General features: G+C 58.9%; 6 protein-coding genes across 13 annotated transcripts in view; 5 read left to right on the top strand and 1 right to left on the bottom strand.

Annotated features, from left to right (window-relative positions):
• Window positions 1-20,446: 20,446 nt before the first annotated feature.
• On the top strand, window positions 20,447-28,395 carry CSF1 (colony stimulating factor 1). 2 transcript variants are annotated; one of them, XM_061442505.1, is made up of 9 exons: window positions 20,447-20,604; window positions 21,633-21,764; window positions 23,176-23,238; window positions 23,542-23,721; window positions 24,064-24,241; window positions 25,726-25,853; window positions 26,407-26,462; window positions 26,542-26,594; window positions 26,907-28,395. In XM_061442505.1, the coding sequence occupies exons 1-8, from the start codon at window positions 20,584-20,586 to the stop codon at window positions 26,591-26,593; spliced, it is 810 nt and encodes a 269-aa protein (XP_061298489.1). In that variant the 5' UTR covers window positions 20,447-20,583; the 3' UTR covers window position 26,594; window positions 26,907-28,395. The 2 variants fall into 2 exon arrangements, with proteins under 2 accessions (XP_061298489.1, XP_061298488.1); XM_061442504.1 differs by having other exon boundaries at window positions 25,087-25,853.
• A 3,358-nt stretch (window positions 28,396-31,753) lies between these two features.
• AHCYL1 (adenosylhomocysteinase like 1) lies at window positions 31,754-55,786 on the top strand. 2 transcript variants are annotated; one of them, XM_061442654.1, is made up of 17 exons: window positions 31,754-32,086; window positions 45,637-45,748; window positions 46,191-46,334; window positions 47,433-47,533; window positions 47,644-47,746; window positions 48,007-48,101; window positions 49,005-49,111; window positions 49,194-49,310; window positions 49,487-49,550; window positions 50,887-50,975; window positions 51,319-51,389; window positions 51,815-51,909; window positions 51,993-52,091; window positions 52,633-52,701; window positions 54,922-55,000; window positions 55,408-55,528; window positions 55,648-55,786. In XM_061442654.1, the coding sequence occupies exons 1-17, from the start codon at window positions 31,979-31,981 to the stop codon at window positions 55,652-55,654; spliced, it is 1,581 nt and encodes a 526-aa protein (XP_061298638.1). In that variant the 5' UTR covers window positions 31,754-31,978; the 3' UTR covers window positions 55,655-55,786. The 2 variants fall into 2 exon arrangements, with proteins under 2 accessions (XP_061298638.1, XP_061298639.1); XM_061442655.1 differs by lacking the exon at window positions 31,754-32,086 and adding an exon at window positions 34,119-34,227.
• Window positions 55,787-57,729: 1,943 nt separating this feature from the next.
• Window positions 57,730-68,995, top strand: STRIP1 (striatin interacting protein 1). 2 transcript variants are annotated; one of them, XM_061442537.1, is made up of 21 exons: window positions 57,730-57,890; window positions 59,087-59,156; window positions 59,421-59,495; window positions 59,934-60,068; window positions 60,433-60,553; window positions 61,270-61,338; window positions 61,691-61,797; window positions 62,078-62,205; window positions 62,848-63,030; window positions 63,112-63,329; window positions 64,223-64,288; window positions 64,502-64,565; window positions 64,898-64,969; window positions 65,209-65,283; window positions 65,454-65,551; window positions 65,794-65,920; window positions 66,013-66,113; window positions 66,324-66,390; window positions 66,630-66,734; window positions 67,711-67,915; window positions 68,216-68,995. In XM_061442537.1, exons 1-21 carry the CDS (start codon window positions 57,837-57,839, stop codon window positions 68,461-68,463), a joined length of 2,388 nt encoding a protein of 795 aa, XP_061298521.1. In that variant the 5' UTR covers window positions 57,730-57,836; the 3' UTR covers window positions 68,464-68,995. The 2 variants fall into 2 exon arrangements, with proteins under 2 accessions (XP_061298521.1, XP_061298520.1); XM_061442536.1 differs by lacking the exon at window positions 57,730-57,890 and adding an exon at window positions 57,897-58,042 and having other exon boundaries at window positions 68,216-68,993.
• A 1,843-nt stretch (window positions 68,996-70,838) lies between these two features.
• On the bottom strand, window positions 70,839-76,384 carry ALX3 (ALX homeobox 3). Its single transcript, XM_061442567.1, has 4 exons — window positions 76,147-76,384; window positions 73,207-73,499; window positions 71,706-71,768; window positions 70,839-71,150 (listed from the first exon to the last, which is right to left on the bottom strand). The coding sequence occupies exons 1-4, from the start codon at window positions 76,382-76,384 to the stop codon at window positions 70,839-70,841; spliced, it is 906 nt and encodes a 301-aa protein (XP_061298551.1).
• A 26,546-nt stretch (window positions 76,385-102,930) lies between these two features.
• SLC6A17 (solute carrier family 6 member 17) lies at window positions 102,931-123,071 on the top strand. Of its 2 annotated transcripts, none has more exons than XM_061442506.1 (12): window positions 102,931-103,056; window positions 109,677-110,084; window positions 113,027-113,184; window positions 113,440-113,566; window positions 114,199-114,380; window positions 115,547-115,657; window positions 116,620-116,861; window positions 117,542-117,734; window positions 118,177-118,369; window positions 118,559-118,718; window positions 119,299-119,461; window positions 120,070-123,071. In XM_061442506.1, the coding sequence occupies exons 2-12, from the start codon at window positions 109,799-109,801 to the stop codon at window positions 120,436-120,438; spliced, it is 2,184 nt and encodes a 727-aa protein (XP_061298490.1). In that variant the 5' UTR covers window positions 102,931-103,056; window positions 109,677-109,798; the 3' UTR covers window positions 120,439-123,071. The 2 variants fall into 2 exon arrangements, with proteins under 2 accessions (XP_061298490.1, XP_061298491.1); XM_061442507.1 differs by lacking the exon at window positions 102,931-103,056 and adding an exon at window positions 105,659-105,682.
• Window positions 123,072-127,105: 4,034 nt separating this feature from the next.
• Window positions 127,106-134,682, top strand: part of KCNC4 (potassium voltage-gated channel subfamily C member 4) — a 25,801-nt gene continuing 18,224 nt past the window's right edge. For 2 of the 4 annotated variants that reach the window (XM_061442541.1, XM_061442538.1), the window contains exons 1-2: window positions 128,207-128,692; window positions 129,692-130,439. In XM_061442541.1, the coding sequence (XP_061298525.1) occupies window positions 129,789-130,439 (651 nt within the window). In that variant the 5' untranslated portion in view covers window positions 128,207-128,692; window positions 129,692-129,788. Of the gene's footprint in view, window positions 127,742-128,206; window positions 128,693-129,691; window positions 130,440-134,682 lie in introns of those variants that run through there. The other 2 variants (XM_061442539.1, XM_061442540.1) reach the window with 2 other exon arrangements.

Genomic DNA, 134,682 nt, shown 5'->3' with positions numbered 1-134,682 from the left:
GCACCACAGAGGACACGTGGCTCCCTATGGTGCTGCTCAGAGCGCTTGTGGCTCCGGGTGCTGGGAGCCGGCCAAGGGCACAAACCACCCCACGTCACCGCGGTGCACCCGGACCTGCCACCTACCGCTGGGATGGGTTAACCCCTTGGGGCTGGGAGAGTGTTGGATCAGTCTCCCTGGGCTGGAGGAATGGCATGGAATGGCACAGCACCAGGGTTGGGATGTCCCTCTTGGTGACACCCAAATCCACAAGCTGGTGTCCCATCTAAGCTGCTGTTTTGGGGTGACCCAGGGGAAGAGATGGAGGGATGCTCAGTGATGTCCTGCTGTCACCTGCCTGCCTGTGTCCCCCTTGGTCCATGGCGCATCCCATCCCTGCCTGTGGTTTTAGACCCCTCTCCACTGAATAGGTGGGTGCCTGGGGGATGCTCCCGTGGGTGCTGGACCTGGGTCCCATCCTGGCATGGTCACTGCAGGGAGACATCACAGACCCATGCCCAAGGCAACCGTGGGGTCCCTCTGCTGTGGGGGCCACATCTCACCCTTCACCATTCCCAGAGGCCCCGGCTCGGTGCCGCCACCAAACCCCTTCCTTCCCTGGGAATTCCCTTGGAGTCACCCCAAGAGAGGCACCCCTCAGGGTCCCACCCCCCGCCTGCTGCCAGCAGCTCCATGGCACATCCCGGTCCTTGTTGTTCCGGTTTATCCTGGTTTCAGGACTGCTAAACCCCATCTCTTCAGAGGAACAGGAAGAAATCTCTGGGGCTTTCTGAGCCCCGCGGTGACATCCATGAAGCATTTCCAGAAAGCAGCACCCCAGGAGCTTCCCCCTTGGCTTTTAACCTGCTCCCTTCTCCCATTGCTGGAGGGCCTTGAGCTGTCACCACATCCACAGGCAGGGCAGGAGCCCCGGGACGGCACATCTCATGGAACCATGGAAAGGTTTGGGCTGGAAGGGAAGAGCTTCTGCCCCAGAGCTCAGCTCAGCCTCCCCTCGGGCAGGTTCAAGCCATTCCCCTTGGCCTGGCCCTACATCCCTTGTCCCAAGCCCCTCTCCAGGCTCTCGCAGGTGGTGGGGAATGGGCACAATCCTGCACAGCTCAGCTCCTTTCGCTGGTGGCCGCCCCTGCTCCCCCCATGTCTCATCCCGGCAGCAGAGCCCGGCCGCATCCCCGGGGGAATTCCGGAGGCGCTGGGAGCTGGAAGGGCGCTGGGAGCTGGAAGGGCCCCGGGAGCACATGGGTTTAATTAGAGGTGATGGGAGCAGGTTGCAGCCTGTGTGGGGTGGGTTGGGACAGCCTGGGAAGCGCCGGAGCTGCTGCTTGGGCTCTCCCATGCTCTGGGTGCCAGGAGATGGGGCTGGGGAATGGGAGAGGGCAAGGGGGTGGGCAGGGACCTCCGAAGTCATCCCTGCCTGTGGATGGGTTCCTATCCAGGGTGGGGAATTCATCCCCGCTGTGTAGTGCAGGGAAGCCTGAGCAGCCTGGGGATCCCAAGGAGAGCTTGCAATGGGGTTTATCCTGCTCCGCTTTGGGCATTTGGGATGAATGCCCCCATGGGAAGAGCTGGAGTCTCCATCGCCCTGGTGCTGCGCTTCCATCCTGCTTCCTACCCCTTCCCTCCTCACCCTCACTGCTCAAAGCATGGATGGACCTAACCCAAAAGCTTCCCACCGTGCCCTGCCAGAGCAGCACCCTCTCTAGCAGCAGGATCTGGCTCTTGGAACTTCATCCCTAAAAGCCCACAAGTCGAGGGGTGAGCAGAGCTCAGCCACCAAATCCCTCGTGCTGGGAGGCTGAGGGACCCAAGTGGGGCTTGGCACAGCAGCAAAGGGAGCTTGGCAAAGCCCAGGAGCCCCAGCTCTTCCCTGGAGGAAAAGGAGGGGAGTTTCTTGCCGGGATGGAGCTGGTTGGGGACCAAACCCATCACTGTCAATGGTGCTGAGATTTGCTGTTAGATATGGAACCTGGGGCCATGATGGAGAAGGGGAAGTGGGAAGCGGATGGGCTCGAGTTGCTCAACCCATGGTGTTCCCAGGGATGTTCACCCTTATCTGTGCAGGGGTGTGCTGAAAGCAGCCGGGGAGGGGCCCATGGGGTGATGGCAGCACATGATGCTGAGCTGGGGCAAATGTGGAGCCTGCAGCCAAAAAAGGCAGCAGTTTCCTTCTGGGAGATGAGTCAAGGCCCAGGGACACCTCGTGGGTGCTGGGATTGATCTGGTCTGGGGGGGGGACGGGGACACCCCACTGGAGTCCCCAGCATAAGGACATGGAGCTGTTGGAGCAAGGCCAGAGGAGGCCACGAGGATGCTCAGGGGCTGGAGCACCTCCTGTGTGGAGCCAGGCTGAGAACATTGGGGCTGTTCAGGATGGAGAACAGAAGCTGTGTGGAGACCTCAGAGCAGCTTCCAGTGTCTGAAGGGGGCTACAAGGATGCTGGAGAGGGACTCTTCATCAGGGACTGCAGTGATAGGACAAGGGGTGATGGGTTCAGACTGAAACAGGGCGAGTTCAGGTTGGATCTAAGGCAGAAGCTCTTCCCTGTGAGGGTGCTGAGGCGCTGGCACAGGGTGCCCAGAGAAGCTGTGGCTGCCCCATCCCTGGCAGTGTTCAAGGCCAGGTTGGACACAGGGGCTTGGAGCAAGCTGCTCTATGGAAGGGGTCCCTGCCCGTGGCAGGGGTTGGAGCTGGAGGAGCTTTAAGGTCCCTTCCAACCCAAACCATTCCATGACCGGAGGTGGCGGTGATGGGCACAGGGCGTGCTGCTGGGCACGGGCGCCGGCTGCGTTGTTTGATGGAAAACCTCCAGGGGAAGTTGTGAAAGGGCAGCGGCAGCGAGTGGCTGGGGCAGAGGCGCCATGGGCTGCGTGTGAAGCCATGGCAGGAGGTTCCGTGGGCACTGCGGGAGGTGGGTTCCTCCTCACGTCACCGGATGTGTCCTCAACGGTGTCTCGGGTTCTTCCGACCCTGGGGTGGGAACTGGGTGAAAGGGGGTTGAAAAGGGGGAACTGGAGCAGGGTCCTGAGGTTCTTGAAGCAACACCGCACCTCCTGCTCGCTCCTGCCTTCAGGTGGCATCTCCCACACGTGCCCATGGTAGGCATGGGATGGGGTCCATGTGCCCCAAGTCCCCATCACCACTTCCAGACCAGCACAGGACTTACTGGGACACAAACAGGGGGATTTCCCATAAAAGACAACAGTTTCCTACCAGGAAACCCCTTTCCACCACTAAATACTTCAATGGAAAACAACTGCCCTTCCCTTGTTTGGCTCCTGTGGGAAGCTGCTCAGGGAGCAGAAACCATTGACTTGCCCATCCCATTCAACCCCCTTCTTCATCCTATCCAACCCTGTTCTGGACCCCAGGAGGGACGGGTGGCCTGGGTGACATGGGGCTGTCCAAGACCATTTGCTGGCCACCAAGAGGTAGATCAGCTCCTAAAACTGCTGTGGAAGCTTTTGGAGAGGAGCATCCACAGCTCTTTGGCTCTCTGGTCTCTTCCTATCTGCAAACTCCAGGCAGCATCTTCAGGATGAATCCAGCTGAAAGCTGGTGCCTTTGGGAGGTGTCTGCTGGCTGTGCCACCAATGGACATGGCAAAGGCAAAGGGATAGCAAAGCCAGGTGATTCACTGGTGGTTTTGGTTTTAACTCATCCCTATGGGTCCCCAGGTGCCTCCTCAGCAAGGGCTGGAGATGGGAAGGCCTCTTACGGGATACGAGGGAGCAGAGCATCTCTGAGCCGCCTCAGCTGCTGGCAGATGGGGATGTCAATGGAGGAAGCTCTTGTTCTCTTGTTCCTGCCAGCCAGGGCTGGAATCTCTGCTTGGAAACGTCAGCTTCCATTGCCATAAAGAAAAACACCAAAGCAGCCGGATTCTGCCTTCCCAGGGACATCAAGGGGAAAGCCCTGCTCTGTGGTGGCTCAGCCCCCACAGCGGCACTCCCCAGGGTCCCATCCTCATCATCACCATGACCCTCACCATGACCCTCACCATCACCATCACCATGACCCTCACCATCACCCTCACCCTCACCATCACCATCACCCTCACCATGACCCTCACCATCACCATCACAATCACCCTCACTATCACAATCACCCTCACCCTCACCATCACCCTCACCATCACCATGACCCTCACCATCACCCTCACCATCACCATCACCATGACCCTCACCATCACCCTCACCCTCACCATCACCATCACCCTCACCATGACCCTCACCATCACCATCACAATTACCCTCACTATCACTATCACCCTCACCCTCACCCTCACCATCACCCTCACCCTCACCATCACCATCACCATCACCCTCACCCTCACCATCACCATCACCATCACCCTCACCCTCACCATCACCCTCACCCTCACCATGACCCTCACCATCACCATCACAATCACCCTCACCCTCACCATCACCCTCACCCTCACCATCACCATGACCCTCACCCTCACCATCACCATCACCATCACCCTCACCATCACCATCACCCTCACCCTCACCATGACCCTCACCCTCACCCTCACCCTCACCATCACCATCACCATCACCCTCACCATCACCCTCACCCTCACCATCACCATCACCCTCACCATGACCCTCACCATCACCATCACCCTCACCCTCACCCTCACCCTCACCATCACCCTCACCCTCACCATGACCCTCACCCTCACCATCACCCTCACCATCACCACCACCTCACCACCACGCCTCAGGGAGTTTGGGGCTCTTTGCTGTGGTTATTTACAACTTTCCCCTTTTGTTTTCACTTTCAAGCAGCATCTTGCTGCTTGGGCAGGACCAGGATACGCCCAGCCCCAGCATGCGGAACAGCTGGAATAGGATTGAAGGTCCTGGGCGACCTCCTGGGGCGCTCAGCACCCACCAGCACCCACGTTGGGCCCCACACGAGAGAAAGGGGCTTGGGAGGATGCGTTTGAGCTGGGGCCTGGGGTGCTGGAGGGGTTAAAGCTCAGCTCCCGGGAAGAGCCGGCTCCTTTCCAGCCTGAGTAAGCCCAAGCTCCTGCCAAACCCCGTCACCAAGGGCCCTTGGGGGGGGGGGGTTTGGGGGCTGTAAACAGCTTCACACAACCCACGGGGCCGGCACCACGCTCAGCCCAGAGCTCGATAACGTTCATTAACCACGAGCTGGCCCCAGCCCCGGCCGTGGAAGAGGCACCAGTGGCCCCGGTGCTGCTTTGGGGTCAGGTTTGGCACAGCCCGGGTTGGGATGCTGGGAGCTGTGGCCGTGGTGAGGAGCAGGAGCAGCGCCGGGCCAACCCATGGTGGTCACCACGAGCTGCCTGCGCTGGGCCACCCACCTGCCCCACTGCTCTGGGGGCATGGAGAGCAACCGGTTGCATCACTCCAGAGGGGAAGGGATGCTCCCCATGGGATGGGCACAGTGAGGAGGGATGGAGGGGGCTGCAGAGCAACCGGTTGCATCGCTCCAGAGGAGAAGGGATGCTCCCCATGGGGTGGGCACAGTGAGGAGGGAAGGAGAGGGCTGGAGGGGTTAAATTCCTCCTGGAAAGAGGCGGCTCTTTTCCAGCCTGAGTAAGCCCATCACCCTGCCAAGATCCTGCTGAAGGCCAGCACGGGGTTGTTGCGCCTCAGGAGCGGTGCTCGGTGCTTAATGCACCCACTGCAGGGGCATGGAGCAGGGAATGCATCCCAACAGAACCTGCCCTTGAGCTGGTGGTGCCAGCACCCCAAAGTCCTGCAGGATCTGGCCTGGAAGAGCATCCATCCCTGGCTGCAGCTCCATCCAGCAGCTCCATCCAGCAGCTCTGGCACAAGCTGCACTGTCGTTATTTACAAGAAGGGGGGGGGGGAAGTTTTGCCTTTGCTTCCCTTTATTTTTAAGTCTATTTGCCTTTATTTTGGATTTCTGACTCATCCCTCGCTGTTGCCGGGAGGAAACCGGGATACAAAGTGCCCCAGATAGCATCTGTATCGGCTAGACCAAACCCTGCCCTGAATGCTCAGGGAGAGAAGTGAATCAGCGGCTCCGCAGGGCTCTGGACCCCCCGTCCCATTCCTATGGAGGAAGGAAACCCAAATATTCCTCTTTTTTCCCCAAGCACAGCAGGTTTCTGGCTCTGATCCCTGTGGGGTGCTCCATAGGGATGCAGCACCCATACGTGATGCCAAAACAGGGCACAGGGGGAGTTGGGGGGGATGCTCTGGAAGGGATGGGTGTCCTGGAGGGGAGGGTGCCACATAATGAGGATGCCCAGTTAATACTGGTGCTTGAGAGATGAGCTGGTCCTATTAATATGGGAGCCTGGTTCATAAGGGTGCCCCAGAGATGCTGCAGCCCCTGAAATGAGGGTGCTTGAGGCGAGGGTGCCCCAGAGGTGGGGTTGCCCTAGTACTGTGTGTGCTCCATTACTAAGGGTACCATGGGAGTAGGGATGGCCTGAGGATGAGGGTTCAAGAGATGAGGGTGCCCCATTATGGGTCCCTTTAAGATGAGGGCACCCTCATCTCTTGGGCACCCTCATCACTGTGGCGGGACTATGGGTCCCAGCGTGGCTGTCCCGTTAATCAGGGTGCCCCATTAATGATGGTGCCCTATTAATGGGGGTGTCCCATTGCTAAGGGTGCCATAGATCAAGGATGCCCAGGAGATGAGGGTGCCCCATTAAGGGTGCCTTGGAGATGAACGTGTCCCATTAATGAGGGTGCCCGGGAGATGAGGGCTCCAAGTGCTTTTCCTTCCTTCCTTTCCTTCCATAGCGGATCAGGCAATGGGATGGTCCCTTGTTCCTTGTCCCTCCATCATCGGGTGACTCAGCACCCAGTCCCGGCTGGAATGTGTGGAGATCGGGGGAAAGCATCCCAAGAGCAGCACCCTGGGGATGTGTGGGGTGAGCAGCGCCGCCAGCAGCCCCGTCATCCAGCCCACTGAGTTCATCCTCCTGCTCAGCCCTGCAGCAAACCCGGATCCACTTTTCCCTTTCCAAGGGGAAAATCACTTGGCTGATGCTGGGCTGATGCTCGGCCGCATCCTGCTCGGCTGCATGTGCAGGGTGAGCCCTGAGAGCTGATAGAAACCAGCCGCCAAGTGTTGGTCCTGATACCAGGGGGGATAAATTTCCCTCCCTGGCTTAGCAGAAAGGTTCTGGAGGGATGGAGGAAGCTTGTTTGGCTCTTATCCCAATCCCAATCCATCTTCTACTGCAACAGCAGCTCGGGTCCTGCTCGCTTCCTGTGCTGGGCGCTGTGCAAAGAGGAGCCAGCAGCTGGTAGCGGTTGAGCTTTATCTCTTCTTACATCCACCTCCTGGAGGAGATCCTGGTGCTGCTGCTCCTCACCAGACCCAGTCTTTCCAGCAGCTTGGGGTAACTGCGAGGTCCCTGCTCCCAGTCCTGGCCAGGTCCTCGCGGCAGCCAGGGGGGGATTTTGGCATCCCTGGGGATGGAGGTGGGCTCCATCCCACACTGTGCCGCTCTCTCCTTCTTTCCAATTGACATTCCTCTTCCTGCATCTTCCGATGGCTCCGGCATCAGCCCTGGGATGAGGATCCAGCCCTCCTTGTGTCGAGCCCTTGGGGACATCACCACGGGGGTGGGATGTGGAAACCACAAACGGTTCGGATGTGCTCATTACCCCAAACCCCACTTCCCCTGCCCTCGTTTCCCAACACCAGCTCCAGTTTGCCTCTACATGCCCCCAGGATGTGCAATGGGTGCTGCTGGCGGGGGTGCAGCACCCATAGGTGCAGGGTGACGACTCCATCCACTGCTTAGGGTGGCCTTCAGGGGGTGGCTGTGCCCCTGGGCTGAGGCAGGGATGGATTTGGGGAGCAACGTCCCCGTGTCCATCCCCATGGCTCGGGCTGCACGGGTCACTGGTGCTGTGGGTCCTTAGGAAAAGCCTGGGGAAAGGTTATTCTTGAAGAGAAAATAGGAACAGACAAATTTCCTCTTTTCCTTCCTCGTCGGAGGCACGTGGGGGTGAGCTCATGGAGCGCCTGCATCCCGCAGGACATGCTTCCAGCTCCGCGTAATCGCATCCCCAGGGCCACGGCCAGGCTGGCTCTGGGCCGGCCATGGGGGAGGTTTCTCCTGCCTCTGCCCCCCTCCAGCTCCACTGTCCTCCTGGTCAAGCCACCACATCCTGAGCCAGCCCTCGGGCTGTTTCCGTCGCTCCCGCCGGCTTTCCCGGAGCGGCTTTGGCATCCCAGAGGCCAATGTGGCTTTGCATGGAAAATCAGCTCCAGATGTGGCCGAGCTGCTGCTGCTGCTGCAGGGCCATGAGCAGGGATGGGGGACCCAGGGAGGGCCTGGGGACATGGAGACAGCGGATGGGACATGAGAGCTGGAGGGGTTGATCCCACCCATTGGGGTCCTCTCTGCAGCCGGGTGCTCCCAGGTGTGAGTGATGGGGGCACCCTTGGGGACCATCACCGGGCCATGGAGGCTGAGCAAAGCCCTGGTACTGGGGCTGTGTGTAAGAGCCTGGCTTGGCCCTGCAGCCTTTGGCTCAGGTGCCCATGGGGCTGATCCGGTGCCGGTTCCCACCCTGGGGCTGTTTCCTGGGAAGCGGGATCAGTTGGAGCAGGAGGAAAGTCCCCATCACTGTGCCACCACCCTGCTGGCATTGCCACCAGGAGCTGGGCCCTGTCCCCTGCCAATGGCACAGCCGTACCTGGGGCTCATCATGGATTTTAACAGGTAAAGGATGCTTGGGCACCCCTGGGGACACCATGGCCAAGGTCCCTGGACCTGCCCCTTTTTGGTGGAGGGCTCTGGGGCAGGAACCACACGTTAATCAAAAGAGGATGGAAAAACTCTTGTGGTTGCTTGGGATTGAAGCCTGGCTATGAGCAGACCACAGCAGCCTCCAGATGCGACAGCAGTGGCTGCAGGATGGAATTCCACTGGATTAGACTTAATTATGAGCACTGATGGGGGGGGGGACGGGACACAGCAGCAGGCTGGATCCGTGGCATCGCCACGCTGGGGAAGCAGCGTGAAGCCCTTTCCACATGGATCAGATGGAGTTTGAGGATGGATCAGCCCCAAAGCTCATGCTCAGGTGTCCTTGTTGAGCTGGGACTTGCCTGGCTCATCCCAGCCCCGAAATTTAAGCCTTTCCTTGGGGATCCTTGGTCTATCCCAATGCTTGGGGTGGGAGGAATCACTCCAGCTCACTCCACGTCTTGCAGACCCTCAGCATCTCAACCCTTATCCTGCATCCTCCCCATGCAAAGACATGGAAGATGACCCACATCAGGGGGCCAGGTGAGGGACCCCCGTAGCATCACCATGGCCACAACCAGCCTCAGAGGTTCCTTATCGTGGTTTCCTCCCCGGGCACCGTTTCCACCCGCGCCGTTGCGACACCGCGTTGCTCCACAGGGCTCTGCCGGGGCCACGGGGCCGGTTTTCCCGCAGGCCGGAGGGACGATGGGTGGAGATGCAGCAGCTCCTGCCAAGATGCATCAGCCTCTGTGCTCCTGCCGGGGGCTGCAGGCTGTTTGTGCTGTCCCGGCGATGATACAATGCTCTTGGCGGAGGCGCTGACCCGGCGCCCGGGCACACGCGGAGCTATCGGCCTGGAGGAGCGTGCGCAAAGCATCTCCAGGCATGAGCCACAGCCCAGAACTGCTGCAGGACCCCATCTCTGACCGGTTCACTGCTGTAGGACCCCATCTCTGACCGGTTCACTGCTGTAGGACCCCATCTCTGACCGGTTTGATGCTGTAGGACCCCATCTCTGACCGGTTCACTGCTGTAGGACCCCATCTCTGACCAGTTCGCTGCTGTAGGACCCCATCTCTGACCGGTTCACTGCTGTAGAACCCCATCTCTGACCGGTTCTCTGCTGCAGGACCCCATCTCTGACCGGTTCTCTGCTGAAGGACCCCATCTCTGACCGGTTCTCTGCTGTAGGACCCCATCTCTGACCGGTTCACTGCTGTAGGACCCCATCTCTGACCGGTTCACTGCTGTAGAACCCCATCTCTGACCAGTTTGATGCTGCAGGACCCCATCTCTGACCGGTTTGCTGCTGTAGGACCCCATCTCTGACCGGTTTACTGCTGTAGGACCCCATCTCTGACCGGTTCACTGCTGTAGGACCCCATCTCTGACCGGTTCTCTGCTGTAGGACCCCATCTCTGACCGGTTCTCTGCTGTAGGACCCCATCTCTGACCGGTTCACTGCTGTAGAACCCCATCTCTGACCAGTTTGATGCTGCAGGACCCCATCTCTGACCGGTTCTCTGCTGTAGGACCCCATCTCTGACCGGTTCTCTGCTGTAGGACCCCATCTCTGACCGGTTCTCTGCTGTAGGACCCCATCTCTGACCGGTTCACTGCTGTAGGACCCCATCTCTGACCGGTTCTCTGCTGTAGGACCCCATCTCTGACCGGTTCACTGCTGTAGGACCCCATCTCTGACCGGTTCACTGCTGTAGGACCCCATCTCTGACCGGTTCACTGCTGTAGGACCCCATCTCTGACCGGTTTGCTGCTGTAGGACCCCATCTCTGACCGGTTCTCTGCTGTAGGACCCCATCTCTGACCGGTTCACTGCTGTAGGACCCCATCTCTGACCGGTTCACTGCTGTAGGACCCCATCTCTGACCGGTTCTCTGCTGTAGGACCCCATCTCTGACCGGTTCTCTGCTGTAGGACCCCATCTCTGACCGGTTCTCTGCTGTAGGACCCCATCTCTGACCGGTTCTCTGCTGTAGGACCCCATCTCTGACCGGTTCACTGCTGTAGGACCCCATCTCTGACCGGTTCACTGCTGTAGGACCCCATCTCTGACCGGTTCACTGCTGTAGAACCCCATCTCTGACCAGTTTGATGCTGCAGGACCCCATCTCTGACCGGTTTGATGCTGTAGGACCCCATCTCTGACCGGTTTGATGCTGTAGGACCCCATCTCTGACCGGTTCACTGCTGCAGGACCCCATCTCTGACCGGTTCACTGCTGTAGGACCACATCTCTGACCGGTTCACTGCTGTAGGACCCCATCTCTGACCGGTTTGATGCTGTAGGACCCCATCTCTGACCGGTTCTCTGCTGTAGGACCCCATCTCTGACCGGTTCACTGCTGTAGGACCCCATCTCTGACCGGTTCACTGCTGTAGGACCCCATCTCTGACCGGTTCACTGCTGTAGGACCACATCTCTGACCGGTTTGATGCTGTAGGACCCCATCTCTGACCGGTTCACTGCTGTAGGACCCCATCTCTGACCGGTTCTCTGCTGCAGGACCCCATCTCTGACCGGTTCTCTGCTGTAGGACCCCATCTCTGACCGGTTCACTGCTGTAGGACCCCATCTCTGACCGGTTCTCTGCTGTAGGACCCCATCTCTGACCGGTTCACTGCTGTAGGACCCCATCTCTGACCGGTTCTCTGCTGTAGGACCCCATCTCTGACCGGTTCTCTGCTGTAGGACCCCATCTCTGACCGGTTCTCTGCTGTAGGACCCCATCTCTGACCGGTTCACTGCTGTAGGACCCCATCTCTGACCGGTTCACTGCTGTAGAACCCCATCTCTGACCAGTTTGATGCTGCAGGACCCCATCTCTGACCGGTTTGCTGCTGTAGGACCCCATCTCTGACCGGTTCACTGCTGTAGGACCCCATCTCTGACCGGTTCACTGCTGTAGGACCCCATCTCTGACCGGTTCACTGCTGTAGGACCCCATCTCTGACCGGTTCACTGCTGTAGGACCACATCTCTGACCGGTTTGATGCTGTAGGACCCCATCTCTGACCGGTTCACTGCTGTAGGACCCCATCTCTGACCGGTTCTCTGCTGCAGGACCCCATCTCTGACCGGTTCTCTGCTGTAGGACCCCATCTCTGACCGGTTCACTGCTGTAGGACCCCATCTCTGACCGGTTCTCTGCTGTAGGACCCCATCTCTGACCGGTTCACTGCTGTAGGACCCCATCTCTGACCGGTTCTCTGCTGTAGGACCCCATCTCTGACCGGTTCTCTGCTGTAGGACCCCATCTCTGACCGGTTCTCTGCTGTAGGACCCCATCTCTGACCGGTTCACTGCTGTAGGACCCCATCTCTGACCGGTTCACTGCTGTAGAACCCCATCTCTGACCAGTTTGATGCTGCAGGACCCCATCTCTGACCGGTTTGCTGCTGTAGGACCCCATCTCTGACCGGTTCACTGCTGTAGGACCCCATCTCTGACCGGTTCACTGCTGTAGGACCCCATCTCTGACCGGTTCACTGCTGTAGGACCCCATCTCTGACCGGTTCACTGCTGTAGGACCCCATCTCTGACCGGTTCACTGCTGCAGGACCCCATCTCTGACCAGTTCACTGCTGTAGGACCCCATCTCTGACCAGTTCACTGCTGTAGGACCCCATCTCTGACCGGTTCACTGCTGCAGGACCCCATCTCTGACCGGTTTGATGCTGTAGGACCCCATCTCTGACCGGTTTGATGCTGTAGGACTCCATCTCTGACCGGTTCTCTGCTGTTGGACCCCATCTCTGACCAGTTCACTGCTGTAGGACCCCATCTCTGACCAGTTCACTGCTGTAGGACCCCATCTCTGACCGGTTTGATGCTGTAGGACCCCATCTCTGACCGGTTTACTGCTGTAGGACCCCATCTCTGACCGGTTCACTGCTGTAGAACCCCATCTCTGACCAGTTTGCTGCTGTAGGACCCCATCTCTGACCAGTTTGATGCTGTAGGACCCCATCTCTGACCGGTTCACTGCTGTAGGACCCCATCTCTGACCGGTTCACTGCTGTAGGACCCCATCTCTGACCAGTTTGATGCTGTAGGACCCCATCTCTGACCGGTTCACTGCTGTAGAACCCCATCTCTGACCGGTTCACTGCTGTAGAACCCCATCTCTGACCGGTTCACTGCTGTAGGACCCCATCTCTGACCAGTTTGATGCTGCAGGACCCCATCTCTGACCAGTTTGATGCTGTAGGACCCCATCTCTGACCAGTTTGATGCTGCAGGACCCCATCTCTGACTGGTTTGATGCTGTAGGACCCCATCTCTGATCGGTTTGATGCTGTAGCACCCCCTTTCTGATCGGTTTGCTGTTGTAGGACCCCATTTCTGACCAGTTCGCTGCTGTAGGACCCCATTTCTGACCAGTTCGCTGCTGTAGGACCCCATCTCTGACCATATTACTGCTGTAGAACCCCATTTCCTACCAGTTTGCTGCTGTAGCACCCTGTTTTGACCAGTTTGCTGCTGTAGGACCCTATTTTGGCCGGTTTTGCTGCTGTAGAATCCCACTTCTGACCAGTTTTCTGCTTGCCTGCATGAGCACCTCACTTTCCAGCTCTTCTCAGCATCCTCCCCTCGCATCCACAGTCCGGATGATGCGCCCTAGAGTGGGATGGGCCGTTTGGTCCCTGGTTGAGCAGGGAATGGGGTCACCTGCTGGAAGGACCATTGGTTTTCTTGGGAAAAGCAGCAAATGCATCAGAATTGGAGTCTCCAAGCACGTTCAATCAGCTGGATGGAGAAAGTTCACCCCATTGCTGGGGAGTGCTCGGCTCTGCTCTGGGGTGGAGGTTGCAATGGATGGGGAAGAGGGTGAAGGTGTCAGGATGGGAAATGTCCCCTGGGCGGGAAGCTGAGGCTGCTGGAGCACCTCATCCAGCTGTGAGGGACATGGGAAAGGCCGGAATTAGCATTAGCGTTGGGAAGGGAGCGTGGGAGAGATGGGAGCAGGCTGTGCTCACCGGGAGATGCCAGCGTGATAGAGTCATGGAATGGTTTGGGTTGGAGGGACCTTAAAGCTCCTCCAGCCCCAACCCCTGCCACGGGCAGGGACCCCTTCCATAGAGCAGCTTGCTCCAAGCCCCTGTGTCCAACCTGCCCTTGAACACTGCCAGGGATGGGGCAGCCACAGCTTCTCTGGGCACCCTGTGCCAGCGCCTCAGCACCCTCACAGGGAAGAGCTTCTGCCTCAGAGCTCATCTCAGTCTCCCCTCTGGCAGCTCATTCTGGCTCTGCTCGGTCCTGGCGCGTCCCCTCTCGTGCTGCCGGACCCGGGCTGCTCTCGCAGTGTTTGTAACTCATTTATTTGGTTGCCCAGAGCCCAAAAGATGCTTTCAATAAACCCGGGTAGATTCCAGAGTGTTCCCAAGTGCAGGGCTTGGCTGGAGGAGTGCGAGTGACGCTGCAGAGCTTGTTGCAACACCCCCAAACTCCCCTTCATCCCCTCATCTCCTCCTCCCCCTAACTCCCCCCCCGCCATCGCAGTGGGTCCAGGTCTCCTGTTTTCAGCCCCAAATGAGCCTTCAGCACGCATGTGCATCAGCATCAAAACACACAGCCCTGGCAGCTCCAAACTGAAATGCATCCCTGTGATGGGAATGGGAAGGGTCCAGGCATGGAGCCACGGGGAGCTCTCACGGCCAAGGCTCCTTAGGGCTAAACCGTGTCCGGCTTCCTTCAACCTGCCATCGGCATCCCGCTATCCCTGGATAACGGATGCTCCCGGAGCCACAGGCAAGAGGAAGAAGCAGCTTCATGGTGCTAAACCCCTCTGCTCCTAATGAAAAACAGGCTCTGTGCAGCCAAACAGCTGATCTGTGGCCGTGGAGCTGAGTAATGCCTCGAATTCCTGGCAGGAGCTGCTTCCTTTCGGGAGGCGAGGGCTTCTTCCCTGGTCAGCGAGGCCCATGTGTCTCCTCTGAACCCCAATCTGGGACAGGTTGTGCCCCCACTCTTCCTTGGGGATGGGAGCTGGCAACAGGGAATAGGATTATGGAGTTCTATACACTGCAGGGGTGGGTGACGGCGTGTCCATGTGTCCATCCAGCACATCCCATAGGTCTTGGTCTCCCTCCACCTGCAGTGAGGAAGATGATGGAGGTTGAGCCCCCTTGTGCCTGCAGCACCCAGGGACCGGTTGTCGTCATCCGGGTGTCACTTTGGCTCTCAGGGGTGTCCCTTGGGGTGGGGAGATGCAAACAGCAGCTCCAGGGCTGGATCCTGCACCGGGGTGAGCTGCTGCCGGGCCCCTCCTTCCCGGGTGGCACGTGGGGACCCGGGATGCAGCCGGGGACACGTGTGTGTCCGCAGTGGAGAGCGGGGCCAGTCGCTGATGTAAACCCTGCACTGCAGATAAACAACCAGCCCCATGGGGAGGACAAACGGCTCCTCTGTTCCCGTGCGGGGCGGCTCCGGACCCAACCCGGAGCATCTCCATCACTTGGGGTTGGGGGCTCAAACCAGCCCCCTCCAGCCCCATGTTTGTGGGGGGCCGCCCCATCAGCCTGGGGATGGAGCTGTGGGGGGTGTGGGTACCCAATCTGGGGGGATAAAGAGAGGATTTGGCACCTGGACACGGGTTGAGGGCAGGGATGATGCTGGCTCCATCCATGGCACAGCTCCAGGCCATGGGGAGGGTTTTGCAAGAGCAAGGGGTTGGCAGCAGCTTGTGCCCAGCCCTGGTGACAGCCAGGGACCCCGAAGCCCTCCCCAGGCGGGTGTCACCGGTGTCCCCATCCCAGGGCACTGAGGCCAGGCTTCCCTGGAGCGCTCCCAAGCCCATTGCCCATCCCAACCCCGATTCCGGTTCCAATCCCTGGTAGTGCCTGGCTGCTCCCGGCGCAGCCCCTGGACCCTCCATGGATCAGCACCTACTTGGCTCCATCCAGGTTTTGCTGGATGGTGCTGAGGTTGCACCATAAAGCACTGTGCCACGAGCACTGGATGATGCTGAGCTCCCTGCGTGGGGCTGAGCATGGGACAGGGCACACTGGGAGCTGTAAATCTCCCCCATCCCCCTGGTTCAGGGTATACAGTGGGTGCCGGGGTGCCTTGGGCACCCATGGGTGCAGTGCCCTGCAGTGTGGGCACATGGAGAGCAGCAGCTACTGCTGCCCCCCCGAACCTGCTGCAGGTGGGGGGCTGCTGGTGGCACCCCCCTGCCCCCCCCCCCCCCCCCCAACCTCGGTGGGTGCCATCGGGCAGGCTCCCGGGAAGGATTTTGGCTCCGGCTCCAGCTCCGACCGCATTCCTCGGCGGAGGGAGGAGCGCAGCTGGAGCCTGGCATGACTCAGCCCCGGCCACATGGCTGGGGACACGGCGGTGACCCATGGGGGGCACAACCCGTCCTCTGTCCCCATGCCCCTGGCATGGGTGACCCCTCCTTGAGCCAAGGGGTGAGCTTTGTCCCTGCCCGGGGACCCCTCAGTGTGAGCCGGGGGTGCCGTGGTCCCTGCGAGCCCCCGCGGTGGAGGACGGCCGGATTCTGGGTTAGGATAACCCTAAAATGGGGCTTTCCCTGTGGACACCGGGCGCATCCTGACCCTGTGGCTCCCTCACCCCAGCCACCAGCCACTGGATCCGGGCAGTGCTCCCCTTTGCACGGGTGCGCAGCCCATGGGGGACCCCAAACATGGGGATGCTCAGGAGGGTCCGGAGCAGCACAGAAGCTCCCAGCGTGGAGCCGGCAGCACGGGAGTGATGGAGAGGAGGAAGCGGGGAGGGGGTGGTGTGGTGTCACTGCGGGATGAAGGCTCCAGCCTCATCCTGCCGCCTGCTCCTGGTGCCGAGCCGCGGCGTTGGCAGCGCCACCCGCATTCCGCTGCTCCTCAAGGGACCGGCTCGGGACATTCCCACGGGGATTTCCAGCCCGGGCACACACCGGATCGGGCTGGTGCCTGGAGGAACGGGGGGGGAGCGGTCCTGGCTCTGCCGCAGCGCTCGGGGAGGCAGATCCCGGCCCCGCGGTGAATCACAGGGAAGCAGCTGCGGGAGCTGATTCAGAGCTCGCAGCGCTTTCTGCTGCGGAGAACTTTCTCCGAGAGGCCGTCCGCAGCCCGGGGGGGGCGATCTGGGTGTGCTGCGGGTTCCCCCCCCCCCCGCCCCCCGTTGCGGTACTCACTGGCCTGAAAAACACCCCCTCAAACGGGGCACTGGGTTGGAATGTGCTCTTGCTCCCACTGGGGATGGGGCGAGGGGGATTGCTGGAGCTGACGGATCAATGGCACCTCTGGATCCCTGAGCAGGAGGGTCGAGGTCCAGGGATGCTCTAACCTCATCCAGGACGCTCTAACCTCATCCAGGATGCTCTAACCTCATCCAGGATGCTCTAACCTCCTCCAGGATGCTCTAACCTCCTCCTGGGATGCTCTAACCTCCTCCAGGATGCTCTAACCTCCTCCTGGGATGCTCTAACCTCATCCAGGATGCTCTAACCTCCTCCTGGGATGCTGTAACCTCCTCCAGGATGCTCTAACCTCCTCCTGGGATGCTCTAACCTCATCCAGGATGCTCTAACCTCATCCAGGACGCTCTAACCTCATCCAGGACGCTCTAACCTCCTCCTGGGATGCTGTAACCTCATCCAGGATGCTCTAACCTCATCAAGGGGTGCTCTAACCTCCTCCAGGGATGCTCTAACCTCCTCCAGGGATGCTCTAACCTCCTCCAGGATGCTCTAACCTCCTCCAGGATGCTCTAACCTCAGATAAGGAGGAGATGCAGCAGCAAGCGGGATGGTCCTGGTGGCTGGTCCAGGCCTTTCAGAGACGAAAGCATCCTGCATCCCCCCACCCGCATCCCTGCACAAGGCCAGCAGACATGGGGACCATCCCCCCCGCCAGGATGCCCAGGAGCCTCTATGGCCTCATCCTGCCTTTCTCTGTCGGGGTGACAGCCACAGGGCTTGGAGATGGTCTTGGGGGACAGCAGCTCCCACACGGTGCTGGGGCTGTGACACTGCCACTGGTCCCAGTCTGTGACTGGGAGAGGCACAGCCAGGTTGTTCCCAACCCCGAGTGTTGCCTCCCCAGCTTTCCCTGGCTGTGGTGCGGGCACTGTCACACGTCACCCCTCCATGTCTCTACTTGTGCCCCGTGACTCAGGGATTTGGGCAGGTTTGGGGAGGGAGGAGGGGCAAAAGCCATTTCCCTGCCAACAGAAAGCAGAGGCAGCTGCTGCTTGTCACATAGGGGTGAATTATTAATGCAGGAGGACAGCGTCCCCTGTCCCGGCGTCCCTCTGTCCCCCTCCGTGTGTCCCATGACTTGGGACGTGACACTTTTCCGGTCACTTACAAGGAGGAGGAGGAGGATGAGTGAGCAGGAGATAAGAGGGAGCGTGGTCCTCAGCCGGAATCAAAGGGCCCCACGCGCTGGCACGGGGTCCCTGTGAGTCACCCGTGGGGCTGGCGTCACCCACTGTGTCCCGTGGGTGCCCACCCTGGGGTCCTCCCACTGCCAAGGCTCCCGGGACAGAGCACTGTGGGACATGAAGGTAATCTCTTGGGACTGGAGGGGGAAAAGGGGTTATTTTGTGAGTACATCTCCTTTTTAACCCCAGCACCCTTCCTCCCCCCGTCCCCATCACTGTCAGCATCGATGTTTATCTGCGTGCAGCTGCCCATGGGTGATAAGGACGGGTGGCACTCGTGTTGCTGCAGACGTGATGCTGTTTCGGGGCTGTCACTACTGTTCCCATCTCCGCATGGCTCCCAGCTCTTCCCACACCCCACATCTCCATCATGGCTCTGCCAGGTCCCTGATCCCTCTGCTCAGCTCCGGGTTAGCTCAGCTCCAAGAAGAACCTTCTGAGCCCCATCAGTGTTTCCGGCCCCGGGGAGCTGATGCTGCTGCTTCCTCGAAACTCGGATGTGGTGGCTGCCACCGCCACGCGGCCCCGTGTCACTGCCCCCTGGCCACATCCAGTGGGGTTTGCAGCGGGGTTTGCTGTCAGGGTGACAAACGCTTTGTCACCTCCTGGCCCCTGACGGGTTCCAGTTGCCTGCAAGCATGGGCAGCAAGCGGGGAAACCTCCAGGGCATTGGATGCAGCCCTGCGCTCCCTTGCACACGGATCCACCCGTGCACTCGTGGAGCCCTTCGTGCACACCTGTGTAAATGGAGCTGCTTGTGCACACGTGGATCCATCTGTGCAAGTGTGTGCACGTCTGTTCATGCATGCCCACGCTAATGAACCTGCTTGCACACATGTGGTTTCATCCATGCACATGTGCATCTATCCATGCACACGTGAATCCATCCATGTACATGTGGTTTCATCCATGCAGGTGTGGATCCATCCATGCACATGTGTGTGCATGTCTGCTCATGCATGTCCCACACCAATGAACCTGCTTGCACACATGTGGTTTCATCCATGCACATGTGCATCTATCCATGCACATGTGGATCCATCCATGCACGTGTGTGCACGTCTGCTCATGCATGTCCCACACCAATGAAGCTGCTTGTGCACATGTGATTTGACCCATGCACATGGTTTCACTCACATGAAACCATGGATGCACATGTGGTTTCACCCATGCGCATGTGGATCCATCCATGCACATGTGGTTTCATCCATGCATACATGGATCCACCCATGCCCACATGGATCTATCCATGCACATGTGGTTTCATCTGTGCACACATGGATCTACCCATGCATATGTGTGTGCACAGGCCTGATCATGCACGCCCATGTAAATGGAGCTGCCTGTGCACACATGGATCTGTCCATGCACATGTATCCTTTGTGCACATCCATGCAAGTCCATGCAGGATGTATGGGTAGTTTACACACGTGTGCACACTGGAAAGATGTTTATGTGCGCATACACAGTGAGTACATGTGTGCATGCATGCACATGTGCTGTCACGTGTGTGTGTGCATATGTGCATGTGCCCGCATGTGTGTGCACGCCCCAGTGCTGTGGATGCATACATGCGTGTGTGTGTGCACATGCTCATAGTTACACGTGCCCAGGGGTGACCATACACATACACATGCACATACACATGCACATGCACATACACATACACATGCACATACACATGCACCTGCACATACACATACACATGCACATACACATACATATGCACCTGCACATACACATACACATGCACATACACATGCACATGCACATACACATACACATGCACATATGTGCAAGACCAGGGGTTACTGTATGTGTGTGTGGTGTGTGTGTGCATGGGTGCCTGTGCCCAGAGGTGAGCACACACATGTGCACATGGGTCCACATGTCCAGAGGTGACCATACATGAACTAACATATGCAAACCCCGTGTACATGCATGTGCATATACCACAGCGCAGAGGATGGGGTGGGCGGGGCGCACTATCGAGCCGAACCGAACCGAGCCGAGCCGAGCCGAGCCGAGCCGAGGCAATCCGATTGGGACCGACCCGATCCGAAAGGAGCCGAACTGATCCGAGAAGGGGCCGACCCGATCCGAGGAGGCGATGAATTGATCCGAGGAGGCGATGAATTGAGCCGAGGAGAAACCGATCCGATCCGAACGGGGCCGACCCGATCCGAGTAGGAACCGACACGACCCGAGAGGGGCCGAACTGATTCGAGGAGGGGCCGATCCGATCCGAGGAGGGGCCGATCCGATCCGAGCGGAGCCGAGCGGGGCCGAGCGGGGCCGAGCGCCAGCCCATTCTCATAAACCACATGCTGCCGCGGCGCTATAAAGGGGAGCGCGGCGGCGGTGGTGGCTCAGCCCGGCCCCGCTCGGCCCCGCCGCCGCCTCGCTCGCTCCGCCCGGCCCCACAGCAGCCCCGGCCCCACGGCAGCCCCCATGCCCCGCCTCGGAGCCAAGGTACGGCGGCCCTTCCCGTTATCCCGGTGCGGGGTCCCCTCGTAACACGGTCACGCCGCGGGACAGGGCAGAGCTCCCGGCGGGGGGATGCTCCAGCCCCGGCTCGGTTCATGGACCCGCGGGGTGAGGCTCCAGCCCCCTCCCGATTCTCGGTTCCAGCCCCGGCTGCCGGAGCCGAGGGGTGAAGCCCCTGGTTCTCGGTTCCAAGCCCGATCTCGCTTCCCGGAGCCGGCGGGGGGAGGCCCCGGTTCCAGCCCGTCCCGTCCCGGTGGGGTGAGGCTCCGGCCAGCCGTGGCCGTGTCTCGGCGGTGGCATCTGGCAGCTTCACAAGAGGGGAGGATTTTGGACAACTTCCAAGGGAAATTCCCCCCCTCCATCACCCAGGCACCCTCTCAGTGCCGGTGCACCGGAGGGGGGGGGGCACGCATCATCCCCCCCACCCCGCGGGTCTGCTCCATCCCCACCTCGGGGGTCTTCATCCCGGGACAAGCCCCCGTTGCCCACCGTGATCCCGCCACGATTTGGGGCCTCCCCGCTTCGTTGCAGGAGGACTGGGAGGGGAATTTGGGGCGACGCCAGGGCTGCTGCATGGAAAGAGCCCGGCGGGTGCAGGCTCTGGAAGCTGGGGGGGGTCCGGAGGGTGGGAAGAGGATTTTTGGGGCTGGGTGGGTCGGTGCGTCAGGCGGCTCCCCGGAGCCGGGGTGGAGGAGAAGATGTGCAGGGGAGCTGGAGAAATGGTGTGGGAGAGCGGGATGAGGGCTGGATGGGGAATGTGGAAGTGGCCGAGAGCCACAGCCAGGCTTGTGCTCGCCAGGCTCCGGCCACGCAGCCCCTGCGCTGGGCGCTGGGAAATTCCCTGCTGACCTGACGCTCCTAAAAATAGCAGGATAGCGATGGGAATGGGGCTGGAGGTTCACGGTGGGGTTATCCCGCTGGATCGGGGTCAAACCCATCGCAAAGGGGAGGGGGGGTGGGTGGGAAAGGGGGGGGGTTAACGCTGCTCCAAGCCTTTGCTCTGCCATGCTCAGGTGTGCCTGCTCCGCTGCACCCTGCTCTCCTCCCTCCTCATCCTCCTGCTCTGCAGCATCCATGAGACGGAGCAGAACAGATACTGCCAGCAGATCATCACCGAGCGGCACCTGGCTGAGCTGGAGGAGCTGGTGAGTGGCCTCCCTGCACCGTGCCACGGGATGGGGCACAAACCAGCCCTGATTTTGAGCAAATCTGCTGGTTTTCACCTCCGGCATCAAAATGATGGTACCCAGGAGCTGAGCATCCGTGGGCACAAGGGATAAGCGGGTGCTGGGAGGGGGGGGGGTGATTGTGCAGTTGTGCTTTTATCGTGGGCAGCTGTGGAAAAGTGCTGGTGGGATAAATGGAAGACGATGGGGAAGAAGCAGGAACGGGGCTGGGAACGGGGCTGGATGAGGCAGGAGCGATGGGGAAGCAGTGGAGGGGACGGGTGTTTTCCGGGCGGCTGCGCAGGGGTTAAGCGGAGGAATCCGGCTGCATTCCTGAGTCCAGCTGCTTGCCTGGAAGCTGGGCTGGCAACAGGGCTGTGGGTGGGTGGCAGGCAGCGAGGGGGGCCGCTGGCCAGGCGATGGATGGAGCCAGCCAGGCTGTGGCCATGGGTGCCTTTGGCGACGGGTGCCTTCCACCCTGCGTGGTCCATAGGGGCAGCGCTGGATGCTCACACCCATCCCGCAGGGACGCGGCTCCTCCTGGCCCCATCCCGGCTGTTGGGGCCGTATCTTGTGCTGGCCCTTGGCTCACCCCCGAGTGTGGGAATCGTGCTGATGTTCAGGGGAGAGCCGGGAATTGGGGGCACGCAGGGATTTAACCGGTTGTCGCAGATTAAATTCCACTGTGCCGCGAGAGGGGTCCTTTACCCCGAGCCTGTAACCGCTGTGTCCGGGCTCGGTTTTACCTCTTCCTCTTCAGGCACTGAGCTGTAGTGCCAGGAGATGGCAGATAACGGCTTCTTCCTCTGCCCAAATTGTCCCTAGGCGGGGGGAGCCTTTGCTTTGTAATCCCATGGGATGGGAAGTGGCTGCGTGCTTGCAGGGAGAAAGGGGATGGAGCAGGTTTGAATGGAAGGGGTGGTTTTGCTGCTGGGGATTGCAGCCCTCTCCTCTTCCCGCTGGTGGAGGAGCCATCCCCTTGCTCCAGCCCCTACAGGATAATGGAGCAATTGTTTCCGGGCCGATATTCCGGCCGGCAATTCTGGCAGCCCTTACCATTTCCAGCCTGGAATATCGGCCTGGAGAGAAGGAGCTTGTGTTGGACCCCCTCATCGGAAAGGGTCGTGGCACGGTGGGGGGGATCCCCGCGGTGGTGTGATTCCCATGGGATGTGTGACCTCCTGCATGGTGGGATGCTCTTTTGCAGCCTGGCTTTTTAGCACTGTGGAGGAGAATAAAGCAGGGCTCTGCTGTGATGCTGGGAGGAAGAGGAGGAGGAGGAAGAGAAGCAGGGTGGGAGGAGGAAGGCGTCCTTGGTACAGGGAGTGTGCTTATCCCTGTTTGCAGGGATAAGCACCCCATGGGGTCGCATCCTGCTCTGTCTTTCCAGGCTGACACCCAGATGCAGCACCCGGGCAGAGTCTCCTTCAAGTTCATCAACAAGATGCAGCTGGTGAGTGGCTCCTTGCTGGGGACACAAGGGGACAGGGACCAGGGCTGGCTGGTGCATGGTGGGGGGGGATGTCCTTGGGTCCCCTATCTCCTCTCTCTTGTCCCCTTTGGTGGATGGCAGCCCAGGAGGGACCCATCCTGCCTATAGGCAGCTGTTGAGTCCCAGCTTAGGCAGCCTGCAGGGCCATGCAAAGGCATTTTGTGCCTCAGTTTCCCCAAGGCAGAGCGGGATGGGGGGTGCTGCTCTGCCCATCCCAGAGCCAATCTCACTTTATGTGTGTGTGGGGTGTCTGTGTCCTCACAGAATGACTCCGTTTGCTACGTGAAAGCAGCTTTTCCTCTGCTGGGCAAGATCCTGGAGCGCACGGAGTTCAAGGAGAACTCCTCCAACGCCAAGAAGATGCAGATGGTGCGCAGGATGTACAGCCACATCGACGAGAGCTTCGACCCCTGCATCAGGGAGGAGGATGAAGAGGAGAGGAAGGTGGGGTGTCCCATGCCATAGCCACAGGGGAGTGGTCCGAGCCCTCATCCTGGAGTGAAAGGCTCGCTTGGACAGAGCCTGGGGTGATGTGGTCAGTGTGAGGTGTCCCTGCCCACGGCAGGAGGTTGGAACTGGATGATCTTGAGGTCCTTTCCAACCCAAACCATCCTATGGTTCTATAAATGGGGTGTCCAGAGCATCCTGGGGTGGGTGCACGGGCACAGGGAGCCGTGGAGGGGTCAAACCCTGCCCTGGGTGCAGCGTGGAACCCCGTGGTGGTGGGGTGCCACCAGGTGCTCTGCATGGTTGTGGAGCTGATGCCGAGCACCGCTCTTCCTGCAGCTCTCCCAGATGTGCTTCGAGGAGTTCACCACCTCCCCATACGAGATGCTGGTGCTGGTCAAGCACTTCTTCCAGGACATCAACCAGCTCCTGCAGAACCAGGAGACCTTCGAGCGGGATTGCAGCCAGGTCTACCGCAGGGCCTGCCTGGCACCCAGGAGAGCTGGAGCCTCCCCAGGTGAGCTCTGAGGCTTTGTCTCTGCCTGGTGCTGGGCTGGGGGGGGGCTCGGGTTCACCTGCATGGGGCAGCTTCACAGCCGCGTGTCCCTGTCCGTGGGCACACGCGGGCGCCGTGGGCTCGTGTCTGCGTTGGTCCTGTCTCCGTCACCGTCCCCAAGGGGTGGCCTTGGTGTGTCCGTGTTGAGCCAGGCTTGGGAGAAGGGGCTGGCGGCCCTTTGGAGTTGGGATTTGGGCTGAATCCTGCTGGAAACGAGATGCTGAGGGCTGCAAGGAGGCATCTCCATCGGCTTGGCTGGAGGCATTGGGCTTGGCTCCGTCTCGGAGCCCCAGTGCATGGGATGAGTGTTAACACGGAGGATGGAGGCGCTGGGACTCCTCTGCCACCGACGTGCTGCATGACCTGTGTCACTCCGACTGCCCCCTGCCTCGGTTTCCCTTGACCAAGCCTTTCGGGGAGAGCATTTTGGGGTGGAAGAGCCCCGTGTTGCTGTCCTGTGTCTGCATGCCCATGGAGGAGATGCCTTGCTGTGTGCTGGAGCTGTGCCGTGTCCCTGACGTTAAACGTGACTGTCGGTCGTGGATAACCCACTGCCATGGGCTCGGGGTACCCGGAGATGCGGGTTTGCTTCCTCCTGTCTGGTGCTTGTCGTCTCTGTGCTGCCCCATCGCTCCCTGCCTGCTCCCTGCCTCACCTTTGCTCTCCTGGCTCTGGTTTGGGTGGCTGTTTGACCTGATTCCCCACGGGGAGGGACGGGGACACTGCCCCCGACCTTGGATCGGCTGGCTGGGCCCCTCTTGGAGGCTGCTGACCCCACGGCCGTCTCTTCTCTCTGCTTCTTTCAGGTGTGGGGACAGATCCTGACTGCAATTGCCTGTCCCCTGCCCTCCCTCCTGCCACCCAGCCCTCCCTCTCCGCTGCCACCCATGCCAGCAGCGAGGAGGCACCCGCTAGCACCCGGCTCCCTTACAGCCTCCTCCATGCCACCCTCACTGACTTAGACGCCCCATCACAGCCCCCCAGTAACACGGACGGCGGCTCGGGGACCGGGGAGGTCCTGGCTGCCGGGGTAGGCGACGCTGCGTCGGTGCCATCCATTGGGATGCAGCAGCCAGCTCCGGCCGACAGCACCGAAGCCATCCTGGATGCAGCCGGGACCATTGGCCTGGCAGCGTTGGACGTCCCCATCGTGCGTGGGGACAGAGAGCTGGTGGAAGGTGGCACCGGGACAGCGGCTGGTCCCCGCCTGCCGCATCCTGCCCAGCACCAGGGAGCCTCCATCCTCCTCGACACCAGCACCCCCAGCAGCGGCGGAGCCAGGATGGAGCTCATCCCCCAGCTCCGCTTCACCAGGATGGCCCCGGGGCTGCGGGACCGAGCTGCTGGGGGCCCCGGGGCGCGGGGCTGGGGGCTGAGCCGGCGCCGGGAGCCCCAGGATGGAGGTGCCGGGCCCAGCTTTGACTCTGGCTTTGTTCTGAGCACAGAGCAGCGCAGGAAGGAGCCGCCCGCCAGGGAGGGCCATGGGGAGCCCCTCGTCTACATCACGGTGGCCAGCGCGGTGGCCGTGCTGCTGGCCATGGGGGGGCTGCTCTTCTACAAGTACAGACCCAGGGTAAGGACCCCCCCCCCCCACTGCGCCCCAGCAGCGTCTCCTGCCTCGGTGTCCCCACTTGGCTCTTGTTCTGTGTGGGCTGAGCCCCACTTTCCTCATCCTGTCAAGATGGGGACACACCAGTGGTGCTCAGCGGGATGGGAGGGTGCTGTGTGGGTGCAATGAGAGCCTCCCCACACCCCATTGCAGCCCCTTCCCCACGGCTCACCTCCCCGTTCCCCTTCCCCACGGCTCACCTCCCCATTCCCCTTCCCCACAGCTCACCTCCCCATTCCCCTTCCCCATGGCTCACCTCCCCATTCCCCTTCCCCACGGCTCACCTCCCCATTCCCCTTCCCCACGGCTCACCTCCCCATTCCCCTTCCCCACAGCTCACCTCCCCATTCCCCTTCCCCATGGCTCACCTCCCCATTTCCCTTCCCCACGGCTCACCTCCCCATTCCCCTTCCCTCCCCTTCCCCACGGCTCACCTCCCCATTCCCCTTCCCCATGGCTCACCTCCCCATTCCCCTTCCCTATGGCTCACCTCCCCATTCCCATTCCCTTCATTCAGGTCCTGGAGCGGCCACTGGAAGATGGAGACCGTGACCCCGAGGAGCCAGAGAGGAGGTGGGTGCGATGCCATCCTGCTTGGGGAGGCTTTGGGTGCCCCCACCATGCCCTAACCCCCCTCGGCTTTCCCTTGCAGGGCACTGCAGGGAGCAAGGGAATGTCCAGACCTGGAGACTCAGGACCTCTGAGGTGAGCAGGGGCTGGATGGGACCTTGCTGGGCTCCGCTCCAAGCCCATGGGGATGGTGTCGAGTCCCTGGACCATGCCCAATCTCGGCCATGGGCAGGGAATTTCGGCTGCCGGCAGGGGATGGATGGGGATGGGAAGACCGGGAGAGTCCCAGGTCGGCGCCCCAGTGCTGCCAGCTGTGGTTTCACAGCCCATTAATCCATTACCAGCACTTCCTTAATATATAGAGTGTATTTCTTCCTGTGGTTTTGATGTGCTTCTCCCCACGCCGCCTTCCCTGGCTCCCACTCATCATTCCCTTCCTTCCCGCAGGGCCCGAGGCGGGATGTGAAGCTGCTCGGGGGCTGGATCCGGATGCTCCTTGCTGTGTGCAGGAAGGGTCGGCGCGCACCGGCCCCGCTGCGGTCCTGCCATGATGCTGACGCTCCCTCTTCCCTCGCCCCAGAGACTGCACAAACCTCCCTGGCAGGGACAAAAGGATGGGGGGGGGATGCCCCCCGAGTGGGGACCCCCGGGCTCCGAAGGGATTCAGGACGGTGGCAGTGGCTGATGTGAGGCCGCGGTGCTGAGCGGGATGCTGGGAGTGCTGGATGTGGGATGATGATGAGGATGGATCCTGCTTGGACATGGCCAGTGCTGGCTGAAGATGGAGGGGATCAGCTCCATGAATCTTCTCCCACCCCAGCATGGCGGGGCTTGGAGCAGCACCCATCACTTCATCCTGCCTTTCCCAAGGCTTCATCTGGAGCATCCTGGATGCTGGGGATGGGGAGGGGGGGGGTGGCAGTCACCTGGACCCCCTCCAAGCTGCACAACCCCAACTCACAACTGCAACCCTCACACTGTGAATATTTAAAGCCCACCAGTGCCCGTGTCCCTGCATGGGGATGGGTTTGGGGGTGATGCTTGGCACCGTCCTGCTCCTCGTCCTCCTGCCGCCGGAGCTCTGGCTCCGGTCCCGGTCCCGAGCTGGCCTCGGTGTGCTGCGAGGGGTTTATTTGTAATAGAGAAAATCAAAGCCTTTTATCCCACAGGAATATTTGAGGGGGGGGCCCTCCTGCCCCCTTGCAGGGTTCTTGATGCGAGCTGGCCTCGCCTCCGACTGGATTTCCTCTTGTGACTGCGCTTTAAAGAAGGGAAATGGGGCTTGGGAATGACTTGGATCGATGGGGATGTATGGGATGGAGATGCCCAAGTTGAGTAGTGAGGGGCTTTTTGGCTCAGCCCCGCTTCCTGGCTTAGGGAATAGCCCGGTTTGGGGTGCATCAGTCCCGGTGGTACCCACAACAGTGGGCTTGGGCCGCATCCTGCATCCCTCTGGCCCCAAATGTGAAGCGTGGCCCGCGCTGCTCTTGGGTTTTGAAGTATTATTTTTATATGATGGAAGAAAACGTGGACAAAACCAAACTGTTTTTAAAGAAAGCATTACTATTAATTGTGGTTTATATATATATATATATATATATATATATATATGTATGTATGTATGTGTGTGTATTTATGACTGCCAGAAGGAGGGGGTTCCAGTGCAAGGGACTTGGTGTAAATCAGGAGCAAAGCCCTGACTGCAGCAAGGAGGCTGTTGGTGGAAGCACTGATTTGCACCATGGGGAAAGGGGGGGGGGGAATCTTGCCTTTAAGCTGTTGTTGGATTTATTTTTGCCTTTTTATTTTCTCCTGGTTTTGATACAAGGAAATGTTGGAATATTTTATACAAAGTCATTTAAAGAAGTTTATTTAAAGAAAAGCATAGAAAGCAGCTTGTATATTTAATATTATTAATAATAAAAGGTGATGTGGAGCGCTGTGTGAGTGGGGGAGCTGATGGGGGGGGTGCAGTTTTGGGGTCCCTCATGGGGGATGACACTAAAGGAGGGATGATTGGGTCCCCATGCCTGGGAATGTGTGGGAAGGGGGGATGGAGACCCTTCATCCTCAATCCAGGATGCTCCTGGGCTTGATCCAGCATCCAGGGTTGTGTCTCCTCTTGCGCTCTGCACCTAGGGGTACTTTGGTGTCTTGCAATGGGGAATCCATAGGGAAAGCTCCTGGAGCAGAGGGCTGGATGTGGCCAGCACCGGGATAAGGGCTTGGGGTCGCGCTCCCGCTTTCCTGTTGATCCAGGCAGGAGTTCACGGCCACCGGCATCAGGGCCGAGGGATGCATCCGGCTTTCCTGCCCCCGCCCACCCGCATCCTGCTGGCATTGGGGCGCTCCTGCCATGGGCTCCCCTTCCCCACCGTTGGGGCCCCCCAAAACCTCCTGTGGGCAGTTGGGAAGCAGCTGCTTAAAGCAAACACACCCTCAACAACGCTTCCTGAGAGCACTTCACTTGAGAGGCAGCGCTGGAAGAGGCATTTCCGCAGGGAATGGGGGAGCCCTGCATCCCGCTCCCTTTGCATGCACCCAGCATCGCCGGCGAGGGGGATACCCATGGAATGAGGGGCTTTCAACACCACCCTGAGCCCATGCCATGGTGTTGGGGTGCAGGGTTAACCCCACGGCATCGCTCCCATGGGATGGATGGGAAGGGCAGGATGGGACCCGGGAGCGTTTTGTGGGTGCTGGGGCTGAGCTGTGTTTGCTGACAGACAGGATTCCTCGAGGGGAGCTGACTCAGCCCAGCCCTTCCTCTCCCCAGCAGCAGATGGGGGTTTCCCAGCTCCACATCCCCTTCCCAGGGAAGTGGGACCTATATATATCCCACTGGATTCAGGCCACAATCATTATGGTTGGATTTGGGGGGGGGGGGGTGTATTTAAGGTCAGAGGCTGCTCTTAGGGGTGGGCACAGGGCCCAGGCTTGGGGGCAGCTCCAGGTGGAAGCACAAGGGAGGGTGTTAACTCTGGAGCTGAATGATGGGAATGAGTTTGGGAATGGCCCTGGCATACAAGGAGCAGCGATTCCCACCCCATCCAAATGTACCCCACAAACCCTCATCCCTGCCCTCCTCTGGCTGCTTCAAGCAGCTCAAACCTGTGGAAGAATATGGACGATGGAGGAAAATAGGAAAACCCCATCTTGCTGCCCTAAGGTTTGGGCCAGGAAGGTCCCTTTGCTTCTCATGTCCCCACATGGTGGCCTCTTCTCCCCTCCTATTATGGTGTGGGGGAGCAGAGAGGTTATTCCCTGCCCTAACACCCCCCACCCCCAATGTGTGTGGGGGTAAAACGTGCTCTCAGCCCCCCACATCAGAGACCCCATAGCCAGAGGGAGACCCGGAGCGTTATCCCTGTCCCTTCACTGCAGCTAAGTGGGGCGCAGAGGGTGGGGGCACCCTGGGGTGCCGCCTGGGGTCCAAAATGGGTGTTTGTGCCTTTAAATCTGCCAGGATGGGGTGAAAAAGGGTGATTTTGGGGGGGGGGACACACACACAGCAATGAGTGGCTCCAGGACCCGCTGGGAGTGGGAGTGTGCAGCACGGGTGCCACAGATGGGGGGCACCCCCCAGCACCAAAGCCGGGGGGGTCCCCCCCATCCCCAGTGCTTGCATCATCGAGGGGTTGGGACCACCCAGCTTCATCCCACTGCCAGGAGCCCCCCCCCCCCAAGCACCCCAAGGGGGTTCAGCCCACCCTGGGATACGTCCCCCCCCCTCGGGCACCGCAGAGCTGCTGACGGGGCAGAAGTGCCCGGAAAGGGCCCCGAGGCCGCGGTTCGCGGGGCACAGCGAGTCCGGGACAGGGTTTGGCTGGAGGAGGTTGGTGGTCAGAGGCTGCTTTTGCGGGCAGACGTAGTGATTTTGGTTAAAACCCGTTATCTGTGCCCCCCCCCCGGTGGGGTTTAACCCAAATGCTGATGTTTTCCCAGGATCCGGACTGTTCGTGGTTGTTCTTTAGGGCTTTGGGGAGCAGGACGGGGTCAGGGTGCCCCGTGGGCAGGGTTGCTGCCTTCCTGCCTGTCCTGGCACAGGGACACAAGCCCATCCCAAAGCCCGTTTGGGACATGGGGGTGATGCTCGGAGGGGGCAGATGGAGACATCTCAGTGGGGACAGATGCATGGGCTGGACAGACGGACACCCATCGGTGTCAGGAGCTGTGCCTGCACCCTGCCTATTCCCTGCCTGCTCCCTGTCTGCACCTTACCTGCACCCTGCCTGCACCCTGCCTGCTCCCTGCCTGCTCCCTGTCTGCACCCTGCCTGCTCCCTGTCTGCACCCTGCCTGCTCCCTACCTGTACCCTGCCTGCACCTTACCTGCTCCCTACCTCCCTGCCTGCTCCCTACCTCCTCCCTACCTGCACCGTGCCTGCTCCCTGCGTGCTCCCTACCTCCATCCTTCCTGCTCACTGCCTGCACCCTGCCTGCTCCCTGTCTGCACCTTACCTGCTCCCTGCCTGCTCCCTACCTGCACCGTGCCTGCTCCCTGCGTGCACCCTGCCTGCTCCATACCTGCACCTTACCTGCACCCTGCCTGCACCCTGCCTGCTCCCTGCCTGAACCCTACCTGCTCCCTGCCTGCTCCCTACCTGCATCCTTCCTTCATCCTTCCTGCTCCCTGCCTGCTCCCTACCTGCATCCTTCCTTCATCCTTCCTGCTCCCTGCCTGCACCCTCATGCTGCTGGAGGTGTGCCCGTTCTTTGAGGGTCCCGGCTGGGTGCAGCATCCCATGGAGTTGGGGTGGGGTCCCTGCCTCAAACGGAGGGGCTGGTGTAGACCCCACGGTGGGGACCCCAGTGACGATGATGCTGATGCTGATGACGGGGAGGGAGGAAGGCAGCCCTGGCCATGCCCAGCACTCCAACCAGGGCTGTGCGCCCCCAGCAGGGCTGGGTGGTTCTTGGAGCTCAGCTCCCGCCGCCATCCCGCCCGAGCTGATTTTTCCTGCTGATTTCTCCATTTCCCGGAATTTTTACTTCCTTTTTTTCCCCCCCAGGATTTATATTTTTTTCCTTGCATTATTTTTTTTCCACAGTTATTTTTCCTTTCTTTCCTCGGAATTCCTCTCCCCTGATTTTCCTAGAAATCCTCCTCCTTTCGCTTTATGTGCCCTGATTTGGCTCTGATTTGATTCATCCCCTGCTTTTCCCACGGCTCCTCCTCCTCCCCTGTCCCCCGTGTCCTCCACCGCCAGGGGGCGCCACGGCTCCTCGCCCTCTCCTCCCGACGCCGCCGTTTGGCCTCACTTGCCCGGCGGGTGCGTGCTGACGTCGGGGCGCGCTGACGTCACGGCGTCACGCCCCTGAAAACCGAGAGCGGCGGCCGCAGTCCCCGCCGCAGCGCGGTACCGGAGCCGAGCCGAGCCGAGCCGAGCCGAGCCGAGCCGAGCCGAGCCGAGCCGAGCCGAGCCGAGCCGAGCCGAGCCGTGCCCCGCTTCGCCCGGTACCGCGGGCGGCCGCGGCCCGCTCCGCCGCTGCCGCCTCCGCCGCCTCCTTGCCCTCAGGATGTCGGTGCTGGAGCCCGCCGGCGGCGAGGAACTGAAGCAGGCCAAGGAGGTGGAGGACGCCGAGAAGTTTTCCTTCATGGCCACCGTCACCAAGGCCCCCAAGAAGGTACCGGCACTGGTACCGGCGGGAGCAGCCCCCGGTTTGGGGGTTGCAGCGGCGCTGGCGGGAGCAGCCCCATGGGGATGGGGGGCGGTGGGAAAGCGGGAGCGGGTCCGGTTTGGGGGTGACTGGGGAGTGGGGGGGCTGTCCCCGTTCATTGGGGTTGGTACCGGCACCATAGGACCGGACGGGACCCCTCTTCAGTACCGGTTCAGAGGGGCTGGGGCCTGGCCTGGCCCGGCGGAGAGTGCGGAGTCGAAGGGGGGGGTTGGCTGTGGTGTGGGGGTGCCCGGGGGTCAGGGTGACCCCGGCAAGGGCACGGGGAGGTGGGGTCGGGGGGACCCCGCGTGGCGGTGGGGGCCTGTTAAATAGGGCAGCAGGGAGCTGGAGGTGCTGCTGTGGGGCTGAAGGGTGCTGGAGGTGCTGCTGTGGGGTCTATGGGAGATGCTGATGGGAGCACGTTTGGGGTTGGAGATGAGCTCTCCTGAGTCACCTCTGCACCCTGTCAGCCTTGAAGACCTCCCAGGAGCATCTGTGATGCTGCGCCCCATGGTGCTTGTGTAACCCTATGGGGTGCAATGGGGGAGCACTGGCTGTGGCAGGGTGCAGGACCCCCAGTAACGTGGGTGAGTGCTCCTGGCTTGGTGTGGACCTGCAGGGCTTGGTGACTGCTCGGCACTGCTGCTGCTGCCCTGGTCCTGGCACTCAGGTGGGTTTGTGCTCCCAGTGCTGCACAGATCCTGCTGCATCCGGAGGTTCTGCTGTGCTGAACATCGCGTTCCCTCCGGGCCTGCAGCCGCTGCCTCCGTGGTGGAAGCAAAGGCGAAGCAGTCACGGTGGACGGGAACGTTCCGTTCTCTGGGGGAGCATCTCTCTTGTGGGGATGAAGGGAGCATCTGGCCCCCATGGCTGGGTTGGGGGCATCTCTCATCGCCCAGGCTCACGGCTGCTGCCAGGGAGCCGGAGCTGGATGCTCTCCCTGTGCCCCTGCCCTGTTTATCCAGGCTCTGGACATAGCCCGGAGGAAGGAGCAGAGGAATGTGAAGCTGGGATCTGCCTCATCCAGTCGTGCTCAGCACAGTTCAAACTCAGGGCCTGGTTTTACCTTTTCCTTACTGGCATCTTCCCCAGAGCTCCCAGTGCGAGGCTGCAGCCTCAGCTGTGACAGGAGCACAAACTTCCCACCCTGGAGTATCTTATAGGGCCCGCATCCGTGTCCTAAACCCAAGTGGGATGTATTTCTGGGTGGGAGTCAATCCAGCACCCTCAGAGGCAAAGTTTCCTCGTGGTTTTGGGGTTACTGGAGGCTTAATCACCTTGAATTTGGTGCTATAAACACAGGCTGGTCGCACACATGAGGAGCCTCAGGCAGGCTCCGCAGCCTTTCCTGGCTGGGGGATGATGTTAAAGGTGCCCCAAGACACAAGAGCTTGGGGCTGGCAGCAGCAGCGAGATGCTGGGGAGCTGTGATGTGGCTGAGGTCAAGGACAAAGTGCTTCTGGCCACTGTTCCTGCCTGGCTAGTTCCTGTGAATAGGCTGGGTAATAGCAGAGGCGTTGGCAGGAGGATAAAAGGAGGAGGAAGGGAGAATTCCCCCTCCTGAGATAAGGTGTTGAGTGCCCCCAGCTCCCACCCCTTCAAAGCAGGATCCCGATTAAACCATTAAAACTCCCTTTTTGATGCAAGTCTAAGTGACTTTTGTGCTCTCAGAGTGCTCCGAGGCCAGTGAAGAAGGTGGCTGAGAGAGATGATTTTACAGCATCAAGGTAGCAGCAGCAGCAGCAGCTCCTGCCCTGGCTAAAAAGGCTCCTTGAACTTTGCTGATGCAGTTTGCATTTGGAGATGGGGATGGTGGGAATGGGGCCAAGCTTAGTGCAGGCTCCATCTCCTCTGTGTGACTGCTGCTGCTCAGTGGCTTTCCAAAGAGGAGCCCTCATTCATGCTGGTGGCTGGGGAAAGTGCCAGTGTGCAGTGGTAGAGCCGCCGTGTCCCGTGCCCAGCTCGGACCTCAGGGAGCATCTTGGATGTAGCCCGAGGCAGCACCCGGAGCGAGCCTGAGCGGCGCAGCTATCCCAAGGGATTGCTGGCATCTTCGTGTCCTCTCTTGTCAGGGGCTTGGGTGAGGTGGAAAAGTGAGGCAGCAGGAGGTAAGAGATGAAGAGATCAAGTATGATCAACTCCGGGGTTAAGCAGGAGCTGCTGCAGTTGGGGTGGATGGAGCTGGAGCCTGTCTGCAGGAATGGGGTGGATTCTCTCTCGGGAACCAGGCTTCCCTGGCTCTGCTCAAGCTCCTCTGTGGTCCGGGCAAGGTGGTTCTTTGGAAGGGAGTGGGGTAAGGGCAGAGGCTGAGTGATGCTGAGCCCTCTCCTTCCTCCGATGGGTGCCTTGGTGGTGCTTGGGTTAAGAGAATAGGGCAGTGGGGATGATGGGAGAGCTCAAGGGCAGGTTGTGCTTTTCCAGCTCCTCATGTGCCCTCACCTCTGCATCTGGGCATCCTTCCGCCTCCTTGGAGACAGGGTGCCCTTGGCAGCAGTTGCTTTCCTAATCCGTGTCAGTGCTGGAGCCTTCAACTCGGAGCTGAGCCGTGGGTGCCCTCGAGTGGGAAGGACCTAAAGCGGGTGCTGTCCCTGTCTGTCACTTCACCCGATCCCGTTGTGCCCTTGTCTCGTGGGGCTGCTGAGGTGCCTGGTGGGCTCCGGGGTGCTGGCAGGCAGACAGACAGAGGGATGCTCTGCACACAGATCTGCTTACTCATGCAGCTCGCCTGGAGTGAGAAACGGGCACAAGCCTTGACTTTGCTTTTGGGTGCTGAGCTACTCAGCCCCTCCGTGCCCCCGGGAGCCTGGAGCCCGCGGGGGGGTGTGTGTTTGAGTTGGTGCCGTGTCCCTGCGGATGCTGGCTCCGGAGGGATCCCGCCGAGGCTGCGTGGCAGGGAATGCTAATGCAGAGCGCTGCAGCTCTGCAGGGGTAGGAGCCGTGCGCTGTTGGCATGGGGGTGGCAGGAGATGGGAGAGGGGGATGGAGCCCGTGGGGGGGCTGGATGCCTTCTCCAGAGCATCCTTACTGCTGCTGTGTGGTGCAGCTGCCTGCAGAGCTGCTCTCCTGCAGCCGGAGCGGTGTCTGACCTTGCTGCATCCTGCTGCTTCCCTGCCCTGCCTCAGCCTCTTCCCAGAGCCCGGGTTTCTGCCCCGTTTTCCTCAATCCCAAGTCATGTCTGGTCCCTGCAGCTCTGCCGGGCTGGGTGCTAACACCTCCCTCTGCAGAGGGTGACACTGCCCTTGTACTGACAGAGCTCCTTGGTTTTCTTCTCTCTTCAGATTCATCCCTTCATCCTCCTCTTCCTCTGTGCTTGTCCGGGCCAGTGGCCACCAAGCATCTCCCCCCCCTGCTTCCTTAACCAGGTGCCCTGCACCAACTGTCCTTGCTTCCTTGCCCAAATCCTCTGTTCCTTTGCTTTCTCTCTCTCCTCCTGCTGTGGTTTTCCCTTCTCATGATGAGATGCCTGGGCTGGGATGAGTTGAACAGCTCATCCCGCTCCATACAGGCTGCCTGGGATGAATCTGGCCTTCTTGGGGTGCAGGAAGCCCTAAGCAGTGAACACGTTGTGGTTAGGCGGTCACAAGCTGAGCTGGTCATACCCTGCCCCATGGGGAGAGCAGAGATGACTTCCTGGGGCTTGGAGCAGACAGGGCACTGCCAGGGCTGTGTTAACAGCAGGGATTTCTGTTATCAGTCACTTTGGGGTCCATCCCATCACTGTGCCTTTCTGGAGGATCTCATGGCTGTCCAGAGAGGGGTTGTCCTTGGCACCCAGCGCTGCTGCAAGGCCAGAAGATGCTTCATTAAGTTGCTGAACTGGAGAGCAGAAGAAAGGAGGTTTTGGGCTCTACCAGCCTCAAGTCATCATCATCCGTGCTGAGCCGTGTGCCTTTGGCTTCTCCATTCTCCCCCTCCTGCAGTCCCGTGAGGTAGGCTGGGCTTCCACTCCGCTTTGGAGGTGGGAGAGGAGTTGGATGTTCGTTCTCCTCAGCCTCCAGAAGCATCTCCTGTCATCTCTTGATGGCGTGGGTGTGGGGGCACCCATCTGAGCAGCGGCGCTCCTCCTGCGAGCCCCGCTCTGCTGGGTGCTGCCTCCTCCCCACGGGAGCAGCCAGGTCTGCAGCGTGGGAAGCGTGCTGGCAGCACAAGTGGTTGCTTTAGGCCTTTCCCCAAACGCAGCTTTCTCTTCCTCTGCTGCGGCCCCAGCCTAGCACAGCGCTTCCTTTGGGACCTGGCTGGTTCCCCCCCCCACCCCGCTTTCCCTTCTGTGCTCCCTGCTAGGGCTTGGGATAGCTTTGCTCTGGAAAGCAGCTCTTTAAGGTCAGGTTGGAGCTGATCCTTCTGGATAAACAACCGCAGGGCTTTGCAGGTGAGGATCCTGCCCATGCTGTTCCCGTGAGGAGTGGGTGAGTGCCACGGCCCCGGGGGTTTGAGCAGGGGAAGGGGTTTGCTGGTGCCTGGTTGTGTCTTTTCTCATCAGGAGGTTCCTGCTGCCGACGTTTGCAGAGGGTTGGTGCACTTCCTGCTGAGCCCTTTGATCAGGGCTGCTTATCTGGGGACTCTGACTCACCTTCACTCCCCAGGTGGTGGTGACATTCGAGGTGACGGGTCCCCGGGCCGGCTGCTGGCTCCAGGGAGCAAAGGACCTTGTGGGAACGCTTCTGCAGAGCGCACGGCCCCAGTCCGCAGCAGGACCATGGCTTGGATCTGTCACTGAATCCCAGAGTCGTTTGTGTTGAAGGGACCTTAAAGCTCCTCCAGCTCCAACCCCTGCCACGGGCAGGGACCCCTTCCATAGAGCAGCTTGCTCCAAGCCCCTGTGTCCAACCTGGCCTTGAACACTGCCAGGGATGGGGCAGCCACAGCTTCTCTGGGCACCCTGTGCCAGCGCCTCAGCACCCTCACAGGGAAGAGCTTCTGCCTAAGAGCTCAGCTCAGTCTCCCCTCGGGCAGGTTCAAGCCATTCCCCTTGGCCTGTCCCTACATCCCTTGTCCCAAGCCCCTCTCCAGCTTTCCTGCAGCCCCTTCAGGCACTGGAGCTGCTCTAAGGTCTCCCCTTCAGGAGCCTTCTCTTACTCTAAAGTGGGGCTGGGAGCTGCTGCAGGAGCAGTGGGGTGTCCCACCAAGGAGGAGCTGCTTGTTACCACCTCAGCAGGGTCTGCTGGAGCCTCTTAGCAAAGCCCTGGGGCATCCTGCTCGATGCTCCAAAGAGAAAGCTGCCTCTTGGGGTGTGTTTCTGAGCCCATGGGAAAGCAGGATGCAGACGCTGGGGCTATTCATGCCTTGGGGAGGCTGCCCTGAGTGCCCTGTGTCACATTGAGCTGCTTGAACCGTGCATTTTAATTACACTTTGGGATCAATACGGTGGCCTTGGTAACAGGCTTATTGCTGCTGCAGAATCTGTTTACTTCAGGTTGGTGACAGCCAAAAGAGCTGAGGTGGCCGAGGACATGATGTTCCAGCTCGTCAAAGAGGCGGCATTGTAATTGGGGTGAGCTCGGAGGTGGGTCCAGCTTCCCCTTGGCTGCCTCTTCTGGACCTGGAGTTCTCTGGCAGAGGAGCTGCCTTGATTGCAGAGCCCTCACTTGGGTGGGGGTTGTAGGAACCTGCTTTATCTGCAAGGCGTGGGCACGGGGAGCAGGGAGCAGCCTAGAAAGGAGGTGCCTTGGGGCTCTGCCCTGCTGAAACGCATGGTTTGGTTTCCTCCTGCCTGGCCTGGGCTGAGGCTCAACCCACACCTGCTGCTCTGTGCCTCTCCTCCTTTCAGCTCTCTGCAGGGAGCCCCTTCTGGCCCCGTGGCGAGAGGCTCGTGTCCAACCTGGAGCGAGCACCTCGGGGCCATCCCTGTTGACCTTGGAGCTGTCAGCCCCTCGTGGGCAGCACAGCCCTCGTCTCCCTGCGTTAACCAAGCCCTTCTCCAAACATCCTCCGAGCTCGCCATTCCCACAGGGATGTCGCTTCTTATCCCTCCTGCTCCATTTGAAACTGAGGGGCTGAAGTGAGCCAGCCCTGTTTGCAGGAAGGGGTTGGCTTTGCTCGGGCACGAGGAGGGTGATGTTTGTCCATCCCAGGAGTGATTCCCGTGAGGCCTGAGCAGTGAAGAGCCTCAACTGGAGCCCGGGGGTTCCGTCCTGCCTTGCCTTTAAGCAGACACACTGAAATCAAGGCATTTTCCAGGGCTGCAGGGTGTTGGTGAATGAGGAATGGGCAGCTCCAGGTGACTGGAGATACCATTGTGAGGGGTCTGTGGGTCAGAGGGGGCAGGGGGCATGCAGAGGATGTAATTCCCATTTTCCTATTGCAGGGCTGCATTGCAGACAGGGTGCTCCTGTTTAGGCACTGATCCTGCCAGGCATCTTCCCTTAGAGCTGGATCATCGGGGCTGGTCCTGCACATCAGCTCTGGGGCAGAAAAGGAGGCAAAAAGGGTCCCCAGGGCACCAGGTAGATGGGTTCCTGCCCCCAAACACAGGGGCTGCTGCAGTCTCAGGCTTGGGGGTTTCAAACCGAGGCCTTTTGTGGCTGACCCTGGCTCCAGATCCATGTGGTGGAGCTGAGCGAGCTCTGCCAGCTCCTCCAGGCCTCTTGTGGAGCCGCTTTCTAAGGGAGCTCAGATCAATGTTGGTGGAGGCTGCTCCCCCATCACCCGTGCCACCACCACGTTCCATGGGCGTCCTGCTCCAGCCCTCGGTTTGCCCACAAGCCAGTGCCAGTGATGTAACCCCAGTCCTGCCCGTGCAACGCTCCCAGCGAGGTAACTCCGGTTAATGCTCATTATCCTGTTCCCAAGAAGCCCGAGGTGGGAAGGCTGGGATGTCTTTAAGCGGGGCAGTTTGAAGGTGGGATGGGATGTTTGCCCGTGCAGGCCTCGTGGGGTTATCCTGGGCAACACGGTGGGACTTCACCACCATTGAGGATCCCAGGTAGTCCCAGGGACTGGACTTCTGCTGGGCCTGCTATGAAGGAGATGCCTCTCTGTGTTAAAGCAGGAGTGAGCCTTTGCCTCAATGCCTGCAGTCCAAGGACGAGATTCCTTATCTGCTGGCAGGGAGCTTTCCCCACACCTTTGGCCTCAAGGTGTTCCTAAGGCAGTTGTTATTCCCAGTTACTGTTTAACAGCTGGGCACTCAAAATCCCATTTATTCCCCTTAATCCCACCTCCTGTTTGTTTTTCCTATGACTGGCATTTACAGTGCTTCCCACGATGGCTGGACTCTTGCAGTGATTTCCAGCCTGTTCACATTTGGAATGGGACTGAGCCCATTTCTGTCTTGGTGCTGCTTTTGCGCCGAGCTTTGGGGTTGGTGTGGAAGTTCCCAATTCTCCTCCTGGCCTCACAGGGGCTTTGGTTTGGGACATTTCCTCAGTGCTTTACCCCAGCAGCCCTTCTGTGCCAGTGGAGGATGGAGGCTGCTCTCAGGGCTTGGCTGCTTTCCTATGCCAGGACCGCAGTGCCCTCTATTTCCTTGTCAGGAGCAGTGGGAAGGATTCCAGGCCTGAGCGGCTGAGGTTCCTGCTCAGGGAGGTGTCAGGGAAAGAGCCAGGTGGGTCCCTGCCTCTCCAGGGAGAAAATCCTGCCCTGGGAGCCCTCTGGGAGCTGCAGGCACAGACCCAAGCAGTGGGCTCCAACCCACAGCAGCGCCCTCAGGGTGCTCTTCCCAGCCCCAGTGCTGGGCTGCACCCCCAGAGTGAGCACAGGGCAGGGAGGGGATCCTGCCCCTCTGCTGTGCTCTGGGGAGACCCCCCTGCAGCCCTGATCCAGCTCTGGGGCAGCAGCACAAGAGGGATGTGGAGCTGTTGGAGCGAGGCCAGAGGAGGCCGTGGAGATGCTGCGAGGGCTGGAGCAGCTCTGCTCTGGAGCCAGGCTGAGAGAGCTGGGCTGGGGCAGCCTGGAGAAGAGAAGGCTCCTGAAGGGGAGACCTGAGAGCAGCTCCAGTGCCTGAAGGGGCTGCAGGAAAGCTGGAGAGGGGCTTGGGACAAGGGATGTAGGGCCAGGCCAAGGGGAATGGCTTGAACCTGCCAGAGGGGAGACTGAGATGAGCTCTTAGGCAGAAGCTCTTCCCTGTGAGGGTGCTGAGGCGCTGGCACAGGGTGCCCAGAGAAGCTGTGGCTGCCCCATCCCTGGCAGTGTTCAAGGCCAGGTTGGACACAGGGGCTTGGAGCAAGCTGCTCTATGGAAGGGGTCCCTGCCCGTGGCAGGGGTTGGAGCTGGAGGAGCTTTAAGGTCCTTTCCAACACAAACCACTCCAGGATTCTGAAGGTTTGGGTTGGGGGATCCATCAGGAGAAGTCTTCCTGTTGCCAAGGTCGCCCCTGTTTCAGAAGCAGGTCCTGCTCCTCCATATAACTTCTCTAGCCAGGGTTATGCCACATCCAGCCACGTCCACCCTCTCCTCTGGCATCCCTGCAGTGTGGTGGGCCTGAGGCCATGGGCATTGCTAACGCACCTTGGGAGGGGGAAAAATGGGGTTGGTTTAGGAATCACATCACCAAATCCACCTCAAGCTGCTCCCTTTGCTGGTGGTTCAGTTCAGGGGTACGGATGATGACTGCTCTGCGTGGAAGCCTTGGGAATCCCGGTGTTCCAAGTACCTGATTTTACTGTTCCTTCAGTCCTTATGGAATGCTGTGGTCCAGAAATACCCCTCCAGGCCTGGGTAACCTCACAGGGAGAGGAACCTGAAAATGCCACCCTGAAATCCCTGTGTCCTGTTGGATCATGGAGCAGGAGCTGTGTCCCCTGGAGGGCTGCGGGCTGCGGTGGGATCCCTGCCCTGTGTCTAGACACTGTCCTGTGGGAATGGGGCTTGGCTTTCCCAGCCTGGCAGCAGGACAGGGGGGGTCTGAGGACACCGAGTCCTCTGAACAAACCCAGTGCCTGGTCACGTTGGGACTGGTGCCAGCGCCGGGGCCAGGCAGTGGGAACCTGCGGTGAGCAGGATTGGGATGGCTTCAGCCCTCATCCCGAGGGGTTCAACGTGGCAGGAGGCTGTGGGGAGCTCAGGAAGCCCTCCAGGACCCGGGTGCTTGTGGAAGCGCTGAGGAGGCAGCACAAGCAAAGCTTCTCGTTGACCTGGAACAGGAGGAAAGGCTCCTGTTGGTTACCTCCGTGGGGGCCCCGCGCTGCCTCTTCCCTCCCTCGCTGCTGCACTGGCTGCAAAGAAGGGGATTCAACCACCCTGGCCTTTAGGAGCAGCCAAGCTCAGGGTGCAGCACCCAGCACCCTGTGAGAAAGCAGCCTGAGCTCCCTGGGAGGCCCAGTCCTGCAGGTGATGAACCCTCTGTGTCTGAAGGTGCTTGGCTCCAGGTCTGTGGACCTCAGCCTCCAACCCCTCCCCAGCTGCAGCCGGTTTGGGCTCTAAATCTGGCTGAGGGATGGCATGGAAAGGGTGAGCCTAAAAGATGGGATACACGAGGGCTGCCCCAGCAGCCTTGGGTGATGTGCAGAGCCTGCTTTGGGACCCCATTCCCAGCCTATTCCAGGCTTGAAGCAGGCTTCTTTCACACTGTTGTGGCTGTGCCATCCTCCTGTTCACCTGAAGGGCAAATAATCATCAGAAAGGGTTTATAGGTACCCTATGGAATAGGGGGGAGCTCTCTGAGGGTGGCTGCTCAGCTTTAAGGTGGTTTTGGGATGCACCAGGCAGTGCAGCCAAGCAAGATGGATAATACAGGTCTGAGTGTCCTCAGTTGACCCCTTCCATGAGATATGGGGCTGTATCAGCAAGGATGATGCTCGCTCCCATCCTGCCCACCCAGACCCTGCACTGGGAGGGGTGCTTTGAGCCCCACTGTTGGGAAATGTTGTATCCACATGGGAATGGGTATGGACACACCGGGTTTCGCAAGGGGAGAAAATGTACTTCAGGCTTGGCAGGTGTGGTGAGGAGTGGGCAGGGAGCAGCGTTGCTGTGTGAGAACTTGGCAGGAGATGTCGGATCCGGGTGTTTTCCTGCAGGATATCTCCCAGAAAACCATTCTGTACCACGCGAGGAGCTGCTTGCTTGACACAGGCCTGACCCAGGACCCTGGTCCCGTCTCCGCCTGGAAGGGGATGCTGATGCTGGCGGGCAGCCCATTGCTGTTGCTCTGCAGAGGAGTGGGTGCTGCCTTCCTTCACCTCCTTGCTCAGGGCTTGCTGCGCTGGGAAAATATTTTCCTTGCTCTCAAACCCTCGTGCTCCACCCGGTTGGAAAAGCTGCTTCCAGCAGGAAAAAGGCTGGGATGTGTTCGGTCCCGGTCCCAGTTACCCCTCACTGCAGCCGCCTCACCCGCAGCTGGGGATCCCGTTCCTTGATTCCTATGACACGCTGAAATCCCCCTAATCCCAGGGGATTTTCTCCCTTACCTTAATGCAGCTCCGGAGCCCAGCACGTGGATGGGAACGCGGCCCATGGGTCACCCACGTTGGGTTACTTCGCACCCGCATCCTCCCTGCTCTTCCTCTCTTGTGCTTGCCGGATGCTCTGCTCATTTCCCAGGCTTGCAGGGGGTTTGGTGCGTGAAGAATTCCTTGGATTTGGAAGCTGCCTGCAGTGGGTGATGATAATTTTAGACAGGGCAGATTGCGCTAAGCTCTGGAGTTCAGCTGAGCTCTGCTAAAGCCATGCGGGGGATTACTGTGGGTAATTCAGCACTTGGGTTCTTTAGCAGTGGTTTTTATCTCCCCCCCTCCTCGGATTTGAATCCCCCATTTCTGGAACTGCTGTTTCTCCTAAAAAGCAGAGCTCTGGAGCTGGCTCGTGGACACTCCCTGGAGGGGATGATGGTGTCTGCTCTGTCTTGGTTGTCTTGATGGTGTGGATGCAGCAGCTCTCCATTCCCAGCCTCTCCTTCCCATCACGTCCCAGACCAGCTTTGCTCCATGAGGCCATCCAGATAGATGCTGTAAGCCAGGACAGACCCCCCTGGGTGGAGCAGTGAAACCTGGGTTAGCTGTTGGATTCACCTCTTCCCTGGAAACCTTTCCCTGGGATGGAGCCAGCTCCTCAGCTGACACTTGAAGCTGGTTTAATGCCAGCAGCTGCTTTATGGGGCGTGTTTATGGTACCCTCTCCTTTGATGCGCTGCCAGAGGAAGAGGTGGGTGCAAAGGGATGGGAATCCTGTGTATTGAAATGACTGCTCTTTGTTTCTGCCTTCCCAGAGCTGCCTCTGACCCAGCGCCCTGAGGATGCTGCTGCTGGTGCCTCCTGGAGCTGCTTCCGCCCCTCTGGGCTCTTGGTGCCCTCTGGTTCCTCCTGCACCGTACCAGTTGCAAATGCAAATGTGCAAACTCCATTTAGCATTCCCATTGCTTCCGTTAATGCTTTAGTGGGATTCAAGCTCCCATAGCCTAACCCAGAACCCCCCCGTGTGCTGGGCTGCACCCCAGAGTGTGAGCAGCAAAGCAGGGGGGGGGAATCCTGCTCCTCTGCTGCGCTTTGGGGAGACCCCCCCTGCAGCCCTGATCCAGTTCTGGGGCAGCAGCACCAGAGGGATGTGGAGCTTTTGGAGCGAGCCAGAGGAGGCCGTGGAGATGCTGCGAGGGCTGGAGCAGCTCTGCTCTGGAGCCAGGCTGAGAGAGCTGGGCTGGGGCAGCCTGGAGAAGAGAAGGCTCCTGAAGGGGAGACCTGAGAGCAGCTCCAGTGCCTGAAGGGGCTGCAGGAAAGCTGGAGAGGGGCTTGGGACAAGGGATGTAGGGACAGGCCAAGGGGAATGGCTTTAACCTGCAAGAGGGGAGACTGAGATGAGCCTCTTAGAAGCTCTTCCCTGTGAGGGTGCTGAGGCGCTGGCACAGGGTGCCCAGAGAAGCTGTGGCTGCCCCATCCCTGGCAGTGTTCAAGGGCAGGTTGGACACAGGGGCTTGGAGCAAGCTGCTCTATGGAAGGGGACCCTGCCCGTGGCAGGGGTTGGGGCTGGAGGAGCTTTAAGGTCCCTTCAATCCAAAGCAGTCTGGGAATCTATGGATTTGCACCAGAATGGCAGGGATGTCTGCTGGCAGTCTGGTGTGGGGAGCAGATATCCTGCTGTCACGTATCCAGTGTGGAGGAGCTGGGTAAAAACCTTTCATCAGCATCACCCACAGAAATGCCTGGGATGTTAGGTTGAGCTGATGGATCTGAACTGGTGCTCGTCGTTCCTGGAGGGGATGCTGAGTCGCTGCCATCGCCCCACATCACCCCAAATGTCCTCCTTGGGCTGAGCAGTGGCTTTCATGTCCCTGTTTCCCCCCCTGAGCAATACCAACGCAGCTTTTAGCCCATCAGCTGGGTTTGTCCAGGAACCACGGCTCCATTCGCAGCCACACAAGTGCTGCAGCCACCCCAGCCTGTGCGGGTCCCTCCTTTCTGGCCTGCATCATCTCAGCTGCAGAGTTTCATTCTTCTCCCCTTGAAGGCCGCTTCCCACATGAAAGCTTTTGGGATGCTTGTGGCAGGGAAAACCCCTCCTGGAGGCCACCGGGGCTGTCTCTTTCCATCCGCTTCATTTCCCGAGGTCTCCCGGCTCCGTGGGGGTGCTTTGTGAATCCCCCTCCCTGCAATGACATCTCACCCCTGGGAAGTGGAGGAGTTAAATCCTGCGGGGATGTGATCAGAGGGAAGAGGCCACGTTGGGGGCCCTTTGTCAGGGTCTCCTGCATAGCAGCGGGACGGGGAGGGGGGCATCAGCCTGGATTCCCTGCTGCTTTTCCCCAGTTCCCTTTCATCTCCAGCATCCTTCTCGTGCAGGAGCTGCACGGAGGCGCTTTGCTGGCTGCGCACAGGGCTTGAGGCAGCAGCTGAGCAGTCTGGGGCTGTTTTCCCCCTTCCTTTCAGCTCAGTGCACTTGAATTCGATGTGCTGGTGGTAGGTCCTAGAGCCTTGAGTTGCCTCTGGCTGAGGGAGGAAAGTGGGGTGGGGGGGGGCTGGTTTTGGGCTTCTCTTACAATGGAAACACATCTGTAATGCAGAGGAGCCTGAAAGCCAGCGCAAAGTCAACTGCAGCTTGTTGGAATGTTCTCTCTTGCCCAGTTTTTTTCCCCTCCCTGCTTTTAGTGTCCATTTTGGAAGGCTCCGGCGTGTTTTTAACCTGTGGGATGCTCCCGGCCCAGAGCCTGGAAGCATCGGGGCTGGGAGGTTCTGCTGGGAACACCCCAGCTTTCCTGCTGCTCAGTTGCGGGCAGCAATCCATCAGGATCAGGTGGAGCAGGGGCTCTGCCTGCCCGGGCTGGAAGCGTGTTTGTGTCTCACTTCCTTGGAGGAGCCCCAGGAGGCAGATGTGGGCTCCCAAGGGTGCTGGAAGCTTTGCTGGGTGCTCTCCTCATCTTTAGGTGTTGAATCCAGTTTACCTGTCGGTGACAGATGATCAGGCAGAGGAAGGGGCTTCAGCTGTGGCATCTGGAGCCACGGATCTGCTCCTTGATGCATTGGGGATGCTCATTCCCATGGCTCCAGCGGGGAGGGTGGATTAGAGGGACCCAGAGGTCCATGTAGCATGGCAAGAGGATGTGCCACAAGGAGCATCTGCTGATTGAGCTCATCTCTTCCTTTGCCTCTCAGCAAATCCAGTTTGCAGATGACATGCAGGAGTTCACCAAGTTCCCAACCAAGACGGGCCGGCGCTCTCTGTCCCGCTCCATCTCCCAGTCTTCCACTGACAGCTATAGCTCCGGTAGGTGCCAGGCTCCTGGTCTGTGTTGGTCCTCTCCCAGATCCAGTGTTGGTGCTGCTCACACTGTGTCAGGATGCTCCATGCTGTTGGGTTGTACTGGGATGCGGAGGGGATGATTCGGGGGGCTCCTGAAGCTCAGGCATGGATTACCAGGTGATTATAAGGCCAGGATGGAGCAATCTCCTCTAGTGGAAGGTTGGAATTGGATGAGCTTTAAGGTCCCTTCCAACCCAAAGCATTCCATGATTCTTGGATAACCCTGTTACTTCTGGGTTGTTTTAGAGAGCCAGAGTGCAAAATCCCTGCTGGACATCTGCTTTCCTTAGATGTGTGGTTTGAACCACAAGTGTGAGAGCTGGGAAGTGAAGCAGCAGGAAGCTGAGGGGTAGGAGGTCCCCAGCTCCTGAGACCTGGGATAACCCTATTCCTCTCCTGGCTTTAGCTGCCTCCTACACGGACAGCTCTGATGACGAGGTGTCCCCCCGAGAGAAGCAGCAAACCAACTCCAAAGGCAGCAGCAACTTCTGTGTGAAGAACATCAAACAGGCAGAGTTTGGGCGCCGGGAGATCGAGATCGCTGAGCAAGGTACGAGCGGAGCATGGAGGCTGTGGGTTTGGGTGCTGAGCTCTCTGGAGAGCAGGGGCTGAGCCAGGGCCATTCCCACACCTCATGCTACAGCCTCAGCTCTCCTGCCTTTCCCCCTCCCCAGCATCAGTGGCTATGTGGGGAAGAGCTGGCTGGGACACTGTGAGTGATGTGTGGCATCCATTTCCTCACAGCAGCAGAGCTCGTGCTGGGTTTAATGTTCTGGTGGCTTTGAATAGAAGCCTTGAGGGGCAAAGATCTTGCAACACCTTCTGAGACATGAAAACCGAGAGTCCCGGCCCCTTCCCCTGGGGCTTGTGGGAAGCTGAGTTTCCATTTCCAGTGGGTGATTGGGTAACTTTGCTCTCGGCTGCTTTTAGACACAAGCTGCCAAAGCCATAGAAGGGGAAGATAATCCAGGCACAACCAGAGCTGCTCTTCTGAGAAGAGAAGGCTCCTGAAGGGGAGACCTGAGAGCAGCTCCAGTGCCTGAAGGGGCTGCAGGAAAGCTGGAGAGGGGCTTGGGACAAGGGATGTAGGGACAGGCCAAGGGGAATGGCTTGAACCTGCCCGAGGGGAGACTGAGCTGAGCTCTTAGGCAGAAGCTCTTCCCTGTGAGGGTGCTGAGGCGCTGGCACAGGGTGCCCAGAGAAGCTGTGGCTGCCCCATCCCTGGCAGTGCTCAAGGCCAGGTTGGACACAGGGGCTTGGAGCAAGCTGCTCTAGTGGAAGGGGTCCCTGCCCATGGCAGGGGTTGGAGCTGGAGGAGCTTTAAGGTCCCTTCAGCCCAAAGCATTCTGTGTGCCAGCACTGTTCTCATCTTCTTTAGGTGCTTCCCCTTGATGCTGCCCTGCTGCAGGGCTGGTGCCTGTCCTTGGCAGTGCCTGTGCCAGACTCCTCTCATTACTTGCTTAAGTGGCAAATGACCCTGGTGGTCTGGTCCCGTTCGGGGCAGCCTGGCCAGGCCAGCGATGAGGAGCTTCACTCCTGGCTCTGTAACAGCTGGAGCCAATGCTGTGGGGTGGATGTAGCTTCGAGAGCCCCGAAAGAAGAGCAGGTGTGGACCAAGCCCGCAGTAACCCCTCTCTCCCTCTTGCAGACATGTCTGCTCTCATCTCCCTCAGGAAACGAGCTCAAGGAGAGAAGCCTTTGGCTGGAGCTAAAATCGTCGGCTGCACGCACATCACAGCCCAGACTGCGGTGAGAGCAGGGTGATGTTGGCTGGGTTCCTCGCGTCCCGGGGCTGGTCCTGGGCTGCTGTGCCCATCGCTGCTCCTTCAGGCCTGCTGCTCCCCCCCCTTGTCGTGCAGGTGCTGATCGAGACGCTGTGTGCGCTGGGAGCGCAGTGCCGCTGGTCCGCCTGTAACATCTATTCCACCCAGAACGAGGTGGCGGCCGCCCTGGCAGAAGCTGGTGAGTGCAGCAGAGCCTGGTGGGGCAGAGCCCTTCCAGCTCCTCCTGGCCCTGCAGCTGCGTCCCTCGGGGCTGCTTTGAGGGGTGGTTTGGCCCAAATACCTTTCAGGGCAGGCGAAACAGGGCTGAGGCTGGTGGGGGCTGTGCTTCGAGCTCTGTGTGGCCCCTTGGCTCTGCTGTCTGTGGCTTTCTTGAGCTGGCCAAGCAGGAGAGAGCTCTGCCAGACTCGGCTGGTGCCAAGGATGCTCCTCTTCTTCTAGGTGTTGCTGTGTTTGCCTGGAAGGGGGAGTCGGAGGATGACTTCTGGTGGTGCATTGACCGCTGTGTTAACATAGATGGCTGGCAGGCCAACATGGTAATGAGCCTCCTCCCAGCCCTTCCTCTCCCTCTGTGGAGTGGTCACTGGGTGTTCCTCACCCTTCGCTCGCTGGGGCTGTTCCTGGGCTTTGCAAAGGCCTCTGAGCCCCATCAAAGCAGGGATCCTGGAGAATGGCAGCCAGAGCTGGGTTGGGGGTTGCAGGAGCTGCAGAGGTGATGTCCTGGGTCCCACCAGCTGCAGAGGTGATGTCCTGGGTCCCACCAGCTGCAGAGGTGATGTCCTGGGTCCCACCAGCTGCAAAGGTGATGTCCTGGGTCCCACCAGCTGCAAAGGTGATGTCCTGGGTCCCACCAGCTGCAGAGGTGATGTCCCACAGCCCAGTGGTGTGGAAGAAGAGCTGAGAAACCACAGGACCTCTTCGCCCCCCCCCCCCCCCAGGGTCTGACCTATGGGAGCTGCCCCAGCTGCTCCTCCCCAAAAGAGGGAAGTCTCTGCAGGGGCTGTTTCCCTTGCTGGAAGCAGGTGACACCTCAGTGCATGGGCCATGATCACTAATGGTGCAGTAGCACATGTGAGTGCGCTGTGACAGCTCCTGCAGCCTTTCCTTTTGAGTCTTTGCTTTCAGGGCATGCATGTTGTGGCATCCTTCTGCACTCAGTTAGTGCTGTTTATGGGCATGTTTCCGGGCTGCAGAGCAATAGCAGAGGCACAAAACCTTGTTAGGATCCATCAGCTCCTCACTGGGGGTAAGAAATCCTCTGTGCTTTGGAGGACACCCCAAGTGATTGGCAAGGGGAAGGCAGGGGTCCTGGCCCCAGTTCACTGCCCCACCAGCCCTCCATCAGTGCCTGAAGGTGTTCTCCATCTCTTGTTCCCTGTCCTGTCTCCAGTAAGTGTGTTTCCCAACGGAAGGCCTGACTGCTCCGTGTTCTCCTCTAGATCCTGGATGATGGCGGGGACCTGACCCATTGGGTTTATAAGAAATACCCCAGTGTCTTCAAGAAGATCCGAGGGATTGTGGAGGAGAGCGTGACCGGCGTGCACAGGTAGGAGCTTTGGGAAGCATCATCTGGAGGTGGCTCCTTGGCTTGCTGCTGTCTGCTCTGACCCGCCTCTGCCCTCTTCCAGGCTGTACCAGCTCTCCAAGGCTGGGAAGTTGTGTGTCCCAGCCATGAACGTGAACGACTCTGTGACCAAGCAGAAGTTTGATAACCTGTACTGCTGCCGGGAGTCCATCCTGGACGGGTGAGTCCAGCCCTGCTCTCACTCAGCTGCACTTGGCCCTGCCTCCTCTGGAGCACACGTCTGGCTCTTTGCTGCTTGGGTCTTGCTCTTTGCTTGCAGGACCTGGGGATGGGGGCTTGTGCCATCAGCGGTGTGCGCTTGACTAATCCCAACACAGGTCTCTCTCTGTCCCCCAGCCTGAAGAGGACCACGGATGTGATGTTTGGAGGGAAGCAAGTGGTGGTTTGTGGTTATGGGGAGGTGAGTTTCGGAAGCAGCAGTGGGGGCTGTGAGTCAGCCTTCCCTGCAGCTCAGCAGCCTGCTGCTTCCCTCTGCAAAGGCCTCATGCCCTTGATATAGGAGTAGATCAAACCTGAGAAGCAGTTACCATGCTTAGACTCTGCTGGGAGCCTGGAGAACAAGCCTCCCATTTCCCATTTTGCCTGCAGGTGATGGGGCTGCAAACCCCACACTTCCTGGGAACACTGGCTTTGAATTCTAAGTACCCATGGGTGCTCCCATCTGCTGCCTCTGGCCTGAGTCCAGCATCCAGCCTGGCTGTCACTGAGCCTGGGACACAGGAGGTGGGAGGGTCAGGCTGCAGCTCACTGGGAATAATCCTCTGGCAGAGGGGAATTGTATCCCGATCTTGCAAGTGAGGCTTCCCTGGGAGAGTGTGGAGCTGGGGGCTGCCACCTTCCCTCTATCTGTGCACTGTCTGCATCACCCCGTGCTGCACAGGGCCTGGCAGGAGCGGCAAATGCTCTTCCCAGCAGGAATATCCTCACTGATCTCTTTGGACCCCAGTGGAGCCCAGCTCTGCTGCACCAAGAGGCTGCCCTGGCTCTCCCCCAGCGCTCTGGGGTGGTTTGTGAGGCTCCAGCCAGGAGCTGTGCTGGGAGCTGGAGTCTCCAGGGCCTGTCCCTACTTCTACCGGGCACCTTCAGAACCAGGGAGTGCTTCCACCTTCACTGGTGTCCCCTCTGTGGGTTGCAGCCCCAGTTTGCCCTGCCTGGCTCTGGTCAATAGACTGAGGTTGGAGCTGGGTGATGTGAGGGGGTCTCTGGGGATGTTTCTTGCTGGTCAGAAGGTGGGGCTGAGCAGGGTTCTGTGCAGGTGAGCCTGGTGTTAGTGTGGGTAAGTGGTGTGGAGAAACAGACTGCAGCTTAGCTTGGTAGGGAGGAGAAGGAGAGAGGCAGATTTGCTGGTCCAGGAGCTCTGCTCTCGCCATGCTGAGCATGGGATGGAGGCTCTGTCCCCCACAGCAGTGCAGGGCAGGAACCTTCTGGCTGGGGAAGTGGGTGCTGCTCCAGCCTGGCTTTAACCTGCTCTTGGAGGAGGGCTCAGAGGGGCTGCCGTGGGGCTGGGGCTGCACAGGCTTTGAGCATGTTGGTTTGGGAAGCTCCTGCCCGTGCTGGGGGCCTCGGAGGGGGAGCTGAGGGGCCGCTCACCAGTTCCATCCCTGAGCTCCTGCCATCGGGCACGTGGTCAGGATGGGCTCTTCCCAGCCTGGGGTGCACTGGGGCTGGTTTAGGGAAGCCATTGCAGCACCCGGTGTGTGCCATGCCCTGCTCCACGCTGAAGCTTTGCCCCACAGGTCGGCAAAGGCTGCTGCGCTGCTCTCAAAGCCCTGGGAGCCATCGTGTACGTCACGGAGATCGACCCCATCTGCGCGCTCCAGGCCTGGTAAGGAGTTACCTGAGCATCTCCTCAGCTGCTCCCTGCCCTCCTCCAGAGCCTGCTGGAGGCTGAGGCAGAGCCAGGAGGAGCTGTGGCTCCATCTCGGAGAACAGACTTTGGGTGTTCAAGGGCAGGTTGGACACAGGGGCTTGGAGCAAGCTGCCCTAGGGGAAGGGGTCGCTGCCTGTGGCAGGGGTTGGAGCTGGAGGAGCTTTAAGGTCCCTTCCAATCTGTGATTCAGTGCATCTGGCGTCCCTGGGGGTGTGTAAGGATGGCCTGGCTGCCGTGTGAGCAGGGAGGGATCAGGCTTCTCCTCCTCATCGTGGTCCCTCTCCCCCTTTTTTGCCAGCATGGATGGATTTCGGGTGGTGAAGCTGAGTGAAGTGATCCGTCAGGTGGATGTTGTCATCACCTGCACAGGTAGGGATGGGGAAGTGGGGGGGGAGCCTTGGAGCAGGCTGAGGAGGAGCAGACCTTCCCAAGTGGGTGTCTCAAGGGAGCTGGGGATGGAGGCCACATCATTGTCATGTGCTGCTTAGAGCAATAGCCCTGCTCTGGCAGGAGCTTCTCCCATCCCACCCCAATCTGCTCTTTGGCCACAGTCCTTCTCGGCCCCTGGGAGAAGCGACACCGCGGCCGTGTGTCCCGAGGGAGTTTTGGGGTCTCCTGGTTAATTCATGGCACCAAGGATCAGCACTGACCCCATGTGTTTCTCTGAGGGCTTTCACCCTGGTGGAAGCTCATCTGCCCCAAGCTGAGCTCGTCCGACTTGAGTGCATGGAAGGGCAAATCCAAGGGCTGATATTCCCCAGCCTTGGCTTCATCCGTGCCCTCTCTGCCTGCAGGAAACAAGAACGTGGTGACCAGGGAGCACCTGGACCGGATGAAGAACAGTTGCATCGTGTGCAACATGGGTCACTCCAACACAGAGATCGATGTGGTGCGTCTGCCTCCCCCCTCCACTGCACACCCCCCTCCCTGCCCCCCCGACCCTGACCCCAGCCTCTCCTCCTGCTCTTGCAGACCAGCCTCCGGACCCCGGAGCTCACGTGGGAGCGGGTCCGTTCCCAGGTGGATCACGTCATCTGGCCGGATGGGAAGCGGGTGGTGCTGCTGGCTGAGGTGTGCTGAGAGCTGCGCCACGGTGTTGCTTTGGGTCCCCACCAGGGAATCGCTGCGTGCCGCAGTTGGTGACAGGGATTGCACCCGGTGGAAAGGTGCCAGGATCAGAGATCAAGAAAGGGTTTCGTGGCTTCCTTTTCACCCCTTTTCCTGGGGCATGGCAGGTACCACAAGGTGCCATCTGGCTCTGTTCTTCCGAGCCTGGAGCCATCCCTATCAGCCACATGCCATCTGCTTCTGGCTCTGGCAGGGTTTCCCATGCAGCAAACTGCCTGGGAGTTTGCTCTTCCCACTGGAGCTCCTGTGGCAGTAGGAGGGACTGGTTCTTTCTAGGACCACAGAATCTCCCTGCCTTAAAGCTTAAGGGCTAGGGTGGAAACTGAGGCAGAGTTTGGACGCTCTGGTCACACAGGTGGGCCTGGAATCCCTGTGCTGTGGTTGCCCCCTGGCTCAGGAAGGGGGTAGAGGCAAATCCTGCCTAGAGACTCGGTTTGGTTTGGGGGGCAAGTTGAGCTCTTGGCAAACCCCTGCTGTCCCATAGGGCCGGCTTCTGAACCTGAGCTGCTCCACGGTCCCCACCTTTGTGCTCTCCATCACGGCCACCACTCAGGTCTGTACCTGCAGGGCTGGGGTTTGGAGGGTGCTCTGGGACCTGGTATGAGCCTTGGGCTGGGGATGGTTTGGAAGAAGCTGGGAACATGCACTTGGATGGGTCCTTGGGATGACACCAGTGCCAGAGGTACCGTAGGTGCCACCTCTTGGCTGGGATGCAGTTGATGATGGTGTGAGCTTGCTGCTCTGATTACAGCTGGGAAGGAGCTTCTAAATCACTGAATCCCAGAATCAGCCAGACTGGGAAAGCCCTTTCAGCTCATCCAGTCCAACCATTCCCAGCCCTGCCAAGGCCACCCCTAACCCATGGCACTGAGGCCTCATCTCCACGCTGTGTGAACACTTGCAGGGACGGTGACTGCAGCCCTGCCCTGGGCAGCCTGTTCCAATGCCTGAGCACCCTCTGGGGCAGGAATTGTTCCTCAGCTCCATCTAAACCTGCCCTGGGGCAGCTTGAGGCCGTTTCCTCTTGTCCCATCCCTTGTTCCTTGGGAGCAGAGCCCAGCCCCTCCTGGCTCCATCCTCCTCTCAGGCACTTGTAGGCAGCCATCAGGTCCCCCCTGAGCCTTCTCTTCTCCAGCCTGAACCCCCAGGTCCCTCAGCCCTTCCCCATCACACTTGTGCTCCAGGCCCTGCACCAGCTCCGCTGCCCTTCTCTGGCCCCGCTCCAGCCCCTCAATGTCTCTTGTCGTGAGGGGCCCAGAGCTGAACACAGGATTCAAGGTGCAGCCTCCCCAGTGCCCAGTGCAGGGGCACAATCCCTGCCCTGTCCCTGCTGCCGCACTGGTGCTGAAATACAGATTGTTATGTATTTATCCATCTATGTATATTGATTTTTAAGCTGTTAAAGAAGATCATCACTAGATGAGCTTTAAGCTCCTTTCCAACCCTAACCGTGCTGTGAGGCTATGGAAAGAGCCAGGCTTCATGGCAGAGCTCCTGCTGCTCTGCCAGCCCCTGCAGAGCTCCCTTAGCCCAGCTTTAAGCTGACCTCAAAGCACAGCTTTGCTTTCTCTTTGGAGTCCTGGATTTCTACAGCACAGCTTCCCCCCCGCCCCATGGATGGTGCCTGGGTGGGCACAGCCTGCACCTTGCACTGCTGCAGCTCTGCCTTTCCAAGGAAAGCAATGGCTAAATGGGGCTCTGAGGTCTGGGTCAGTGATGGGAGAGACCTCCAGGGCTGGAAGCACGGGGGGGACCGATGGCTGGGGACCCCCATGTTGATGGTGGGAATTGCCTTATCCTTGCACTTGTGGGTCTGAGCTGCTGGGGACCAGAGCTGTGTTTCAGGCCTGGCTCTTGGCTGTGAAGCAGCATTCAGGGCAGTGCAGTTCTGGTTCTGCTGCTGAGTGGCCGTGGGGTTTGGAGCAACACCACCAGCTTCAAACCAGCAGCGGCAGCCACAGGGTTTAAGGGAATCGGAGCTGTGCCCCTCTCCTCCATCCTCAGGCTCAGGTTTCCCTGAGGAGTTAAGCCCAGGTGCTGCAGACGGGCTGAGTGGGAGCTGTGTTTGGTGTGTGCAGCCCTGGGGCAGCAGCACAAGAGGGATGTGGAGCTGTTGCAGCGAGGCCAGAGGAGGCCATGGAGATGCTGCGAGGGCTGGAGCAGCTCTGCTCTGGAGCCAGGCTGAGAGAGCTGGGCTGGGGCAGCCTGGAGAGGAGAAGGCTCCTGAAGGGGAGACCTGAGAGCAGCTCCAGTGCCTGAAGGGGCTGCAGGAAAGCTGGAGAGGGGCTTGGGACAAGGGATGTAGGGACAGGCCAAGGGGAATGGCTTGAACCTGCCCGAGGGGAGACTGAGATGAGCTCTTAGGCAGAAGCTCTTCCCTGTGAGGGTGCTGAGGCGCTGGCACAGGGTGCCCAGAGAAGCTGTGGCTGCCCCATCCCTGGCAGTGTTCAAGGGCAGGTTGGACACAGGGGCTTGGAGCAAGCTGCTCTATGGAAGGGGTCCCTGCCTGTGGCAGGGGTTGGGGTTGGGTGAGCTTTAGGGTTCCTTCACCCCAAACCATTCCATGGGTCTGGGATCTCTGTGGTCCTGTGCCATCGGCGGTAGGACCCTGGAGACCCAGAGATGGAGGTACCCTGGGGGGGGGAATCTTTTCCCTCAGGGCGTTTTGGAAGCAGCTTCTGGCCCCCTCAGGCTCCCAATCCCTTCTCGCTGCTGCCCAGAGCTTTGTGCCGCTGTGGTGGCCGTCCCTGACTGTCCCTTGTGCTCTCTACAGGCTCTGGCTCTGATTGAGCTCTACAACGCTCCCGAGGGCCGTTACAAGCAGGATGTGTACCTGCTGCCCAAGAAGATGGGTGAGTGAAGGCAGCCAGGGCTGGATGAGCCCTTGGGTTGCTGTGGGCAGCTTTGGATGGAGGGAGAAGCTCAAACCTGGGCTGGGAAAGGCTTCAGGAGCAGGAAGGCATCGGAAGCTGCAGCCGTGTAATCAGTGCGGGCTGGTTGATGTCCCTCAGTGTCCTGCACCCCTCAGCCTCCAGCTCCCAGGTTTGCCATGCCACCCTTGTGCCTTTTGGTGCACATCCAGCCCTGCTCAGCACCAGCGCTTGGGCTCAGCTCTGCCATAGGTGAGGGTGAACCCGTGGTGCTGGATGGCTCAGCCCCACTGTGGTGCCGTACAGTGAGTCCATGGAGTCCATCCATCCCCCCAGCAGTGCCAGCGGGTGCCGTGCACCCCCTGATCCCCCCTTTCCCCCTTGCCCAGATGAGTACGTTGCCAGCTTGCACCTGCCTTCCTTTGATGCCCACCTGACAGAGCTGACGGACGACCAGGCCAAATACCTGGGACTCAACAAGAACGGGCCTTTCAAACCCAATTACTACAGGTCGGTGGTGGCCAGGGCAGGGAGCTGCTGCGGCCCCATCCCATGGGTGCCTGGCTCCCAAGAGCCGTGTCCCCAAGCAGCCAGGGCTTCACCCTCCCCTCCCCTCTCTTCTCTCCTAGATACTGATGGACCATGCAGGAAGGACCAGACCACACAAGGCAACATTAGAGAGATTATTTTTAAAGATCATTTTTATTTGGGTTTACTTTTCCCTTTTTGTTTATTTTTAACCAACAAAAGAACCTGGTTTTACATTGACCAATGTGATTTTAAGGTCACTTTTCTTCCCTTCTCCCCCCCCCCCCCCCCCCCGCCTTGCATTTTACCCTTTTATGTGCTCACATCTCTGCTCTTAGCAGCCAACCTGGGGATGTGCTTCTTGCTTTCATGTGGCTGAAGCCACTGGTGGCTCCTGGGGAGGGTTTTCCCTTTCCTGCTCCTTCCTGCAGCGATGGTTCTGGGTTGTTTGTCACCTTTGCAGCCCGGGTTGCTCTCGGCGGCGGCCCTGCCGGTGCGGAGATGCTCTTTTGCCCTTCTCTTCTGTTTCTTTTCTTCGTGTGGGTTATCTGCAACTTCTAAATTGCCTTAAAAGAGCCCGGTTTTGGCTGCCGGAGCCCGGCTCGGGAGCAGAGCGGCCCCTGGTGGCCACCTGCAGAATAGGTCCCCAAGCCCTGGGAGACTGAGGTGGCTTCGGGGAAGGGGGGAGTTGGCTGGTCCAGGGTGCTAATGTGAATCGGGATGGGGGCCGCGCAGCCAGCATTATCCTCACCTCTCCTAGGTTTGTGCTGTTGGGTTATAGCCAAACTGCACCTTAACTGGGTTAACGCCGTGGTTTGGTTTGGTTTGGTTTTCCTTCCTCTTTTCCTTTTGGATCCTTAGGATGGAGACGGTTTGGAGGAGGGGAAGCAGGAGGGATGCCGCCCCGTCTGCCAGCGAGCAGCTGTGGTGGGGGTTATTATGGGGTGGTTCTGTTTGAGCTGGACACAGAGCTGAGCCTTTGCTGTACCCCAGAGCCCTCTGCTCCCCGGCGCTGCCCCTGTCCTCTCGCAGTGCGTTTCAGCCGCTGTCATCGCCGCCTTCCTCCCCTTCCTCATCCTCTCCGGTGACGTTTCTGTTCTCCACCTCTTGCCGCTTGTCCCGGGGAGGTTTCTCTTGGCTCCTTTTCTCCTCCCCAAATTGCCTCTCTTGTGCTTTCCCCCAGCCCAAGAGCATGGAGGGAAGGAGGATCCCGGCTGCCGGCATCTCCCGGTACATGGATAATGGAGATGCTGTGGTCCCCCTGAGGCTGCTCCTTCACCTCCAGCCCCCCCGTGCCTGGGTCCCTCATTGGGGCTGTGCAAGGCTCCTTTGTGGATGGAGGGAAAGGGGGGGGGATGCTCATGGCTTCGATCACCCTCTTCTTTTCCTCTCCACTTCCTTGTCCTTTGACGACTCCTTCTTTACCTGCCTGCTCCCCTCCTCGACTTGGGATCCACCTGCTTCCAAGGCTCCCTTCCAGCCTTCCCAATGGGATGGATTCCTGCATGGAGGGACTGGGATCATTCACCCTTGTCCTGTGCGGGGATCCCTGCATGGGAGGGGTGGCTCACAGCCCCCCATTTTCCCCCCGACCCCTTCCCCCGTTAGGGTCGAGCCTTGGCTCCATAAGGGCTCTGTCTCTATAAGCCATGTCACAGGGGGAGCCTGGGGCCGGCGGTGGCAGCGTCGGGCCGGGAGAGGTTTATTTTGTATATGAATGATTTTTAATGGATGCAATATTAATCCTCGCAGATGAGCAATAAATCATTAAACTCTAATTAAACTCTTAGGAAAAAACGAAGCACTTTGGCTTGTGGGAAGTTTGTTTTGGATGGGAGAGCCCCATCCGCACCCTCTGAGCATCTCCAGGGGCCTGACCCCCCCTCTTCCCCCGTTTACTTGGGGTTTAAACCCCATTGGGTCCCTCTGAGCTCTCTCTGTGGGGTCCGAGCCCCTCAAACCCCCTCATTTGAGGGTTCATCGCCCTCTCGGTGGGGACGGACCCCTCCATCCCCTTCCTGCCACTCTCAACATGGCGGCCCCCATGGCTTCCCAAGGGAGGGCGGAAGCGCCTCTCCCAAGATGGCGGCGCCCAGCGCGGTGCCACACCTAAGATGGCGGCGCAAGGGCGGAGCTCGCAGCCGGCCGGTCCCGTCGCTGCCCGTGTCCGCCGGGGGCGGGCGGAGCGGGGCGGTGACGCGGCCGGCGCGGCGGGGCGGTGGGGCCGGCGGGAGGAGCCACATCGCAGCCGTTCGGCGGGGACCGGAGCTCCGCCGGTGCCGCTCCCAACATGGCGGCGGCGGCGCTACCCCGGCTCTCCCTGCCGCTCCCGCGAGAGGGGGGGGTGAGTCCTCGCGAGAGCTCGGCGCGGTGAGGGCGGCCGCCATGGAGCCGGGGGGCGCGGGGCCGCTCCCGGGGAACAACAAGGCCCGCGGTGGGGCCGTGCCCCCCGCCAAGGGCCGCGACCTGGGCCGGCCGCCGCGGAAGGACTCCGAGGTCAGCGCCGCCGGCTCCGGCTGCGCGGGGGGGGGAAGCGGGCGGCCTGTCCGGGAGGGGCGCGCCGCGTCCTGCCCGCCGAGGGCCCGCTGGGCCTGCCGGGGTTCCGGTACCGGGTCCCCTGGGGCCGGGCCTGGGCTCACCTCGGCGCCGCTTTCCCGTTCCCCCAAGCCCGGGTCGGTTTGGCCTGTGCGGGGTACGGCTGTGGCTCGGTTCCAGACCCGAGGGCCGTACCGGGGCTGTGTGCTGAGGGCAGCGCTGCCCGGTCCCTGTGGGCCCGTCCCTAGAGCTGACTGAGGGAGACACCGAGGTCCTGGGGTGGGGGGGGCTTTAGATGGAGGGTGTGAAGCTCATTGATCCCGGGGGTTTCCCATCTGGTTTCCCTGTTGGGATGGCTTCAGAGCCGCCTGCTTCCATGGGTGGCCTCGGTAGGGTTGTGCTGAAGAGGTTCCTGAGCCCTGGATACCAGGGAATGGCTCCCAGCACCCTTCAGGAGCTGGCCCATTGGATCTGCCCCTTGCCCACGAGTGGGTACCCTGAGGTTCAGGACTCATTTCTTGTGGGTCCGCCTGGATGGCTTTAAGGGAGCAGCTGCTTTGTGCTCTGAGGTTCTGGGTGGTTTCCCACCCTCGCTGAAGCTCTTTGGAGTGGTTTCATTTTCCCCATCCACATCCATCGGTATCTCTGTGCTCAGCACTGGGGGGATAACCCCAGCTCCCCCGGCTCCGAGGCCTCCCTGCTCCTGCAGAGCCCTGAGGTTTGGCCACATCCCAGCTCCTGCTTCATCCCCTGCCCTTTGGGAGTGTTCAGAGGTGCTGCAGTGCCACCAGGGCAGCTCCATGCGGCTGCGGGTGCAGGAGGAGGAGGAGGAGGGTGGGAGTTGCCTTGGGAACACTGACACGGCTGCGAGTGCAGGTTTGGGGCTCTTAAACACAAGCTCCAGCTCTGCATTCCCGGGAGGATGAGGTGCATTGGGAATGCTGCAGGGATCTGGGGCTTCCTGCAAGGTGCTCTCATTGAACTGAGCTCTTCCTCTGCCTTCAGGGCTACTCGGAGTCCCCAGACCTGGAGTTTGAATATGCAGATACAGACAAATGGGCAGCAGAGCTCTCTGGTAAGGAATCCATCTTGATGCATCAATGAACCAGCCGTGATTTCCTTTCCTGGTAGGGATTGAAGGAGCTCTGGCAGCTCCAGCATGGCTCTGTTATTGCCTTAAACACCTTATTCAATGTCTGTAATGAATGGGTTTAACCTTATGCTGGGTGTGGGGTTTGCTTTTCTCTCGGATAACACTGGACTCAGGGTGCAGAGGTGCACCTTGCTCTGCCAGCTCAGTGCAGGCTGGTGGAGGTTTTCCTCTCTGCTCTCCCTGCAGAGCTCTACAGCTACACGGAGGGCCCAGAGTTCCTGCTCAACCGCAAGTGCTTCGAGGAGGACTTCAGAATCCACAGTAAGACCCTGCTCTTGGACCTCCCTGAGGAGGACAGGGCTCTGCCAAAGGGGGTGCGGGGCTTGCCACGTTAACGCTGCAGCAGCTCGAGCCATGCACTGGTAATCTTCCTGTGGTTTGTACTGGAGCCGTCATCAGTGGGCATGGGCTCATCCCAGAGCTCTGTCTGCCTCCAGCGCTGGTGTTGGTGTCTGAGGTGATTCAGCAGCACCAGGCTGGCAGTGCTCTGGCAGCAGCGGGAGCATCCAGCTCGTTCCCATCGGCTCCACTCCAGATGGATGTGATTCATCTGATGGGAAGCAGGAGACGGCATCCCCGTGCTGCTCGCTGCCCAGTGTCACTCCCAGGAGCACCTTGTGCCCTGGTTTCCATCCTGCTGAATCCTCTCGTCCTGTTTGCTGTCTCCCTGCCCTCACCTTGCCCACTTTGCCTTTGCAGTGCGGGACAAGAAGTGGACGGAGCTGGACAGGAACCAGCACCGCACGCACGCCATGCGCCTGCTCGATGGGCTGGAGGTCACTGCCAGGGAGAAGAGGCTGAGGGTTGCTCGAGCCATCCTTTATGTTGCCCAAGGTGATGCTGGGCCCCTGCTCTTTTGATTCTCCCCGTTGCTAAATCCAGCGAACGGGCTGAGGGCTGGGAACTTCAGCTGTTTAAAGTCATTCTCATTCCTTCCATTTCTGATTTCACTTTGGATGTTTGGAACGAAACTGGTTCTTATGGAAGTCGCACGGTTTGTGGGAGTTTGGTCTAAAATTTGGCTGATTTCCCCATGCTGTCCTGGCTCTGCCAGGCCAAGAGAGCAGCTCCATGCTCTGCATCTGACTTTTTGCCTTAAGGCTGTGTTGTTCTTTCCCCACGTAAAGTGCTCTGGGGGTGGGGAGGGACTTGGGATCCCTGTGGAGATGGATGGGATCCAGAGAGGGTGTTGTTGCAGGCACGTTTGGAGAGTGTGGCTCTGAGGCCGAGGTGCAGGCTTGGATGAGGTACAACATCTTCCTCTTGCTGGAGGTGGGGACCTTCAATGCTTTGGTGGAGCTGCTGAACATGGAGATAGAGTGAGTACCAGGGGAAAGTACTTGAGAACTGCCCCTGGAGCTCCTTGGCTGGAGTTTTTCCAGTCTGTGACAGTTCCATTCCTGGTCTGTCCATCAGAGAATCAGGGAATGGTCTGGGGTGAAGGAACCCTAAAGCTCCTCCAGCCCCAACCCCTGCCACAGGCAGGGTCCCCTTCCACTAGAGCAGCTTGCTCCAAGCCCCTGTGTCCAACCTGGCCTTGAACACTGCCAGGGATGGGGCAGCCACAGCTTCTCTGGGCACCCTGTGCCAGCGCCTCAGCACCCTCACAGGGAAGAGCTTCTGCCTAAGAGCTCAGCTCAGTCTCCCCTCTGGCAGGTTAAAGCCATTCCCCTTGGCCCTCTCCAGGTTTCCTGCAGCCCCTTCAGGCACTGGAGCTGCTCTGAGGTCTCCTCTTCAGGAGCCTTCTCTTCTCCAGGCTGACCCAGCCCAGCTTTCTCAGCCTGGCTCCATAGGTTATCCCTGATCTGCAGCCACTGGAATGACTCCTGTTGTTCACAGTGGCTGCATAGTGAAGGATTATACCTGATTTATACAGAAATACACTGAGCAAACAGAGACTGCTCTGTTCCTCCTCCCTTGTCTGCACTGTGAACTGGGGACTCATTGCAGCAAGATCTGTCCCAGGGTTTGCCTCTGGTGTGTATTTTGTTCAGATGTGTCCAGAGGCCCCTCTGAGGCTGTTTTTCCTCCACAGCAACAGTGCAGCTTGCAGCAGCGCCGTGAGGAAACCAGCCATCTCCCTGGCTGACAGCACAGACCTGAGGTATGGAGCCAGGACCGGGTGCTCTGGGTGTGAGGAGGGGCTCCAGTGGGTGCTGGTTTCTTTGGCAAGCTGGGACAGGTCAGCAGGCACCAGGGGTTGTCCCAGGGTGGTCCCAACTCCATGAGCAGCATCACTGTGCTCTGCCTGCCCTGCAGGCGTGTGGCTGCTTGGAGACATGAAAGCAGTAAAGCAGGGGGGAGTGAGAGCCTTTTCCCCAGTGCCTGAGCACTGATCCGCTGGTGCGAGGGGGTGCATGAAGCTGGCTGTGGTCTGGCCTGATCCACCTCCTCTGCGAGCTGTGGGTGCTGCTGGTGGCTCTGTCACCCATCCTCTGACCTGCTGCTGCTTGCAGGGTGCTGTTGAACATCATGTACCTGATTGTGGAGACTGTTCGGCAGGAGGCTGAGGGGGACAAGCCTGAGTGGAAGAGCATGAGACAGACCTTCCGAGCAGAGCTGGGTGAGGGCCAGGAGCTTGGGGGTGGTGGATGGAGGCAGCCAGGGCTGAAGAGATGGGGTTTGGCTCCAGGCCTCTGTTAATGGGGACTGGCAGCACTGGGTTGGTTTCTGCTGGGCTGAACCTCGCTGTTGGGGGGGCAGGGGGATGAGCAGGGGAAGCCAGCGGCCTGGAGGGGAGGAGCTGTCTGGGGTGAGATGGGGTTCTTGGAGATGGGGAGTGTGATGGTGCCGGTGGCTGGGATGAGGACAGGGATGAGGCTGTTGCTGCCATGTGGTTCCAGGAGCCCCCCTGTACAACAACGAGCCCTTCTCTGTCATGCTCTTTGGGATGGTGACCAAGTTCTGCAGCGGCCACGCTCCTCACTTCCCTATGAAGAAGGTGCTGCTCCTGCTCTGGAAGACTGTGCTGGTAAGGAGAAGCTGTGGATTGCTGACACGTGCCTTGTGGTTTGCCAGTCTGCAGGGGAAGGAAGTTCTGCTCTCAGAGCTGGCTGCAATTGCTCCATCCTCTTCAGCCAAGGGGTTAGACCCAGCCCCAGGTTTCACCTCATAGGGGAGCATTGAATAGTGGTGTCTGGAGCCTGGATGCCAGGAGTAGACCCAAAGCAAAGTCCTCACTGGGGATCTGCATGAAAGAATCATAGAACCTATGACAGAGATGGTTTGGGTTGGAAAGGACCTTGGGATCATCCAGTCCCAACACCTTCCACTAGAGCAGCTTGCTCCAAGCCCCTGTGTCCAGCCTGGCCTTGAGTACTGCCAGGGATGGGGCAGCCACAGCTTCTCTGGGCACCCTGTGCCAGCGCCTCAGCACCCTCACAGGGAAGAGCTTCTGCCTTAAGAAAGAGAAGGTCCAAACACTTGAGTTGTGGGTGCCTGAACACCCTCCTGTCCCTTGTGCCTTTCACAATGGCAGCAGCAGCACGGGGACACTTTTACACCCTGGGGAAGGATTTGGGGCTCCTGGAGAGTGGCTTTGGGAAGGGCAGCTGGAGATAGCCCTGGTATTAAGGAGCCCCTCATGCTCAGGGTGCTGTGGTCTCCCTTGCAGTGCACCCTGGGGGGCTTTGAAGAGCTGCAGAGCATGAAAGCAGAGAAGAGGGAGCTGCTGGGGCTGCCGCCGCTGCCGGAGGACAGCATCAAGGTGATCCGGAACATGAGAGCTGCCTCCCCTCCTGCCTCCGCCTCCGACCTCATTGAGCAGCAGCAGAAGCGGGGCCGGCGCGAGCACAAGGTGGGGACAGTGACATAAATGAGGGGACAGTGCTCTGGGCGCTGGAGCAGCTTAGTCACCTCCCTCCTCTTCTCTCTCCAGGCCCTGATCAAGCAGGATAACCTCGATGCCTTCAATGAGCGGGATCCGTACAAAGCTGATGACTCCCGTGAGGAAGAGGAGGAAAACGATGATGACAACAGCCTGGAGGGAGAGACCTTCCCCCTCGAACGGGATGAAGTGATGCCTCCCCCCACCCAGCACCCCCCCAGCGACCGCATCACCTGCCCCAAGGGGCTGCCCTGGGCCCCCAAGGTCCGGTGAGTCCCTGGGGCTGCCCTGTGGGGAGAGCTGGAGTGGAAGATGGGGGCTGTTAGATAGTGAGGGTGTCAGCAGGGCTGTGGGGGAAGGTGTTGGGGATGGAGTCACTTCGGTGGCTGTTCTTTGGTGGGGTGGGCTTAGCATCATCTCTTGGGGGTGCTGAGTGATGGAGCTGCACATGAGCAGCTTGTGTCCAGGCAGCCAGGAAGCCCCCAGCATCCTGGCCTGTACCAGCACCAGTGCGGCAGCAGGGCCAGGGCAGGGATTGTGCCCCTGCACTGGGCACTGGTGAGGCCGCACCTCGAATCCTGTGTTCAGCTCTGGGCCCCTCACTGTAGGAGAGACATTGAGGTGCTGGAGCGGGGCCAGAGAAGGGCAGCGGAGCTGGTGCAGGGCCTGGAGCACAGGGGTGATGGGGAAGGGCTGAGGGACCCTGAGGGGTTCAGTGTGGAGAAGGCTCAGGGGGGACCTGATGGCTGCCTACAAGTGCCTGAGAGGAGGATGGAGCCAGGAGGGGCTGGGCTCTGCTCCCAAGGAACAAGGGATGGGACAAGAGGAAACGGCCTCAAGCTGCCCCAGGGCAGGTTTAGATGGAGCTGAGGAACAATTCCTGCCCCAGAGGGTGCTCAGGCATTGGAACAGGCTGCCCAGGGCAGGGCTGCAGTCACCGTCCCTGCAAGTGTTCACACAGCGTGGAGACGAGGCCTCAGTGCCATGGGTTAGGGGTGGCCTTGGCAGTGCTGGGAATGGTTGGACTGGATGAGCTGAAAGGGCTTTTCTGAGCTGGTTGATTTCAGTGATTCCTTTCTGTGGCCACATGGCTTTTCCTGGGGCTGTGCTGGACCCAGGGGCACAGGGAGCTGTGACTCTTTCCCTTTTCCCTTTGCTGCAGAGAGAAGGACATTGAGATGTTCCTGGAGTCCAGCCGCAGCAAGTTCATCGGCTACACGCTTGGCAGGTGGGTTCCTGCAGAGCCAGCCCTTGGTGGGGAGAGGCTGATCCTGGGGGGGTTGTGGTGGAAGCTGCTAATGTGGGGGCTGCCATTGCCCAGTGCTTGGCAGCAGGGAAGCCCTGAGCTCACTGGCTCCTTCTTGGGGTGGTGGTTGGTGGTCTCTGACCCAGCAGCTTTGCTCCTGCCTGCACCCAGCCTGGCTCTTCCCCTTCTCTCTAGTGACACCAACACCGTGGTGGGATTGCCAAGGCCCATCCATGAGAGCATCCGAACCCTGAAGCTGGTGAGTCCATTGAGGAATTCCCCCAGCCCCTGCTGTTGTGTGGGTGCCCCTTCTCCCTCCCTCTTGCTTCAGTCACAGCTCGGTGCCATAAGGTGCATTTTCCTCACCCTGCTCCCACTTGCTCAGGGCTGTGGTGGGAGGAGCCTGGAGTTTTCATCCCATCCCTGGTCTCCCAGACTCGATGAGCCCCTTTCCTTACTGGTTTCATCCCTTTCTCACTGGAATTGCCCATCAGCATTGGTCAGGAATAACAGGGAGGGACTTAGAAAGATGATGGGATGGTGGCGTTGAGGGGGTCCCATGGGGTGTCCCCCTGCTCTCTCTCTCTGCAGCACAAGTACACGTCCATTGCAGAGGTCCAAGTGCACATGGAAGATGAGTTCCTGCGCTCCCCGCTCTCTGGAGTGAGTGGGGATGAGGATGGGATGGAGATCCTGGGCTGGGGGCATTTGGTCCTGTCAGGACTTTGGCTTTTGGCAGGGCTGGAGGGTTTGGTGCACTGGGGAGGGTGGGTTTTGAGGGGAGGCTTTGGGTGGTAGTTGGGGGTATCCTGCCCTTGGGGTCGGGGGTGTCCTGCCTGAGGCTGAGCCAGGCCCATGGCACCAGTGTCAGCTCCTGGTCTTCTGTTCTTGTGTGGCACCAGGGTGAAGAAGAAGTGGAGCAAGTCCCTGCAGAGATCCTGTACCAGGGCCTGCTGCCAAGCCTGCCCCAGTACATGGTGAGCTGGGGAGCTCTGGGGGTCTCTGGGCTTGGTGGAGGTGACTCCCCTCCACTGCTCCATCCCTATCCAGTGGTGCCCCCAGGCTCCCCCCCCATGCACGCACCCCCCTGTTACTCCTTGCTGCAGTGGGGCTCCCATCCCATTTCCCATGTCTCCCTCCTCCCCAGATTGCTCTGCTGAAGATCCTCCTCGCTGCAGCCCCCACTTCCAAAGCCAAGACAGACTCCATCAACATCCTGGCAGATGTCTTGCCAGAGGAGATGCCGTGAGTGACCGTGGGGGGTGAGCAGAGGTGCTGCTGGGAAGGGAAGGGAAGGGAAAGGAAAGGGGGATGAGGAGGAGCCAGGCAGGGTGGTGTGGTTTGGGCTGGGGCCGTGTTGTGGTTCTCCTGGGTGATCTCACCACCTTCTGCTCAGTAGGGTGCCAGGTGTTGGGTGCTGCTGCCAGGGGGTGGCAGGGCTGCCTGCAGACAGTGCCCCAGCCCAAGGAGCCCTCTGTGTCCCTCAGGACCACGGTGCTGCAGAGCATGAAGCTAGGGGTGGATGTGAATCGGCACAAGGAGATCATTGTCAAAGCCATTTCTGCTGTGCTGCTCCTCCTGCTCAAGCACTTCAAGCTGAACCACATCTACCAGGTGAGGTGGGACAGGGTCCAGGGACCCTGCCTGGGGCTTTGGGGATGGGCAGGACCCAAACTGGGTCCCCCTTCACTCGCCTTTGTCCCCAGTTTGAGTACATGGCCCAGCACCTCGTCTTTGCCAACTGCATCCCGCTCATCCTGAAGTTCTTCAACCAGAACATCATGTCCTACATCACTGCCAAAAACAGGTAACAAAGGGAGCTGCCCACCCATGTCCCTGCTTGCTTTGCCCCCTCGTGATCCCTCCATGGCTGTGGGTGCAGGTAGACCTGGGGAAGTGCTCACAACAGCTTCCAACCCAAACCATTCCGTGATCTCCAGTGGGTGGGAGGTGTGGGGCTGTTACCCCCAGGCTGGGTAGGATCTGGGGGAGCAGCACAACACCCTTCTACCTGCAGCATTTCTGTCCTGGACTACCCATACTGTGTGGTGCACGAGCTGCCTGAGCTGACAGCAGAGAGCCTGGTGAGTTGCTCCTGGCACCCTTGGGTGCTCCCTGGAGGGGGGGAACGTGGGTGCAGGGAGGCAGCAGGGCTCCAGCATCCACTCCTGCACTCAGTCCCTGGGACTTTGGGGTGGTGTGGGGCTGGCAGACGTCTGCGTGTTGAGCTGTACCCCTTTGGGTATGGGTCTTCAGACCAGAACAGCCTCCCCTCATCCCTGTTCCCATCTCCTGCGTGACCCCTGCCCCTGCTTCCCCACAGGAAGCTGGAGACAACAACCAGTTCTGCTGGAGGAACCTCTTCTCCTGCATCAACCTCCTGCGCATCCTGAACAAGCTCACCAAGTGGAAGCACTCCCGCACCATGGTGAGGGTGGGCAGCCCACCGGGGCCCAGCCCAGCCACACTGGGCTCCACAGGGTGCCTGGGCTGGGGGTGCCTTGGGGTGCCCCTGGGGTACTTCAGGGAGCAGGAGGTTAGAGAGGGTGATCGAAGGGGAGAGGGGGGGTGCTCACTGCAGCGAGCGGTGCCGCACATGCAGTGGGGTGGTCCCCACAGAGGGACCTGGGCACGCTTGAGAGGTGGCCAGGGCCAACCTCATGGAGTTCAACAGAGCCAAGTGCAAGGTCCTGCCCCTGGGTTAGGGCAATCCCGGGCACAGCCACAGGTTGGGCAGAGAAGAGATTGAGAGCAGGCTGAGGAGAAGGACCTGGGGGTGTTGGGTGACAAGAAGCTCCCCATGACCTGGCCCAGACCCCCCCCCCCCCCCTCCATGCTGGGCTGCATCCCCAGAGCGTGAGCAGCAGAACAGGGACGGGATCCTGCCCCTCTGCTGTGCTCTCTTGAGACCCCACTTGGAGCAGTGTGTGCAGGTCTGGTGCTCCCAACACAGGGGATGTGGAGCTGTTTGGGCAAGTCCAGAGCAGGCCGTGGAGATGCTGCGAGGGCTGGAGCAGCTCTGCTCTGGAGCCAGGCTGAGAGAGCTGGGCTGGGGCAGCCTGGAGAAGAGAAGGCTTCTGAAGGGGAGACCTGAGAGCAGCTTCCAGGACAGGGGCTGATGGGTTTAAACAGGGAAAAGTGAGGTTGGATCTAAGGCAGAAGCTCTTTCCTGTGAGGGTGCTGAGGCGCTGGCACAGGGTGCCCAGAGAAGCTGTGGCTGCCCCATCCCTGGCAGTGTTCAAGGCCAGGTTGGACACAGGGGCTTGGAGCAAGCTGCTCTATGGAAGGGGTCCCTGCCTGTGGCAGGGGTTGGAGCTGGAGGAGCTTTAAGGTCCCTTCCAACCCAAACCATTCCATGATTCTGTCACTCTCTGTCCTCCGCTGCCGGGGGCCTGTCCCTGCAGATGCTGGTGGTGTTCAAGTCGGCCCCTATCCTGAAGCGGGCGCTGAAGGTGAAGCAGGCCATGATGCAGCTCTATGTGCTGAAGCTGCTCAAGGTCCAGACCAAGTACCTGGGCCGGCAGTGGAGGAAGAGCAACATGAAGACCATGTCAGCCATCTACCAGAAGGTGCGGCACCGTCTCAACGACGACTGGGCTTACGGCAATGGTACGTGAATCACAGGGACTGCAGAGCATCCCCTCAGCCCGGTCCTTGCTGCTCCGGGCAGGGACTTGTCTGCACCCAGAGCTGTCCCTTTGCTGCCTTTAGGGCTTGTGCAGCCCTTAGGCTGGGGTGTAGGGAGGGACTTGGGGTGGTGGCATCATGCGGAAGAGTGGCTGTTGGTCACTGCCTCCTCCGTGCCCCACATGTTGCTCTTTGTAAGGACCTGCAAAGACCCTTCCTGAGGGATGTGGGCTGGCTGAAGGGCCCCAGTTCCCCTCGAACACCCCTTTCCCCTGTGCCCAGACCTGGATGCTCGTCCCTGGGATTTCCAGGCAGAGGAATGTGCCCTTCGTGCCAGCATCGAGCGCTTCAACTCGCGCCGCTACGACCGGGCCCACAGCAACCCTGATTTCCTGCCTGTGGATAACTGCCTGCAGAGCGTGCTGGGCCAGCGCGTGGACCTGCCCGAGGACTTCCAGGTCAACTACGACCTGTGGCTGGAGAGGGAGGTCTTCTCCCGCCCCATCTCCTGGGAGGAGCTGCTGCAGTGATGGACACGGGCGAGGCCGGAGGGGGTTGCTTTGGGGAGAGCTCAAGGCTGCTGCTGAGGGGCAGGAGGATTGAAGCTTTGGAGGGGGTCTGTGGGTGCCTGGACCCCCCCCCCCCCCCAGTGGTGGGCTTGGGAAGAGGCTGGAGCTGTGGAGTCCTCACCAAGACACCATCCCGCCCCTCTGCCTCCTTCCATGCTATGCCAGGCTCAACCCTGAGCCGAGCGTGAAGGTTTGGTGGAGGTGGTTCCCTATGGGGTGTGGGGGGGGGACGACACCTGTGTGCACCCCAGGAGGCAGCACCACCAGCACCCTCCTCCTGCCCCCCACCAGCCGGGGTCAAGAAGGGGGAGCAGGCAGCGGGGTGAGGGTCCCTTCGGTGCTGCTGGGGGGCCGCGGGGAACAGAGGCTGGTGTGGCAGGAGAACGGGGGGGGCCCTGCCCGGCTTCGGGGTGCAGGGAGGCGGTGGAGACTGCAGTGTCCCCTCGCCCCGCTGGGGGGCGCGGGTGAGCTGTACGCATACATCTGGTCCTGATGCTGTCCGAGCGTGGGCTCTGTCTGTCCGGATGGATCCAGCGATGCTTCTGTCCTTGTCCCTGCTCCCTCCTCGTGTCCCGCTGCGGGGGGATGATTTGTCCCTGGAGGTTGCTTTTCTATCTTGCAATGGGAACTGGTGGCCTCGGGGGGGTGCAGGCATGAGCTGCTCCCACAGGGATTTGTTGATCCCCTTCCCTGAAAGTTCCCAGTTCTGTCCTGGGGTTCCTGCCCCCGCTGTGCTGCTGGTGTCACTCTGGTTTTCCTTGGCTTCTGCACCTCACGGAGCTGAGCATCCACCCCTCCCATGCCCAAGGCTTGGCCTTGCCGTAGCTCACCCTTACTTGCAGTGCCTCAGTTTCCCTGGCAGAGGGACAGCAACTGCAGTGGGTGAAATCCAGGGGTATCCCCCCCCGGTTGGCATGGGGAGAGGCAGGAGGAAGCTGTTTGCTACCCTGCCCAGCTGGGATGGTGTTTGCAGGCAGGGGGAGGCTGGAGCAGCCCTGATTTATCCCCCGTGGTCCTCCAGGAGTGAGCCCAGCCTGGGGGATGCTCAGCCCTCATCCTGGCCACGCTCCCATGGGCTCTGAAGGCAGGAGGCAACAAACTGAGCCCTTCATAGGCATCAGAGAAGCCACACTGGGGGGATTCCTTCAATGTGGGTGCCCCCCAGCGCTCAGAACCTGGTCCTGGTGTGGGGGGACCAGCCCGGGATGCTGTGGATGAGGTGTGAGCATCCCACCTCGCTCCAAACCATTCCCAGCCCGCGGCTGTTGCAGCAAAGTCGGAGCCAGGAGGAACTTCTTGAACCTGTGCTTTATTGTTCCTAATGGATAACAAAACCCTCTCCAGAGGGAGGGAGCCAGAGCACGGGGTGCCCCAGGCTGGGGGGGCACCCACTGGGTGCACAGCAGGGCTGTGGGCTGCCTCCTGGGGGGGCACCCCCTGTGCCTGTGCTGTGTCTTGAAGCATTTAGGGTCCCTTTGGCTCCCCCTTTGACCCAAATGGGGCTGCCCTGGCAGGTTTGGTGCCTCCCCAGGGGGGGGTCTGTGGTGCCCCCAACACCCGTGTTGGGGCACCCGGGGTGGTACCAGGGCGGGGGTCTCATGTGCACCTCCTCACCTCATTGGTTTGAGTGTCACAGGCTATGGGTACCCCCCCCCCCAGGGCTTCAGCTCAGGTGTCTTCATCCCACCCCATCCTGGTTTATCTCCCATGGGGGGGGGGGGGTTGTCCCTTGTCCCAGAGCTGATCCCCATTCCAAAGGGGAGCATAAAGGGCAGCCGATAGCTTGGAGCGGGGGGGCTTTGAGGACTCAGTGAACACAATTGCCCCAGTACCCCCCCTGAGCACCAGCATCTTGGGTGGGGGTCTTCCCACTATGGTTGGACCGGGACATGAAGAGCCCAGTTTCTGCCAGTGCTGGTTGTACTGGGAAGGATGCAGTGGCCACATGGGCTCGGGAATGGGGTGCTACCCCCAAACCAACCTGGTCCCCCCCCGGCTTGGTCAGGGGGGACCCAGCTGCAACCCACCAGTATCTCCATCAGCTCCTGTGGTCTGAAGGTGCTGGGGGGGGGGGGGGGGGGGGGGCGGGCTCAGGGTTCTTGGGAGCCACTTTTAGGGTCCCAAGCTCCAGTTCCAGCCCTATTGGGGCAGATGGGGTTTGGGGGTGACCTTCATCCCCCATCATCACCCAGGGGTATCCAACAGCGGGCTGGGATGCAGGAAAGCTCATGGAGATCTGGATGCACAAGGAGGGGGTAAGGGTGACCCCAGCAACCTGCTCCCAAACCCTGGTGCTGGGGGGGGGGTCGGGCAGATGGTGCATGGATCCCATGGGATCATGTAGCCCAGTTCAAGAGGCTGCTGGTGGCCTCTTTGCTCCTCACCCTCAGCGGCACCAATGCAGGGGACTTGTAGTGGTGTTGGGGTGCGGGCTCGAAGGGGTGGGTGCCCAGGGCCGGGGGGGGGAGGCCGTGCAGGGGGTAGAGGCTGTTGGGGCCGGGATGGGGGCCGGGAGAGGCAGGAATGCCCATGAAGCCGCTGATGTTGCCGTGGGGATACGGGGACAGGCCGGGGGCCGGGATGCTCTCAGGGGGCAGGAGCCCCGCGGGGTTCCTGGGACCGGAGCTGGGCCAGAGACTGGTCTGGAGCTGAAAGAGACCAAGAGAGGAAAGCCCCAAGTGAGATTTGGGGGGGGACGGACCCCATTTCCCCCCCCCCATGGGATCCCATTGGATCCCATTGGATCCCCTTCATCGAGGGCTGCCTTTGCTTTGCTCTACTTGCCCCAGGGGGGTTGAATCCCGGTTGGAATCTTCCCTCCCTTCCCCAGGCAGGGATTTGGGCATCGGGGAAGTGCGTGGAGCGGAGATTTAAAGGATGTTGATGCTTTTCAATGTTGGAAGGAGGGGAAAACAGGGGAGTTTAGCAGGAAAAGGGCAGGAAGCGTTGCTGGGTGGATGTGGGGTTTGGGGGGGGGGGGGACACCCCAAAACCTGCCCCAAAGGGTGTGTTCCCACGGGAAACGCAGGGGGATGTAAAGCAGCATTGTCCTGATGGGCACAATGTGATGCTGCTTTTATTCCCCTCCTTTTCCACCCGGGCCCGTGTGTTTTTCCCAAGGATGGATGGAACCACGTGCAGAGAAGGGGCACACCCGGTGCTGGGGTTCATCCCACAGGGATCCCTGCCCGAACAGCTCTCACCTCCTGGATTTTCCCATAACGTTCCCGTTTGCGCCACTTGGCTCTTCGGTTCTGGAACCAGACCTGGGGATGGAGGGGGGGGGCTGAGCTGAGGCACCTCTGGGGGTGCAGCCCCTGCCCTGCTCCATGCTCATCTTCCCGGCTGGAAAAGAGCCCTAATGCCGTATCCCAGCATCCCGGTACACTGGAGGTGAAGGGGGGAAGCTGCCCGTGTGCACAGCCCTGCTTGAGCTCACCAGCCATATAATACATAGCTGTATATGTATGGCTATACGTATGTGGCCATATAAGATACACCTATATCCATATAATATGTGGATAATACCTTTTATCCCTCTTGGAAAACAAGTGCTCCTGCTCCATGGATGCTGCTTCTCTCTTTTTTTGTCCTCCTGGGCCCTCTTTACCCCAGGTTTTGATGCAGAATGAGGCTCTTGGGGTCCTGTGTGGTCACTGTGACCCACCTGCGTGTCCCCCTTGTGCTGCTGGATGGGGCTGGGAACCGGTGCTGGGTGCAGGCTGGGATGCAGGCCGGGATGCAGGACTGGGATAAAGCACTGGGATGCAGCACTTGGATGCAGGACCGGGATGCAGGACTGGGATGCAGGCTGGGTTGCAAACTGGGATGCAGGACCAGGATGCAGGATTGGGATGCAGCACTGGGATGCAGGCTGGGATGCAGGACCGGGATACAGCACTGGGATGCAGCACTTGGATGCAGGACTGGGATGCAGTCTGGGTTGCAATCTGGGATGCAGGACCAGGATGCAGGACTGGGATGCAGGCTGGGATGCAGGGCTGGGATGCAGGATCAGGATGCAGGACCGGGATGCAGGATGGACTGGGATGCAGGACTCGTATGCAGGATGGACTGGGATGCAGGCTGGGGTGCAGGACCGGGATGCTTGTCCCAGCGCTCTCACGGTTACAGGTAATTGCATCTAAATCCACCCCAAACCAGGGCTCAGAGGCTGTGGCGTGTGTCTTGTCCCCAGTTCCTGCCTCATGGGGAGGGCAGCACCCAGCACCCAATGGGCGCTCCCTGCTCACTTCATGTCCCGCCTGCCTTCCCTTTCCTCCCTGCCGGGTGCCCCTTCCAGCCGCCTCTTCCCACTGGGAGCCTCAAACCACAGGGAGATGCCTCTGTTAGGAGCTCACTGGTTTGGTGCCGGGGTGGTGAGGGAGGTCCTCATCCTGCCCCGCATCCCGGGACGTGCTGAGCGGCTCCATCCCTGCGCTGGAGGGAGCTGAACTGGGGGTTGAGGTGGGAAAGGGGTCTGGGATTGAGGGATGCACAGGGTGGGATCACATTAGGGGATGGGGGGGAGGTCCCAGATTCCCACCCCTCAGGTGCTGCAGAGAGGGGGCATGGAGAGAAGTGGAGGGAGCTGGGGTGAAGCCAGCGCCTGGGCTGGGATTTAGCATCATCCTCCTGGGAAAGCCACCTTCCAGCAGGGAAAGCATCCACGCCCATCCCAGTGAGAGCCAATGGGGCCGGTACCTGCACCCTGGCTTCGGTCAGGTCCGTCTGCAGCGCCAGCTGCTCCCGGGCGTAGACATCGGGATAATGCGTCCTCTGGAAAACCTTCTCCAGCTCCTCCAGCTGGAACGTGCTGAAGGTCGTCCGGTTCCTGCGCTTCTTGCTCTTGCCCAGGGGCTCAGGGAGCTCGGGGACCCGGTGCAGGCCGCCCAGGGGGGCTCCCATTGCGTACCCCAGCTCCCCCGGGCCTTTGGGGAGGCCCCGGCAGGGCGCGGGCATCACCTGGTACCCACCTTTGCATCCCTTCTCGCTGCCTGGCAAGGGAGAGGCACAGGGTGAGGGTGTCAATGGTGCTGATGAAGCCAAGGCAGCCCCAACCCTCCCCTCCCACCCCTATATGGTCCCCGTCACCCCAGGAGGGTGCTGGGATGCGGTCCCATGGGCTCAGGACAGGCACAATCCCTGCTCATAGGGGGAGCTGTGGGCAGGCAAGGTCACAGTGTGTGTGGGAGCAGTGGGTTCTTGGGGTCTGATTTGGGGACCCTCTTGGATGCTGCTTTTAAGCTCTGGGTGAATGGGTGTAGAGGAGGGTCCTGCAGACACTCAGCCCTTCCCACCCTGCTCCATTCCAGCACTGATGCTGACAGTGCCTCACCCCCCTCCCCGGGCTCTACCCCATGGAGTGTATCCCACCGCCTTGCCCCTGGTCTGGCATTTCCCTATAGCTGAAGCTTGGGAAACCAGCTGGGAAGGAGTGACACCCCCCCTGCCCCGAGCCCCCCTTTCTGCTGGAGGACTCCCCACCCCCCTGCAGAGCTGGAGCAGATCTGGGGGTTCCCCCCTTCCCCTTGCTGCTGCTGCAGCTCAGGGGTGTCCAATGAAGCGGCTTCAAGGAGACAAATCACTGCCCCACAGTAAGAGGTCACCCTTGTCCCCATGTCCCCATTGTCCCCATAGGGATGCACACAGGTACCACAGCCAATGCTGGGTGCTGCTGGCACCCCAGGGAGATGAACCAGCGAGGGGGGCACTTAGCAGATGGGGGGGATGATTTGGGGCCCCCCACCACTGAGGGGGTTCACCTGGGAAGGGGAGAACGTGACAATGCTGGGGATCACCCTGGTCTCACCCCCAAGCACCACCTGCAACGACTCAGGCATGGGGAGACCCCTGGCACCCTCGAAGGGGCAGGATCGGGCCCACGGCAGGGCCTGGGGCCGGTGAGGGGGAAAATCGGCTCCTTTGGGATGGATCCTCCTTCCCGGCCCATTTAACCACCACATCCTAATGGAGCGGGGGAATGGGGGTCCCCATCCCTATGGACCCACCCAGGGCTTCAGCCCCCGCTGAGGCCTTTTCCGGACTTTTGGTTTTGATTTCTGGCTGTTTGCTAATGAAGGCGATTTGGGGGTTCCGGAAGCAGCCGAGAGCCCGGCTCCAGCTGCTTCGGATTAGTGGGAAAACGTTCTTTGGGGGGAATTCTGGCAGCGGGAATTGCTCCCCGTCCCCTCGGTACCGGCCTGCCCCGTGCCCGGCAGTGGGTAACGGCCAAGGGATGAGGCCAAATCGCTGTTCCCTGCCCGCTTTGTCCTCCAAAGGGCTGGGCCGAGGGGTTTGGTGATACAAACCGAGTCCCAAAGGAGCCAAATGAAGGGAAAACGCCCAAATAGGCCTAAAAACTGGGAGAACGGACTGAAATAAAGCTAATCCTGCTGAGGAGGCATCGGGTTTGGGCTTCTTCCCTGTTTTCCAAGGCAATTCCTGAGCGACCCGCGGCATTGGAGACAAATGAGTAAATGCCCCGAAAGAAGGAGAAAGCAGGAAGGGAGCAGGATGCGGGCGCGTAGCTAAATAAACACGGCGGCGCAGGGGGACAAAGAGGATGGGAAAAGGGAATATGGTGTGGAATAGTGCTATTTCCACCCCAAAAGGTTCAGCGGCTCTGGGGATCTCGCAGCTGGAAAACAGCTGTCCCATTGCTGGGGGAAAGGAGGACTCAAAGGGATCATCGGCGACAGGATGGGGCATGGAAAAGGCACCCAGGAACCGGGCAGGACACAGCAGCAACCAGCAAAAGCTCCCCCCCTGGACCCAGCAGCATCCCCACCGTGCACCGGGAGCAGGTAAGCGCGGCCGAAGGGACCGGTCCCGGTGCCCCCGCTACCCTCGGGGTGATTTCTACCTGTTCCTCCCGGTTGGGAGCTGCGAGGGGGCCTTGCCGGGCCCCACCTGGTTCCCGTTACACACGCGGCGCTGCCTCGGTCTTCTATCAAGGGGGGTAAAAGGGCCGTGGGACCGGGGAGCCCCCGACGGTCCCGGCCGGGAGGGGAAGTGCGAGGGAGCGGCGGGAGTTGTTCGGCCGCTGGAAGCAACGGGAGAGCCCCAGGGCAGCGCCTCGTCCCGCCGGGATCCGGTGTGGAGCCGAGGGGAACCGGGAGCGCTGGAGCTCCGGAGCCCTGCCCCGGGCTGCGCCGCGCTCTGCGAGCCCCGGGTCCTGCCCGCTGAGGCCTTTCCAGCCTCCCCCGAGGGACGGGGCCGTTCTCCGGCCCCGGTAACCGGCTCCGGCCCCGGCGGAAGCCGCCGTCGCGGCAGCGGGACCGGGGTCTCCGCCGCCGCCTCTTTCCCCCTCCGTCCTGGGCGGTGGGGACGACCCCGGAGCCCCGAGTCTCTGTCGTGACACAGTCCCGGCTGCCCGACCCACGGGAGCACCGGCCCGGTCCTTGCCGGCTTCCCGCTCCCGTCGGGGGACGCCACCCGCGACCCGACGGGGCCGTATCGCGACAGCGGCCGCTTCGGTGAAGCCGGGGCCGCTCGGGAAGGGCTCAGGGCTGCGGGTCCCGGCAGCCACCGAGGGCAGGGGCAGAGATGGAGGAAAGAGAAGCAGAAGGGGCCGAGGAAGAGGTCGGCGGCCCCGGGGTCCCCCATCCATCCCCCCCCCCCCTACGCCGCTCGCCCCGGTACCTGCAGCCCCGGCCGGGTAAAGCGGCTTCCCATTGACGGCCATGGCGAGGGGGCCCGGGCTGGAGATCCCCCGGTACCGGGGCTCTGCCCGCTCCTGCGGACACCGGGGCAGGCGGGGGCCGAGCGGCGGCGGGCGCCGGAGGGGAGCCGGGGGGAAGGCGCTGGGAGCCCGGGGCAGCCCCGGGGGGGGCCCGGCCCGGCGAGGCGGGGGGAAGGCCGGGCAGCCCGGTGCCTCCATGGCGCAGGTTGGAGGGAGCGGGGGGGGGGCGGCCGGCGGGGAGCGGATTTTGTGCGGGGGCCCGGGGAGGAGGAGGAGGAGGTGCGGGGGGGGGGGGGGGGGCGGTGATGGGAAGGGAGGGATCGCTGAGCCCCCCCCCCCCCCCCCATGCACACCCCCACCCCCAGCCAGTCACGTGCGTCCAACCACGGCCCCTTCGTTAACCCTCGGGTCCCAAATCCCACCCCCCAATTGCCCCCAGCTCCTTCCCCAGGGGGGGTCCGAGCCGAGCAGCAGCTCCCCCCCCTTCCCCCGCTCCATCCCCATACAGGGGCTGTGGGGGGAGCCCCCTCCTCTGCTCCCAGCGCTCCCAGTGTCTCCCAAGCACAGGAAATGCCCAGGGCCCTTCCTTCATTGAGAGCCTCATCCCAGCCGCTCCGAGCAGCCCAAAATCCCAGTCCCGGAGAGAAACTTCCACGTCTCAGTCACCCTCTGGGCTTTTCCCCTTCCCAAGTTTCCCTGAACCCATGTGTAGCCTCTTCCTCCCGCCAGGGCCTCTGCGGAGGCCTGGGCAGGTCAATCGGGGATGATCATTACCCTGGGACATGGGATCTGGGATCCTATGGTGCCATTTCTGCCTTTGGAGCCAGGGCTGGGCTCTCTTGGGTGGGTTTCGGGCGCTCTCAGCACCGGGGAGGTCCTGTCCTGCTCCCTCTGCATTCCTGCTGCTGAGTCCCCCCATTCCATCAGTGAGCACTGGCGATGGGGATGAAGGGATCGGAGCTTGCCTGGATCTTCTTTCCTCACCCTTTCACCTCCCTCTTTGCTCCTCTGCATCCACCCCCTCCGGAGCCGCTCTGGCTGCTCCTGGAAGCGGGCATCCCCCTGATGGATGCACAGCTTCGGGGGTGTTTGTGTGCAAAATGCTGGGGCAGGTTTGGGAATTCCAAGGCTTGGTGGGAAGGAGAGAGGGGATTAAACAAGAGGCACGGAGCAAGGAGCTGTTATCTGGGCTGTGGGGTGCCGGTTTCCACCTCCAGTTGCTGTTTTCCTGGTTGCAGAGCACAGATTGTGGCTTGTAACTTCCAACTCATTCCTGGCATCCCTCCTTTTCCTAGAGGGAAACAGCCTGCAGGTTTCAGGGCTGCAGGGGATGAGCTACGAGGCGGGTGATGAACAGCAGAACAACGGGATAACGCTGACCATTAAACCCCATTTTGCAGCGGGATGCTGCTTGTTTTGGCTGCGTTTTGTTACTCCAGGCACGGAGCAAACCTGGAATCACAAGGCAGGCTTGCTCCAAAGAGCTTATAGGGAACATCTAACCTAAGCCCGGTGCCTTGGCTGCGGTAGATGCGATGTGGTTGCAGTGAAAGCCCCGGTTCTCGCAGGAGCGTCAGGCTTGTGGGGTGTAAATCACAGCTGGATTTTCCAGCTCCTGGTCTGGGGAATGGCATTGGCAAGAGGAATAGTGGTTGGGATGTGCTCCTGGGGTCAGGCTTACTGAGGGGCTGGCTCTGGGATGCGGGGGTCTGAGCACACGGTGCCCCCTCCTCGCCCACCCTCGGGATGAATGGTTCCCGCTGCATCCCGCAGCATTCCCGACGCCTTCCCTTGGCAGCAGCTGGAGCTGCCGAGATTTTCCCCTGTTCACAGCTGGCTGTGCGCTGTTAATTGTGGCTAAATAGGGGCTTTGAGGCCTGCGCCTTGCGGCGGGTCATTAAACACTATCAAAGAGCAGAACTCCTGTGAAGGTTTCCATGGCCCTCTCCTGCTTTACTGCTGGCATTTAAGGGGTTTTCCTAGCGGAGGGATGAGGCTCGCCATGTGTGCCGGTGGCGCGGAGGGGGACGGGTGGTTTGCTGTGGGATGTGCTGCTTTTCCAGGCCGGAGCCATCACCAGGACCCTCCCGGGCAGGTGGAAGAGAGCTCGGGAAGGTGGGAATGGGGGAAGGTGGGAATGGGGTGTGCGAGGCCTTGGGAGGGGTTGCTGTGTGGTTGGTCCCTCTGGTGAGCAGGGATGAGGACAGGGACTTCCTGGGGGCTCCTGAACCTGCCACCAACCTGTGGCAATGGGGCCACCAAGTGCAGCGGGAGGGCCCCAATGGGATGCTCTACGGGCACTCATCTTCTCTCCTTGGTTTCTCTCTTGCTTGCTGGAAGGAGGAGTTGCTCCCACACACTCTTTGCATCCCATTGGCTTTCCCCACCATCTCCAATGATCCCAGAGAGCTGCTTCTGCTCCCTTGGGATCATGAGAGCTCAGCAGGAGGCCAGGAGGGTTTGTGTAGCTCTGTGCTTTGTATGAACATCCCTGCACAGGCTTTGCAGAGTTATCCAGAGCCCTGGGAACGCTGGTGGGGCACAGAGCAATGCCTCATGCACGGGAATGGGAACGGGCTTCTCCTTCTACAAGGACAAGGTCAAATAGGGTAGATGAGGACCACCAGTGGCTGCTCTCCTGCTTGTGTCCCCTCCTCCAGGCTCTGCATCCCATGGTGAGGACCTGCTGAGCCCAAGGGAAGCCCCATCCCTGGCTGGTCTACATCCATGTTGAGCGCCAACATGGTCTAGTTTGTCTCGGGCACATCCCTGCATCCCACAGGGACAATGATCTCAGGCCTGAGCAGCAAAGGGAATCTGTGCCCTCTCTTATGGTTGCTTTTCATTGCTGCAGAGCTATCCCGGTTCAATCCCCAACCCTTTCCCATCTGCACATCCTTCTCTCCTTCCCAAACATCCCAGAAAATCCTCCCATTCCTAATATCTGACTCACTGTAGAGCTCCATCCCAGCTACGGTTTGATCTCGCTTAGGAATGTGCACGTCGATGGCAGGAAAAAATGACTTTATTGATTCCTGTGGGGAAATCTCTGCTGATCACAACCAGAGCCCCAACGGGGTCAGGTTTGCTCTTTCATGAGGTAGAAAACGGCCCTGCAGAATCACAGCCACAGACATTCCCCCGCGTGTCATAATGATGCACAAGAGGCAGGGGACAGCCTGCGGCACACACGTGCTTCATGGGTTTGCACATGGATTTATAGGCACATGCGTATTTACATCTATAGACATGCATATTCATACATACACACGCATCTTTTTATATAGACATGCGTATTTACATATAGACACACATTTGTATGCACATAGAATCACAGACTGGTTAGGGTTGGAAAGGGCCTTAAGATCATCCAGTTCCAGCCCCCTGCACATCTATATACACATGCACATTATATGCACATCCACATTTATATGCACATCCACATTTATATGCATATATATATATATATACACAACCATATTGATATACTCATGCACATTTATAGCCACCCAGACAGACACACTGGTAAATCAGGCCCATGCAATCGTACGTGGTAATCCTGCACACAAACGCAGTGCGTTTCTGCATTCCTCCCTCTTCCTACCGCGTGGACACAAATCCCATGTAGATTTGTGTCTCCGTTGCGTCGAGATAGAGTGGAAATGGCATAAAAGACCTCAACCTGTATAAAATGATATTCCAATGGGATTGTGTGCACACCCCGAGCTGCTGCGCTGCGTTAGAGCCCTGCGGATGTAGCGAGGAGGGACACATCGGCTCTAAAAGCGCTGCCAGTGAGGGGGATTCTCCTGGGGAAAAGAAAGAATCTGCTGGAATTCCAGTTTTTGGGGGGTTATTTTGGGCGTTATTGAGCTCTCTCTGTTCCCGTTTTCCTCCGGGTGCTGTTTTCCAGAGCAGTGTTCCATGTTGGAGCGTGCTGTAAAGGACTGGTAGCGAGACCAAGCGAGGAAAGAAAACCCGCAAACACAAAGTGCAGGATTAAAGCTGAGCCCATTGCTTTGTTTTCCTTTGCATTTCATGGAGCGAGATGAAGGGGAAAGAAAATTCCCAATAAATCCAAGTGATTTGGGCTGGATTCAACCCAACGTAAAAACTCATATTATTTTGCAGCTGATGAATAAATCCCCCAAGTGTTTATAAGGAATAAATCATCTTAATTTCCTCAGGCTGCTTTAAACAAGGACCCAGCTCCTTCCTTGCAGTTGGGAACACGGGATGGACTTCTCCCACCGCTTCATTTGGTCTTTATAAAGTGATTTTTCCGATGGGAAGCAGAGGGGATGGAGGGATGGATCCTTTCTCCCAACGACTCCGATGCCGTTCCGAGCCGCCGATCGGCTTTCTGCTTCCACAAGGAAAGATTTGTGCTAAATCCATGTGTGGGATTTTCAGGCTGCTTTGGAAAGTACTTCAGGATGCCAAGTTCAGGCTTGTTTTTCCTTCCATCTGCTCCAAATATATATTATATATATATATGTATGCGTATACATATATACTTATATAAAAAGGGATGAAATGAAGCCTGGAAGTGGCAGCGGCTGGGATTTTTGGGAGCTATGCCGGGCTGGATGTGTGTTTATGGCATGAATCCCACTAAAATACATGGAGCTGGGAGCCGAAAGGGTCTTTGACTCCTAAAAATCTGATAGCAATCGCAAAATCAGGAATACATCAAGGGATTAAAGGGAATTCCAGCTTCGCTCTGCCAGGAAGCGGTAGGGCCCGAGTCAATTGGATTTCCTTTTAGAGTAACGCCGTAACGTGGCATAAATCTAACAGCACGAAATAAATGGGTTCCCTTTGGATTTAATATGTACAGAGCCAGGAGCAGGATCTGGCCCCTGAGTTAACAGAGCAGCTGGATAAATGGGTGTAAACCGGAGTAAGTTGGTGCTGGGTGTTGGTGCAGATTAATGCTGCCTGTGGATGTACAGCTCTGCTGCTGGAGGAATCTGCTGCCCTTGGGGGTTTATTCCCTGTGACCCTGGGCTGAGTTTGGGCTTTGTATGGAAAATGGCTGGAAAATGGTGAAAATGGGGGAAAAAAGGTGAAAAGGAGGGGATGTGGGGAATGTTCTTGGGGTGCTGGGCAGGGGGTTAAGCCCAGCTCCTGTCTGTGCAGGGAGGGATCAGGAATAGATCCAAGCCCTTCCAGGAATGAGCTTTGTAAAAGCAAACACAAAGCTCCAGCTTTCCCTGCTTGTTTGGGATCAGGGAAGTGAGTCCCTGCGCTGCACCTGGGTCTCAGCACCCCCGATTCCCTCCCAGTCATCACAGGGGAGCAAAACCTGCATCGTGCCCCGGGATTCCCCCCCTTCCTTGGGGCTCCTTTGTGCCTCGGCTTGGCCATCCTGAATTATCCCGTTGAGGGCCCTGCTCCGCTGAGGAAAACCCCAAGCCCCTCCATTGGGATTTGCGAGCAGCACACGGAGCTGGACAAAGCTCTTCCCCTCCCCAAGGGATTGATGGATTTATTCATCTCATTCCCTAATGAACCACTTCCAGACCCCAGTAAATTATACGCACCGGGACAGATGAAACCTTGCTCCATAAATCAGATGTGAGGCTTGACAAGTGCTGCCTGCATCATTATCCCGGTGAGCTCCGGAGATCCCAGGTTTCGCCGCCTCCTTTGCAAATCCCAATAAATCTGGGAGTAATCATTCCTGACAGAGAGCCAAGAAAAAAGCACCAGAAAACATTTTGTTCCGTTAAAAAGTAAGTGGGAAATTTATAGCAGGGAAAGCAAAAGTTTACTCTGGAGAGTCCGTAACAAACAGCGATGGAAGGAGCTCCCCGAGCCAGTGGGATGGCATCGCCTTGTGCTCACTGGGATAAATGTGTAGCAGCCCTTAAAAATTAGGGAGTATTTTGTTATGGAAGCAGGAAGAGTGGAAAATGAGGGAATGTTGTTTTATGGAAGTGGGAAGAGTGAAATAAGGGGGAAAAAATAAAGGCAAGTGTCTCCAAGCGTGCCCCAAAAGGGCAGTGGAGCCAGCGCGCCGAGTCCGCTGCCTTCTGGTTTGTGTTTAGCCTTTGGGAAAAAAATCCACTTCCCATTGAAAGCTCCTCTTTCCTTAAGGAAAAAATTTATTTTATGAACTGGCCGACACCTGAAAGTAATTGGGATTTTTGGTGGCTGGAGGGGGGGAAGGAGCTGTCCCTGGGGACTCTGCGGGGAGGAGAGCTGTGTGTTCTCACTGCTGGTGCTCTTGTACCACATCCCTCCATCCACCCATCTACTCATCCACACATCCACCCATCCCTCCATCCATCCACCCATCCATCCCTCCATCCATCCATCCCTCCATCTACCCATCCCTCCATCCATCCCTCCATCCATCCACCCCTCCACCCACCCATCCCTCCATCCACCCATCCCTCCATCTACCCATCTATCCATCCATCCCTCCATCCACCCATCCATCCCTCCATCCATCCATCCACCCATCCCTCCATCTACCCATCTATCCATCCATCCCTCCATCCACCCATCCATCCATCCATCCACCCATCCCTCCACCCACCCACCCATCCATCCCTCCATCCACCCATCCATCATCCACCCATCCATCCCTCCATCCACCCATCCCTCCATCCCTCCATCCATCCATCCATCCATCCATCCATCCATCCATCCACCCACCCATCCATCCATCCATCCATCCATCCACCCATCCATCCACCCATCCATCCATCCATCATCCATCCATCCATCCATCCATCCATCCATCCACCCACCCATCCATCCATCCATCCATCCATCCATCCATCCATCCATCCATCATCCATCCATCCATCCATCCATCCATCCATCCACCCACCCACCCATCCATCCATCCATCCATCCATCCATCCATCCATCCATCCATCATCCATCCATCCATCCATCCATCCATCCATCCATCCATCCATCATCCATCCATCCATCCATCCATCCATCCATCCACCCACCCACCCATCCATCCATCCATCCATCCATCCATCCATCCATCCATCCATCCATCCAAGTGGACGTGGTACAGGAGCTCACAGGTGTTTCAGGCTGTGTTTGCTGCTGGGTGCTGGATGCGTTCTTCCCCTCCTGGTCCCACCAAGGAGACAATGCCAGGGGTCAAAGTGCTTCTCTTTTGGATGGGGAAACTGAGGCACGTGGCATTGACACGGGTGTTGAGGGTTACAAATCCCCCCCCAGCTCTTCCTTGGGTGGTGTGTTGGTGGCCTGGTGATGCTTTGGCTGTCTTCACAGCTGGAGGAAGCCAGGGGAGGTGAGGTTGACCCCAAGGAGTCACCTTCATGTACCTCAGGAGGGTGTTTTTTCCCCTCCTTACCTTGTGCTTTCCGCTCTTCCCAGCCATTGGCAGAACGTTTTGCTTTCCCAGGTCTTGTGTTTCCATAACAGGCTGGTGGTGATCCCTGTTCCTGTCAGGATGAATGAAAGGTGACAACACCGAGAGCGCAGCGGGGGTTGTGTGGAAACCAGATGGGCTGTCAAAGGTTCTTCCTCCCCACTGCTTTGCTGGGAGGCAAATCCAGCCTGGCTGGGTCGGCTGGTTTAAGGTGTGTGAGGACCAGCTTGTGCAGGGAGAGGGAAGGAGCCGGGAAAGGGGAGATCAAAATGCCCATCTGCTCGGAGCACTGGTTGGATGGGCATCATGATGTTAGGGTCTGGGGTGGAGGGAGGGAGGGAGAGAGGGATGGATGGATGGATGGATGGATGGATGGATGGATGGATGGGTGGATGGATGGATGGGTGGATGGATGGATGGATGGATGGATGGATGGATGGATGGATGGATGGGTGGATGGGTGGGTGGGTGGAAGGAAGGATAGGTGGATGGATGTAAGGAAGGATGGATGGAGGGAGGGAGGGAGGGAGGGAAGGAAGGATGGATGGATGGAAGGAAGGATGGATGGAGGGATGGAAGGATGGAGGGAGGGAGGGAGGGAGGGAGGGAGGGAGGGAGGGATGGATGGATGTAAGGAAGGATGGATGGATGGATGGATGGATGGATGGATGGATGGATGGATGGATAGATGGAAGGACAGATGGAAAGACGGAGGGATGAAGGGAGGGAGGGATGGATGAGTTTTGTGCCCAGCCACCACTGTGTTTCTGCAGAGCCTGGATGGGTCCCAGCACCCAAACACAGAATGGGGTCCTCATCCGTGTCAACAGCATGAGCCAAATCAAACCTAGCAGTGCTGGGAGGGACATGGAACAGATGCAGAGAGCTGAGTGGCCACCAGTGGGGCTGACCCCATTGTTGCAGTGGCCATATCCACTTTGGGCAATGGTAAACCCCAAACCATCATGTCCCACTGCCTTTAGCTCCCCAGGAGATGGGATTGTGGGGCAGCCTTCCCCTCCATGGGCTGGAGATAGGGCATAATTCCCGTCTCCTGGGTTTCTTCCCACCTTTTGCCGTCAGCACCTCATCTCCGGTGCCCGGTGCTGTGTCCCCAGCATGACCTCCCCTACCCGACCTAGAAGGCAAAAGGTTTCCTCTTTGCTCAGCCATTGCTGATAAGGAGAACCAGAAACAGCTTTGCCCTTTCAACCGTGAGGAGCCACAAGCTGTTCCCTCTCTCAAAGGTCCCTTGATAGGAAACAAAAGCCTTGCCATTGACCTCTTCAGCAATTTCAGCCCTCGAAAAGCCTCAGACACCCCAAAACAGCTCAACTGAAGAGCACCAGCGGGTTTTAGTCCTGCTGAGGAGCGGGGCCAGCATGTGTAAGAGGTGTCTTGAGTTGCTCCGTTGTTTGGAGCATGGCCCATCTGCTCTCTCCTCCCCTTTTGGCTGCTGTAGTGGAGACCCAGGGATGTGGTGCAAAGGCTTTGGTGCCTCCTTTTGTCTTCTCTTAGAGTGAGAGACCCTGATTTACCCCTGCCGGCCCAGGAGCAGGACAGAGGGAAAGTGATGGTGCAGGCTTGCACGACACGGGCTGATCGAGCCCTGGGATAACGGATGTGCCTACGAAGCAAATCGCCATCCTTGCTGGCTTTCCCAGCCCACAGCCGTGTGCTGACACCCTCTGGGTCGCTGCTATTACAGGCAGGTGATGGCTGGAGGTGTTGGAGCTCATTAATTGCTCTGAGCAAGGTAATTGGCACAAGCGCAACAGCGGGAGCCAGGGCTGCTTTGCGAAGGGGATCAGGCAGAATTCCCATGGATTTGTGGCTGTTCCGACCCTGGTAACTGGGTTAAGGCTCCTGGGAGCTTGTTCCCCTCACTGCAGCGTGGATGTGGGCTGCATCTGGCTGCAAGTGAGCCCATAGGGGGGACAGGAGCAGTGTGCAGTGATACCCCCCCCCCCCCAGATACAGCCCTGCATGAGCCTTTCCACACTGGGTTTCCTCCCTGCATTGGGTGTTTGGATGGCATGGATCTTGGGGCTGTCGCAGGTGATGGGGAGCTGAGCATCCCACAGAATCAGGCCCTAAACACCAGCAGGCTCCCTATATTTCCTCTGATATTAACCCCCCCTTTTCCCTGCTGTTGCTTAACCCCATTAATGGGATTTGAGCAGGTTCAAAGCCTTCGGAGCAGCAGGGGGGCAAGGTCAGTGCAATAAGTGGAGGCGACCTCTGCCAAGCTGGAGTAAAAGATGTTTTCCTCCTGCTTCCCAAACAGCCCACAGCATTTTCCCATTAAACCTCTGTGCCCAGAGTAGCTGGGAAGGAAGAAACAGCCAGGATCAGCCCTTTCTGCATGGAGAGGGGCAAAAGGGGGCTGTTGCCTCCTAGGGCAGGGGGTAAGGGCTCAGCATCTGACCCCGTGGTCTAAGGATGAGAGGATGCTCCAAGGGGGATCATCCAGAGAAATGAGATCACAGGGTGTGAAGCCTATAGGAAAGTCGTCAAATCCAGGTAATTTAGTGGTGTTTTGAGGGGTTGGGTGAGGGGAAAAATTATAGGGTCTGGGCACCACATTCCATGGGCAGAATGGGCCATTCTGGGGGAAAAGTGGTGATTTGTGATGATCTTTCTTGATGCTGCTTCTTCTGACATCTTTGATGGGGGTTCTCAGCCCAGTTGGGCTCTGCAGAGCCCCGCAAGCTGGAGTGAGGAGCTGGAGATGGGACCCGTGTGCCAGAGGGAGCCAGGGATGTGCTGGGCACTTAGGAGGGGCCCAGGTTTCTGGGTGCTGGGGTCTTGGGGCACCCTGTGCTGTTGGGGGGGGGGGGGGGGCTCCCTACAAAGTGGTTTCTTTGGGACAGAAGCTCTTGGAGCACAGAGATGCTCACACAGGCCAAATGTTAGCAGCTTGAGTGGCCATCCCATGTGGGTCTAAAGCTGTATATTTGGCTAATATGGATCCCAGCGTTCTTACCCCATTACACCCAGCACACAGTTACCCCATGAGCAGGATCTGACCTGCACCACCAGCTCCCCTTTGTCCCTCTCCTTCCTTCCCAGCAGCATCTCTGTCTGTGCCTCCATCCTTCCCTGCATCTTTCCTCCCGTCTGCCATAGCAGCCTGTAGAAGAGGAGGAAGAGGAGGAGGAAGGCTCCCTGCCATGCTGGCTCATGTTTCCCACTACCCTATTGCATGTGTTCCCCCCAGGACCTGCGTGGTGATGCAAGAAGGCAGGAGATGAGAAGCAATGGGCTTTTCTCCCACCCCCATTTTTGGGGCATGAGCAGGATCTGACCCGCACCAGCAGCTCCCCTTTGCCCCCCTCCTTCCTTCCCAACAGCATCCCTGTCTGTGCCTCCGTCCTTCCCCACTCTTGCGCTTTTCTCCAGCCCCACTGCTGCGAGGACACTGCTTGGGGGAGAGGAAGCAGGGTCCTGACCCTTCTCCGGGGGACACGTGGGACCCACCTCGTCCCCAGGATGGGGTTTAATGGATCCCACCTGGCTCCCAGGCGCCCCACGGGGGGAAGCAGATCCAAGAACTTCAGCGGAGCTTCCCCAGGCACTGATCCCTCCCGTCCTCGGCCGCTCCGCGGAGTCTCGGCCCCGGGGAGGGAGGGGATGCTCTGCTCCCTCCTCTCAACCCGACTCAAACCGCACCGGGGGACTTGCGGAGCCGGGGATGGAATTGCCCGGGGAAGGTAAATCGGCCTCAGGGAGCTCTGAGGCTGCTGCAGCAGCTTCTGTTCCCTGTTTGCTGCAGCTCGGGGGCTTTGCTCTTCATCCCCCTGCAGAGCGGCATCCTCTGCCTGCTGGAGCAAGGCTCAGGGAGAGCTTTTGCACCATGCCCTCTCTCCTGTAGCATCCCCCCTGGATGCCCCAGTCAGAGGCGATTTGGTGGGTGCGGGGATGCTTTCCCATGCAGGGAGGCACAGAGCCTTCTCTGACTCGCAGTAATTGCATTAACCGGGTTCATTCAAAGGGGGCCAGAGCCCGGCGGCGTGGGCCGAGCCGGCGCTATCGCGGCTGCCTGGTCCTGCCGGCTGCAATCCATCCCTTCATTGATTCCAGCAGCGCCGTCTCCCAGCCCAGCCCATTCCCCTTGGCTGTGCAGGAAGGATTCATCCCCCCCCCCCCCCCCCCCCTCCCCTTTTACCCATGGACACAACCACTGCTGCGGGAGAAGCGGAGCTCGAGGTGGGGAAGGTTCAGCCCAGGAAGGAGTGAGGGGTTGTATCCAGCGCCGACGGGGATGAAAGGGAAGCAGGAATTCCCTCCCTGGCTGCAAAAGGGGGAAGAAAGACCATTTGCTATAGGGAGCAAAATGCATCTGCTCTGCAGGAGTCAAGTGCAGGAGTCTGTGCCTCACATGAGATCCATCACCCCAACACCCCTTTGCTTTGCTGGGATCCCTCCACCCCAATGGGACCTGCTGTGGCAACCCCTCTTCCCATGGGGAGCCCCCATCCAAGCAGCAGCATTTGGGATGATGCTTTTTTTCCCCAAGGCTCCTGCTGGCTCCTCAGGAATGTTCGAGGGCACCTGGAGGCAGAGCCCCTGTTTGTTGTTTTAATAGGGAGCAGACGGCTCTGCTGCACCTCTCCTCCGAGGGGCTGCATGGGCTGGGAGGGAGGAAAAGCAGGGCAGATCCTGGTGGAGGGGCTCATGGGGACGGGCCCTTGGCGTTTCTTCTCTTGGAGGCTCCCTGCAAACTTCTTTCTTGCCTTCTCCTGCCATAGCAGACTGTAGAAGAGGAGGAGGAGGATGAGGAGGGCTCCCTGCCACTCTGGCTCATGTTTTCCCACTACCCTATTGCATGTGCTCACCCGAGGCCCCGTGTGGTGATGCAAAGAGGTGAGGAGCAATCCCCAGGGTATATCCCAAATGCACCCCGATTTGTTTTACCCTGCCCATAGGATGGGTGCCCCTGAAGGGACCTGGGCTCCGTGTCTATCCCAGCAACAGCCAGTCTGGAGGCATCAAACCCCATCCTGGCTCCCAGGGCCTCCCATCAGCCCCAATTTCCTGCAGCCCCCGGTGATAAGAGGCTGATCCTCAGCCATTGAAACCCAATGCCCCGGTGTCAGGGAACGCAGGTCCTGGGGGCTGTGGAAATGCAGCTGAGAATGAGCAGATCCCGCTGCTTTCCCTCCTGCTGGCTGCCAAGGCAAGAAACGCCTGTGGAGGGTGGATGTGGGCTTAGTGCCGCTCTCTGGCGTTGTGGCTGGACTGCATCACCCTCCTCCTGTCAGCAGCGCTGGGTTCTGCCCCGGGCCCAACTGCACCCGATCCACAGCTGGGTGCTCAGCCTGGGTTAATGCCATCCCTCTCCTTTAGGCTTTGCTGCGGTTGCTGATGTCCCAGAGAGTCGTGGATCCCACCTGCTCCCTGGTAAGGTTTGAGTCAGGGACTGCAGAGCGAGGCCCCATCTGTTTCCCCATCGCTCTTCCCCTTGTTTGGGGATAATGCCCCAAAACAGGGAATAAACCCTAAAATGTCTCTCCCAAACTGGTCAAGGAGCCCACATGTGCTGAGGGTTTTGCACCTCAGTGCGCTCGGCACAGGGTGGACCAGAGGAGCCGAGTAATTCTGCCTTCTTTATTCCCATCTTTATCAACTCAGCTCAGGAGAGGTCCTCTCCCCTATCCCTGCATCCCGGCGCTGCCATCTCTGCTCTGCTGGGTCTGGGAGCTTTGTCCTCCCAGCTAGTCTTCAATTTGGGCCGAATTCCTCCCTTTCCAGGTATTCCTGCGCATTTTCCCTGGGGGTTTCTGCTGGAGCTGCCTGTCCCGGACCTGGCCACCTTGGAGAGAGACCACCTCCAATTCCCAAACAGGAGCTGTTTCAGCTCTGGGGCTGCCCTATCCCGGATGCTGGTCCTGGAGGGCAAAAGGAAGGTGGGATGCTGAGGCAGAAAAACCAGACACCCCCAGAAGTGCCCTCTGCTGATGAAGTGACCTGCTTGAAGGGCTGTGAATCCAGAGCTGGTGCACACCCAGAATCACACGGATTTATCAGAGCTGCTTTCTACATTGGTTGGTAGCCACGTGCCAGCTGCTGCAGCGATTGAGTTAACCTGGTTTTCATGTGGGGTTCCTCATTTGGGAAGCCTGGAATCGGCTGCTCTGCTGCCAGTCCAGTCAGGCAGTTTAATTCCTCGAGGCTGGTTGTTCCCATGGGATCGTGCATGGGTTAAAGAGGCTGGGTTTACCCTAGAGAGACGGTAGCTCGGGATATAGCTCCCAGCTTTGTCTTGCTTCCCCTGCTTGTAGCTTGTCTAAAAGGGGGTCCCTGCACTTGATCCTGTCCCTGTTGCTCTGGGGGGCTCAAGGGCTCAGGGTTTAGTTGCAGCAGGGAATCTGGGATGCGCCACATCCCTGCGCCCGGGTTAGGAACGTGGGGAGCGCACGCGAATCCAGCCCCGGGGCTGCTGCAGCAGAAATCCCTGCAAAGCAGCCAAAATCTGCCTCTTTTCCCACCCAAATAAAGCCGGAGCCAGAACATGGGCTGGATCCCGCGCAGCGCCGGCGCCTCGCCGCTGGCGTTTGCCAAGCTCGCATCTGCGATCCCTTTGGACCAGCACTGGGGTAAGGAGTGCTCCGGGCATCGCATCCGGAGGGGATGGAGAGGCCCGGGGAGGGCGGACTCGGGCTCCCCCAGAGCCTCACGGAGATGCTCCACTGCCACCTAGTGACAAGGGGACCCCGGAGAGGGGAGGTCGGTGGTGCCCAGGAGCTGTGCTGTAACCCGTGGTCTAAACCCTGCCTTTCCCTAAAGGAGCTGATGGGAGCAAGGTGCATCTTTGGTACCCGACTCCTTCCAGCATCTTAGATGTGCCACGGCCTCCTGGAGCAACCCTCTGCCGCCTCCTCCCTCCCTTCTCTCATCCATGCAGTGAAACTATTTAGTGTCTTTAATGTAATCTACACCCTGCAACCCTGTTAGCACTGCCTGGCCCTGCAGTTTATCCTGCCACCCGGCTGCTGAAGCTTCCCTCTGGGTGATTATGAAGCAGGAAAACACTGTAAACCCCAGCCCTGTGCTGGAGGCAAAGGAAGAAACAGGGCAGAAGAGCTGTGTGTGTTAATAGCATCAACCCACCTCAATCCCACATTGCTCTGTGGCTGCTGAGCTCCATCATTCATCCTTCATCCTTCCACCAAGCTGTTAATGAGCCCGTAGTGGCTCTCAGCGTACACGTGTGTGTAAAGTGGTGCACGAAGCTGCTGTGTCATTCCCATTCCCTGCTCTTGGAAGGTGATTTCCCTCCCAGAACTGTTTCCCCAAGCACATCACGCTCCTCAGGCTGCCACCTGAAATCACCGCAGGGTTATTCTGTAATTACCTTTGCTTATGGTAATTGTGTAATTGGGACAGGCAATTACCTGGTTAAATGAGATGGGAATGGGAAGAGGGGCTGGATCCTGCTCCCAGTGCAGCTGCTCATGGGGGAAACCAGCAGGAGGGTCCCTGCCCTTCTAAAGAGGGGTCCTGTGTGTTTGGGCGCATCCTGCTCATGCAGCAGATGAAGCCATCCTTTCCCAAGCAGCCTTTTCATAGACCACAGACTCGTTTGTGTTGAAGGGACCTTAAAGCTCCTCCAGCTCCAACCCCTGCCACGGGCAGGGACCCCTTCCATAGAGCAGCTTGCTCCAAGCCCCTGTGTCCAACCTGGCCTTGAACACTGCCAGGGATGGGGCAGCCACAGCTTCTCTGGGCACCCTGTGCCAGCGCCTCAGCACCCTCACAGGGAAGAGCTTCTGCCTAAGAGCTCAGCTCAGTCTCCCCTCTGTTATGACCAAAGGGGATGGGTTTAAACTATCAGTCTCTCTCCCCAGCCCCACTTGCACCCTACCAGCCACATTCCATGTGAGGGTCAGGACACATCCAGGGGCTCTCCTTTAACCTCTTTCCTTCCTGTATTCCCAGGCAGATGTCTCAGTTCTTGGCCCATCCCCAGCCTGACCCTGCTCCTTGTGATTTACATGGATAAACCCTTTCTGGGATGCTGGAAAAAGGAGGTTGAGGTCCCAGGGATGGATGAGGCAGGGAGGGGAGCGGGGTTTGCTCCAAGATTAAGGATCTGTCTTCCTTTAGATGCAGCTTTTTCTCCTTGGTGCTCTAAGCTGATTGCATTGAACTGCTTGGTGAGTGATCGCTTGGGATGTATCTTCCCAATTCCCTGGGCTGTTCCTTTGGGGCAGGCTTTTGGAAAGGAGCTGTCTGGACTCAGGGTCCAATGTGGACCTGAACACAGGGCACAGATTCAGCTCCCAAATCCCCTGCATTGCCTCCAGCCTCCCACCTCTACCAATGCCCCCAGGTCCATTCCCAGCTTTTGGCTTTTCCAGGATGATTTCAACCCCCAGGGTTGGTGTCTGGCTCCGAGACCAAGTGCTTGCAGAGGCCTGACAAGCTCATCACAGCTGGCTCCCAGCATTTGGATTTCAACACCCAGCTTTCCCAATGAAGAAAAGGAAACCCCAGGCACAACGCATTCAATCTGCTGGCAGCACTAATCCTGTTTGTAAGACACCCAGCTCCAGCGCCTGGATGAACCCCCAGAATTCCCAGTTAATGGGATCCATGGTGCTGGTGAGCAGATCCAGACCAGGGAGGGATTTGGGAACTTACAGGAACCTGGAGACTCCCCCAAAGGGCAAGCGATGCCCAGCCTGTAAATCAGTGCCAGCCACTCAGCCAATGGGACTATGGATGCTCCATTGTGTGAGCAGATTCCTGCAGTGCAGCCAATGGGCAGCTGGTGTTTTGCATATGTGATGAAGTAATAATTAGCAGCTGGGTTTTCCCTCCTACCCTGAGTCCCCAAACAGGGGATAAAAGGGCTGTGGGGAGCACAGTAGCTCCTTGTTGTTCTTTGTATTATGGTAGAGCTGAGATAAAGACCTAATGGGCCACTGTGATGGGGAGGACCCTCACCATGGCAGGGACTGGCCCTCTGATGTGGGGTCCTGGTACAGCAAGGGAGATCCCACACTGAGGAGGGCAGGGGATGCCCCAAATTCCAGCTATTTCTGTGCCCATTCCAGCCAGTTGGCATCAGGTCGGCACTGGTGGGTTTGGGTGTGGGGAAAGCAATGCTGTGGGGATGGCAACCCCTGAATGAGGGGGTTTGGGGGGGAACAGCAGGATGGCAGCCATGGGAAGAGCCAGGGCGGTGTCAGGAGGTGCAGATGGTACAGAGGGAGCTGCTGGGGAGAGGGGGGATAATTATAGCTGAGAGCAGAGCTCAGCAGCCCCAGGTGCACGTCCCCTTCTCAAGTGCTTCAGTTGAGGAGGCTTTAAAGAGCTGCGAGGGACTGGGGCATCTGCCTGGTTCTGTAAAGCATCTGTGGCTGCTCAGAGCAGCTTTTCCTTCCCCTGCTCCAGTGTGGCGCTGCCGGAGGCTGCTGGTCCCAGCAGGTTGTTGGTGATGGAGCCCTGGCTGGTCCCAGCCTCAGCACTGCTGCTGCTTTCCCCAGCTCAGCCCTGCAAAACCCAGCTCTTTCCTTCCCCTCCATCACACTTGGGCTGCTCAGGGTGTGGGGCTCATCCTGCCCCATCCCTGAGCATCCCCTGTGGTCCAAGGCTGGTGCTGGGGATCCGTTCCCATCCCTGGCAGCTCTTGCAGCAAAGCCGAGGCAGTGGAGCTGAAATGAGCCCAAGCAATTGCAAGCACCAGCAGCAGATGGTCGGTGCAGGCTGTCTCGCCGCCTCCTCGCTCTTCCCTTTCCTCACCCTCACTCCCAGCTCCTCTTATTCTTGTTTTTACTGACTTATCCCATCCAGGAGTTCCCAACCCTTCCCCACAGTGGGACCCCCCCTTCCCATGCACTCCCAGCCTCTAGTTTCGCCTTCGTTTCCACCTTGAATGGAGGTGCACGGTGCAAGCCCAAAGCCCCATCCGCTGAGCTCAGATGTTCAGGTGAGGAAGCACCGTCATACACGGGGAAACTGAGGCCGGATGGGGATGGGGATCTCTGGTTCCACCCTTCCTTCCCCATCCCCAGCTGTGGAGATGGAGTTTTGTGCTTTCGGCTCCAGCTTTGAGCATCTCCTGTAAACCGTAGCTAACAAAGCGAAGGGAAGGTTGAAACACCTATAGAATCAGCCTGGTTGGATGGTTCCCTGTTTATCCACGCTCCTTCTGCATCCCCCACGCCTCCTCTTGCTTTACAGCCCCCAGCTTGTGCTCAGCCCCCCTTGGCTCTGCCTGGGGTTGAGTTTCCAGGTGGTGCAGCCGAAACGGAGCCACAAGCTCAGGTCTCTGATGGGACGGTGCCTCGAAAGGCCACGGGTTTGCATTCCCCTCTCCCAGTCCCCATCGTCCCCCACATCTCCCTTCCCAGAGGACCCGAATTCCTCCACGGTCCCTTTCTCAGCAGCGGTGCCGTTGAGCCGAGGTTGAGCCCTGCAGCGGGGACCCTGTGCTCTATCCCGCCCCATTGTGTTCTTTGGGGTTGGTTTCTCTCCTCACGTCCTCGGGGCCTCTTTGGCCTTGCCAGTTTTGTTGGGTGTCCAAATCTCCTCTGGGGTGGCAGCGGCTGAAGCCTGACCCGGACAATGGAGCTCGCTGCTGCTGTCTTGGCAGCGGCTCCGGGTGCTCACAGCCGTGGGGATGCTGGGGGGGAGCGGGATGGGGATGAGCAGGCACTTGGATGGTTTCCCATGCGCGGGCTGAGCTGGGTGCGTGTTTCCATTGGAAGATGCCCCGGGAGGTCCTGGAATGGCTGCTTTCGAGGTGTTCCTATGGGGGTATGGTTTGAGCTGGGATCACGCCGTGCCGCGGCTGAAGCTCCGAGCATTGATGAGCAGGGAGGAGAGTCCTGATGGCTGAGGCCTTGGGAATTCCTTCCCTCATCCATCAAGCGTTGCTCGGTCTTAATGCTGGCTCCAGCTTCCCTTGGCTTCAGGCACTGCCGGAGCCTCAGGGGAAGGGATGGGGCACAGTGTGTGGGGGAACCCCAACTCCTCATACAGCACAGAAGGCTCTGGGCACTGGGGGAAAGGAGGAGAAACCAGGAAGATGGGAGGATGGAACAGGAACAGAGCCAGACCCGGCCGTCAGCCAGCCCTACTCTGCCTGGGGGTACCCCCCATCACACTGCATGGCTGGGATATCTCCGCTTCGAGGTAAGGAGATCTGGGGAGGAATAACCCCTTTCCCAGCCCCATGCAAAGCTGCATCAAGCTGTGCCTTGGCTGAGAAATCCCCTTTCCCAACATCTTGCAAAGCTGCTGCAAATCCTGCCCCAGCACAGGATGCTCAAGGCATGAGCCTGCATCCCCGGTGTGAGTGGGATGGGGCGGTGAAGCCACATTGGACCCACACAGCTCATCCCAGGAGATCCAACCGAGACAGCAACGCTCCTCAAAGCTCTTCCAAGCCTGATTCCTCCTCCTGGCACCCACTGCAGCTGGGCTGGGTCTGTGCTGTTGGATGGGAGAGAAGAAGAATCAGCCCCAGAGGGCTAATGGGGAGGAGATGCCTTCGTTGGTGCCAGCTATAGTGGGGCAGCCTGGCTCTTCTTGATGGGAAAGGGCTCTAAAGGGGCTGAGCATCAGCTGCTTCTCCACAGGGAGGCAGGGAGAGGCAGCTCCACGGGTGCTGCCTGCCTGGGAGCTCAGTGGGGAGGCCGGGGATGACATCCAGGCCCTGCTCTCCAGCAGCGTTTCACCCACCTCAGGGCTGGCTCTGCCCTTACAGCGCAGTGAAACCCCTTCGTGTGGGGAGCTCCGAGGGCTGGGGGGGGCACGGCTCATCCCAACCCGCTTGTCTTCACGTGAATGATCGCTTCCAGCTGGAGCGTTGGGATGGGGCTTTCATTGCCAGCAAGAATCCTCCCAGTGACCTCTCCCAGCCCCAAGACCTCCTGTGGCTTCCCCCTCCGCTGGTACAGCTCCGATGGGAGCTGGAGCCATCCCACCAGTGGGGGAGATGCATGGAAAGACCCATGGAAATGCCCATCGGGGTGATGTCCAGAGGGTTCCAAGAGAGAAATCCAGCTGTTCCAGAGGCCAGGGTAAGGAAACGGCCTCCTCCAGCCAGATGGTTTGGGTGCCTTTCAGGGATGCTCGCAGCACATCCAAGGGTGGGTTTGTGCCATGTACGGGGCACTGGGTATCCCCACAGCATCGCCATGGGCAGCCGGACTTTGGGCACCTCTGAGGAAGGACACGGAGATGCTTGTGCTGGCACCGAGATCCAGTGGGAAGTGCTAAGAGGCAGCTGGAGGTAAATCCCGGGAGCAAGGAAAAGATGGGTCAGGTCTTTGCCCTCTGCTGCTCTCCACCAGCCCCAGGTGAGCCCAAGCAGCTCGATGGGAGGTGAAGTGAGGCTCAGGTGAAGGTTTCCAGGGGCAGACAGTGGCTATTTCTGGGTTGAGACACGAGTGAGGAGCTCAGTGCGTGTCTGTGCTGCAAAGCTGCTGGAGCAATCCCATCCCTGCCCACATCCTTCTCCTTAGATGGCCCTATCCTGCTCCTGGAGGTGCTCAGGCCTGGGAGGTTTGGGGTTTGGAGGCTCACTCTTGGTCTGGGGCAGGATGCGGCAGCTCAGTTGGGGCTGGGATGGGGTCTGGCTCCCAGTTGCGTGCAGACCCTGGCAGGCTCAATGGGGCTTCTCAAGGTATTGGGAGGTCGAACCCATCACCCTGAGGGGCTCCAGCTGATGTTTCGCTTCCTGCATCCTCCCTGTGGGGCTGATGGCCCCAGGTCCGGCAGCTGGGTGAGCCGGGAATCTCAGCCTGTGGTTTTCCCACCTTTCCCTTGCTCTGCCGAAGGGGGTTATCAAACATCACCCCTCAGCTCTGCTCAGGTGCTAAAGGGTGACCTGGCTGCAGGGACCTGGCGCTGCAGGGGACAGGGGAGCTCAGTGCCTGCTGGGGGGAAGCTGAAGGGGAGATTTGGGACCTGTTTCGCCTGGAGAAGTGTGGAAGGCAGCATCCTGGGGAAGCAGGTGTGACGTCAAAGGCAGTGCTTAAAATATACCCAGGGCAAAAATCACATGGCAGCTGGTGAGACAGGAGCCAGCGGGCTCCAGGCACTGAATCCCAAGGGATCCCTGGGGCTCCGGTGGGAAGCATCCCTCAGCTGAAGCCGGCAGCTTTGATTGCTCCATTCCCTTACTCCAGCAGCTCCCTGGCCCTCGCTGTGACCCGGGAGCTGCATTGCCACGCTGGGCACAGCGGGAAGTGCTGGCTGGCTCCCATCTGCTCCCATCTGCATGGCCCCGGGGGGGTGCTGGGTGACTTCTGTTGAAAGCAGCTACTGGTGGGGACTGGCTGGATGGGCTTCGGCTGCTTCTCATTAACTGAGCTACACACGGGTGCTGGGTGCCAAGTTGCTGGGGGCTACCTCCTCATGGGGGGATGATGAGCCAGCCCTGCTGAGATCATGGAATGCTTTGTGTTGGAAGGGACCTTAAAGCTCCTCCAGTTCCAACCCCTGCCACGGCCAGGGACCCCTTCCACTAGAGCAGCTTGCTCCAAGCCCCTGTGTCCAACCTGCCCTTGAGCACTGCCAGGGATGGGGCAGCCACAGCTTCTCTGGGCACCCTGTGCCAGCGCCTCAGCACCCTCACAGGGAAGAGCTTCTGCCTAAGAGCTCATCTCAGTCTCCCCTCTGGCAGGTTAAAGCCATTCCCCTTGGCCTGTCCCTACATCCCTTGTCCCAAGCCCCTCTCCAGGTTTCCTGCAGCCCCTTCAGGCACTGGAGCTGCTCTCAGGTCTCCCCTTCAGGAGCCTTCTCTTCTCCAGGCTGCCCCAGCCCAGCTCTCTCAGCCTGGCTCCAGAGCAGAGCTGCTCCAGCCCTCGCAGCAGCTCCGTGGCTTCCTCTGGATTCACTTGGTCCAGTCCAGAGATGCTCAAGAGCCCAGGACGTGCTTTTTCTCCCCAGGAGATGTGGTTTGGAGTGAAATCCTCTGCTTTTGGCACTTTGAGTTTGCCGGGCAGGTTTCACAGTCAGGATGAGCACTGGAGGAACAAGCCATGTGCTGGTTTGGGCAGCATCAGACAAGGCCGTAGCAAACTCCCTCCTTGCTGGGCTGTGTCCTCCTTTTGGGACTAGGAGACACATGTCCCCACTCAGAGAAGCTGGCCCAGAGGCAGGCTGAGGTCTCTCCGTATTCCAGCAGGAATAAGCAGTGCAGCCAGCAGTGGCCATGCAATGGGATCTGAGGCTGAGCAGCCCTTTGAAGGCTTCTTGCTTTCGGTTCCAAGGACAGAAAGGATTCCACAGCTTCCCAGAGCCGGTCCAGGCGCTGTGGCTGTCCCACATCCCACACTCAGGCCTTTGTGCTGGGCTGGATGTGTCCATCAGGGAGGGCATCCCTCTGCAAACCCTGCAGGGGAGATGGCTTAGGTGGGGAGAGCAGACAGCGAGGAGCATCACTTGGCTGGGGGAGAAGCAGCAATATCAGCCAAGCTACATGGAAAGCCTTCAAAACCCCTCAAAAAGGGGCAACCAGAGGCACCTGGAGATGGAGCCCAGCCTGAATCCACCCCATTGCACAACACGGCCATGGGAAGAAAATGAAGAGCAGAAGCCAGGAGCAGCAGCTCTTTCAAGCTGTCCCGCTTTAAGGAGCCCTTGCCCAGGGCGTCGGGACATGGTTCTCATTCCTCTGCCTGTGCTGGGTTTTGTTATGTTCCCTTCTATTGTGCAGAGTCCCCTTTCTTCCCTGCACGCTCGTCCCCTGGGGCTGAAGGGAGCAGTGTGGTTTGCTTCTTGCGCTCAGACACAGCTCATTGCCTCCTCCCAGCCACCCTTCTGGTTGCCAGGCCCAAAATAGCTGCTCCCTGCTCCTTGCCGAGGAGGACCAGCCACCAAGTGAGTGCACGGAGGGCACTGGGGCTGGTGGCTTTATGCTCACTAATAGGTGGGAGATGATGCTTCTAAAGGTCGTTTTCTCCATCATTCCTGAGGTTTCCAGCTGGGGCTGTCTGGCATTGACCCCTCTCTTGAGGACGCGGTACCCTGTGGGGTTGTCATCCCAAGGAGGCTTGGAAGCCCTTGGAAGGGGCTCAGCAGTCACGGAGGGTCCCTCTGCACCACCCTTGTGATGGTGATGGTGAGGATGGGGAGGGCAGATCCTGGTTGGGATCCTGGCTGTGCCACCCCTTTACCTGTAGCCTTGGGCACGTGCCATGGGGTGAGCGAAGGAGCTGGGAGCCTTGGGTGGAAAATGCTCTGTTAGAGCCAGAAATTCCTCTGCTTTGAGTCAGGCTGGAATCTGCTTTCCCAGGCTCTGCAGCTTTCCCTCCCTGTCAGCAGCATCTGATGGGCCCTGGCTCTGCAGGCAAACGCATGCTTAGAAACCAGAGGGCATTATCCCCTTTGCTTATTATCACTTGAATGTAGGTCAGCTTGACAGCTTAGGTGGAAAATCATCTTCTGGGTGCACTGACAGCACCACGCTCGCTGTCCTGTTAATCCCTACCCCATTAACATCCTCCTTTGGGGGGGGAAACCAGGCTTAGGAGCCTTTTCACTAGCAAAGGAGGCACTAAAGTGAGTTACGGAGGCAGCCGCCACCTCCCAAAGACCTGTGTCCAGGAGGGGTTTGGGGGGGGAGACTGGTGAATGCATCTCCCCGTGCTGGCAGCAGCACCCTCATGATGCTTCAGCCTGACCAGGGGAGGGATTCATTCATCCCTGTGCTCCCTGCTGATGTCCGTCCATCCTGGTCTCCATCCATCCAGGCTCGTCTGTCTGCGCCTCCCTTCCCATAGCTCTGCCCAGGTGTGGCTGCAGCGTGTCTGCAATCGCAGGCTGTGCTGCATTCCTACTGGGAAGCACGGCTCCATCCTTGATCTAAACCTTCCCGCTGGATTTTCCCTCCCCGAATGGCAACTTCCATCCTATTAAAAGCCTCCCCCATGCCGGGCCCCCTCCTTTGGACCAGTCCTAGGGATGAATGAGTGGTTGGTGGCCCTGGGATGCCATTTCCATGGTGACAGATGGCAGCTGAAGTGCGGGATCAGGGTCACATGCGAGCAGCAGGAAATTCAGGTGGATATTTATAGGCTGCCGCTCCAGCGCTCTGGAATTGCGTCTGTCTCCGCGTGTGGTACCAGCCCTTCGCCGGCTCTCCGGGGCACTGCTCTTCCAGGAGAGACATTACTCATGCTCTGCTTTAACCCGGACTGTTCCTGCTGCTCCGGCGGCCGTTGGAAAAGTACCGGCCTTGGCTGCTCTTGGTTTAGCCCTGCGGCACACAGGGAGCACCCTGTGCCTCAGTTTACCACCCGGCAGCGCGCTCTGGGGATGGGTGACCGGCCAAGGGGGGGTATTTAAAGCCATAGGGGAGGATTTGTGACACCTCAAGGTGCCATCGAGTCACCCGTGACGCAGGAAGCGCCCATCCCCACCCCGAGCGGGCTCATCCCTGCTCCCTGCTGAGGTGTGCAGGGACGTGGAACACCCGGTTCGGCCCCTCTTAACGAGGTTGCTTGATTTCCCTTTGCTTGAGACCCCCTTAAGAAGGTCACTGCCTCTCCTTGTGTTTAACCTCTGGGTGTGCAGAGCGCTTTGCACCGCTGGCATTTGCAGCCCCTGGGCTCTGCAGTTCCCCTTTCCCAGCGCTCCCAAGCTCGCACCCATCTCTTCATGGGGACAGTGCCAGGATGCAATATATATCCCTGTCTTTGGAAATGAGGAGGGTTTTGCAGACATCAGAGCTGTTCCTCCATCACCGGGCTCTTCCTGGTGCATGTGACAAGCCTGATGCTGCTCTGCACTGGGGTGGCTCTCACCTTGCAGCTAAGGGAGAGTCCATCTCCCCCCAACCCTGCTTGGGGCTGAGTTTCATGGATGGAGAAGTGCCTCCAACACCCTGTGCTGCCTCCTGGCCCCTCTTCCCCTGGGCTTTGTCCCACAGCTCTGACTGCATCTGGATCCCTGGGCAGTCACAAGGAGCAGAGCAGGGAGCATCCCTATACAGGGCTCTTGGTCCCCATGGACATGATGTGATGTAGGGCACGTTTCTCTCTCCCAGCTCATTAATACCTGCCATTGTCTGTCCCCTGCATGTCCCAAAGGGGAGAGCAGGAGACATCATTGGTGTCCCAATGGCTCCAAGTTTCATCTTCTCAGCCTGGGCACTGCATCCCTGCCCTTCACTTCTGCTTCTCCTATCAAGCAGAAAGCAGGAGTCAGCGAATCCCAGAACCCCAGCCTGGTTTGTGTAGGAAGGGACCTTAAAGCTCCTCCAGCCCCAACCCCTGCCCCACTGCCAGGGATGGGGCAGCCACAGCTTCTCTGGGCACGCTGTGCCAGCGCCTCAGCACCCTCACAGGGAAGAGCTTCTGCCTAAGAGCTCATCTCAGTCACCCCTCTGGCAGGTTAAAGCCATTCCCCTTGGCCTGTCCCTACATCCCTTGTCCCAAGCCCCTCTCCAGCTTTCCTGCAGCCCCTTCAGGCACTGGAGCTGCTCTCAGGTCTCCCCTTCAGGAGCCTTCTCTTCTCCAGGCTGCCCCAGCCCAGCTCTCTCAGCCTGGCTCCAGAGCAGAGCTGCTCCAGCCCTCGCAGCCCTTCAAGGATACAGAGGAGTCATTTTGTCTCAGACCACACAGGGACAAAGGGAAGCAGTCAGGACCCACATTCTGCCCCCCATAACTCAAGTGTGGAACCTGCCCAGTGATGCTTGGGGCTGGCCCAAAGCCTGGTGACACTCAGGGACCCCAGACCCAACACTGAGCTCAGAGAGCACCGCATCTCCAGTCACACCACTTGTCTCTCACACCAAAGCTGAGCCCGGGAGCAGCACAGACCAGAGCAAGGGTGAGCTGGGGGTCTAAGCCAGCTTTAGAGGATGAGACATTTGAATCTATGAACCCACCTTGAATGCTGATGGTGAAATTCTGCAGGTAAAAGGGTCCCATTCCCATCCCAACACAATAGGATACGGTAACGCCAAGTCAAAAACACACCTTTCAGCACAGAGCTCTTCAGAGCAAGCAAAATCCAAATCCATCTTCTGAGGCTTAATTTATCACTGCCACTCACTTAGGGTGCTGGGATGCAGGTGTGGTGTGGCTAACAGAGCACCAGGCACACCTGATGTGCTGGGGATACTCGTACCAGTAATCCAGCTCCTGAGCCTGTGAGAAAGCTTGATGGGAGGAAAAACATGTTGGGAAGAGCCAAACCATGGAGGATTCATCCTCCAGCCCAAAGCAGGCTCCTGGATCTCAACATTTATGCACATTCCTGGCCTTTGGAGCTGTTTCCTTTTCCGGCCTATTAAACACAGAATGATCAATCCTCCTGGGTACCTGGGAGCTCGGCCAGTGCCTGCTCTGGGATCCAGCACCCGGGTGATGCTTGGAGCTCTCCCTCCTGCCTGCCCAGAAGAAATGAGGCCACGCTCCATTAACCCTGCACCTTTGCCCATTCCAGGCAGGGACAAGGCAGCTCAATGTGGCAACTGAAGGGGAAGAGGCTCATCACATCTGGGATTTATTGCCTGTCTTGGCTTGTTGCTGCCGTGGCTCTGCACATCTCAGATAAAGAGAAGGCTCCTGAAGGGAAGACCTTAGAGCAGCTCCAGTGCCTGAAGGGGCTGCAGGAAAGCTGGAGAGGGGCTTGGGACAAGGGATGTAGGGACAGGCCAAGGGGAATGGCTTTAACCTGCCCGAGGGGAGACTGAGATGAGCTCTTAGGCAGAAGCTCTTCCCTGTGAGGGTGCTGAGGCGCTGGCACAGGGTGCCCAGAGAAGCTGTGGCTGCCCCATCCCTGGCAGTGTTCAAGGCCAGGTTGGACACAGGGGCTTGGAGCAAGCTGCTCTATGGAAGGGGTCCCTGCCCGTGGCAGGGGGTGGAGCTGGAGGAGCTTTAAGGTCCCTTCAACCCAAACCAGGCTGGGATTCTATGACAGGGGTTCCCAAATCTCCAACTCTTCCCCACAGCCCCCCTGAGGCCGCTCCTTTGGGGCAGGGGATGTTACAAAGGGAGTTTTGCTTTTCCCCACAGCTCCGGGATGGACAAATCCAAACCGCCCCCTTCTGCCCGGACTCGTTTCTGTTTATTTTTGCCTTTTTAATGCCAGAACCCTCATCGGAGGGAGATGTTGTTGGGGTGGGGGGGGGGTTGCCGGCACCCCAGCTTTGACGTGCAGCCCTGGTGACTCAAGCCTGCGTCAGGGGCTGCGTGTCCCTCATCACTTATTGCTTCCTATTTTCAATTGCTTTTCCTTTCAGTGCTTTCTGTCCATTGGGGAGCCCATCGGAGTTACCTCCCCTCCGGCGAACGGCAGCGGGGCCGGGCCGAGCCCAGCGCGCATCCGCCGAGCGGTGGCAGCGGAGGGCTGGTTGGGAGAAGGGGGGGGAAAGGGAAAGCGGCCGCCGGCTCCCCCCCCCCCCAGCAGCAGCCTCCGGTCTCCCCGCAGCCGCCCATCCCCGCAGGCTCCGGTCCCCTCGGGCAGCGTCTCCTCCTTCTCCTTCTCCTCCTCCTCCTCGGAGGCAGCGATTCCGCGCAGCACCGGGACCCAGGTACCGGCCCCGCCGCCTCCTTTCCTCATCGAGGGCAGGAACCGCATCAATTTCTCCCGAGAATCTGCTCCGTCTCCTCCAGGATCTGCTCAGTTTCTCCCGGGAACGGCTCAGTTTCACCCCCCCCGGAGCCACCGGGCACCCGCAGCACCCCGAGGTAAGGATGCTCCTCCCGAGGGTCTCCGGTCCCACCGAGCGCTGCCGCCTCTGTCCGCGCCCCCCCCCACCGCTGCCCCTTGCTGGGGGGAGATGCTAAGGGACGGGCTGGGGAGGGGGTTGGCAGTGGGGGGGACACCCAGGTGTGAAGGCATCGAGGGCTGTGGGGGGACATTAAGAGGCAGCAAATGGCTTGAGCCACCCTGGAGAGGCCGGGGTGGGACCACAGGGGATGGCACTGGCTGCCCTACTGGGGTTGGTGGGGGCTCACCCCCTTTGAGCCTGAGGATGGGTGGAAATGCAGCTTCCAGGTTGACCTTGACAATAACATTGGGAGAGGAGAAAGCGTTTGTTCGCGATGAATATTTCATCCCTGGCCCCCCAAGTGCTAGGGGGGAGGGTTTATTTTCCCCTTCATTTCTATGCTGCTCCCTGAATGCAGGTGTCTGGTTCTGAGGTGGAAAAATGGGGTCTGGGGTCCTGGTTACTGGTACATTTCTCACTACTGGGTGTGGGGAGTCCTTATTCTCCTGTATTGCATTGCTGGAGGTGCGTGTTTTGGGCTGGCATCTTGGCCAGAGGTAGATTTACATCATTCTGGGGCTATGGGGCTTAAACCAGCTGAGAAATCTGCTCCCAGCTCTTTGGAAAGGACTTGGAAGGTGAAATCTTGCTTCTTGGATCATACCTTGTGCCTGAGGCACCTGGGCTTTGAATCCAGCAGGAGCTGATGCAACTATTTCTGGTCTTGGTAGGAAAAATACCCCCAAAACGCCACAGCAGCGGAGTTATTCTTGGCAGGGCATAGAGTTTCTTGTGAATATTCCTCTGGAGGTGTCAGGACTAGGTCAAGGAACCTGGATGCTGCTTTGATGACAGCTCAGCTGCTTGGAAGGGCAGGGAAATGTGGGTCTGCGCTGCCCTCTGGGGTGAATCGGAGGCGGCTGTGGAAGCCGATAGGAACAGAAGGGTTTGGTTTAAATCGGGAGTGACTCCCCTGGAGTTCTCCCCGAGCTGGAGTCACGAGGATGAAACTCACCCTCGATCAGGTGCTGCTCGATGCACACGTAGAGCAAACCATTGCCTTGGCAGGAGCCGCTCTGGTTTTACCCCGTCCTTGGGTCTCTTTGGACTTGTTTGTTTACAACCGTAGCAGCAGCCTCATGAATTGCCAGAGGGAGAAGCAAGAGCTCGAAAAGGGCTCTGGGTCCCACCCTGTTTGCTGCCTTTTAGGGTAAACCTGGCCTGGGGTTGGGTTCAGTCGCTAGCGTTCAGCTGGAGAGGGTGAGCTAAGAGGGATCTAACTGGGAAAAGATCATCTGGGGAGCCCTGGAGTGCTCATATGACGGCTGTCATGCTATTGCAGCTGATGGAGGTTTTCATGCTACTAAATGAGTCACGGGAGGAGAGCAGATTCACCGGATCAATGTGCTCATACACTTCGTGACAAGCCCAAGAGCTGGCTCCCCCTCCTCCGGTGCTGTTGTGTCTGTCTCATGACCCAGCAGCAAAACTGCTCTTCCCAAAGGTCTTTTTTGGCACGTATTGAAGGGGAGAGTTGTTGTAATGTCACAGCATCCCATGGAGCATAACCCCCCTGGAGCTGGGAGCGTGTGGTGCCACCTCTACTTGTCTTTATGGGAGCTGGGGGGTTATTTATAACATCTGGGTGCTTTCACCGGTGAAAGCCACTTGAGTAGGTGTAAGACAGAAGCGGAGGCAGCTCTGATTCATCAGCCAATGTGAACCACTCCTGTGTCACGATGCTAAAACAGACCTGGGTGTTTGCATGGGAAGGACACAGCCAAGAGCATCTCCAGCACCACCGCGTGTGTGGCACTGAGCTGCTCTTGGTCCCACACCATCGGGAGCTTGGTTCCAGCGAAGCTTCTTATGGGTGCTCCTTTCCCCCGGCACCCTGGGCTCTCTCCCATCAGGTCACCCTGACCCTCATCAAGGGCTCTGCCTCTCCATGGGTGGGTGCTGGGGGGGGAGCACCCCAGGGTGCAGCTCCGTTGGTGGGATTGAGTCACGGCGTGTCATCCCTGGGGGTGGTGAGGGCCTGGTGCTGATTAACAGGGATCACTTGGAGAAAGGGAGAAGCCCCACTGAGCGCAGATGGCAAAACCCTTCCCTGTGGAGCCAGAGAGGATGAGCAGGGAGGAGCAAGCCCCAGCATGGAATAGATTGAAGATGGAGGCATCTTGGACCGGCCTTGGCTTGGGGAAGAGGGGGTTTCATGGCGGTGGCTGCAGGAAGGTCCTTGGAGCAGGGCTGGGGGGATCGGAGCTGCGATGCTTGGGGCAAAAATCTCTGCTCATGGCTTGGAAGTGGAGTTTGGATGCTGCTGAGAGGGTCCTGCCCTTGGTTTCTTGCTGCCTCTAGGAGTGGGGTACATCCCAAGGGACCTGCTCTGCCAGGGTGATCCTTGTCCCATCCCGAAGGCATTCAAGACTGCAAGGAGCAGCAGGTATGGGCCTGGAGCTGGTTTTCTGTTTTGTTCTCAAAGGCAGGTTGTGCACCCAGGGTCCTTCTCTTTGCTGCTTGGATTTGCAGAGTATGGAGGGATGAAGGAGGGATGCGTGTTCCTTCCCTCCACCTCCCCTTCCCTGGCTTCCTGGGTGACCTTGGATCCATCCCTTTCCCTTCCCATCTGCAGCAAGCAGCCTGTTCCTGTGTGCAAGCCTTCCCTGTCCCTGTGGGTGTTAGGAGGATGTGGAGCTGTGAATGGATGCTCAGATCTCCCAGCCCAAACCTGACAGGGGCCTCCCAGCTCCTGGAGGCCCTCTTTGCCTCTCTCTGGCCCTTTGCACTTCCCTCCCTTCCCTGCTCTGTGACCTTGATGGAGCGAGGATGCTTTTCAAGGAGCATCTTCCCCCTCTCCTTTAGGAGCTGCGGGGGATTTGCCTGGGAGCTGAGTGCAGCAGAGTCACAGCTCAAGGAGAGGTGGTGGGGTAGGGAGGCACCAGCAGAGAGTCCCCATGGTTTCAGTGTTAACTGTGAATACACCCAGTCTCAGCCTGTGTTTCTTCCTGCCTCAGTTTCCCCTTTATGGACTCAAACAGGGTGTAAGTGTAGAAGCTGGATATAGGAGAGGAGAAATCTGCCCCTGTGCCCATCCTTCAGACCCAGGGCATGTTGGTGGCTGCTCTCCTTGGAGGCTGCTGTCCATCCCCATGCCCTCCCTGCCTGCCTCTGCACTCCCAGGCCTGCCTGAAAGCATTGCTGACATGTTTCCAGCCTCCTTTATTGCTCCCCAGCCACCTTCCCAAGAAAGCAAGGACAAGCTGAGGCAGGACACATGGCTTGGAGCATCGCTGCTCTGCTGAATCCTGCGTGATGCTGCAGGCAGGGCTGGGAGATGTGATACCCTCAGCTCCCAGAGCTCTCCACTCATCCCAAACAGCAGCCTGTCCCCAGTGGGTGTTTCCATCTCCAGTTGGAGTCGACAGGAGCCACAGGGTAAGGATTAAACCTCCTGCATGTAGCAGAGCTTCTCCTTCTCTGCCCCTTCCCTCGGTGGGCTGAATCCAGCCTGTACCACGTGCCTTGGACCCGCTGCAGTGGTGTAAGCGCAAAGGGGCACCGCGATTGAGGGTTGGCTCTGAAAGACTCGAATCTGTCTTCTAAAGAGGAAGGAAAAAGGCACATGGAAGAGAATTCAGGTCACGAAGGCGAAGGAACGGAGCTGAATCTCCATCTGGCAGTGCCAGGGGTTTGCTAGCTCTGCCCAGCGCAGCGAGCTCCTGCTCGTCAGCTGAGCCGCCGCTTCCTCGCAGGGTGGATGTTATTTTTGGCAGATGAATTCCTGATCCGGTTCCCTTCCCAATGGAAGCAAGGAGTGGAAATACCTCTCCCGGGTGGATTCAGACCCTGCTTTCCCATCTGAGGGCTGCCGAGCTTACGGGTGATGCAGGATGCTGGGGAACGCTGACCTCGCTGCTCCCAGGATTGGGTCTCTGTGCCGTGTGTGCCAGTGGCTTTGTGCTGGTGTTGGCTGGGCTCCTGCCACAGTTATTCCCTGCCCTAGTTGAGTTTGGGTGCCTCTCCCACGGGGAGGAAGGCTTGTACCTTTGCTGTCCCAATGCCTACAGAGCCCTTGCTTCACCCCAGGAGAGCAGCCAAGCATCCCAAATCCTTTGGGAATGTTGCTGTCATGGGTGTCCTCCAAGGTGCTGAGAGCCCCTGGGGCTTTGGAGGTGCTTGAAGAAACCTTCTCCTCAAGGACCTGCTGCCTCTCAGCTCCTAAGGATGCTGGGGGGACTTAAACTGAGGATGGGGATAGGTGGGGGTCCAGGGAGAGGTGCTTTGGGGTACATCCTGACCCCAGTGCGCTGGCCTGGCTCAGCATCCCTGGAGCTGGGCATCTCCAGGCTTTGCTCTAAGGGGTTGAGCTGGTCCAGGGGAGCAGTTTGGGTTCCCCTTCCATGGGGCTCTGGGGCTCAGGGGCTCAGCCAGAAGATCCCAGGTTTTCTAGGCTCTATCCTTAGTATAATGAGAGATTTTAGCCCCAGAGGCTGAGTCCTCCTGAAGCTCTGACTTGCCTTTGCTCCGAAGGAGCTGAAGTGGCTGCTGAGCAGCCAGGGAGCACCAACCAGCTCATGGGTGACTGAGCCAGGTCTGCACCAATCCATAGAGAGCCTGCTTCAAAATCGATGGAAATCCCATTGATTTCCTGGCAGCTGGATGGGGCCCTTCCCTCCCCTCTGTGTCTGTGTCCATCCTGGCTGAGGATGCTCCAGCCACGTGCCGGTAATTGCCACGATTGAGCTGTGAGTGCTTTATATGAATGAGCCCTTGTTAGGAAATTAAACATTGCTGGCCCAGGCTTGAAGGAGTAATTCAAGCGGCTTCTCCGGAGGAGCCGGATCCAGGGAAGATGCGGAGCCGACACCGTTGCCTGGCAACGGATGCAGCCGACGGCCAAAAATAGCTTTTTTAATAGGAACAGGGCCTGGCAAAGGGGGAACTTTCGTCAGGGGTGAAATAACACCAAGGTGAAGGCGAGGGAGGGTGAGGATTCCCACTGCCGACGCTTTGCTTCCCTCCCCCTCCGGGTTGGGAGCGCTGTGCGCTGGTTGGGAATGAGCTTTGCCGCCCAGGCTGAACCTGCTGCTCTGAAAGGGGCTGAATTGGGTCTAAAAGATGGATGTTGGGCCAAAGGGAAGAAGAGCTGGGATGGCTGTGGGAAATCATGGGAGAGTTGTACCTTGGCTCAGCAGAGGGGGCAGCGGGAGGTCCGTCCTGCATCACCCATCCTGTATCATCCACCCTGGTAGCCATCGGCTACCTGCTGAGGCTTGGCTGCTCCAAGGACTGTGCTGGTGGGTTATATGACCTCTGAGATGCCACCTGGGTCTTGTATGAGCTCTGAACTGAATGGTAAAGCCCTCAAGGTGAGGTGATGCTCCAGTCCCATTGGGCTGGGACAGGGCCCTCAGCACATCACTGTCACCCTTCCAGGGGACAGTGACCAGCCTGGTGTCCGCTGGAAAGGGAGGACAGAGGGAAGAAACAAGCGTGGCCCTTTGGGAGAGCCATTTCTCCAAGACGTGGGGTTTCTGGTGGGGTTTCTTGTGTTTCCTCCTCCCCAGCTGGTGAAGCACCATGGTCCCTGCTCGGGATGGGAGCAGTCACTCACCCCCAGTCCTCCCAGTATGGAGAGGAAGCCCCAGTGGAAATGTGTGACCCACCACGCACATCCGCTCCTCACCCACGCTCCCTCCCTGGCTCCTAAACGTACCCTGCCTGTGCTCATCCCAGCTCTGCACCCATGGGCACTGGCGCCATCGGTTTGGGGAATGAGGTGGGGTGGGCGAACCGGTGCGAACTGGTGTAATAACCACACGGATGCTGCGGGCCTGGGGCTGGTACGGCTCTCCCTGGCCTGTGACCAAGGCTGGAAGGTGGAGGAGCCGGGATGAGTGATGGCTTCGCCTTGGCAGCTGCTGTTTTGCAGCCGTTATCTGCTGTAAAGCTGCCTGGGAAGATTTAGCTGCAGATTCCCAGGCTTTTAAGTCACTCCTGATAAGGTCCAGAGACAGAGATACAGCCTGGGTGTTTATCACCAGCCCGGGAGTGCTTCCAGGCTGCTATGGGGCTGAACTTGGGCTCTGCCTATGGGCCAGGAGGGGAGGGACCAGTGCTGGATGTGATGTCAGCCCTTGTGGGGGATCAGCTGCTGGTCCGGGGTTGTTAGAGAGGAAAAGAGGCATCACAGTGATGAGCCCGGTTCCATCACTCACCACCAGCCCCTGCAGCCAAGGGAAATGCCCTCCTGTGGGTTGCAGGAGGTTCTTGTCCATGAATGTTGAATCAAGGGGGTGCTCCTGGTGCATCAGCCATGAAGAAGGGGGTCCTTAGCATCCCCCAGTTCAAAGGGAGGTCCTCAAGGTATGGGGGTGATGAAGTCCCACCAGCAAGGCAAAACCATCTCACCCTCTGTCACCCCCTTCCCCACCCAGGTCCTGCTGATGAAGAGGAGGTGAGGCCCGAGCTGTAGCTCACCCGGGTGCCATTCCCTGTGGGAAGTTCCTCTTCTCCCCTCGCCCCATCCCGCCCCTTGGGGCCTCGTGGAGCCATCCCGATGCCGAAGAACAGCAAAGTGACGCAGCGGGAGCACAGCAGCGAGCATGTCACCGAGTCAGTGGCCGACCTGCTGGCCCATGAGGAGCCCGTGGACTACAAACGCAGCGTCCTCAACGTGACGGGGGAGACCTGGGACAAGCAGAAGGATGGGGATGAGGAGCTGGATGCGGAGAACCGGCCGGCGTGGAACAGCAAGCTGCAGTACATCCTGGCGCAGATCGGCTACTCCGTGGGGCTGGGCAACGTCTGGCGCTTCCCCTACCTCTGCCAGAAGAATGGAGGAGGTGGGAGATGGGCTCAGCTCTTGGGAAGGGGATATGGCTCGGTCCTGCCTTGCTGCTCATCAGGGTGGGCATCCTGGGGCTTATTTGGGCTCTGTTGTGGGGTTTGGGGGCTCTGAAGGAGGAAGGGGGCAGCCAGGGGCGTTGAGCATTCATCAGTTCAGGGATGCAGGCTCTTCCTGAAGGATTTCCACCCACCCATTCCAAAGTCAAGGGGAATCTCAGCCTGGAGCCAGGATTTCTTCCTGCAGCCCCCAATTCCTGCTGGGGCAATTTGGAAACTGGGGTTAAAGGGACTCTTCATTAGGGACTGTAGTGACAGGACAAGGGCTAACGGGTTCAAACTGAAACAGGGGAAGTTTAGATTGGATCTAAGGAAGAAGTTCTTTCCTGTGAGGGTGGTGAGGCACTGGAATGGGTTGCCCAGGGAAGCTGTGAATGCTCCATCCCTGATGGTGCTCAAGACCAGCTTGGATGAAGCCTTGGGTGCCATGGTTTAGTGTAAGGTGTCCCTGGCCATGGCAGGGGGGTTGGAACTGGATGAGCTTAAGGTCCTTTCCAGCCCAAACTATTCTATTATTCTATGAAAATAAAGCAGGAAGGAGAAGTCCCACCCCTTCCCTATGTCCTGAAGCCACGTTGTGGAGCCTCCAGCACTTTCCCAAGCCCTCCTTCCAGCCACCCCACCCTCCCATCCCACCCCATGCCCCCTCCTTGAGCAGGAGCAGCCCAGAGGGCCAGGTCTCTCCCAGCCATGCTGAGACCTGACCCCTTTCATGACACTGATGGGTTGCTCTTCATCACTCCAAACCCAGCCCTCGGCCTTTTCAGTGGGGAGAAGCAGCCTCAGTCAAATAGCATTGAATAAGGCCAGGGCCAGCCCAGCTTCCCCCTTTTCCCCTTGCACTTCCCTCATCCCCGGTGCCGCATCATTTGATGTGCCCCAGCCTGGGAGCCTGCAGTGCTCTCAATAATTAAAACATCTCTGGTGTCATCTTCAGGATGAGTCATTCTCCCAAAGGAAAACCTGTCCAGTCAGCACTTCCCACCCCAGGGCTGCTCCCACCCCCATTCCCTCCCTTCCCGGTTGGCATGGAGCTGCGGTCAGCTCCTGCATCCCAGCATCACCCCGGCCACTGGCACGCGGCTCCCAGTGCCCTCAGTTGGGGTTGCTGGGTGGCCTGGAGGAGGTTGGAGGCAGGGCCTGGGGTAAATTCAGGCCTGGGATAGATGGATGTGCCCCGATGGATTCATTACACAGCTCCCTGCATCGCCCAAGCAGGTTTTCCTGACTCAATGAGCTTAGGAAGCAGCTCAGCCCCAGAGCTGGAGCTCCAGAGTCCTGCTGCTCCGTAAGCACTTAGCCCAGCCGTGCCTCAGTTTCCCCACTGGCAGAGCAGTGGAATTGGTGCTTACACCGAGGTCGCTGGTGTTCCCAGGCTGGAGTCATCCTGGTGGATTCGCTGTCCTCATCGCGGGAGTGTTAAGCAAGTGTTTTCAGACAGAAGGGTGGATGTGATGGGAAGTGGGGAAGGGGAATTGACCGTGCAAGAGGCCTGAGACCTGCTGCAGTGGAGGAGATGGGAAGAGAGTGTGACACAGAGCTGGAGTTGGGAGCAGGTCTTCAAAAAGGCTTTACAAACAGCACCCACCATTGCCCCTGGTTTACACATAGAGAATCACAGAGTGGGTTGGGAGGGAAAGGACCTTAAAGCTCATCCAGTCCAACCCCTGCCACACCAGCCACCACCACCATCACCACATCCCAGGGCTGCTCAGCACACCCAGAAGCGTCTGCCCATCACTGCCCAGCTCCCTCATCCATCAGCCTGGCACCAGCCTCACAGGACAGGAGCCAAGAGGGTTAAATATTGTGGGAAGAGAAGGCTGAAAATCAGTGTCTGCCCCATGGGGATAACACCCGGCTAAAAGGGAAAGCTCAGGAAAGCTCAGCAATCTGCTGCTCAAGCCAGTTCTCCGTGCCTCAGTTTCCCCATTTATCAATCTACCTACACCTGAAAGAGCAAACAAGAAACCCGGAGAGGACAAGGGGAACAGCCTTAACCTGCCAGAGAGGATACTGAGATGAGCCAACAGGCAGAAGCTCTTCCAACCCAACCCATTCCATGATTCTCTCAATCCCAACCCGCTGGCTCAGGACGCTATTGCAGTGGCCCTGCTCGGAGCAGCATCATCTGCCACAGGTCCTGCGCGGAGCTGGGGGTGGTGGCTGTCACTGGGGCATAAATCCAGCTGGGAATTTGCCCAACGCAGCCAGGGGCCCTCATGTGCCCGTGGATCACCTGCCGGTCGTGAGCTCCCGAGCCCGTTCCTCCGCTCCTGGCAGGAGCCGGAGCAATCCATCAGCCGGGCGCTGCAGCGTGAGTCATTGCAGCCTTTACGGTCATCGGGTTCTGCTTCGGGAGCTGCTAATTCCCCTTCAGCCTCCTCAATTAGGCAGAGATGAATTCTGCTCCTACCAGGGCACCTCGCTCCGTGCCGGTGGCACCGGGATGCTGCTGCTGGGAATGTGGGGTGTCTATGGGGGGATGTGTTGATGCTGAGGGCTCGGCTGTGCTCTGATATGTGTGTGCCAGCAGGACCTGGGTGAACAGGTATCCAGGACGGTCGGGACCATGTGCACGTCTCCATGGGCTGGCTCATGGAGGTGTCTCCTTGTGTGGGAGGTGATGTGTATGCACGGATCCAGTGTCTTTAGGTGTGTTGGGGTTTATTCCGCACAGGCTCATGCTGGCAGGGGATGTTGCACACATGCACAAGCGTTCGCTCCTCTCCATGGCTGAGTTCTCCTGCCCAAGCACTGATCTGCGTTCCCAGATCCATTGCAAATGAACCGATGGACCAGGCAGAGCCTGCCCCTCCATCCCTGGCTGCACGAGAGCAGGCAGAGGTGGGTCCATGCTGAGCTTTCTCCCCCCTGCCAGGTGCCTACCTGGTCCCATACCTGGTCCTGCTCATCATCATCGGGCTCCCCCTCTTCTTCCTGGAGCTGGCAGTGGGGCAGCGGATCCGCCGGGGCAGCATCGGCGTCTGGAATTACATCTGCCCGCGCCTGGGAGGCATTGGCTATGCCAGCTGCCTGGTGAGCGCACCCATGGGTGCCTTTGGACCCCTACCTCAGGGAGGTTCTGCTGCAAAGCTTGGGAGGGGAGCCTGGAAGCAAACCTTGAGGGGCCCCGTGTGAAGGTTTGAGAGGACAAAGGGAGGTTTTCCAGTTCCATTCCTGGGTTTAGGGCTGGTTTGGAAATGGGCCCTGGGTCCCCATCCAGCCAGAGGTGTGCTGGGGGCAGTGTCAGTGAGCTGTGATTTGATACCATGTCCTTGTTCCTCCTCCAAGGTGTGTTTCTTTGTGGGTCTCTATTACAATGTCATCATCGGCTGGAGCATCTTCTACTTCTTCAAGTCCTTCCAGTACCCTCTTCCCTGGAGCGAGTGTCCCATCGTAAAGAACGGCTCCGTGGCTGGTAAGGGATGGCAGCTGGCAGGGGGGGAGCAGTCCCCAAAGCAGGGAGCTGTGGGACACTGGGGACACTGGGGACACCCAACATAAGTCACAGGTTGGGCACACTGGAGGTCGAGATGTCTCCTGGGTCATTGGGTACCCTCTGGTCCAGCTGCCTTGATCATTTGGAGATGTTTTCTTTGGGCTGGATGAGCCTTTTCCCCCCTTGGGGTCTGTCCCCACTGATGGGGTTTGATGAGTTTGGGGATTCAGAGCTTGGGTCTCCAGGTTGCCCCAGTGCTTGGAGATGGGATCTGACCCAGGATCCTGGAGGGAGGCAGCAAGAGCTAGGCAGGGCCCACCTGGCTGCTCCATCAGAGCCTGACCGAGATGCTGATGGAGCTAATGGTGTTTAATAGCATCTGAGCATCTCCTTGGGACACTCTGGGACGTTTTATAGCACATGCAAATGTCTCTCCCTGTATTTAATGTCTCATTTGGGCTTTATGGCCCATCCCCTCCTTTTCCTGCTAACAATGAGCCCCGTGAATTCCTGTCCCCCTCTGGCCAGCTCCAGCAGGTCTTTGACATTAGCTGGTGTTCATCCCCTAAGAGATGATGGTGACTCTCCCCCATGCCTATGCTTGGTTGCAGTTGTGGAGACCGAATGCGAGAGGAGCTCGGCCACCACCTACTTCTGGTACCGGGAGACCCTGGACATCTCCAACTCCATCTCGGAGAGCGGGGGGCTCAACTGGAAGATGACCCTGTGCCTGCTGGTGGCCTGGAGCCTTGTTGGCTTGGCCATGATCAAGGGCATCCAGTCCTCAGGGAAGGTGGGTATGGGTGGCCACCTGAGCCTGGCTGGGCTCTGTCCTCAAGGCAGGAACCTCCTGCCTGGACCACAGTGTCCTGCCCTGAGCTCGGTGGCTGGGCAATGCTGTGTCCCTTGGGATGCTCCCACCCCCTCCAGAGTTGGGGCTCTCTCTGAGGGGATCCACAACAAGATCAGAAGAGGGTGTAGGGAAGAGGCTCAGTCCAGCTGACACTTCCAGCCACATCAGGGTAACCAAGTCAGCTGCCCAGCCCCTGCATTGAGGGCCATCAGCTGTCTGATCCCCACCCTAGGATGCTCCTAGGATGGAGGGGTGAGATCTGAGCCCTCCTTTGCAGCAGGAGCACCGAGTCTCTGCGCAGAAGCAGGGCAGGGAGGAGCAGAAGATGCTGTTGGCCTGCAGAGGCCACCGATGTTTCAAGCAAGGCTATGTAAGCAGTGGGGTGGGATGCAGAAGGGTACGGTCTCCTGGGACACTTGAGCATCCCTGTCTCCAGATGTGCTCTACAAAACATCTGGTGTGTTAGCAGGTAGCAGAGGGCAAGGAGACCCCTGCCCTGCGACCCTGAGAGCAGAGGGATGTAGTGAGCTGCGGAAGCAGGACCCCAGCAGCAGGTTTTCCCTGGCCACAGTAAAGTCCCATCTGCATCTGCCCATCATGCTAGGAAGCAGGAACATGCCTGGAACCCGCAGCCCTGGGGGAAGGAGATGGGGGCGTAGAGCTCTCCTTCCCTTGAGCATTCTGGGCACCAGCAGTTTGTGTTACAGGGCTTTCCTGAGCCAACACCAACATCTGCATGTTCAGCAGCCCCAAGAGATGAAGTGTCTCCAAGCACAGTGCAAATCCACTTCAGCACTTATAGAATCAGAATCAACCAGGTTGGAAAAGACCATTAAGCTTATCCAGTCCAACCATTGCCCAGCAATGCCAAGGCTACTACTAACCCATGTCACTGAGGGCCTTGTGTACATGGTGTGTGAACACTTGCAGGGACGGTGACTGCAGCCCTGCCCTGGTAACATCCTGCACTGGGGAGCTCCACAGCTTAACCCTGCACTGCCTGAGGAGCAGACCTCGTTTTGGGGAGGGCAAACCCCTGTTGTGCTGTCCTTGGGTTGGATGGGAGGCGGTGAGATCATGCCCATGTTGCATCCCTCTTGCCGTAGGTGATGTACTTCAGCTCACTCTTCCCCTACGTGGTGCTGGTTTGCTTCTTGGTGCGGGGACTTCTGCTGCGCGGGGCAGTGGATGGGATCATGCACATGTTCACACCCAAGGTGAGAGCCCCCAAGCCCAGCAGACCCTAAGCAGGTTCTCCTGGCTGGTCACAGCCCTATTTCCCACCCCTAAACCCAGAGTACCAACCCCAAACTACACCAGAGGTCCTGATATGGCATCGGGATGTGCCAGCAGCACCCTAAACACAGGGTATGGCCAGGACAGCCCAGAACCTTGTGAACTCCCTACCCTGGGGCTGCTTTGAGCCTCAGCATCACTCCTGTCACTTTTAGGTGCCCAGATGCCAGGGTGGGGACATGGGGGTGGCCCAAGGTGGCCTATTAAAGACTTCATGGGAAGATGCTGGCTGGCAGCAAACCCTCTGTTGGTGGCATCATTAACCAGCTAATTAATGAATCAAGCAGCGATGTTGATGAATGATCTCAGCTGGTGTTAGAGTCTCTTAGAAGATATTAATGACGATCTCGTGGCGTATGGTGCTCAAAGGCCTCCAGCTCTGGCTCGCAGGAGATGGGGGGAATGTGGTTTGGGAGGTTAAACAAACCCAGCAGCCAAGATGTTTGATTTCAAGTGCTCCCTTCTCTGGAGGCAGGAGATGTCCAGGGGAGGATGGAGAACCACCACTGGGTGACACGTGGAGCCCTTAGGTGGGGGGACAGGGACACCAGCGCCCCAGGGCTGCTGGGTGGTCCACTGGGAAGCTGCAGAGCTTTGCACTGGAAGGTTGGACATCCAGCTTGGGCTCTGGGGCAGATGGAGCACCCAAAGACATGGTCAGATCAGACTTTCCCCTGCCCACCTCCATGCCTCAGTTCCCCCCTCTGTGGGAAAGAGAAAAAGGACCTACAAGAGCTGGGTAATGCAAGACCTGAACGGGGCAGATCAAAGCATGTCCATGGCTGCTCCCAAACCAACCTGTTAATTCAGCTCTGGCTCCACTGGGATGAGTTGTGGGGCCACCAAGCCACTTAACAACTTCTTCCTATGTCTTCCTTCCAAGCTGGACAAGATGCTGGACCCCCAGGTGTGGCGGGAGGCAGCTACACAGGTTTTCTTTGCCTTGGGGCTGGGCTTTGGGGGAGTCATCGCCTTCTCCAGCTACAACAAGCAGGACAACAACTGCCACTTTGATGCCACCCTTGTCTCCTTCATCAACTTCTTCACGTCCGTCCTGGCCACCCTGGTTGTGTTTGCTGTGCTGGGCTTCAAGGCCAACATCATGAATGAGAAATGTGTGGTGGAGTAAGATTTGATGCTTTTCTGTTTGGGGTGGGCAGGTCTTTGCTAGTGGTGGTGGTGGGTCTGGAGGCAATAGAGTAAGTGCTCTGGAGCTGGGTAATGCTGTGTTTTGGGGGACACAAACTCCTGATGGTCAAGACTTGGATCTCCAGAGGTGTCTCTGAGGGAGTTGGGTATTCAGCTCCTCCAGCCTAAAATCCAGCCCTAAAATGGGCTCTTAATATGCACACTGAGGGTAAATCCAACATGTCTGGTCACACCACCCGGCTTATCCTCCGGTTCCTGCACATCATAGGGTCCACTTGTCTGCAAGGGGAAGGGACCTGCTGAGCTGTGCCTAGAAGCAGCTGGAGGAAGGTGACTTTATGCACTCCGTGTTATCTTTAGGCACTGAGCTGCATCCATAAAACATCTGGGCCATGCAGTGTGGAGCCCCAGAGCAGGAGGTAAACCTGAGAAGGAAGCACAGGGAACCCATTCCCTGGTGGGCTTCTGTCATCATCCTCTGTTACGTGGCCTAAAGCACTGTTTACCTACAATAGAGGTCCTCTGACCAACACATGGGTTACACAACCCAGGGAGGTTCATCCTGCCTGGAGCAAAGGGCTTGCCATGGTCAGGCCCCATCCTCTACCCTGGGAGAAATGGGACATCCCTGGTGACCAGGCTCCTCTCTCCCTTAGGAACGCTGAGAAGATCTTGGGCTACCTGAACACCAACGTGCTGAGCCATGACCTCATCCCACCCCACGTGAACTTCTCCCACCTCACAGCCAAAGACTACAACGAGATGTACAGGGTGATCATGACCGTGAAAGAGGCGCACTTCAAAGAGCTGGGCTTGGACCCCTGCCTCTTGGAGGATGAACTCAACAAGGTACCTGGTGGGAATCTTGGGAGGACCCGGAGGTCACCTTCCCCATTGGCTCTCCCTGGTGGGAGCTGCTCCACTTGTGTCACTCCTGGCACATGGATTGGGAAAAAGTATTTTTAGGGACCCTCCAGGGATGGGGATTCCCTGTGGTCTTGCCCAGCACACAGCGGTCCTTCCTGGGGTGGGGAAAAGCACTGTCCATAGCAAGTCTAGGAAGGTCATCACCGCTTCCAGGCTTGGATCCAGACTGGATTTTTCTTTCCTTGAAGAATCCTAGAATCCCAGGTTGGAAGGACCTCAAGGGTCATCTGGTCCAACCTTTCAAGGCAAAGCATGACCCAGCCCCCTGTGCAGCCAGAGAGTGGTTCAGTGAGGCATGCAGGGGCTTGCAGGCTGACCCGGGCATGTTCCTTCTCATCCTCTGGTCCTCTCTCCCCCTGAACAGTCGGTGCAAGGAACTGGCCTGGCCTTCATTGCCTTCACAGAAGCCATGACCCACTTCCCAGCCTCACCTTTTTGGTCCGTGATGTTCTTCCTGATGCTGATAAACCTGGGGTTGGGCAGCATGATTGGGACCATGTCAGGCATCACGACACCCATCATCGACACCTTCAAGGTGCGGAAGGAAGTGTTCACAGGTGAGGTCTTTTCTCCTGCAACCTCCTTGGGAAGGGGCGGAGGGTCCCTGTTGTCCTGGGGAGTAACTCCAGGGGAGCGTGGACATCATGGCCATGTAACTGGACCCTGCTAATGCAGGGGATGCACCTTGTGGTGGAGGCATTGCCTCCCCTTGGGATGCTCTGACCGTGCCTGGTTGTTTCCCACAGTTGGCTCCTGCATCTTCGCCTTCGTGGTGGGACTGATCTTTGTGCAGCGCTCTGGGAATTACTTTGTCACCATGTTCGATGATTACTCAGCCACGCTGCCGCTCACGGTCGTGGTCATCCTGGAGAACATCGCTGTGGCCTGGATTTACGGCACCAAGAAGTAAGACTTTTGTGCAACACGAATACTCTTGCTGTAACTCTTGGCTTTCATACAGGTGCTGTTAACACCTGCCTTTCAAAACCCTCCTTCTAGCTCTTTTCCGTATGATTTCTTCCCCAAGAGGCCAGCTCTGATGGAGCAAATACTCCAGGAGAGGAGTATAGGCAGACATTTGGTTCACCTTGATTCTCTTGTCCTGCCCTAAGTGTAGCCCAGCCCCAGGAGCAAGTCCTTCTACTGGGTATCTGCTGTTGGTTATAGTGCTCTATCAGTTGCAATTACCCTTTTATCTGAGGTTTCCAGGTCCCTCTGGAAAGAAACCTTGTTCCCTTTAGTGCCTGCTCTTGCTGCCCATGAGTTGGCCAGGGCAAAGGGGGCTCTGGCTAATGTTCAAATGGCCTTTTCCTTAGGAGGTTTCCAACCAATCCTGCAGGCTTGATGGACACTGGGATGCTTGTCTGGATCAGCTGCGTTTTTCCTCAGGCTCTACCTTGAGCATAATTTACAATGGGGGCTCCTGGGAGGGAGTCTCTTACTTGTAGGTGGGGAGTGCCATGGTTTCATCTCTTCTTCTCGGCAGGTTCATGCAGGAGCTGACGGAAATGCTGGGTTTCCGGCCCTACCAGTTCTATTACTACACCTGGAAGTACGTCTCTCCCATCTGCATGGCCGTGCTCATGACCGCCAGCATCATCCAGCTGGGAGTCAGTCCCCCGGGCTACAGTGCGTGGATCAAAGAGGAGGTGAGCACAGATCCCTTCCCCACCATCACCTCCCACTGTGGTCCAGGCTGAGCAGGGAGCAGCTGAAAGTTGCAGAGCACCCTGCTCATAGAATCATAGAATGGGTTGGGTTGGGAAGGACCTTGATCTCATCCACTTCCAACTCCTGCCACGGGCAGGGACCCCTTCCCCTAGAGCAGCTTGCTCCAAGCCCCTGTGTCCAACCTGGCCTTAGACACTGCCAGGGATGGGGCATTTACTTCTCTGGGCACCCTGTGCCAGCACCTCAGCACCCTCACAATAAGGAACTTCACTGCTCTGCTCATTTCTCCTCTCCTCTCCTGCTGGGAGACATCCTGCCTGTGGCCACTCATCCTCTGCAAGCCATGAGGTTTGTCCACATTGCTCAGAAGCCTTCAGCCAGCTCTGACGTGAGAGCTTGGCGTTGGTTGGCTTCCACAGCTACACGCTGTGTGCAGGACCATGGCCTTTCCCTTGATTTGAACCCACCTTCTGACAGCTTCACGTGGTGCCCCTGAGGAGGAAGAGTGGCAGCAGGAATTGCCTAGAGACGGTGTGCATCCCCTTTGCTGTAACAGCCCCTTGACACTGGTGTTTGTCTCTTCCAGGCTGCAGAGAAGTTCCTTTTCTACCCAACCTGGGCCATGGCCATCCTCATCTCTCTGATCATCCTGGCATCCCTCCCTCTGCCCCTGGTCTTCATCCTCCGGCAGTTCCACCTCGTGTCGGACGGCTCCAATGCCCTCTCTGTCACCTACAAGAAGGGCCGGATGATGAAGGACATCTCCAATTTGGAAGACAATGATGAGACCCGCTTCATCCTGAGCAAAGTGCCCAGCGAGACCCCGTCCCCCATGCCCACACACCGCTCCTACCTGGGTCCTGGGAGCAATTCCCCCATGGAAATGAGCAGTGCCCCCAATGGACGATATGGGAGCGGGTACATGCTGGCCAGCACCCCGGAATCCGAACTGTGATGGTTGCCTGTGGACCACCCCCACCGGGAGAGGAGGTCACTGGGGAGTGGATCCTGGCTGTCCAGGCAACAGGAAAATTACTAAGGAAGATGAAGAAACCCCTCTTAAAATCGTAACCAAAAGCAGCCATTTCTAGGATGACATCAGGAAGAAGGGATTGCGGGAGGGGCAGGACTCCTCCAACAACCCTGGGTGGAAAGGCAGGATCTCCCCGAGCCTTCGGGGATGGGAGGAGGAACAAGAGATGCTGCGATACCTTTCCAAGAGTTGTTCTCAATGCAGCTCAAACCTGAAGCAAAGAAGCTCTTTTCTAAGCAGCTGATGGTTGGAAAAAGGACCTGGAGGCAGGTGGAAAGCCAGCACACTTCCTCCTGTCACCCAGCGCTCTTCCCTCCCACTCTGTTGTCCTTTAGCCGGGAGGAGTCATGGCCTTATTCCAACGAGCACAATTACCCATCGATGTTCGGAGCACAAAAAGGTGCTGTTGTTGTCACCATCGTTGTTGTTGTTGTATCTCCTGTAGGTTTTTATAGCTGTGGACACACCTAAATAACCCCCACATTTTGACCAGGGTTGCCAGGGAGCAGCACGGGGCTGGCTGAGACATTGCAAGGTGTGAGACAGTGGATGGTGGATCCTTGGTATCTGTTGTGTTGCCACCAGCATGGGGACAGTGTCTGTGGGTTGTTGTGGGCCATGGAGGTGTCACATCCATGGGGTGCTCCATGGCTGGGCAGTTATTGTGCTGAGTGGCAGAAGGACCTCGAAGTGAGGGTGATTGAGATGGGCGAGCGTGTGGGGTTCCCATGATGGGGGTCAGGAATGCTCTCTTGGAGTTACTCCTGAGATGTGGGGTCCTCTGCTGAACCAAACCCCTGCCATGGTGAGCCTCTCCTCCTGCCACATTCTTTAGATGTCCCAGAGGGACAAGCAGGGAAGCATCCGGCTTCTCCAGGGGCATCCAGTGCTACCACAGGTTTAGCTCTCAGGAAACCACCTCCTGACTTACCTCCCTTGCACCCACCAGTGCAGTGACCCGGGCAGGGATTAGCTCTGGGCACGTCCTCGTTTCTCATAGCTTCAAGCCAGGAGGTCTCTAACACCTCCTGTTGCACTTCCACAGGAGCCCACCAGCCTTCAGGTGGGGGTAACCAGCTCTTGGGGGCAGCAGGCACCTGCTGAGCAGCAGTTATTGGGAATCAGTGCCAGGTCCTGGTGTCCCCGCTAGCTCTCGATCCAGGCTGGTGAGCCCTTGTTAGAGCCCAGGGGCTTCGATCATCCCCGTCCACATTGCCTGGGGACCAGACTGATGGGACCTTATGTTGGTTTTCCACAGGCTCTCTAGGGAAGGTTGGGATCTCCCAGCTCCGAGTCTCTCCCACGGCACCTGAGGGTCATTTCCTTGAATCCTACATGTAGCCAAGCATTGCTGTCAAGTATTAGGTGGCATCTTCCTTCTTTCCCAAACGGGACAGGAGAGCAGCAGCTTGTTTGCCCCCTCTCTCCTCTCAGCATGTTACTATGGCCTCCAAAAGCTGAGGGAACTCCTCATCCTTGGTTCTGCTGGGCTTAGGTCATGCATGATGGTGTTTCAAGCCAGTCTGAAGGCCAAGTTTGTGGGTGCTTGCCCATGAGCCCTTTACTCCTCTGCTTTCGTGTCAATGGGTTTTACTCCACCATGTTTCTCCTTTTGGCTGGGAGGTGAAGTCAGAAGGTACCTTCTCTTGCCACCCCTGAGGCCAGGAGGTCCCCTCAATGACGTTTCTTTTGTGGGTTGTGATCCTTTACAACTCTTCTCCATGGGCTTGGCTGGGGACCCTAAGACTCTTCCTGGACAATTAGCTCAGGCCCTTCGTTAACCATTTGCCATGGGGAAAATGGAGACACGGCCTGAGCCAAAGCAGCTCAGTCTTTGATGGCTCTGAGAAGTGCCAGCCCTGTGGGGGCTCTCCTGTAGTGGTCCCCCCTTCACCATCCCCGCTGCTGCCTTTCTCCTTCCCCTGCCCATGCAAAGGGACATCAAACATAGTCTCTGACCGGGAGAAGCACAAACCCTGTGGCATTTCCCCATCATTAGGCAGGATGTTCCCTCCCATCTCTTCTCCCTCAGTCCCCACTTTCCTTTCCCCAACCAGACAGAGGATGAGCCAAATCGTTGCCCAAAGTCACCTTCCCAATACCCCTAAGCGCGGGGCTGGATTCCTACCACAGCTCCCATGGAGTTCACAGAGCAGGACACCAAAGGGCTTAGTCCCATCTGCTCCCATGGCGTGATGCTCCTCAGACCCTCGGAGGAAGGATCCAGCCTTCCATCTCTCCCATCACCATTCCCAAGCCAGCCAGGGAGGCGTTCGCTTTCCTCCCCTCTTCTTGCAGCGTCAGTAAGAGGCAAAGTCAATAAGAAGGTAACAACAGAAGCTCTATTATATAGATACATAAAGCATATACAGAGAGAGGAGATGGAATCATAACCTAGAGAGTCTCTATTTCTATTGTATATTTATTCTGTAAATGTTACTGTAAATGCTGTTAAATGACAAAACATATCCCAAAGTGGCCCGTGACCTATTTCCAGTCCCAGTGCTGTACAGATCCATTCTCATTGTATATTGGGACCTATTTCTACCTTTTGATTTCTCATGTGTGGCTCTTCCTTCCCCCCCCCCCCCCTTAGCCCAGGGCATCCATCAGCTCTGGGGCATCCAGCAGAGAGGAGGAGGAGGAGGAGGAGGGCTGACACCTTCCTTTTTATCTGTGGCAATACTGTATTCCTTCGTGGCACTTGCTCGGTGTTGGACGCGGGTTGTGGGGTGGGGGGGTGTGTGTTACAAGTGGAAGTGATCCGTGTCGTTGCCGTGTGAGCGTGCGCGTGTTGGTCCGTAGATGCCGTGTGTGTGTCCGTGTGGATGGGTTTGTTTGGGATTCACTTTCTTGCTGTCCTCGGTCACTTTTGGAGCCTGGGGGAGTTTCTCCTGCTCACCGGGGCAGGTTCTCCCTCCACACACCTCCTCGGGGTCCTGAGCTGCGGGTCGGGCTGATCCTCAGTAGCTTTTAGCCCTAGAAATCACTTGTTCCCCTCTTTTCTCCCGCAGAGGCACAGGGAATAGCTGCTACTTGTGAGCACAGGCACTTTTCAGTTCTCCTCCAGGCAGTGGGAGAAGGAGGGGGAACCCACTGCTGATATCCCTGTCCTGCTCGGTTCCCAGCCTGGATCCCGTTGCTCAGAGCAGGATGGTGGGGGACAAGGATGTGCTGGGTGGATCAGGAGGGGTCAAACCACTGTCTCCCCCTTGGGGACAGAGCTGGGGAGGGGTTCAGTGGGTCTGGAGAGGGGATGGCTGGTGCTGGTGGTGCTGTGGGTCTGGGGGCTGGATCTGGGATGCTCCATCCAGAGTATCGGATCTGCTGTTGGTGCCCTGGTGGGGCTGGAACTGCCCTTCACCCTGATGGGGATGGCTGGAGATGGGTGTCCTCTGCTATTGGCACCATCCCTGGGTGTCCCTTGGCTCTTTCCCCTCCAAACCAGCCCCTGCTTCCCCCCCCCGGCCTCCTCCCAGACCCTGTCAGATCACGTTAAACCCCTCCATGGAGCAACCCCCAATTCCTCCACGGAGCAACCCCCACTGCCTTCCTCTCATCCCCATCCTGCCCCGAGCCTGGGCCTCACCCAGAAGAGCAGGGTGGCCTTGGTGGCCAGGGGGGGACACGGACACACACGGCATCATGCAGGATGTGGCCACCTCCCTGTGGGCAAGCACAACGCTGGTGAACCCCTCCTGTACAGGTAAAAGCACAGATCTCGTAGTAACTTGTCCCATGTATCCTCGTAGCCGGTGTATTTACCACGCGTGCCGTGCCGGCCCGACTCCTCAGCAGTGGAGAGAACCCTGTAACAGATGTAATGGAGTCTGATTAAAGTCTCTTCTTACCAAATCTCTTCTCACCATGACTCTTCTCTCTGTTTCCTTTGGGGGCTCTCTGGGATTTGGGGTTGGAAAGAGCTAAAGCAATGGGTTCTTGGCACCCATGGGATCGATGTCTCTGTCCTTCCCTGGCCTGTCCATCCCCATTGGTGTCCTTCTGTCTCCCTTCATCCCCTAATTCACTTCCTCCATCCAGCACCAGCCCCTGCAAGGGCCTCGCTCAGGATGCTTCAGCATGGTGAAGGTGGTGACCTTCCTCCACCTCCATGGTCATGGAGGTGATCTTCCAGCCTGGACCAGTTCAACCAGTACACACACTGGCATGCAAACTGGTAAGATACAGCATCTGCTCCTCTGCACAACACCCGGTTCTATTGCTGGTGGCCTATCTGGAGCACTGGTGGATACTGGGAGTCTGGAGATCCCCTCTGGAGAAGGACCAGAGTTTTCCAGCAGCCCCAGGGGAGTTCAGCTGCTGGGTATCCACTTAGGAGCAGGCTTGGCTGGGAGTGTGGCTGCCTCTTCCCTTCCCTCCCATCTTCTGTAGCTCCTTTGGTATCTCCAGGGTTGAATCAGTCCTGGGGAGCATAAGAAAGAGGGGAAGAAACAGGATGGATGGGACCAGATGAGATGCACCAGCACTGGAGGTGTCACCAGGGTATCACTGTGGCTGTGACCTGAACTCATCCGTGCTGCAGTGGCAGCCATGAAGGAGCAGAGCAGGTTCCCTGAGCACCTCTGCACCATCTGGAGATGTTGGTGTAGGACTGGGGCTGAGTGTGTGGCAAGGGGTTGGAGCAGCAGCACTGGCCATGATGGAGGCTTTGGGGGAGGCTTCGACCTGGCTTTGGGGGAAAACATCCCCCAGGCGTGGTGATCAGGACACGTAGAGCAGCTCTGAGCCCCAGTGTGGCCCTGGTCTGTGGAGCAGGGATGCAGATGCTCCCAGCTGCTCCTCATCCTCAGTGTGGCAGCACAGATGCAGGATTACAGGTGCTGCATCAATTGAGCCTGGCTCAGGGGGGTACCTCAGGCTCTGTGGTACCCACACGTGGAGCTCGCTGCTGTGCTGAGCTGTCCGACCTCAGTCCACCCTGGTGCTCTCACTGCTGTGTGTGCTGGGTGGCTCTGATCCTGGACCCAGAGACCCTGGACAAGGCTCATTGTCCCCAGGCCACCCTACAGCATGGAGGGACCTCCATTTGTTTGATCCCTCTTTCTGCCTGCAAAAGCAAACCCAAGCAGCGCCTCTGCTGCGTCCATGGGGTTGCAGCTATCACAGGGATCTCAATGAGCTGCTGCCATGGAAAAGCCCTGGGGCAGGAGATAAGTGGGGCAGGGTTTGGCTTCATCCACCCCACAGGGTGCCAGGGGCTGGGAGTGGGTCTGGAGGGACCTGGTGCCCCAAAACAGCGGAATGAGACAACCTGCAAAGGATGATTCTGGCCCTTGTGGGGTGAGAAAAGAGACCCAGGCGTGAAATTTAAGCCAAACCCATTTGTTTGGGGGTTTGTTCTTTAAATGATGTCTCATGACAGCGAGGCAGGGAGCCTTCAGAGCCCGGTGGGAGGTGAAGGCTGCTGCTGCTGGATCAGGAGGTGGGTTTTGGGTGTCCCATCCCAAAACAGCTCTTGACCTGGGTACGGACACACGGTGGAGCCACTGACAGCGTCGTGAAGCGGTTCCCTGAGCACCCCGGAAAGGAAAACAGAGCCCGTTACCCCGGCGCTTAAAGATGGGGAAACCGAGGCTCAGCAGGCTCCTACCCGTCCCCAGCCATTCCAAAGGCAGACGCTCGCCACCCCCATCCCCGCTCCAGCGCAGCCTCCTCCTCCTGCCCCCAGGCCGTGTTTATGGAGCACAATGACATCAGTGATGCTGTGGATGGAGCCAGATGCGCCGCCGGACCGAGACGCCCTCGTCTGCTGTGGTTTGCCTTTGCCTTGGCTCCAGCTCCGTGGCAGGACCCACAAGGTGGCACTGTGCGAGAGCAGCCATGGGCGCCCAGCGCTGCGCTCTCCGGAGCAAGCTGGGGTGCAGGCACTTCGTGGGGATCACGGGATGAGCCGGCTCCCCTGCCAGGCAGAGCATGGGGAGGGTCAGGGCGGCCAGCGGTGTCCAAGCACCCCTGTGCAGCCCAAATAGCCCTGTTCAGCTGGTGGCGAGCAATTTAGTGGCAAAATCCCCCCAGCAGAGGTGGACCCTGCCCGCAGGTTGTGACGGATGCTCTGGGAAGATCCATCTTCCAAGAGAGCGTTCCAAAAGGTTGCTTTGAGGCTCATTCCCTGGGGAGCTGCTCTGCAGCATCAGCGCCTTGTGGTGCTGTGGGTGCCACCATCCACAGACCTGCGATGGGACCTGTCCCACCGAAAGCATGAAGGGAGGAGGGCAGAGGCCTTGACTGGAGCATCTAAGGGGTTGCTGAGGTTCAGTGCATCTCTTTGTGAGCAGAATCCTGAGCTGGAAGGACCTGCAGAGGTTGCTTTGTCCACCTCCACCCCAAAGCAGGATTTTCTCTCCCTAAAGTGAGCTGAAGTCCACCTTCCTCCTCCGTCCCTTCATGGATGGGGATACGGCATGATCGTCACCCTCTCCTTTAGGCCATGCAGCCCTTGGAGCATCCTGTGGCCCACCATGCTGGCCTTGGTGTGCCAAGCTGTCACATGTCCTGTGTGTAGGGCTCAGGGTGTTGTGCTGGGTCAGGGGGAAAAACAGGGCAGAGACCTGGGGGGACACCCAGATGTCCCCTACCCATCCTCAGGACCCACCTGAGGGCTGGGGGACCCACCTGCTCTTCAGTGCATCCCGCTGTGGATGTTATCTGAGATGCCTTCAGCCTTGCAGGAGGCCCCTGCAGAAGTGACTCCCTCTTGCTCCAAAAAGGCCCTTTTTTATCAAAGCTTTTTCTATTTTTTCTCTCTTTTCCTTTCTGGTTTTTTTTTTCATGGACATTAACAATCCGAAGGCATATTTCGAGAGCAGACAGCTTTGGGCGGGTGTTGCTGGCTTAAAGATCTCTTCCTTCCCCAGATACAACCCATTTGTCTGCCTGGCCACCTCCTCCCACCCCGGGATCAGCCATGCTTGGGTACACCAAGATCTCCATGGGATGAAAGCCACCGGGATGAAATATTAGCAGCAGGTCGCTGCATTCCTTCCCTCCCGGCCGAGCCCGCGCTGCGGGGATGAGGAGCTGAGCTGCAATGCCTGCCCGGTGATGCAAGGCTCCATCTTTCCAGCACGGTTTTCCCTGGGGCTCCGATCTCTCCCGCTGGTGCAGCCCCGGGTGGTTTGGGTGTGGAGCTACCCCAGCCTCCCCCCGCTCAGGATCCGGCCCTGGAAGCTGTTGCAGTTACTCTTGGAGCAGGGCTCTCTTGGGGGTAAGATCTGAAGCGCGGCTCTCAACGCCTCGTGGTAGTGGTTTTGGGTGGAGCTTTGCCCCCAGTCACCCCCCCAGCACCCCCAGTAAGGGGCGAGCGTGGCACCGAGGGGACAGACTGGGGCAGGGGGTGCGGAGGGACATGGGGGGATGCTCAGAGGCTGGGGAGGTGCAGAGGGGGATGCTGGAGTGGGGCAGCATCCCCCACTCACTGTCCCTTCACCCTGCACCGAGGACTCTGTTATCCAAGTGCTGACCCCCCCCCGGTTCACCCCCTGACACCTCAATAGCGGGCCTGTGCTGGGCTTGGATCCTATCTGTGACCCCAAAGGGCGCACCTGCACCTCCTCACCCTGGCAGCATGGGGTCCCTTGGGTCTTCACCGTGGTGACAGCCTTGTCCCCTGGGCCACCGCAGCTCTTCACCTCCTCCCCAGCCCGAGGAGATGGGGCTGAGCATCCCCAGGAGATGGGGCTGAGCATCCCCAGGAGATGGGCTGAGCATCCCCAGCCCCCCGGGGGTGCAAGACCCCCCCCAGGGAGGAGGGTTTAGGGGAAGGGCCCCTGGTACTGGGGTGGTTGGTACCCTGCTCCCAGCGTCGGGGTGCAGCCGTGGGGAAGGGGCATCTTCCACTCGAGAGCTGAAAGAGGACGAGGAGATGCTGAGGGAGGGTGATGGGAGGGAAGGGGGCGTCTGGTCTGTCCGCAGGCACCCGGCTCCCCACCGGCCACGGCTCCGCGCTCGGGGTCGGTCTCTCCTGACCTCCCGGTGAGCGAGGGATTGCGAGCCAGGGAGGGATGGGATCTGCTCGAGCCTCTGCCAAGAGCTGGCTCCGGATCCGCAGGCAGCTCCGGGCTGCATTTCCCCTCCGGCGCGAAGCGGAGCCGGGGTGTCCGGGGTTCACTCCTCGCTGACACCGAGCCCCGAGACCCTCACCCGCAGCCGCGGGGAGGTGAGCGGGGCCTGGGGGCGCGGGGGGCCGGGGTGGGGGGCCGGGGCGGAGGGATGCGGGGAGGAGGGAGGGATGCGGGATGGAGGAGCGTGGCTGGGAGGGAGGGATGGAGGGATGAAGGCGGGCGGGGGGCGCAGCGGGGGGCTGTGAAGCGGGGCGCTGGGGCTCGGGGGGGGGGGGTCCCCGGCCCCCCCGGCGGGGCGGTACCGGCTCCCGTAACCCCGCCGCTTGCTCCCAGATCTATAAAAGCCCCGGGGGGCGGCGGCGGCGCCGCTTCCCCCGCCGAGCCCCGGAGCTGCTCCCGGGAGCGACCGCGGGGCGCAACAGGGCCCCCCCGGCCCGGCCACGCGTGAGCGCGGCCCCCGGCGTCGCAGCCCCCCCCCCCCCTCGGGGGAAGGCAGGGCCCGGGTGGGGCAGCGGGAGGGGAGGCGGAGGGGTCGCATCCATCAACACCCCCCCAGGTCGGGAACCAGGAACGAGCCCCCCCCCACCGCCGCTGTCCCCCTTCTCCCCGAGCACGGCCCGGGGGGGGGGGGGGTGCGGAGGGAGCACGGAACCGGAGGAGCGGAGCGGGAGGGGCGGGCGGCGGGGCCCCCCCGCGCCGGGCGCTGCAGGTACCGGAGTGGGGGACGCGCTGCCCGGTGTGGATCGGGGCTCAACCCCCTGTATCCCTCCTCCCTCGGCCCGGCCTCGGCGGCGGCAGCAGCATCAGCAGCATCCCCAGGCGGGTCCGCATCCCCCGGGTCAGCCGCTGTGTCCCCCCCCCCGCCGCCCCGAGCCCCCTCCTGCCGCACTTGTTGCTGCCCGGCGGGGCTGGGCTGGCTCCTGGGGTTTAGGGCGGTTTTATTGGGGGTTAGGGGGTGGTTTTAGGGGGGGTTGGAGGTTGCAGCCTCCCCTTGCTGTGCCCCCCAGCAGCCAGCGGTGTCCGGCTCGGCTCCAGCTTGCTCCCCTCTGAGGCCGGAGCCAAGGCTGAGCCCCACCTTTTCCCCCCTTCCCCAGTCCCATCTGTGCCCCCCATCTCCCGCCTCCGCCGACCCCCAGCTCCTCGCCCGGAGGAAGGGTGCGCGTAGCGTGCATCTCCCATCCACCGAAATCTATGATCAGCTCGGTGTGTGTCTCCTCCTACCGTGGACGCAAGTCTGGGAACAAACCACCCTCCAAAACATGCCTGAAGGAAGAGATGGGCAAGGGGGAAGATTCGGACAAGATTACCATCAATGTAGGGGGCACCCGGCATGAGACCTACAAGAGCACCCTACGGACTTTGCCGGGCACCCGCCTGGCCTGGTTGGCCGACCCCGATGCCCAGAGCAACTTTGACTTTGATGGGAAAAGCAACGAGTTCTTCTTCGACCGTCACCCTGGGATCTTCTCCTACGTGCTCAACTACTACCGCACCGGGAAGCTGCACTGCCCCGCGGACATCTGCGGACCCCTCTTCGAGGAGGAGCTGACCTACTGGGGCATCGATGAGACGGACGTGGAGCCGTGCTGCTGGATGACCTACCGCCAGCACCGCGATGCTGAAGAGGCCCTGGACATCTTCGAGAGTCCCGAGCCTGGTGGAGGGGCTGGTGGAGAGGAGCCCGAAGAGGAAGGGGGTAGGGAGATGGCCCTGCAACGCCTGGGCATGGATGACAGGCCCCCAGGCGCGGCGGGGGCTGCCGGAGGGGCTGGCTGCTGTCGGAATTGGCAGCCCAGGATGTGGGCGCTCTTTGAGGATCCCTACTCGTCCAAGGCGGCAAGGGTAAGCTCCTGAAACACAGTGGGGAGGTGGGATGGGAAGATCCGGGGGTTGTGTCTTCATCTCTCCATCCCCATGGGGGAGATGGACTTTGCTAGTGGGCCCCACCATAGCCATCCCCCTCCCACGATGGGGCACATTGGCCATACCTCATCCTACAGGAAATCTCTTCCATCATCTCCCCATCCCCTCCCAGTGCATCGCATTTGGGCTGAAACTGGGAGCAAACCCATCCCCTGCCCCCTTTGCCCACCTCCTGGGCACACAGAGATGAGGGATTGTCAGGGAGAGTCCTTGGCAAGGCTGAGTCCTGCTGGACCTTCAGGATGCTCCAGGACAGGCAGGGTTGCTTGGGTTCCTCTCACCGGGTTGTGTGCAAAGCCGCATCTAATGGCCCAGGTAAGGAGTGGGGAGAAGGGGCTGGTGCCTGCTGGCTCCCAGATCAGGCCCTGAAGCAGATGGAATACTCATGGTTATCCCTAGGGAGCCTGTGCTCCTCTTCTAGAGCCTCAGCAGCCCCAAAGGGCATCCTGTGCCTCTCCACAAGTACCTCTCCCTGAACCCTCACCAGCACCCTGGTCCCATCACCCTGGTCCCCACCATCACAGCATCAATGCTGCCCACAGGCGGCATACGGTGCCCATCAGCACATGCGAGCACAGGCTCTGAGCCACAGTAACACCCAAATACCCGCCCCCTCCAACCCTCCTCATCTTCACACATCCCTGAGGACCAGGTACACTGTGTACACACACAGAGGAGCACGTACATGCACCAACACCCCTCCGTGACCCTCCTTGGCCGTGCAGACTGTCCTTACCCACAGACACTGACACGCTCAGGATGTATCCCACGTAACCAGGCGCATCTCTGGGCTCCCAGCCTGGCCCAGGCACTATTCTGTGCCTGTGTTTCCTCTCCCAGCTACTCTTAGATCAGTCCCAAAGTGCTGCACACTGACCCACACCCCCCCCCATCCCCACCTCATCCCATCCCCACCCCATCCCATCCCTGCGTGCGTATCCCCCATCACACAGCTTATCAATCCACCACATGCACACATCCAGGCATTTGAGCTCTAAATGAATTCTAGATGTATTTAGAGGTGTAAAAAAAAAGCCCTCAATGGTAAGAAATCCTGCAGGCATTTCACACCCACCAGCAGCACACGGGGCAGGGGGTCACTTTGTCAAGGCAGTGTTTTTGCTGCTAACACAAAAGCAACACACACACGCAGAGGATGCTTGGCCAGCAAGAGCTTAACTTGTTTTAAAGGGGTTACCTGATCCTTTGCCCATCCCTGAGGGCTCATCACCTCGGAGAGATGCTCTGAGTGGTGCAAAGCTCCAAATAAAACAGGGAGGAGCCCCCAAAATAAACCCGAGCACAATAATTCAGCTCAGATTTTTCACACTGTTCTTTGGTTCTGCCTCTCCCGTGTGCTGAGCTGCTCTTGGAGAGGCATTTGCTTTAGCAGGAGTGTGTTGGAGGGAACAGAGAGGGAACAGGTTGTGATGTGAGCCCTGGGTTGGAGTGGGACCAGTCTGCACTGGGAGCTCCCAACTTCCTTCTTCCTGCTCCAGGGTAAAGGCTCAGCTCAGCCCTGCCATAGGGATGGTAGCCGTGCAATGCGATCCCCCACAGTCTCTTCTGTTCCTATTTCCCACTCTCAAATATCAGTATAGCCCTGCAATGGCTTAGAACTGCCTCGGCAAAGGGGAAACTGAGGCACGGAGCAGTGCATCCTGCCCAGTGCACCCAGTGAATGTGGGGAGCTGCTGCTGGCTTGGAGTCACCATCCGTCACCGGGATGCTCCGGAACCCATGAGCATCTCTGCGTGTGCAACGCTCATGGTGCTGCCGTGGTGTTTTGGGGTGGCTGAAGTGGCATTTCTTTAATGCTGCCCCATTTTAGAGTCTCCCCGTTCCTTTTTGGAGCAGAAGGGGCGCTGCTGACCACCACGCTTGGCCTGGGGATGCGTTGGAGAGCCGGTCTTCCCCAGCCCTGCCAGCACTGGGCAGGAGAGCGGCACAGTTGTGTATGTGAACCCTCTTCCTCCATTCTGACAGCAGTGACTCGAGGGCTGTGTATCTCCAGTCCCTGCTCCTCCTCATCCATGGAGCAGCCCCTTGGGCCCTGACTCAGTTGGCTCCTGGCTATTTCCATCTTTCCCTCCTTCCAGCTCCTCTCTCCCAGCACCTCCTGAGCTGGCAGCCTTGTGAGCCTGTGGTTAGAAACTCTCCTCCCCAAGATTTCAGCCTCTTTTCCTTGTAGCATCAATCCCACGGGATCATCGATTCCTGTGTCTCTTCCAGCCTCAGTGGAAATTTGGTCCCTGAACTCCCAGTTGGAGTTTAAAACTCCTTTTCTCCCCACATAAAGCTGCCCTGGTTGTGATTTCACCTCTACTTCCAAGCTTTCCTCATTATCCCTTTGCAACCCAACTTGTGGGGTCCTGAACCTGGCTTCCATTGGGAATTCCAGGCCAGTGACCCCCTTTAGGGCCATGGAACATCCATCTCAAACTGTTGAGCACATGTTGAGATCATGTACATCACCCATAGGTTGTGGAGGGTTGGTTTCATGGGACTTCCAGTGCTGTACCGGGTTACTTGAGCTTGGAGCAGAGGCCAAGGCTGCACTGAGCCATCTCTGGTCGGATCTGCAGCTGACACAGAACTGGAGCAGCACCATTGACTTTGCAGGGGACGATGGCTGGCACCGGCTGTGAACCTGATTCATCTATTTTTAGAGGCTGCTTTTGCTCCTGGGGCTAAATCAGTTCTCACCTCCACGGCTCATGCAGCAGTTGCTTCATTCCCCCAGCGTTCCAGGGTCTCACTCTCTTCCTTGGTAATTTCCTCCCTCTTCTGTTGCCTTGAATTGAAGTTTTTACTCTTCCAGTCTGCCTATGATTCCCCATCCAGGGTACCCCGGGAATGTTGCTCAGCCTTCTGCTGCAAAGTGGGTTATTCTGGCTGTGTGTGGACGTGTTTGTCTGCTTAAACTGGTCTTGCTCTGAGATCTCACTTTTTTGTTGGGTTTGCTTCCCAACTTGTGCACGGCTGATGGGTGACAGCTGCCTTTGGAGCTGCCCCCATGGAGCCACATCACAGCATGTGGTCCAGTGTGGTCTTATCTGAGGGGCATGGACCATCTCAGCACATCCCCAAGCAGATGTCTATCACCAGGGCTGGAGAATCATCTTCCAGAGGTTTCTCCATCAATTAGAGCCTGGCTTAAACTTTATTCCTACCTTAGAATCATAGAATGGTTTGTGTTGGAAGGGACCTTAAAGCTCCTCCAGCTCCAACCCCTGCCATGGGCAAGGACCCCTTCCATAGAGCAGCTTGCTCCAAGCCCCTGTGTCCAACCTGGCCTTGAACACTGCCAGGGATGGGGCAGCCACAGCTTCTCTGGGCACCCTGTGCCAGCGCCTCAGCACCCTCACAGGGAAGAGCTTCTGCCTTGGATCCAACCTGAACTTCCCCTGTTTCAGTTTGAACCCATCACCCCTTGTCCTATCACTGCAGTCCCTGATGAAGAGTCCCTCTCCAGCATCCTTGTAGCCCCCTTCAGACACTGGAAGCTGCTCTGAGGTCTCCACGCAGCTTCTCTTCCTCAGGCTGAACAGCCCCAATGTTCTCAGCCTGGCTCCATACGGGAGCTGCTCCAGCCCCTGATCACCCTTGTGGCCTCCTCTGGCCTTGCTCCAACAGCTCCACGTCCTCCTTATGTTGAGGGCACCAGAACTGCACCCAGTGCTGCAAGTGGGGGCTCACGAGAGCAGAGTAGAGGGGCAGGATCCTCTCCTTCACCCTGATGCTCCCACTCTGGGGATGCAGCCCAGGGTACGTTTGGTTTCTGGGCTGTGAAAACCTTTGGAGGGCTGAAGCTCTCTATGCTGCACCCACATGGGTTTGCCCTTGGGGACACCCCTCAAGGATGCTCCCAGCAGGCTCAGGGCTGCTGGCACATCGCTGCTGGTGGCCAGGGCTGGGTTTCTCTCAAGCGTGACTCAGGCTGTCTCTGCTGCTGATTCACTCCAGCCGAGGACCTGGGCTGTGTCTCGGTGCCGCTGCCTGCAGAACGCAGCCACTCGGGTGGCTTTGACAGCACAAGGTCACATCCTGCTCGGGTGTGTGAGCTGCAAAGGGTGCTGAGCGGGATCTGCTCAGGGAAGCCAAACCTGCCGTGCCTTTGTGCTGGAGGAAGGTAGAAGAGCTTTTCTGACCGGAGTCTTTT

This window comes from Pezoporus flaviventris, unplaced genomic scaffold (assembly GCF_033815535.1).
Source record: "Pezoporus flaviventris isolate CSIRO_AGI_PZ_B2104156 unplaced genomic scaffold, CSIRO_AGI_Pfla_v1 ptg000228l, whole genome shotgun sequence".
Taxonomy (NCBI): Eukaryota; Metazoa; Chordata; class Aves; order Psittaciformes; family Psittacidae; genus Pezoporus; species Pezoporus flaviventris.
Note: the sequence above shows the minus strand (reverse complement) of the source record. Positions and strands in the feature narration are given on the sequence as shown.

Coding starts and splice junctions, on each gene's coding strand:
- CSF1 (XM_061442504.1), top strand. CDS start 20,584: ATGCCCCGCCTCGGAGCCAAG. Junction 21,765..23,175: donor TGGCTGAGCTGGAGGAGCTG/GTGAGTGGCCTC, acceptor CTGTCTTTCCAG/GCTGACACCCAGATGCAGCA. Junction 25,854..26,406: donor TCTACAAGTACAGACCCAGG/GTAAGGACCCCC, acceptor CCCTTCATTCAG/GTCCTGGAGCGGCCACTGGA.
- AHCYL1 (XM_061442654.1), top strand. CDS start 31,979: ATGTCGGTGCTGGAGCCCGCCGGCGGCGAGGAACTGAAGCAGGCCAAG. Junction 51,910..51,992: donor CCAACACAGAGATCGATGTG/GTGCGTCTGCCT, acceptor CTGCTCTTGCAG/ACCAGCCTCCGGACCCCGGA. Junction 52,702..54,921: donor CCATCACGGCCACCACTCAG/GTCTGTACCTGC, acceptor TGCTCTCTACAG/GCTCTGGCTCTGATTGAGCT.
- STRIP1 (XM_061442536.1), top strand. CDS start 57,932: ATGGAGCCGGGGGGCGCGGGGCCGCTCCCGGGGAACAACAAGGCCCGC. Junction 66,114..66,323: donor TACATCACTGCCAAAAACAG/GTAACAAAGGGA, acceptor TTCTACCTGCAG/CATTTCTGTCCTGGACTACC. Junction 66,391..66,629: donor AGCTGACAGCAGAGAGCCTG/GTGAGTTGCTCC, acceptor GCTTCCCCACAG/GAAGCTGGAGACAACAACCA.
- ALX3 (XM_061442567.1), bottom strand. CDS start 76,384: ATGGAGGCACCGGGCTGCCCGGCCTTCCCCCCGCCTCGCCGGGCCGGG. Junction 73,500..76,146: donor TTACCCGGCCGGGGCTGCAG/GTACCGGGGCGA, acceptor CTCCCTTGCCAG/GCAGCGAGAAGGGATGCAAA. Junction 71,769..73,206: donor TGACCGAAGCCAGGGTGCAG/GTACCGGCCCCA, acceptor CTCCATCCCCAG/GTCTGGTTCCAGAACCGAAG.
- SLC6A17 (XM_061442506.1), top strand. CDS start 109,799: ATGCCGAAGAACAGCAAAGTGACGCAGCGGGAGCACAGCAGCGAGCAT. Junction 113,185..113,439: donor TTGGCTATGCCAGCTGCCTG/GTGAGCGCACCC, acceptor TCCTCCTCCAAG/GTGTGTTTCTTTGTGGGTCT. Junction 115,658..116,619: donor TGCACATGTTCACACCCAAG/GTGAGAGCCCCC, acceptor CTTCCTTCCAAG/CTGGACAAGATGCTGGACCC.